General features: G+C 46.8%; 4 protein-coding genes across 4 annotated transcripts; 3 read left to right on the forward strand and 1 right to left on the reverse strand.

The window, feature by feature from the left end:
* Positions 1-766: 766 nt before the first annotated feature.
* Positions 767-42,761, forward strand: LOC128968549 (transmembrane protease serine 11E-like). The gene is made up of 10 exons (XM_054383087.1): positions 767-930; positions 9,679-9,800; positions 10,519-10,637; positions 23,004-23,071; positions 26,606-26,769; positions 35,756-35,794; positions 38,774-38,969; positions 39,746-40,005; positions 41,269-41,411; positions 42,600-42,761. Exons 1-10 carry the CDS (start codon positions 767-769, stop codon positions 42,759-42,761), a joined length of 1,437 nt encoding a protein of 478 aa, XP_054239062.1.
* Positions 42,762-53,018: 10,257 nt separating this feature from the next.
* UBA6 (ubiquitin like modifier activating enzyme 6) lies at positions 53,019-80,743 on the forward strand. Its single transcript, XM_054383017.1, has 32 exons — positions 53,019-53,071; positions 54,935-55,029; positions 55,773-55,801; positions 56,549-56,643; positions 57,144-57,255; positions 58,664-58,744; positions 59,289-59,411; positions 60,124-60,247; positions 61,389-61,492; positions 62,208-62,270; positions 63,036-63,112; positions 63,742-63,808; positions 64,360-64,503; positions 65,064-65,131; positions 65,361-65,439; positions 65,624-65,704; positions 66,077-66,154; positions 67,226-67,407; positions 68,729-68,834; positions 70,226-70,315; positions 70,424-70,504; positions 71,084-71,212; positions 72,074-72,125; positions 72,212-72,275; positions 73,061-73,130; positions 74,545-74,616; positions 75,675-75,792; positions 77,088-77,281; positions 78,462-78,589; positions 79,316-79,403; positions 79,751-79,845; positions 80,597-80,743. The coding sequence occupies exons 1-32, from the start codon at positions 53,031-53,033 to the stop codon at positions 80,730-80,732; spliced, it is 3,066 nt and encodes a 1,021-aa protein (XP_054238992.1). The 5' UTR covers positions 53,019-53,030; the 3' UTR covers positions 80,733-80,743.
* Positions 80,744-84,526: 3,783 nt separating this feature from the next.
* Positions 84,527-99,645, reverse strand: STAP1 (signal transducing adaptor family member 1). The gene is made up of 10 exons (XM_054382957.1): positions 99,594-99,645; positions 97,082-97,489; positions 95,019-95,167; positions 90,263-90,334; positions 89,511-89,624; positions 88,778-88,834; positions 87,321-87,481; positions 86,374-86,502; positions 85,388-85,457; positions 84,527-84,637 (listed from the first exon to the last, which is right to left on the reverse strand). The coding sequence occupies exons 1-10, from the start codon at positions 99,643-99,645 to the stop codon at positions 84,527-84,529; spliced, it is 1,323 nt and encodes a 440-aa protein (XP_054238932.1).
* A 1,068-nt stretch (positions 99,646-100,713) lies between these two features.
* On the forward strand, positions 100,714-116,817 carry CENPC (centromere protein C). The gene is made up of 15 exons (XM_054382958.1): positions 100,714-100,816; positions 101,697-101,772; positions 102,440-102,544; positions 103,596-103,878; positions 104,684-105,420; positions 106,322-106,360; positions 106,880-106,953; positions 107,644-107,712; positions 109,115-109,219; positions 110,013-110,105; positions 111,278-111,373; positions 112,059-112,213; positions 112,447-112,537; positions 113,777-113,849; positions 116,760-116,817. The coding sequence occupies exons 1-15, from the start codon at positions 100,714-100,716 to the stop codon at positions 116,815-116,817; spliced, it is 2,157 nt and encodes a 718-aa protein (XP_054238933.1).
* Positions 116,818-140,397: the final 23,580 nt, after the last annotated feature.

Genomic DNA, 140,397 nt, shown 5'->3' on the forward strand with positions numbered 1-140,397 from the left:
CTGGCCATTTTCCTTTTTGGTTTCAGATTTTAGGTGTAAGCACAGACTTTCTTACTGGACAATATCCACCTTTGTCCCTCTGCAGCCAGCTGTGAAGGGTCACGTTTGTGCTGGGAGAAGGGAATTCCAAGCAGATTGGTGGCCGTTTTCACCGAGTAAGCATTTTCCACAGGCGGGGTTATGTCAGCCATTAAGTGACTAACGTGTAATTAGGAGGCTGGATACTTATAGTTGGCATGTCCCTGATGCCAGGGGAGACCAGGGCAGCAGTGGAGGAGCAAGCACTAAGGAGAACAGGCTGGGCTGACCAAGCCATTGGTGCCTGAGGTTGTGTTTGGCCTTTGTGTTGGCTGTCTTGGAAGGACAGAGGCTCAGCGCTGCAGGCAGTGCGGTGCCTCTGCCGTGTGGGTCTTGCAACAAGCACAGGGCAGAAGGTGCTGTGGGCCTTGCAGTGAGTGCAGGACAGAAGGTGCTACTCAGGAGAAGGCCTGCTGCAGGGACACAGGCTGGGCAGAAAGGGAGTGCTGAAAAAGGGAAACCTCATGCACTTCCTGTTGTGCTGCAGTGAAGAACAAGTCCTCTTGCCTGGGCTGGTTTATCTGCTCTGTCCATCTCTGCCCGAGGAGCTCTTTGATGCGGAGCTGATCCGAAGGTTGCTGTCTCATTATCAACTCCATGCTCACCTCTGCTTGTTTTCACACTGAAGTCTGCTCCCTCGTTTTGCAATAACCCACAGGGTGCTGGGTGTTGTGCCAGCCGTGCCTCAATGAAGGATCTTCATTCAGCACCTTTCCCTTCCCACCACAGCAGTCAGCGTGACTCCTGCGTTTTCCAGCCGCATTCACTACGTAGCCCAGACTTCAGTCGAGCCTTGGTTGGTGGTCAGAAGGGCTACCAGACCTACCGGGACCTGCCATGGGATCTTCAAAAGTAGGTGGCGTGTCTGAACTTGGCAAGTCTGGTTTGGAGGTGCAGTGGGTGTAAAGGATACTGCCTGTGAGACAGCTTTAGGACTTCCAGTACTTCTACAGATCCAGAAGAGGAGTCTGTATGTTCTCTTGCCTGACCTTGGACCATACTGCTCTCTCTGCTCCTCTCATCCTTTTAGATCTAGGGCACAGCATGGACCCATCTGGAATGTGCAGCCTGAAAAGGGGAAAGCTAAAGAGTAAGCTGCAGGCTGAAGGGGAGGCTTTGGATATTGTGGTTGGGAAGGAAAGAATAACACATGGCTGGAGTGAGAAATGCAGAGGGGAATCCTTCCCTAACATGGCCAGGAGCACAAACACTTGCCTTCTCTTTAGAGAGAGAATGGGGTGGCTTAGATTGACACCATTCCTTGCTGTGATTGTCTTATCCTGCCCCAGCAAGCTTTTATTGCTCAGTGCATAATCTGGGAAGTTCTTTTGTGCCAAAAGCCAGTGTAAGTAACACGATTTTGGGAAACTATAGGTTTCATTCAGGTTGAGTTACAATATTATTTCCCTCAAACAGTCCAGTCAAAAGTCCAGTTAAACCAGTGATGGCAGCACGACTCTGACAAGCTGTTTTGTGCCAAAGTATTTTGTCCAGTCAGGGAAGGTGGATGTCCTTAGTTTTGCATTACTGAAACAATATTTAAGACAGTGCTGGAAAATTCTGAGCATTTTTACAGTATTAAGTCTCCCAACTGTGACACTCTGCTGTGCTTCCCTGGGTCAGAGCAAGGACCTGGTCATAAATGTCCAGTGAGCCTTCCTGAATTTATCATTTCTGTTGAGTTCTCTGACTCCTGGTTCCAGGTGGTGAGGAGCAGTTAAGGGCACTGGGGTTGTTTAGTCTGGAGAAGAGGAGGCTGAGGGGAGACCTCATTGCTTTCTGCAACTCCCTGAAAGGAAAATTCAGTGAGGTGGAGGTTGGTCTCTTTTCCCTAGTTTCAGGTGAGGGAAGGACAGGAAATAGCCTGAAATTGTGCCAGGGGAGGTTTGGATTGGATAGTAGGAAGAATTTCTTTGCTGAAAGAGTGGTCAGGGATTGGAACAGACTGCCCAGAGAGGTGGTGGAGTCACCATCCCTGGAGGTGTTCAAGAAACATGTAGACATGGCAGTTTTGGACATAGTTTAATGTCCATGGTAGTGCTAGGTTGCTGGTTGGACTCACTGATCCTAGAGTTCTTTTCCAGCCCAAACAATTCTATGGTTCTATAACATTTTAGTCTATATTGACTTTATCAGGAGAAGACCGAGTTCAGCTTGTAGTTCTGTGTTCCCCAATGGTACTTTGCTCAATACCCAAAGACCCTCTGCCTTGTTGAGTATCCATGCCCTAAAAGCTCTACTGCTTTAGCTGTCAGTGAAGCCCCATCAGCTGTGCACACCACCTGGTGCGTGCTGCACACAAAGGATGCCAAGCGAGAGTCCTCTTCTGGGCAGGGTGCAGAAGCCATTCCCTGTTCTGCTTAGGTGTAAAGCCAGTTGCTAGGTCTTTTTGATAGCAACAGGGCTGTCAATAATCTTAATGACCGTGTGCTGGGGGTAGTTAAACAACCTGTGTCCTCCTCGTTACAGTAGATATTTGGTTGGATCGCTGTAAAATCTGCAGGACGTTAGGGATTGTGTGTTGGGTAAGTGAATATTTACACACCTGGGCAGGGATGGAGACTGCCTGGTCTAAATCAAAGCCCCTGTGTCGCCTGTGAAATGTCCAGAGCTCTTTGCTGGGCAAGAGCATAGACCTGAGTGTGGAGCTAGAAGCTGTGCTGCTTGAGCTCATAGTGCTGTGCTTTGGTGTCTTCAGCTCTAGCTATATCCAGTTCCACGATGCCTCTTCTCACATTTCAAGCTAAGCTGGAGCATATGCTCCATAAAATCCTTCAGGAAGCAAAGCTGCTAAGAAAGACTGGGTGGAGTAGACAGCCTTGCTGTTCTTGTCCCTCTTCTGTTGTGCTGTGTCCTGCAGTCTGGAAAGCAGTGTCCTACCTGGAACTTCCTCATGAAGCGCTTGTGCCCTGGCAGGTGAGGTACAGAGTGCCTGCTGCAGTATGTGCTAGCCTACAAGTAGGTGGAAATGCAGTGCTACTTGCAGCAGTTTGTCATGCAGGAGCTGGACAAAATGAGTGTAAATTACAGACTGCTGAGGTGTAACAGGAAATGGATACCAGCCCTGCTGCAAGGACACTCATGTCCCATTGGCATCAGTGGGAGTTAACCTTGATTATTGCAGCAGGCAGATGTGGTTCCTGCATGGTACCAAAGAGATACCCAATACTGCTCAGTGTGCCCCAGAGAAGATCCAGATACCAGGAAACCACAGTGAAGTGCTTTGGATTCTGGTACACTGATTGAACTGGCATGGAATTGGTACCATTAGTGTTCCTTTGCCATTTTAGACAAGAAAACCAGAATGAGAAAGGACCTCCTCCCAAGCCTTAAGATCTTGTTGTTATAACTGAGCATGCCCCAGTGGACAGCTAGCAGCTTTTCTGGCCTCTGCTCATCCTCTTACAGAGTGCTGCAGAAATGCCTCATGTTATGAACTCTTACAGAGGGTTTTATGATTTGGTTCAGCAGAAAGCCATTAAAGTCATTGTCCTTCATGTCTGTATCCCAGGTTACAAGAGAGATCATCATTATGAATGAAATAAAACTGACACAAAGCTTGGGATTACTTAAATCTGTCATGCTTCTGATACAGGACAACAAAAAAAACTTCATGTAGTCTGTGACCTCAATGTCCCCCTTGGAGTGAGGGCCCAAAACTAATGCCAGAATACAAGGTGCAGCCTCACAGAAGAGCTGCTCTTCAGCTCACTCTTCTTCTGCTCTGACAGAAGAGTGTCAGACTTGCAGAAGTCTTCAGGAGAGAACTGAGCAGTGTTGGTGTGAGTGGGGTTGGTTTCCAGTAAGATTTCATGTAACAGTAAAAGATTTCTGTCAGCAGACAGACTGACCACTGTCCTGTGCTGTGTCCTGTGAGCACACTGCCCTGTGTTCATACCTTTCAGGGACTGCAAAGGCTGAGACAGGGCATTTTCTCTTCTTTCCTCCTTCTCACACCACCTCAGTAAGAAAGCAGCACTCTGTTCTAAAACCGTGGAGAAGATTGGTCTGTCCAAACACACTTCTCTTACAGGACTGAAGGCAAAGGACATTTAATAGCCTAGAAAAGATCATCTCAAGGTGACTGGTTTGCGTTTGGCTGTTGGCCTGTCCTGTCAGCACCTTTCTTGAGCAGACACTGCCAGTGCCTGCATGCCAGAGCAGAGCCTGTGTTCTCTTTCCTGGTCATGCTGACTTAGCTAGACACTGTCTCTGAGGTGAAGCTGACTGCAGGTAATGGAGGGCTTCCCAGAGGTGTCAGAGTGCTTTCTGCCCTGCTGAGGAGCACCTTGGAGGCTTTTCCTCTGAAGCAGGTGGATTTGACTCGTAGATGGCAGTTTTAATTCTGCTTCTTTGCAAGAAGTGAATCTAATGGGGACCCTCACTCCAAGAAGGACATTGAGGGGCTGGAGCATGTCCAGAGAAGGGCAAAGAAACTGGTGAAGGGTCTGAAGAACAGTCTGGTGAGGAGCAGCTGAGGTAACTGGGGGTGTTAAGTCTGAAGCAGAGGAGGCTGAGGGGAGACCTCATTGCTCTCTACAACTTCCTGAAAGGAGGTTGGAGTGAGGTGGGGGTTGGCCCCTTCTCCCTAGGAACAAATGATAGGAGGAGAGGAAATGGCCTCAAGTTGCATGAGGGGAGGTTTAAGTTGCTTCTCATGTCCAACCTGTTGACTGAAAGGGTTCTCAAAGATTGGAATAGGCTGCCCAGGGAGGTGGTTGAATCCCATTCCTGGAGGTGTTTCAAAGAGGCAGAGATGTGGTGCTGAGGGCCATGATTTAGCACCAACCTTGGCAGAGCTGGAGAATGATTGGACTGGAGGAGCTTAAAGGGCTTTTCCCACAGGTACATGACACTGATATTTCTTCTGTAAGCTAACAGTTTCAGGCTGTCATGAGGCAGGTTGCATGCATGATTTATTTAATGTGGTGTTTATCACATGGTTATTGAATTTTTAAAAAAACAAATGAGGTTATCACTTAAGAGTTTTAATTTTCCTTTGAGACTGAATCCCCTACCCCCTCCTCCCAATACTCCTCTTGCAAAAGTCACCAGACATTATTAGCTGTGTCTTTCTTATGGCTACCTTGTAAGATGCATAGAGGGAGGGATCCCTCTGGCTCTGGGTTTATTGGTGTGAGCTTATTGAGGGAAGGATTTCTGGGGGCCTTCTTTGTGGTTGGGATCTAGGGAATCGAAGCAGGGAATGCAGAACTCCAAATCTCCTACCACCACTCAGGACATGACCCGGGCTATTTCTAGGAAAATGCCAGCTGAAAAAGCCACAACAGTGTTAGGAATGACTGGGAGACAGAGAGTACAGAGTTATGTCAGTGTGGGCAGTTTTGCTTCAGTTTTTGTTGTTTGGCAGCAAATATTTCACTACTCTTCCTAATCAGACAAATCTTAGTCTGGGATTTGGCAGTCTTCTGCTGAGAGGTGAAATCCAGTCTCTGACTGCAGTGTATTTAAGATTTCTGCGTGGGCATGCCTGCCTGGGACAGAGCAGAGGGGACGACCATGCAGGCTGCAGGCAGAAGGGGCCCAAACAGAAACCCCACCCAGGGCAATGGGAGGCTTGCAGCTGGTATTTGATGCAGGCTTCAAATCTTCATTTTATGCTCTGGAGGATTTCAGTGACCTTCTCAGCTGGAGTGTTTTGAATCCTGCTGTGGATTTCTTTGTTACCCTCCCTGTTCCCTCTTGCTGGAGCTGATAGTTCCCAAGGTGCTGGCATGGAGTGCCTGACTCTTGATTGGAGAAAATTAACTCCTTTTATCAGCTCTCTGCAGAGCATTCCAGCTCAGGTGGGGCATCATGTGGATGGAAGCTGTTTCAGTTCTGGGAGGGTAACTTGTGTATGCATTGAATTCCTGCAAGGTACTGCCTGACTTCACTGAATGTCAGGTAAAATAATGGGTCTTTGAGGGAGGAACAGCAGAAGACCATCTAAAGAAGCAATAGAGCTCAAAGTTAATGGGAATGGAGAAGTATCAGCCCCAGCAATCTTTGTGTTGGTGTCTCACAGGTTATCTTTGAAAATCTGGATGTGGAATCCTCCTGGGGTGCTCAGTCTGCACCTGTACACAAATGGGGGAGTATCCAGGTGGTGCAGGCTAACCAAGGACATTGTACTCAAAAATATCAAAAATATCTTTTGGTTTTAAAACCAATTTTTGTTTTTAAAACATATCAGGACTGGAATGTGAACCTTCACAGTTGTTATTTAAAAGGCATGGGGAGGCTTTATTCTGAAACCAGACATCCCAAGTCCCAAAACAGCCCCCCCTCAATCAAGTGACTTTGTAAGATGTATTTATCCAACAGCTCCTTGTCCTAGGAAATGCAGTTCAGAAGCTGATACTGAGTCCCCTCTGCACCTCTTTGAAATGAAGCCCTCAAACAGGTTTCATGAATGAAGTGAAAGCCAGGTGTCTGAGTGCAATTACACCTGTGAGTAAGTGTTGGAGGCTGGGGGTTCTGTTTGTTAAATGGCAACATGGAACTTGGGAGGAAATAAAGAGTAAGAATCATACAAACTGTTACCTTGTGTATGAAAGGATGCTGAAAGGGTTTCAAATGTCCAGCACCTGCTATGTAACTGTGCCCAGCCACCTTAGCCTGCTCTCAGGCCACATCTCTCTCACTGGTAGGACAGGGACTCATTTCTTCTCTGTAGTGCAGAGATGGCACCCAGCCTTTCAAATGGGCTTCTCAAACCCAGCATTTGGGTTTGGGGCTGTGCCAGGATCATTAGAGCTGAAAGACCTTCTAAGTGTTTTTCCTTCTATGTGGTTTGATCAAGGCAGCTGCTTTTAAGATAAGAGCATCTCCAAGAATGAATACAAGGGGGTTGTGCTGAGTGAAATGCTTTTGATTGTTCATTTTGTTGCCTGTTCTTGTAGCTCAGCTCTCCAAACATAGCAGACACATCTGTGAAGCCTGTAAGCTGTGCCAAGACTGCTGGGGGGGGAAGGGAGGGGGGAAGCCAACAAACCCACAGGACAGATTAAAGCTGAACTCACTACCCACGTCATGGTTTCCTCTAAGAGGAATATGGGGTTTACAGGACATCTGGAGAGGGACTTGGAATGACAGTATGAGGGACAAGGGCTTGCAACTGGAAGGAGCTTGACTGAAATCAGACATTAGGAAGAAATTTTTGCCCATGACAAATGTGAGGCACTGGAACAGGTTGCCTGGAAAAGCTGTGGAAGCTCCAAGCCTGGAAGTGTTCAAAGCCAGGCTGGATGAGGCCTTGAGCATGGGAGGAGATGTCACTGCCCTTGGCAGGGGGTTAGAACTGAATGATTTTACAAGTCCCTTCTGACCCAAACCCTTCCAGGATGTAGAGATATTCTTCTTAATGAGATAGAGTCCTAACCATTTGTACCTACATATCTTTAATTCCTCTAGCTGAAGTTTTAAAGCAACTTCATGCAGTAGCCTCAGAAATTCGGAGCTGCTAATCTCCAAACACTTAACAGGACAGTCGAATGTCTATCTTTTATTTTTCTGCTCTGCATTCATAGATGCTTTTTGAAGCAAACCATATGAGATGAGAGGTTAGTTAATAGCTGCTTTAAAGGACAGCAGGAGTAAAGGAACCTCCAGTTAGGAGTTCCAGGACAAGCCAGAACAGATACAAGTGTCAAAGGAGTGTTCCCATTTTACCTCAAGCAAATGTCACAATATTTAGCCTGGGTTCTCTGAGCTGCAGTAATACTGCTGTAATTGTAAAGGCTTTATGATGACCTTGAGGTCTTTTCCTACCAAAATGATTCTGATTCTAGAATGAAATACCAGAACCTGCTTCAATATTTGTGCCATACAAAGTGTGCCTGCTGTCGCATTCCTGCAGGTACCCACAGTAGTCACTTGCCACATCACATTCCCATGAATGTGGGGGGACACTGAGATGCCCTCAGCAGAGGATCCCTGCAGCCTGCTTGCCTGGGGAAGGCTGTACCTTAACCCCAAGGCATGAGTGTTTGCATGAGGAATGAAGTACTCTGCCAAGAATCATAGAATCACAGAATATTAGGGGGTGGAAGGGACCTCTGGAGATCATCCAGTCCAACCCCCCTGCCAAAGCAGCATCATCTAGGGCAGGTCACACAGGAACACATCCAGATGGGTCTTGAAAGTTTCTAGAGAAGCAGACTCCACAACCTCTCTGGGCATCCTGCTCCAGGGCTCCAGCACCCTCACAACAAAGAATTTTCTCCTCATGTTGAGGTGGAACTTCCTGGGTTCCAGTTTGTGTCCATTGCCCCTTTCCTATCACTGGGCACCACTATAAAGAGCTTGGTCCCTGCTTCTTGGAGCCCACCCCTCAGATATCTATAGAAGTTGATAAGATCTCCTCTCAGCCTTCTCTTCTTCAGGCTAAGCAGCCCCAGGTCTCTCAGCCTTTCCTCATCAGACAGATGTTCCAGTCCCTTCAGCATCCTCATAGCCTTTGTTGATGGCCTCCTGTTCTGTATTTTGTAATGGCTCATAACATAACAGAAACAGGGCTGTGAGGACCTTCAGATGTCTTTGAGTTTATAGCCAAAGAGAGAATTTGCTGGAAGTAATCTTTATTTTTTTTCAGGTATTTTTTTGTCTAACTACTGACTGTTGGCTTTCCTTGCGTTCATTTAGATCAGCACCTGTGTAATTAAGAGCCTGGCAAACAGAAGTATCCAGGGAGGCTTCCTGCCTATGTTCCCTGCTCCTTGCTTTTCCCTGTCATTCCATCACTTTAGTGAACACTGCTGAAGACAGGCAGTGCTTGGCTTTTGCTTTTAGATTTAGTCTGAGTAAAGGAGGAAGCAGAGGCTGTCCCTCTGAAGTCTCTTTCTCTTTGTTGTTTTCCAGCCCTGCTTTGAGGGCTGAAATGGACTGAGCAGCTTGGAGAATGTGTAGATATAGAGTGCACTAAGCATGGAAGGCTCTTTGCCAAGGTTACTGCACACAGCAGTTTGGGGAGTCAGGGAGGCAGTGTGTCTGATAACTGATTTGTTCGACCATCTGAAAGCTGCCTACATTGCTGTATGAAAAGTTACCAGGTTGAAAAAAAAAATCCAACTGAGGATCACACAGAACCATAGAATTGTTTTGGTTGGAAAAGATCTCTAAGATAGAGTCCAGCTGTTGACCTGACACCGCCATGGACGTTAAACTATGTCCTTAAGTACCATGTCCACCCAAGAAAGTGGTTAGTGGGACTCCTATTTAATTTGGCCCTAATAATAAAAGCCCTCAGACCCTCAAACTCAGTGTTCTGTGATTTCTAGCATTTCCCAGTATCTATTTCATAGAACCACAGAGTGGTTTTTGGTTGGAAAACCCCTCTAAATTCATTGAGTCCAAGCATTCTCCAAGTGTATACCAAGGCTGATACTAAACCATGGCCCTCAGCACCACATTTCTTCCTCTTTTCAAAACAGTCTGGAGTCATGGTTTCATTTTCAAGGTTGAGAAGTCAATTAATAATGCTGGGAAGAATCATCTGATGTTGAGGGAGAAAACTTTGGCTTCATTTTTTTTGTTATTTTTAAATAGAGAAGGATCTCTTCTTAATCTTCTCCCTCTGTTCTGTTTGTTTCCCCACAGAATTCATCAGCCAGCCATCAAAATAAGACATCTTGAGCCCTGGAAAATTGCTCTAATAGTTCTTGGAACAGCCCTGGCAGCAGCTGTCACCATTGGGCTCCTGGTTTATTTTCTGTCATACGGTAAGTTTCACACCACACAACACTGTGCTGTGTTTAGGGCATTTCCTTTGTGTTTTCTGTGCCACACAATGCTGGTGGTTTGCACCTCATCAGGCTGCCTAAGGCTTGTTTGGGGGAAGCCCACCAGCCTCATAGAGCACTCATTCCTTTCTGTGAAAATCCCTTTGGAACGTTTCCTGCTGTGCAGGGTGGTTTAGGGCTGTGGTTTCTGGTGGCTTTGATTTGTTTTCACTCCTTTCACATCTTCCTCATGATCTACTTCTGTGATGAGGTCAGCACAAGAAGTCTGCTGGTTGTCCTTACACCAATGATAAACAGAGCCTTCTGCTTATCTCTGCCTGTGGTGGTTCTCTGATCTCTTGCCCTGGTCACCAGCAGTTGTGTGCCAGGGCTTGGCACTGAGTGGGCATACAGGCTAGGAGGGAAGATAGCTGACCAGCATGGTGCAGCTTGTGATCCCCTATGAGCTCAAAGAGGTTTGTGGCCAACCAGCAACAAACTGCTAGGGAAACTGGGATTTTTGTCACTTACTGGGCTCAGATCACCTAACTCAACTGAGTTCTGCTTCCTGGGCTCCTGGCTTTTGGAAGCTATGTTTGCATGGGTTGGGTGCAGATGAAGGCTCATTCACTTCCCAGCTGTCTGGATGTCAGGTGTGTCTCTCCAGTTTGTTCATCTTGATGCTTTGAGCATTGCCTGTGCCTCTCTTCCCTTGCAGATCAGAAGCTGTTCTATTACAGCAGCAGTGTGAAAATCACCAACATCCATTACCATAACGAGTTATCCAGACAATCCTCAGGAAGGTTTAGAGACCTGAGTGAGAGGCTTGAGAGACTGGTAAGTGTGGACCTCTCTGCCTTTCCATAGTTAAGGATTGTGTGTGGATACAAGAATCGTTAGAGTGAACAGCATGCTCTCAGACCACAGGGGCTGGTGCACCCTGAGCCCTCATGGCTAGCAGACCTGGGAAATGGGCAGCATGAAAATCATGAGCACACCTGGCACATCATGCACTTGGCAGTCTGCTTCTTCTAGCATGTCACCTCCTTTGTCTCTGCAGTGGTGAAGTGGATACTGCCAGCAACCTCCTGTACCTCCTGTACCACTAACCACTTGTGTGTGTCTTCTCTTTGCCTGGCACTGTGACTTGTGCCCCACTGTCTCTGAGGCAAGCATGCTCTTGTAGCCTCTCCTTCATGGGGTGGGGAGCTCTGCCTGTCAGGCTGTGGCTGTGTGTTGGGAAAACAGTGCACAAGCTCTTTTCCTGCACCTTCGGGAACATTTGTTGGGAAACCCTCTTACACATAGCAGAGGCTGCTGAGTGGCTCTCAGTCATACAGCAGATATGGAAATAAACAGGCCCATTGCAAGTTCCTTTCTTGTTTTTTCTTTGAAACACTTCCCCACAGATGATAATTACAGAGATCAGCTCTTTGCAGCACTAAGCATGTGACTGTGCTTGTGTCTTGTCCTTTCATTCATCAGGGGCAAATGCCTATCTCTTGTCTCCTGTTAAACAACCTGGAACTCAGTTAACAGGACAGTCAATGCTTTTGTTCCCCACTCTCATTTGATTTTGGGCCATGCCACTTGTCTACAACAAAAAGTGAGCTGTGGTGAATGTTGTTCTGGAGAAGTAGGGTACTATGCAGGGATCCTGGCCCCATTCCCGAGGGCCTCTCAGTCAAGTTGTCCTCTTTTCATTATTTATTTGCTTTCTGCCCTCTTTACCTACCAGGGATCATACCACGTTTCCCAGTGTCTGCTCCTCTGCTCCTAGTGCATGTCTGTATGTGTGGAGTCTTACATAAGCTGCACTTACTGAGGTGCTTCCACTTTACAGCTGTTACCCAATAACTGCAGGCTTTTAACCTTGTGATGTAGGACCTTGGAGAGGGAATGCTCTCCCTGGCTATGAAGGCACTGTGCATTGCTGGGGCAGGAGGAAGGCCAGGGCTGGGGAGCAGTCTGAGGAGTAATGTTTGCAATGAGTAGAGTTGAGTCGCTGCATCCCTTTCTGCCACTCCATTTCCTCTTGGTTTCTGTCTCTTTTGGCACAGAAATGCTTCTTCAGCTGAAAAGTTCAGTCAGACACTGGCCAATGCAGTCAGATCTCCTGTGAACTATTGGCTGTTAATTTAGATGCTTGAGAGGAAGCCAATGCTTTAGAAACTCTGTCTCCTCTCTGGCTGTTGAGCACTTGTGACAGCAGTGGTAGTGAATACCAGTGCTGGGTGAGCAGTGAGAGCCATCATTTCCCAGCATGTTAAATGGATGTGATAAGTAACACCACAACAAGCACAGAGTTGTGCTGCCTTGCCTTCATTCCTGGGACTTCTCTTAAGAGCTCTCTTTCCTTCAGCCTTTAACTCCTTTGCCTTCCTCTCTCAAATTTGGTGATCCTGCTATAAACATTGACTTTCTGTAGGTTTGACTCCAGGGGAACTTACTCAGTATGAAAAATGATGCTTTAAGAAGATGTTGTGAGGACAGGCTGAGGGAGCTGGGGTGGCCAGCCTGGAGAAGAGAAGACTCCAGCAGGACCTGGAGCAGCCTTCCAATACCTGAAGGGATTCTAAAGGAAGGCTTCAGAGGGACTTTTCCTAACAGTGTCTAGAGACAGGGCAAGCGGGAATGGTTTGAAGCTGAGGGAGAGCAGGGTTAGACTGGATCTGAAGAAGTTCTTCAGTATGAGGGTGGTGAGACTCAGAAACAGGTTTCCCTGGGAGGTTAAGAATGCCTCCTTCCTGGGGGTGTTCAAGGCCAGGTTGGGTGGGGCCTTGAGCAGCTGAGTCTAGATGAGAGGCATCCCTGCCCATGGCAGGGAGGTTAGGGTAGCTGATCTCTGAGGTCCCTTCCAACGTAAATCATTCTGTGATTCTATTCCACCTGACATGGATGTATGCAACTAAATTGTCCAAGAGCTGATTTAAGGTGATCTGTGGGCTAAGCTGATTTAAGTGTGCTCCTGGTAAGTCTGACTGTCTACAAGCAAAACCTGTGGTGATGACAATTGAAGCAATCTTTCCAGAGAGAGAAATACCTTCTTGGCAGACAGCTGCCTCGGAACATCTGCATGTTTTGGGCATCATCAAAGGTACCTTGGCCAGCAGGTCGAGAGAGGTGATTATGTTCCTCTGCTCTGGAGAGACCTCACTTGCAATGTTGTGTCAAGCTCTGGCGCACTGAACAGAATAACGACATGGACCTGCTGGATCAGGTCCAGGGGAGGCCATGAAGATGATCAGAGGTCTGAAGAACCTCTCCTGTGAGAATGGGCTGAGAGAGTTGAGGCTGTTCAGACTGGAAAAGAGAAGACTCCAGGGAAACCTTAGAGCTGCATTTCAATATCTGAAGGAGACCTACAGGAAGGCTGGGGAGGGACAATAACCAGGCTAGCCCAGTCTGGAAGCAAATGAAGGCTGTATTTACAAGCAGATGAAATGCAATGAATATGTACAAATATACAAAATTCACAACATTCACAAATATATACAATCAACAGAAAAACACAACCAAGCTCCCTTTGCTTCCCCCCAAGGGGACCCTCCCAAAGGGGCCTCTCTCCCAGGAGCTTCCCCCCCAGACCCCCCTGGACAGAGAAGCAGAGTTAGTTAAGCAGAAAGTTGTTAACTTAGCTGCCAAGGTCAGTGTGTTATCTTCAGCCAGAAGAGAAGAAGAAACAGCAGCCAGACAGCCCAGCAACTGCCCCCACTGCCGAACGCAGAATGTGCAGAGTGCCTACTTTGTTTTGGGTAATAGTTCTTAAACATTTCTATCTATCCAATGGAAGTGTTTAGAACAATCGTTATTTTGCTTTCTTACACCCAATAGTGACTTATTTACATTCTTTCACTTTCTCTGTTCTGAACTTTGCAAGGAAAAATTAAAAAGACAGTTTCAAACCACCACAAGAAGGGCCTGTGGTGATAGGATGAGGGGCAATGGTTTGAAACTGGAGCTGGGCAGATTTAGGTTGGACATCAGAAGGAATTTCTGATCCACAACATAAGCGATGAAACGCTGGAACATTGGTTGGAACAGGTTGTCCAGGGAGGAGGTGAAGGCCCTGTCCCTGGAGATATTCACAGTCAAACTTGATGGGGACCCTGGGCAACCTGCTCTGGTTGGAGATGTCCCTGCTGAATGCAGGGGGGTTGCACATGACGACCTTTGAGGGTCCCTTCCAACCTGTGATTTATTTTCAGGGTTCTCACACCACCTCTTCAACAGAGGAGGAGGAGAATATTGACTTTTTTTTTTTTTTAATCACATTTCCTCATTTCTCTGGATTTACCAAAACCCTTTGCAGTTTTTCCCTGGTTAGTGTCAGGGTTTTGGCCCAAGCCTTCCCGCTGTCATAGTAGTAGCAGAGATACCTTCACCTGCTGTTGTGAAACAGTGAGTCAGTGCAGATAAATGCAGCGTCTTTCACAACCCCTGGTGCAAAGTGAACAGAAGTGAATCACCTCTGATAATCAGAAGCATACAAATTACCTGAGTTGCTTCAGCTCCTTGCCAAGTTCTCCCTTCGCAGACCCATTCCTGATGAAGCCTCCTATTTGTTCCAAGAGCAACCCTGAAAAGGAGCTTTTTTCAGAGTTGATGTTTCACCAGGAAAATTGGATATGGTCCCATAGAGAAGCCATCCCATGGGATTGGCAGCAAGTGTCCTGATGTTTGCTTTGGTTTCCAGAGTGGGGTAGTAACACCCATTGTGAACAACATTCCCGACTCTCTTATCTCATTGAAGGTGGGAGGGAATGCAACGCGATCATGCCAGAGAGCTGATGAAGCTGGTGCACGAGTCAACAGCTCAGGGCTGACTGGAAAGTCTGGAAAATGTCTTGTGGGGTGGAGCTGGAAGGACTGAGGAACACATGATGAAAGGTCGCTGCTCCTTGCCTGGCTTCCTGCAAGTGGCTGTCAGGGCTCCCCTTGTGCTCTCCTGAAAAAGCATCCCTGACTGAATGCCACTGTGGAAAGAGATGTTCCAGCTCTCCCCAGAGCCTCCTGCTTTTTCTAGCTGGACCACTGGTTCTCCCCTTGCTAAGCTAAGAGGTACTGTGCCAGACTGTCCCCCTGCACTGAGTAAAAAGGGCATCAATGGCTCCTTTCCCAAGGAGCCTCTGTTTTATGGGGGGTTCACTCAGTGCCTGACTGATCTACACAGCTTCTACCTATTGCTTTCCTCCAGTTCCTTGCACCAGACTTGAATTTCAGTCTTTTTTTTTTCCTCTCCCACGAAGTGCCTGAATTCTTTTGTGTTTCCCAGGCATGCCTTGGAGGCCCTAACTACCCCTTCTTACTGAGAACATCTTGGGGGAGATTTCCAAGGCCCTGCTCCAAGCTTTGCTTCTTTGGTTCCTCTGACACCCTAAAGTGTGGAGGGAGCTGAGAGAGTTCTAGATAGGCCTGGGTGACTAGAATGATCCCAATAGCCTATTCTGAACAGCAGCACTAACTGTCCTGTGTGCAGGGAGCAGTGTTGAGTGGCTTGATGTCCAGTGTGGCAAGTGATCTTTGACCACAAAGGAAGGAGTTGTGCTTTCAGGAGAGCTTGAAAAGAGCACCTCATCAAGCCATCCTCACACAACATTTCTCAGCTGAAGAATGGCAGGTGGCAAGCTGTGAGACAGTAGTGGATACCAAGCAGCCACAGCAGGTGACCCTTCAGTCCATGGCTGGCTGTTCAGCAGAAATGGACAGCAGCCATGACTTGCAAACCTGCCTGCCTGCTCTTTTTACCACTACAGGAACTGTCTGATACTTTCTCCTAGATGTTTTGTGCTTTCCCCACTTCAAGCACAGCCTATGCCACCTTTCTCCTTTCCCAGGCTCCTGGTATTTCTCTGCCTTCTCCTTCTCTGGCTAGAGCTGTTCCCGGTGCTGCTGTTGGGCTGCTTCTCCCTGTCCTAGTTGTGTGGATTCTCACATTACACTCTGTACCCCCCTGCCCCTGGGGCTGTGCTCTGCCCGTGATTCCCTACTCTCTCCTGCTCCCATGTGATAGTCAGCCAGGATGTGGGGTGAGTGGATGGATGCTCCTCAGCCATGAGAGCAGTGTGGCTCCCTCCTTGGCTAATGGGGTGTCTGGAGGAGAGGCAAGGTGTTTGTGCCCAAGCCATGCAATGGACTGGCACATATTTCCCTGGTTGTCTCACCATCCACAAGGCATCTGGGCTCCCCTCTGTCATTGCCCTATCTAAAACCAACACAGAACTAATTGGTTGTATCAGGGCAGAGTGCTTGGGGATCATACTAAGAGGATACTGGGGTGCTTCCCCTGAGAAGCTGCTGCCTATCCCAGCAATTCTGTTGGAGTCAGGGAATTTTGTCACATAATTCCTGTCTCAGGACTCAGTGTGGGGTGTTAGGACATCTTGCCCCAGTGACTTCCAGTGACAAGAGAATCTGCTGTGTCCTTAAGTACAGATGCTGGGGAAAGTGTAATGAGCACAGCTCTTGCAGTTTGTCCTTGCTGATAGAAGTGAATTAGTGTGGGTTTAATTTAGAAATCCTGTCTCTGCTGGGTGTTGCTGAGACACTTGTGACACCACAGCAAAATGCTGCAGAGTGCCTGTTCCTGGCTGGAACTCATCACTGATGAGTTCTTGTGCTGGAGCTGGTAAACAAGGAGCCAGTTTTCTCCCTTGGAAGGTGATGATTTTGTTAACACATTTTTCTTACCATGAGGCAGGAGAAGCAGAGGGACAGGCAGGTGCCATGCACCTCCCTCCCTCACACACTCTGAGCTGCAAAAGGTGACAAGATCCCAAGGACTGTCAAGTGCAGCATTTGATATTCAGTAGCTCTCTGAAGCTCTGAACCACCCCTGCTGCTCATGTCTTACAAACAAGGTTGAATCCAATGCCTTGCTCTGGGCTACCACTGTGAAGGACACCAGTGGGGTGCTGTGGGAGCTCATTTTGTCCTCTGCATCCTCTCTGGTGCAGACTCTCCTTCAGCACAATTCAGTTACAACCAAAGCACACTGGGGTTTCCCAGCCTCCAGGCACTGATGTCTCCTCTGTGCAGGCAGGGAACTGAATTGGGAGAGAGCTGAGAGGCCAAATCCATAAAACCACTCCAGAAGCTGAGAAGAGATCCTCAGAGACAGGAGGACATTTTTGCAGTGCCTGTAGGTAATCAGGAAAGGACTTGCAGAGTTCCTTTGGCACTCTCAAGTTTTATTCACCCTCACCATGGTACTTAAGTTGCTTTGTCTTGGTGCTCGCTTAACTCCATGGCAAGCAGAGCTTTAACACCCTGTATGGTTTTCAGAGATGTGGTGCTGAGGGCCATGGTTTAGCAGCAGACTTGGTAGAGTTGGACTGGATGGTCTGAAAGGACTTTTCCAACTGGCAGGATACTGTGATTTACTAAACCCAAGTCTCCCCAGGCTCTTACCTGCTCTTTCCAAGTACTTGCTTTCTACTGGTATGAGAGGAAAAGAACAGGACTCTTATTGAATGTTTTTTTTTGCCTTGCTCTTCACAGAAGGCAGTTTTAGTTAGAAGTACCTCTTATAGCACAACAGCCAGGAAAATTAAGCTTTTTAATTGGAGCTTTTTACAGTTTTTAAAATACTAATCTCCCTTTTTCCTTACTCTGCAAAATAGTTTTGTTAAGCGTGTGTGTGTGTGGTGTGAATCTTTTATCTATGTAAAACAGATCTTCAAGCAGCATTTTGAGGGGAAAAAAGGCCAACCAAACCAACCAAAACAAAAAAACCCCAACTTTCCTAAACTAAACTTGGGCACTTTGCAACTTCTGCTTTTAAAGCTATATTTCAAGGGTATGGTTCTCTGGGGCAGGAAGTGATAGACAGCAGCACAGCACAATGAGGGTGCCCTCTATGGGTGGCCAGGGCTGGAAACAGCAAAAAGCAGCTTTCCAGGGTTAACACAGCCCGCTGGGAAGCCTGGCAGTGTAACCGTGGCCAAGAGGACAGCGTGGAGACTTGTTTAGTTAACTCTGGAATCAGAGGGCAGGGCGCGTTTGCCTGGCAGCGTGTGTATATCAATTGCTGAATCACAGAACTCATCAGGTTGGAAGGGACCCTCAAAGGTCATCATGTGCAAACCTTCTGCATTCGGCAGGGACATCTCCAACCTGGAGCAGGCTCCCCAGGGACTCTGCAAGTCCGATCTTGAAAGTCTCCAGGGGTGGGGCCTCGACCACATCCATGGACAACCTGTTCCAGTATCTCTCCACTCCCATGCAGAAACTCCTCCTGATATCCTACCTAAATTTCTCCTGCTCCAGTTTCAAACCATTTCCCCTCATTCTGTCACCACAGGCCCTTCTAAACAGTCCCTTTCCAGCCTTCCTGTAGGCTCCCTTCAGATATTGAAATGCAGCTCTAAGGTCTCCCTGGAGCCTTCTCTTTTCCAGTCTGAACTGCCCCAACTCTCTCAGCCCATCCTCACAGGAGAGGTTCTCCAGTTCTCTGATCATCTTCATGCCTCCCATGGACCTGCTCCAACAGGTCTATGCCCCTCCTATGTCAGAATGTGGCCTCAAAGGTAGAGATGAAATGATGTACTCAGCAAGGAAATAGCACACAGGAAGGACTTGCACCTCACTTGTGATGTTTGGGGTTTTCTCAGAAATTACCTCTGCAGTCAAAATAAGCAAGCGGCCACTGGCATAGGCACACACTGCCTTGTTTTGCAACCTGAGGTGCTTTCTTGCTTTTAGCTTTTGGTTCCTGGTTCCTGTTTGTACAGGGCACAGTAGCACAGGGAACTAAAACAATACTGAGGGAAATACAAAGTCCTTTTAAATGCTAGCATGAGTTGATGCAGTATAGTGCATGAAGCTATTGTTCAGTGTTCTTCCTTACGTGTAAGATCTTACACCAGCATTGTGCATGAGTTTCCAGCATAAAATGGTTAGTTATCAAAATTGTGCCTAATACCCAAATTGTTCTCTAATTTAAGTTGTGATCCTTCAACTTCATTGATTCTTTGACTTTTTAATACAATGTAATTTCCTTAAGTGATAGACATACAAACTGATTTTTCTTTTTCATGGAACCACAGAATCACTTTGGTTGGAAAAGCCCTTTCAGATCATCCAGTCCAACCATTCATTAACTCTTCCAAGGCTGGGGTTAACCCATGGCCCTTAGCAACACATCTCTGCCTCGTTGAAACACCTCTGGGGATGGGGATTCAACCACCTCCCTGGGCAGCCTCTTTCAGTCTTTGAGAACCCTTTCAGTCAACAAGTTGCTCCTCATATCCAACTTAAACCTGCCCTGGTACAACCTGAAGCCATTTCCTCTGCTCCTGTCATTTGTTTCTAAGGAGAAGAGACCAACCCCTACTTGGCTCACACCTTCTTTCAGAGAGTTGAAGAAAGCAATGGCATCTTCCCTCAGCCTCCTCTTTTCTAGGCTGAACAACCCCAGCTCCCTCAGATGGTTCATCAAGACAAAAAGTCTAAGAACCAGATACAGTACAATGCCAGAAAAATCCTATGAATACACCCTCCTGGCCCAAAATTGGTGATTCTTGCTCTCATCCATTGTGTGGCAAGAAAAGCTGTAGATGTGCACAAGGACAATGGGCATGACCTGGAAAAAGGAATTCAGCCTGAACTGAAGGGTACTTAGTGACAGTGTGTGTGATTAAGTGAGAATTGTATCTTAATTACAGACTCTCCATCCAGAATTACTGCATCGTTTGTAGGCAATTACATCAATGAAGTGATTCAAGATGTGAACTGGTGTCACTGAGATCAAAATCTGACCAGTAAGGAGAGCAGTTGTGTAGAACACGATGTTGTCAAAAGGGGGAATCCAAATTCAGTACTGAACTTGCATGGCTGATAGTGTTTGAGCACTTGTAACTTCAGTTCATCACTACTGCACTTCCTCAGACTTCAGGAAACTGTTGTTCTCCAAAGAGCTATTCACTCTTGGATTTCTACTCTTTGCATCCAAGTATTACAGAATCACAGAGTGGTGAGGGTTGGAAAGGACCTCTGGAGATTTTCTAGTCCAAGCCCCCTGCCAGAGTAGGTTCAGCTAGGGCAGGTCACACAGGTGGGTTTGGAAAGTCTCCAGAGGAGGAGACTCCACAACCTCTCTGGGAAGCCTGCTCTAGGGCTCTGTCACCCTTGCAGTAGAGAGAATTTCCTTATGTTGAAGTAGAACTTCCTGTGTTCCAGTTTGTGTCTGTTGCCCTTCATCCTGTCACTGGGCAGCAGTAAATGGAGGCTGGTCCCATCTTCTTGACACTCACCCTTAAGTTGTTTGTAAACACTGATCGGATCTCCTCTCAGCTTTCTTTTTTCCAAGCTAAGCAGCCCCATGTCTTTCAGCCAGTCCAGTCTCTTCCAGTCCCTTCTCTTCTAGTCCCTTCAGCACCTTTGTAGGCTCTGTTGGACTCTTTCCAGCATATTCCTGTCCCTCTTGAACTGGGGAGCCTCGACCTGGACACACTACTCTAGATGTGTCCTCAACAGGGCAGAGTAGAGGGGGAAGAGAACCTCCTTTGGCTTGCTGGCCACACTCTTCTTAATGTTTAAAAATCAGAGGGCACAGAGTCCTTTTCCTAGAAAAATCATTCTTTTGGAAAAAAAGAAAACCCTTTTTCTGGATATTGGCCTACTTCATTTTTCCCTATAAGTTGGAAAATCTTCTCCCTAAGCAGACAAAATTTGAGTGGCAGTGTGAAAGTTTTCAGAAGCTCATTACGGACAATTGAAAGCAGGGAGCTGGCATGGGAATACTCAGGTGACCTTAATTCCAGCTGTCACTGTGACCTGGCTCTAATGAAACTCACATGCCTTTGAAATTGGCTGTACCAGGCAGAAGCATGGCACTTTATGTCTTAGTGTGATCCCATTTATTAGTCTTCTAAATTTCTTTGATCTAAAAGTCCAGTCTCTTGAGGAACTGCTGTACCAGGTCACTCATGTTTCTGTTGCAGATGAGACCTCCCAGAACCAGCTGGGCTGGTTACTGAGCTCTTTATTTTGGTGCAAAGTCAGATGGTGCTCACTCCCCTCCCAGCTTTAGCAGCCCAGATGAACTCTGTGATGAGTTTGTGATGCTATTTGCAGGTATCTGGGTTGGCTCTGCTGCTGCCTGCCATGACAGCTGTTGTCTTTGTCTATGTGTGGTTCCTGATGGAAAGATCTCTGATCTTCTGGTTTGCTAGAGGCCTGTGGATCATCACACTCTCTCTTCTTCAGCTCCATTTTCTTTACCCCAGGCTAGCACTGTGGCTGAAGGGCTGTTGCTGCTGCTAGTAATTGGTATCTCTGTTTCTAAGGGGGCTGTGATGTCCACATCCTGGTTTGAGACACTCCCAGGTTCAGTTTTCTGTTGTCCTGATCTGTCTTTCTCCTCCTGCCCTTTGTCTCTTTAATCTCTGGTAGGATTCCTAACTCAGGTAGGGTTCCTAACACAGCCCTCAGTTGGAACCCCTTGGTTGTGGAGGTTCTCAAGGGAAATGCTTCTGGATTTGCATGACGGTCAGCTCTGGGGGTCTCAGCAGGCTGAGCTGTAAATTAGATGCAAATTGGGCAGCAAGTTGGGTGGTGGATACAGAATGAACACGAGTGATTAGTAGTAATCCCTGATTGCCACAAAACCCGGAGAGAGTCACTGGGCCAGGCTATAGGTGCCAATTAATATTTGTGGTCAAGAAGCTTTAAAAATCACTAATAATGGGCTTTACATCCTAAAGACATAGTGAGACAAGAGGAAGAATGCAGTGTGAGGAGTGCTGCTGAAGGACTGAACTGGCAGCAGCGATTAAAAAGAGCAGTGGTATTGAGCAATGAGAAGATCTGGGTGCCCAAACCCACTGGATACCTCTGAACAGCCCACACAAGTGATTGAGTGAGTTCAGCAAGCATTCCAGAGGAGTGCTCTGCCAAACCAGACCTGATGGCCCTTTCTGATCAGTCCTGCTGCCCTCTGTGCAGTGTGTGGTAGCCTTGCTGGATCACTGCTAGATCGCTGTCCTGGAGTGATGGAGTGCCTGTCTCAACACAGAATCATGGAATTTTTTGGGTTGGAAGGGACTTTAAAGATCATCCAGTTCCACCCTCATGCCATGAGCAGGGACACCTCCCACTGGACCAGTTTGCTCAAGGCTTCATTCAACCTAGCCTTGAACAGTTCCAGGGAGGGGGCATTCACAGTGTCCCTGGGCAATCTCATGTGGCCTGCTTCCAGAGCTTGGATGTTTTTTGGGTTCCAGGGACTATTGGGTGATTCTGAAACCATGAAGATTTTAGTAGGTTGCTCCCAGGCCTCAGAGGTTAATGTTGAGATCTGGAGTTTGTCAAGACAGGATAGGAAAATAAGTCTTGTTTATCAAGGCTGCAAGAACTTCTAGCTGCAAGACAGAATTTACTCTGTGGCTGGAATGCTTTGCCCTCATTGCATCTTTGGTACATGCCACTGTTACCTCCTGTCTTGGCATGGATGGAGCAGTATTCAGGAGGGAAGTCCTGAATTTGCCTCGGAAGACAATAGAGAGGAGTTTTGTGAAAACAATGGAGAGTATGATATTAAATCAAGGAAACGCCAGCAGGCATTAAGCTAAATGAGCCAGCAAACATTAACTAAAGAAAATCTTGTTTGGAGAGATGCTAAAATAGAGGCTGTCAGAAAAAACTGCTGCTCATCTGAGAGAAGCAGAGCTTGGCACTTGGTTAAGAATGCTTAGACCTTGCCTCCAGCAGCAACCGTCACCGCTCAGCAGCTGTTAGACAAGGGCCAAAGAAAGCAAGTGGTGAGTTTAAGGGACATAATTGTGACAGATGATTTAAGGGACCTGACATGAGGATGATTGGGGACTTGAACATCTCTGCTGTGAAGAAAGGCTGAGAGACCTGGGGCTGTTTAGTCTGGAGAGGAGAAGGCTGAGAAGGAACTTATCAATGTCTGTAAGTATCTGAGGGGTGGGTGTCAAAATGAAGGTGCCAGGATCTTTTTTGTGGTAACAGGATCACAGGATGTTAGGGGTTGGAAGGGACCTCCAAAGATCATCAAGTCTGACCCCCCTGCCAGAGCAGGACCATGGAATCTAGCACAGGTCACACAGGAATGCATCCAGATAGGTCCCAGTGATAGGACAAGGAACGATGGGTACAAGCTGGAACACAGGAGGTTCCACCTCAACATGTCCGGTTCCCTCCTGTTTTTTTTATCTCCTATTTTTCTTTTTCCAACAGATCGACAAGACATTTCACAATTCCATTTTAAGGAAAAAATACATCCGTTCACGCTTAATCAGAGTGAGGTATGTGACACTCTAACCACTGCACGCAGCTGGCTTCACATGAGGTGTACCCAAGCCCAGTTAGAGAGCCACTGGATCTGATTCACTAAAGTGTAAGATCAGAGCATAACCCCAGCTGAGCATAATCTTCTTCTGAACCATCTCCTCCTTTGGATCTTCATGTAAAAGATTAACTTCAGTCAGCCCAAATTCTGCACAAGTTTGTGTTCAGACCTTGAGCAAGCTTCAGCTAACAAAGCAGATACTTGAGCTATCCAAAATTAAAAGCATTTCCAGAACTCTTTCCTTCATTACAATGCAGCTCTCGGTTTACTTCTGGGGTTGGTGCTGTGCTGGGCTTGTCAAGTAAAGCGCAAGGTGGCTGTGCTGGCTCAGAAGGTCCCAGTCGTCACTGCTGGTCTCAAAGCATGCCCATAAGTAGATGTCTAGAGAAGAACAGCAGCACAACAGATGTGTATAACTGCTTCTTGGTATGCTCCCTATCTCCAGAAATTACCACTTGGGATTTCCTGAAGGGGCTTTGTTTAGCAGCCCCCAGTGGAGTTCTTTTCCAAGGACTTGTCCTGTCTTCCTGGACGCTTGAAATCCATGCACCTCAGCCCTGTAGTAAGGACTTGCCTTAAGTTACTTGCAAAGTGCCACCTTTTCTGGATCATCCAGTGGCCCCTAATTCTTGTGCTTGCAGAGATGATGAAAATTGATCTCTATCCTTCCTCTCCAACTAATTGGTGGTTTGAACACTCCCATCATATCTCTTTTCTCTCTTTTACCCCATGAGTTCTACTCTCTTCAGCTGGAAGTCCCAGCCTGCTCAGGCATTCTTAGCAGCAGCTGCTGTTACTCAACACCTTGTCACCTGGCTCCATATCTCTTTCAGGTCTGCTGTCTCTCTTTTTTTGAGATGAAAGGGTCAGACCTGCAGTTGAGATTACCATTGAGCAAAGTTTTCTTTCCTCTTTTATTCTCTGTCCATTTTCATTGTTTTTCATTTCATTGATTTGAACTTTTTACCACCCTTGAGTGCTGAAAATGACCTTTTTATAGAACTGTCTGTTTTAATACTAAGGTCTTGCTTCTGAGTGACAGTGCCTGCCAGTTTGTCAGTAACCTTAGCTTATTCCACAGTTAGATACAAGATGTGATTTGAATGCAGCTTTAGGAATGTTATTTTCTGCTGACTAATGTTGTAAGTGTAGACAAGGTGAGAGGCAAGTCTGTAGGCAGAAGTAGCATTTTTCATTACTTCTTATTCCTAAACCCACTCTGAGGTGTTTGCTGTGGTAAGACCTTAGAGCAGCCTTCCAGTACCTGAAGGTCCAGGACATCTGGAGAGGTACCTTTTAGGCAGGGAGTGACAGTACAAGGGGTTATGGCATCAGACTGGAAGAAGCTGGATTGGGATGAGAATTAGGAGAAAATTCTTGCCCATGAGGGTGGTGAGGTACTGGAACAGGTTGCCCAGAGAAGCTGCTTAGGCCTCAAGCCTGGCAGTGTTCAAAGCCAGGTTGGGTGAGGCCTATGAGATGTCCCTGCCCACAGCAGAGAGGTTGGAAGCGGAGGTCCCTTCCAACCTAAACCATTCTGTGATTTCATGATTCTGTTTGCTGTGCTGGTTGCAAGACCTGTATGTGCCAAAGCTTGTTTGCTCTTAAATATACAAGCTTCACACCTCTGCAAGTGCTCAGCCTGCAGGCACTTCTGAGCAGGGTCATTGCTGTGCATGTACTGTCCTCAGTGTAAACAATGCATATGGTTTGGTAGTGGTGATACCCACTGCTCACTGAGAGAGACACCAAACAAATCTTACCTGGGTGTCTTTGGCTTCAGACCTTTGCTATATGGTGATTCAAGGCGGGCTATACTTACCTGAGGGTTTCAAGAGGTGTGGTGTGCTTGCAAGAGCTGATAGGGTAATTCCAGTGTGGCACAGCACAGGAAGAGGAGTGGGGGGAGAGGCAAGGGAACACCTCAGAAATGCAGAACAACACCCACAGCTGGATCAGATAGCATCTCAAAATAAATGGAGTGGCACTCATGCTGAAATTGGCACAAAGGGAAAACCCAACCTGTTGGAAAGTTCATGCATAGCTACTTGATGTCTGTGATGAGATCCTGGACACAAGGCAGGCATCTGTTCAGCTCTGGAGCACTCAGCATGCCTTGGTGTGCTCATGACACGTGGCCTCTCCTTTGCCTTTCACTGGCAGTAGCAGAACCTCTGTCCACATTCGTGTATGTTCCTTTGGAAGATCACAGCCTGCCTGTGTGACCTCTGAGCGAGCTGCTTGCCTTGTAACTGTAAAATCTCCTTTCCTTTCCTACCTGAATGATCCTTAAGACAGAGCAACCTGCTTACAGCTCACCCTTGTTTGAAGTAGGGTGAGAGGAAATGGCCTCAGGTTGAACCAGGGGGGTTTACATAGAGTGTTAGAAGGAACTTCTTGATGGAAAGGGTTCTCAAAGACTGGAACAGGCTGCCCAGGGAGGTGGTTGAATCCTCATCTCTGGAGGTGGTTCAAAGAGGCAGAGATGTGCTGCTCAGGGCCATGGTTTAGCACCAGCCTTAGCAGAGTTAGAGAATGGTTGGACTGGATCATCTGAAAGGGCTTTTCCAACCCAATTGATTCTGTGATTCTAACTATCTGTGAACTCACATGTTGTGGGTTGTGTCACTGTTTCTTGGCTCAGGTAGAAAAAGGCACAGGAGAGAAGATTCTTGGTGCATGCTCTTTCTTATCTTCCCTGTTTAAGGAGCCATCTGCAAGCACAGAGTAAGATGTACCAAGTGATTAGCCTCTTTGGTGTTTGTAGAGCAGTCTTCAGTCTCTTGCAGTATTTGATGCTGAGTGAATTCAGTCCATCTGAAGACTTATCTTCCTTTTCTCTGATCTTTCATCAGAGCTGTGGAATTGTATATTCCAGTGTGGGTGCTGCTGCACTGCTCAGTCAAATGTTAAAGGCCCCTTTTGTGGTCCATCTCTTGGACTGTGATAAGCAGCCTGTGGACATGCTGCTGGGTATCATTTCTTGTTGCAGAATGTGAGATTATTACTCGCATTCTCTCAGGAGGCTGCAGTGTTGGAATTGGGTGGTGTGGTCAAGTACCTTTTGGATGGTGATTGGGAAGGTTTGTGTGTACAAGGCCCTGGAAAGGTCTGTCTATATACCATGAACCATCTGCTTGATGTTGCTGAAGTGCTGTGTGTCCAGCTTTGCATTGCAGTAGGTCATTCTCTCCTGCTCTTCTGTCCCAGGTGTGTGGTTAGGGACTTCTTTTAAGACTCCATTACAACACTGAGCTGGCCATTTGTTTACAGAAAGCACCATGCCTTCTTCTAGCCTAAGATACGTTTGGCCATTCAGCACTTGCTTGGATTTCTTTGGACAATTGCTTCTCTCAAAAATGTACAAAGTGCTCAAAAATGTGTCTAATCCTTTATGTTACATTGCCATTGCAAGGGAGACTAAGATTAAAAAAAGCTAAGAAATGCAGAAATGGGCTGAAGGTAACCAGAGTGTTTTGTTGCTTTGCAGCCCAGATGCTGATGGTGTGGTGGCAGAGGCTTTGCTCACATTCCGGTTCTCCTCCACGGACTCCAGAGAAGCCCTGCGAGACAGAGTGGAGAGGATCTTACGGAGGGGCCTGAAGAAATACAGAGGGCCCCTGCAAATCGATGTCAGAGCTTCCACCATCTCAAGTAAGTACAGTACAGAGAATCATGGAATGCCTCAGGTTGGAAGGGACCTCAGACATCATCTACTCCAACCTCCTTGCCAGGGGCTGGGACACCTCTAAACTAGACTTGGCTCCTCAAGGCCTCATCCAACCTGGCCTTGAACACACCCAGGGAGGAGGCATCAACAACCTCCCTGGGCAACTTGTTCCAGAGTCTCACCACCCTCAGACTGAAGAATTTCTTCCTCAGATCCAGTCTAACCCTGCTCTCCCTCAGCTTCAAACCATTCCCCCTTGTCCTATCTCTAGATACCCTGATGAAAAGTCCCTCTGCAGCCTTCCTGTAGGATCCTTTCAGGTATTGGAAGGCAGCTCTAAAGTCTCTATGGCGTCTTCTCTTCTCCAGGCTGAACAACCCCAGCTCCCTCAGCCTGTCCTCATAGCAGAGGTGCTCCAGCCCTTGGATCATCTTTGTGGCCTCCTCTGGACTCACTCCAACAGCTCTGTGTCCTTCTTACGGTGGAGACACCAGAACTGGATGCAGCATTGGAGGTGGGGTGTCAGCAGAGCAGAGGAAAGGGGCAGAATCCCCCCTCTTGCCTTGCTGTGCCAGTGGTTTCTGCCCAGCAGAGCATGTGTCATTTCTCCCAGAGAGAAATAGTATGTGGGCATCAGCTACAGGGATTCAGAGTTTTTGGTTGTTTTAAAGACAATTAAGTCATGATGCAATGAATTTTGAAGCTTCATTTTAATTTGGTGTCTTATGTAAAGGATAAGATTGGAAGGGGTACAAAAATGCTCTTGAGAAAGCAGCTGTGCTTCTCGTTGAGTTTTCTAACTGGCTGCTCTTACTCCATCTGGCAAACGTAGGGAGTGACTCAAAACTCTTGTTTCAATTGACCTCGATCTGCCCCAGCCTGTTGTAGTAAGGCACCAGTTAAAAAAATTAGCTGATACAATTGAATCACAATGTTTTCATTGAAGATTGGTCTCAGTAGAAGATAACATCTCCCTGTTCCTTTGATAAGTTGTCTGATAAAGTTGGTGTTGCTTTCCTTGGCTCTCCTTGGCCTAACCGTGAAACACTGACTGCACAGGTCTGCTCCTCACTCCCAGCCTAGCCTTGTTTAATGGTGGCACAGAGGAGCACAAACAACCCTCTGCCATTTCTAGGAGATGACAATAAAAGCTTCCATTGGAATCTTTCTTTGCTGGCAGGGTTTCAGCAGAGTCATGAGGCTTAGGCAAGCTCCTGCCAGCTAAAAGCACGTTGGCTCAACTGAAGAGCATGGGACAGCTCACTCCTGGACTTTTAGAGGAGATGCAGGTCTCAATTTGCAGAGCTTCTTCATCACACCTGGGAGAAGTGACCATTTTCAACACATTCTGGAAGCCCAAAGAAGGGTCTGGGTTTTGCATTTCCTACTTCTTTCCCCTCCTGAGACATCTTGACTGACATCAGTATTTAAGTCAAGGAACGCTAAGAAGCCCTAGGTTCTTCCCATGTTCTACAGCACCTTTCTACATCTTGCTTTGATGGTGTTGCCAACTGGAATCCATGTCTATCTGAAGGCAATCTCAGAACATTTTCATAACGGCTTGTAAGAAATAATTAACCTGTTTATTGCAGTCACCTTATCAAAAGATTCTGATTTGAGGTCCATGATAGAGCTGACTTTAGCTAAACACAGCTGAACAAATCCAGGTCAGGCACTTATTTATGTTGCATGCTGGGATGGTCTGATAAGGAGAACCTTCCTGCCTGGACCTAATCATCTTGTTGTTTGACACCATGTCCCAACCTGCACCTCATTCAAAGTATTTCCTTGGAGGATCAGTTCAGACAAACTCTTGCAAATTGGGTGCACCACTTGGGATCTTCAACTGTAGTTCAAAACAAAGTGGATTGCCATACTGGGGGTAGAACTTGCTTTGCCTCTTCATTCTTTGGGATTGGGGCTAAAAAAAAAAAAAGGCATAAAAATCTAAACTGTGAATGTTTTCTTACTTAAGTACTTCTCAAAAAGAGAGAGGAGCTTGACTGATGTGACAAAAATAGTAGGTGTGCAAAACTTGAAGGAAAACAAACTAATATTGTCGCTGGTTTGCATCATCACCAAACTGGAGGTGTGCTTTTCATAGGACTGCAGAGACACCTTTGTACCAGAGTATCTCCAGATGTGCTATTACTCAAGTCCCTGCTTTGTTGGTTAGATAGAAACAAGCTTATTTAGCTCAGATTGTGGGCAGTGGTATCTCCAGACATCCCTTTTATAGCTTTGATAGAAAATAGGCACTTATCTACAGACCCCACTGGAAGTCCAAACTTTTTTTTTTTCAGTGTATAACCAAGCAATTTATGTCCTGTCTTCTCTGAACAGCATTGCAAGGGCCAGCAAAATGAGATATCAAAGTCGAATTACTTGGAACCACCCACATTAGGACTTGCTCTTCCACTGGCACTGCAAGAAGATGTCACAGTTTGTCCTTTGTGTTGTTCTGGCACCAAGGAGCTCACCTTCCAGGCTGATATTTTTTTTCCTCAGGGTTTCTTGGTTAGAAATAGAGTCACCCAGATCCCTATTCAGCCAAGTGCAGAGCAGCTTGCCAGGCTATTTACTTTTGTCAGGTGGGTTGGAAGTCTCCCAGAGTTTATTTTTGGGAATGTGCCTATGACATCAGAAAGAAACTGGCTGCAAGTTCCCTGGCACTGTTCAAAGTGAGTAGGAAGTGTTCCCACCTGTCACAGCCAAGGGTTTTGACCATGAACAATGAGTCATGAATTGGTTTTGATCAACAAGTCAACTGTTATTGCTTCTTATTTATCTGGCATCTGGGGCTTGCTAAAGTTCCTTAGACAGCACAGGATCTGGGAAACAGATTCTCACATCTTTATCCATGTTTGTGGGAGACATGCAGATGAGTGTCTGATGTGGATGACTGAGGGATATTTACTCTCTATCTGTGATAACACAGATAGAAGTCTGGGGGTTTGTACTGTACTAGCCACAGCAGCAGCTTGGAGCAGTGGAGTGGGACATGCACCTGTACATTTGACGTTCCTCGGCCTTGATGCCATCAGTTTGCACAAGGTGGTACATTTCAGGGAGGCTGAGTGGAATGAGAGGGACTGAAATGTGTTTTAAAACAAGGACATGCTTGTGATTAAGGGATTAACCAGAAAATCATCCTGGCCTGGCTTCTTAGCTGGCCCAGATAAGTTTGATTTCATTAATTCCCTCACTCAGTTCTTGTTTTTCTCTTTCTCTGCCTTGCCTGAAGAGGCTGCAGGTAACTTGGGCTGCCCCTATTGTGGTGAGACCTTGACTGCAGTTGGGGCATGAGTGTAGGTCAGGAAGAAAAATAATGCTTAAAAGTGTATCAGCTTGGATAAGTGCTACAGAACTGCTACCTCCTTCCTCCTGCAGATCCCTCCTTAGGCTGCAGGATGTCCAGATGAAGCTGTAAGCATGCTGTGAGCTGTGGACCTCTGTCTGTCCTCGTGCATAGAGTTAAGATGTGGTTGATGGTTGGGAGCAGAGGCAGGTTATGGATGTGAGGACAGGTCCAGTGGACATACGTGGGGAGGGTGACAGGGACAATTAGAGGCACAAAGCCTTTGTCTTGTCTCTACCAGGCTACTCTCCCTGTTGAAGGAATGAGAATTGCATCACCTGTATCTAACCTATGTTCCTACTTCTACAAGGGTGCATAACTCTGGGGAGGTTATTCCTGCATGGAGAGCAGAGAGAACACTGGAAGGCTGTGGGGTATGTTTCAGGCTGTGTGCGCTATGTCACCACACAAGAACACGCCTTTCCTGCTCATGCTTTGCCATCTTTTAGGAAACTTCTGTATTTCCTTTTGGAACATGTCTGAATATACTGCTCTCACTCCCATTTCACCCCAGTGTCTTGAGCCTTTGTGGTCTTTTAAGTAATTAAAGGGTATTAGAGTACAGCTATTACCCCCACCTGTCTGCACTGCCAACAACATTCCTCACAGCTGCTCAGGGTGGTGACCTGCTGGAATTTGACAGAGACCCTTTTTGTGACTGCATGCACTGCTCTTACCTCACACACCACTGAACAAGTTGAACCCCCTGTTTCTGATGCAGCTGTTTTTGTTTTGTTTTTTCCCAGTTCTCTCTATTGGAGGAAGCTGTTACAGTTAGGGTATCCCTCAGAGATAAGTGGCCACATCCACTCCGCAATTAACCATGGACCTGCAAACCTTTAATTGCTGCCAGATAGATCTATAGGCTTTGGACACGGAAGTACCTTAGAAATCCTACCCTGAGTCAGTTGTTATAAACAGTTATCAAGAAAAAGATGCTATTGCTTACTCCCCTTTCCTTTTTATGTTTGCTCAAACACGTATGTTGGAGGAGTAAAAAGAAGTTATTTACAGATGTTTGTACTCTTAAATAGTAACTGCAAGTCACTGTTCTCATTAGCCAGAAATTAAGATCAATAATTTAGAGAGTTGGGGCTGTTCAGCCTTTAGAAGAGAAGGCTCTGGGGAGACGTTAGGGCAGCCTTCTAGTACATGAAAGGGGCTGCAAAAAAGCTGGGGAGGGACTTCTGACAAGGGCTTGCAGTGACAGGACAAGGGGCAATGGCTTTGAGATGGAAGAGGGGAGATTGAGACTGGAGATTAGGAAGAAATTATTAACAGTGAGGGTGGTGAGACACTGGAACAGGTTGTTCAGGGAGTTTGTGGATGCCCCCTCCTTACAGGTGTTGAAGGCCAGGCTGGATGAAGCCTTGAGCAACCTGGTCTAGTGGGAGGTGTCCCTGCCCCTGGCAGTGGGGTTGGAACTGGATGATCTTGAAAGTCCCTTGGAACCCAAACCATTCCATGAATCCATGGATATATGAATTTCAGTGTGTTTAAAGTTATTCCATTTGCTAAATACACAAAATCTCTATGTGAACAAAATTGCTTGTCCAGTTGGAGAACAGAGCTGAAAGATGCAATTTCTATGCCACTTTGCAGCAGATGGCCGTGATATTAATTTAAACATTAGTTTTCTCTTTCAAGTTAGGCAAGCTTTAATTAAATAGTAAGTTCTATTTTACAGGTAGGCAAAGAATGTTCAAGTTGGACTCGTTCTTGTTTACAGTGGCAGAAGCCTGAACCCTGTTTTGCTAAATGCAGCACAAACAACTGTTTTTGCAGCCCTGTGTGGCTGGGACAAGAGATGACACTTTAATTGTTGCTAATTGATGCTTTTTCTTGATGGTGCACACAACTAGGGCAATGAGTAAATGAGCAGGGTAGCGAGATTCTCTGATGCCTTACAAGAGATTGCTTCAAGGCAGAGCTTGCACCATGCTGCCTGGCACACGCGAACAGCTGTGCTGTTCACCAGGCCAAGGTGGTAAGCTGGTCATGAAGGCAGGCAAGCCCCTGCTGAGGGAAGCCAGCAAGCAACCTCGTTTTCAGCAGTATCACCTGGCCCAGAGTGCTGACTGATTCTGAGAGGACCTGCTGTAGGCTTGCTTTATCTGAAAATAGTGTTGGCTGGTTCAGGTTTCCAAACACATCCCTGTGCTCTGGGTGTGGAGTCCTGGAGTCCTAGATGTTGTGCCCATGATTTCACCTGTCCTGATCTGCACAACGGGTTCCCCATGGCTGTGGATAGCCTTCGCCTCTTAAAAACTTCTTTTTCATTTAAGTTTTCTCCATTGCTGTTATGTTTTCTCTAGTACTTGTGTTCTAGCACTCAGTGTGAGATATGTAGTCATTTCTCCTGTGGGGACAGGCTGGGAAAGTTGTGGCTGTTCAGCCTGGAGAAGAGAAGGCTCCAGGGAGAACTTAGAGCAGCCTTCCAGTACCTGAAGGGGACTACAGGAGAGCTGGGGAGGGACTTTTGACAAAGCTTGGAGTGAGGACGAGAGGCAATGGCTTTGAGCGGAAGAGGGGAGATTGAGACTGGAGATTAGGAAGAAATTCTTGACAGTGAGGGTGGTGAGACACTGGAACAGGTTGCCCAGGGAGGTTGTGGATACTCCCTCCCTGGAGCTGTTCAAGGCCAGGCTGGATGAGGTCTTGAGCAACCTGGTCTAGTGGAAGGTTTCCCTGCCAATGGCAGGGGGTTGGAACCAAATGATCTTTGAGGTCCCTTCCAACCCAAACGATTCCATGATTCCATGACACTGTATCTAGCAAGTCTCTAAAGAAAAGCAGTGCCCCTGCCCATGGGAATCCAACGCTGATTTTGTTGATGGGTCTCACTGGCCTGTTTCCTTCAGCAGTGGGCGGGTGGCAGGGTACAACAGCTGTATAGTTGCTGTAGATTATAAAGTATGCTTTGAGCAACCTGGTCTAGTAGGAGGTGTTCCTGCCCATGGTAGAAAGGTTGGAACTGGATGATCTTTAAGGTCCTTTCCAACTCAAACCATTCTCTGATTCATTCATTCTATGATAAAACTCAAAGCCCTGCAGACATGCTATGTAAGACTTGAAGTGTGTGTGTAAGACTCATTTCTCCAATTACACACAGGTCAGCCCAGCTGGAAGCAAGGGGTGATACTTTGCCCAGGAGAAGCTGGTACTTTTCTCTAGATGCCTTGTAAAAAGGCAGAGCTACAGAGAGGTGCCTTGCAGAAGAGCTGTGACTCACAGCAGAACTCAGTGTGGTGAGAACATGCCAATTGAATTGCTTCCGGCACCCTGCTCCGACCAGCTGCTTGCTCCTTTTGTCTTCTCAATGAGCTTTGCAGCATAATGCAAGTGTTAATAATTGACTGCAGGCTTTATAATTAGGTATTATGAGGTAAATGTCTCCCCACCCAGAGAGGAGCTGAGAAAACATGGATTATCAATACTGCACTTGAAGGCAAAAGGTGCTCTTTTGTTGCTGATTACATTTGGTGGTTTCTTACCAGTTTCCAGCTATAAAATCCTAGAGTGACTCAAATGCTGAGCTAGTTCTGAGGGTTGTATGAATTTCTAGGAAAATACTAGCTGCTCATCAAGTGCACCAGTAGGGCCAGGTCTTTCAGAGCTCTTCTAGCCAATATAAATAAATACAGATGTGAAGCAGCCAAATCCTTAGCAGAGCCCAGCACGTATTTTTCCATCCTCTAACTAAACACCACCCCTGAACCCCTCTCCTAGCCTACCTTTTACTGGTTGGGATTGTTACAGTTTGCTGTAGGGGATCTTGCCAACAACCAATCCCATTATCCATGGAATACAGCTGACAGCTGACCTGCAGAACACCTGTGCCATAAAGTCAGGTGTTAGTGCTGAAAGCAAGTTGTTGCTTGCTCAGCAGTAAAGCCTCTTTAAGATGTGAACAGTTCCTGGTTTCAGTCAGGCTGTGTTGCTATATAAATGCCTAATAATAACTTCATCTCCATTCTAGACTGGAGCAGTGCCCACAGCCCTGGCAGTGCATGCGCTGCAGCTCTGTTTGTTTCCTTTTTCTGTCATAATCTGCTTCATGTCAGATTAAGAAATGAATGAGCACATGTCTAGTAATGGTGGATTGCAACCAGGCAATTCACCCTGCATACCAGGAGGGGTGCCAAGCCCACAAGCAAAACACAAGTGATACAAGCACTGCAGTCAACAGGGCTGAGCCAGAGCTCTTTGCATTCAAAAGAGATTCCTTCTGTCTTGGTGTGGTTTTGGATCACAACTAGGATGTTATTCTGTGTGGCTGCAGTCAGAAAAGAGAAATTAAATGGATGGATAAGGATCTGTTGAGAAACTCTGCCCAGCTACAAAACATGAAGAGGATCCCAGAATCCCAGCATGGTAGGGGGGTTGGAAGATCATCCGGTCCAACCCCCTTGCTGAAGTAGAGTCACCTGGATCAGGTTGCATAGCAACACATCCCGGCAGGTTTTGAAAGTCTCCAGAGAAGGGGACTTCACAACCTCTCTGGACAGCCTGCTCCTGGACTCCAGCACCCTCACAGCAAAAAAGTTTTCCCTTATTTTTAAGTGAAACTTCCTGGGTTCCAGTTTGTGCCTGTTGCCCTTTGTCCTGTCACTGGGAAGCACTGAAGATAACTCAGCCCCATCCTCTTTAGATATTGATCAGCATTGAGAAGATATTGTACAAGAATCACTATTTTAAAATTACATTGACAGGGTGGGGTTTTGAGTTATTTTGTTTTTAATTTCGTTTGGACTGCTGTCAGCTCAAATGGCGGCTCTTGTAAAAGCAGCATGCAGGAAGCAGGGCAAGGGACTTCCACCCTCAGCCAACGCTTGTGATTGCCAACACGTGCATCCTGTGTGGCCCACAAACATGCAACATGCACATGAAAGGAGGGAATGCACTCCTAGAGCCTGCTCTGCCACACAATACGTTTCCATTAACCACCTCATTTACTACTGGTGTACCAGAAACCTTGTTGCTCAATAAGGCAGGAGAAAGGAGAGTGAACTACTGCTATTGTAAGCTGCTATTGCTGCAGTGAAGTCAATGCAGGTCTTAGAGGTCTTAATGATCTTAGAGGTCTTTTCCAACCTTCATGATTCTGTTTAGTGGTCATGGTAGTGTTGGATTGGTAAGTTGGACTTGATGATCTTAGAGGTCTTTTCCAACCCTAATGATTCTATGGTTCTACTCTTGAAGAGGGCAGAGTAAGTACTGGACCCCTGTCCCTCACTCTGGTGTAAAATGCAGTCAGTTCATTTCTTGCAAAAAAAAAAAGGAACTTCAAAACTTTCCACTATAAAAATTTATCTCAAACAAAATTGTGGATTCTGAGTAATACAGGACTTGTTTTATCTTTACTTCCTCTCCAAAACCATCAGGGTCCAGCAGGGTGGGAGAGCCCCTGTACCTGGTCCCTAGAGGACACTGACTGTGACAGCCAGGGCAAGGACAGGACCACACCTGAGCTACACTGGTTTCTCCAGCAGCCCCTTCAGCTGTACCTCCTGCTGTGCCCTGTACTCAAACAGCTGTTGGTGGATAACCATGCAGATAGGAAATGTCGTCTGTGCTGCCCTGGCCTCACCCTGACTGTTTGTTTTTTTCAGATATGGAGACGAAAAGAGCAGAAGCCCTCTTCAATGACAGTAAGTGAGGGCTGTTTTAAGCCTTGGATATCTTCAGTTGTTTTAATTAGCATTAAGAGTCTCTGAGCACTTTTCCTGGCTCTTAAAATGCTTTTTCTCATCTTCCTGTGTAATGAATGTGACCTTGTACTTCACACAGGGAGGCTGTGTGGTTAGAAATCCTGCTCAGTCATGAGGAAGTATTTTTCATTAGTATCTTCTGGCATACTTAGGAAGACTGGCTTGCAAATGGAGGTGATAGGATAAGAATCCCTTCTAGAAAAAAGTCTCCACCCACTGTTGAGTTCCCTGGTCAGTATTTTTTGCAGTGAAATGTTCCTTCTTCTAGAAGTATCAGCAATCCTTTGAGAAAAGAGCAAACAATGTGAAAAGAGCAAGTAGTGAGTGCTCTGTATGAATCCCCAGCACTGGGCACAGAGGAGACACAGAGGTTCTGCTGCATAAGTGCCTGCAACATGCTTCTGGCTCCAGCAGTGCTGGTGTGGAAGGTGGAGGGTTCATCTCAAATGTAAACCACTGCCATTTAGAAAGCAGAGGACTGAGCACTGTAATGTTCAGGACTCTTCTTTGTTCCCAAGCCTGATACAGTTGCTGCTGGTACCAGTGAGAGCTTTTCAACTGGGTTTGCTTAATTGTCTATTTGGAAATGCAGGGAGTAAGCCATTCAAGCCAAGGCATTTCAGATGGCTCTCAGGGGTACTCAGTAAAACTGAGTGGGTGAGGAGGGCTTCCAGTAAATGAAGGAACTGAATAGGTCTGGGCTGGGTGATTGCTGTAGTATCAGGCACAGCAGAGAGCTGGAAGGTGCATTGTGAGGTGCTTAAAGTAGCAGAGCCCTTACCACGGGTCCAGGTGTGTTATACATTGGAGCAGGTTATCATTAGAAGCAATCTCTATGATAAATTGATTAAAACATGCACTTAGATGGAAAACTTTGTCATGTCTGACCCTGCCTGCACAGAGCAGACAGCCTTGTCCTCTGTCTCCTTGATGCCAAGTATTAGAACTGCATGTTGGAGCCATGACTGCAGAATCTTTTCCATATGTGCTTGCCTTGGATGCTGTAGCACAAATCCTCTCCTCCCTGCTGCCTGTTAATGGTCTGTATACACACTGAGGGGTGAGATTTACACCTGAATGTGTTGCTTAGCTGGTGCTTGAAGGGTAGCAGCCCAGCAGAGACCTCCAGCACAGCCTGTGAGTGCCCCAAAAGCTAGTAGGAGTAAAAGAGTCTGGACCAGTTTGCTATGAAGAGAGTTTCCTTCGTGGTCAGAAATCAGCAATGTGTCATTGTCTTCAGTGCACACTGGAGGGAAGGAGGGGCTGCAAGGAAGGCTACAGAAGTCACAGCAGCCTGTGAGGAGCATGAAAACATTCTGGATTTGGAATGGCTAGCAGCACTAAGTTGTTCCTTATGGAAATGAAAAGCAGGAAGATCTTCTCAAGGTACTGCTGTAGGGTTTAGGCTGAGGTAGTTTGCTTTAGAGGTGTTTTTAAGCTTTCAGACAAGAAACTCAGCCAGTTTGGGGATCTAACAATCATCAAAAACTATCTTTGCTTACAAGATGGGTTTCTTCTAACTCTGGGAAGGTTCAGTCAGTTCCTTAGTGGAAGGCTGACAAGTAATGAAGGATTAAATAACATCACTTTTGGAGTGTTTCAGGTGCTGCTGTTTTGGGGCACTGATGGAACTGTGAGTTTTCTGCTGTGTTTTGAACACTGACTGCTCAGGTGTTTGCTAGGAATGTGGTTTTGGGACCAGTAATTGAGGGTTACCAATGGTTCTCAGAGGAGGAAATGGTGCTACTGCAGCCTTAGCATTTGTGGTATATTCTCTAGCCTTCCTTTCATGTGGGAAGTGAAGACTTAGATTTCACTGACAAGTGAATTTAGATTTCACTGATGCCATTCGTTATGGTTTTAAATCTCAGAACAGGGCAGGTCCTAGCAGGAAGGGGCAAAGGTTGCACTCTGCCTGGCTCCAGTGTTTCACTTCTGAGGACTCCATGGGCCCTGGGGCTGTCAGCTCTTCAGTGACCCATTTTTGCATCGTCCCACTCTGGGTCACGGTCTGCAGGAGACAGGCAGAGCAATGCTTTGAACTGTGTTGTCACTATGCAAATAATTCTTAGCTCTGTCTCTTTTTCAATGAACTGGGATAGTCCTGTCTGTCAGCTTTCCTAATGTCTATCTGAAATCCAGGCCTGGATGAAAACTAGTGGGTCTTGGTCCAGGTAAGATGGATTTGATGTTGTTCAGATGGGAGAAGACAGCTGAAGCAGCTCTGCCCATCGAGGAAGTTGCTAAAGCTATGGGGGAGCTTCAGCTGCTCCTGAATATCTTGGATCTGGTGGCTGAAACCATGGACATTTTCATTTCTCTCTGGGTTTGCAGGACAATACTTCTTGTCATGGATGCACATGGTGGTAGAGGCATCCATGCCTTTGTTGTCTGCTGTCTTGGATTAGCATCGTGCTTATTGCCTGAATGCCTCTCCAGGTCCCCCTGCAGACTGTGCCACGCACAGTCACCTGTCTCCAGGGGACATCTTGCTGGTGTAACCTGCCTGCCTGCATGGTCAAACCCATGGCTTGGATCATTCTCAGCTTAGATTTTGCCTTGTTCATGTTTTATCCTGATACCAGATTACCTGGGACATTACAGTTGCCCATCCCTGCGTTTGGGAATTCTCCTGGGTGTGTGGTGAAGGTTTTAATTCCTGATCTGGGCTGCTCCCGCAGCTGAGCCTGAATAATTGACATCATGGCTTCCCATAACAGTTAGTTGCTCATTCAGGTTTCTACCAGGATGGGTTGTGCATGAGGGTGCTGGAGGTGGGGCCCTGGTGGAAGGTTTGTTTCCTGGTCGATGTCAATACCATTAGAGGACCTGAGGTGGTGTGTACCACTGGGTGTGCTCTGCACAGGCAGGTTTGCTGAGCAGCAGAGCAGCTAACAGAGCCTCTCTCCCTCCTGGCAGTTTGCGGGCTGCGGCAGAACAGATCGGTCAAGTCGATGGCCAAGTCGTCGTCGCTGCGCATCGTGGGCGGCCTGTCCTCTGCAGAGAGTGGGGACTGGCCCTGGCAGGCCAGCCTGCAGTACAACAACATCCACCGCTGCGGCGCCACGCTCATCAGCAACACCTGGCTCGTCTCCGCCGCACACTGCTTCAGGGAGTAAGTTCCCACCCCTGAGAGGATGTGCAGCAGAGTGTGCCCCATCTCTGTCAGCTGTCTGGCTTTCCAGATCTGCACCACAGCCTGACTCTCCAGGGGAACAATCACAGAAGCATAGAATGGTTTGGGTTGGAAAAGCCCTTTCAGATCATCCAGTCTAACCATTCTCTAGCTCTACCAAGGCTGGTGCTAAACCATGGCTCTCAGTACCACATCTCTGCCTCTTTGAAACACCTCCAGGCATAGGGATTCAACCACCTCCTTGGGCAGCCTGTTTCAGTCTTTGAAGACCCTTTCGGTCAACAAATTTCTTCTAATCTCCACTCTAAATGTTTCAGACATGGCAACTGTGAAGCTGCAGGATGTGCAAAATGGAATAGCTGATTGTACAGATTATTAATGTGCAAAAACAGCAATGGAGGTCAAGAGTTTTCTAGCAAAAAAGCTTTTTGATTTGATGACACCCTGTAGCCACACAATCACTAGATCAGGGACAAAGAGGAGGGAAGGAATACGAGGCTATGCTTCATAGATTCGTAGAATGGTTTGGGTTGGAAGGGATCTTAAAGATCATCTAGTTCCAACCCCCTGCCATGGAAGGATGAAATGCAGGATTGCCCTCTTCTAGCAGCAGCCCACAGCTACATAGGACACTGATATGGAAAGGGATGTATGCCTGAAGACTAGTAGGGAGCTGGTTGGAAGGAGCTTTACAACAAAGATGCTGACAAAACACTGATGTTTGCAACTAATTACAGCACTCTTACCTTTTCCAGCATGGGTCACCCTCAGAAGTGGACTGCAACTTTTGGAGCCCTTCTGAAGCCACCAAGCTTGAAACGATCAGTCAAGACCATCATTGTTCACGAGCAGTACCACTACCCAGAGCACGACTACGACATTGCACTGGTGCAGCTCTCCAAGCGGGTGGAGTTCACCAGCAGCGTCCACCGGGTCTGCCTGCCCGAGCCGACCCAGACCTTCCCATACAACATCTATGCTGTCATCACAGGCTGGGGAGCGCTCACCAACGACGGTGAGTTCTGCATCTGCCAGGTGACCTGTATGGTACATAAGTTGCAGAATGCCAGCTTGGAAAGGACCCCAAAAATCACCTTTTTTGGTGATTTTTGGTCCAACCTTTCCAAGTCACAGTACAGTTAAAATGAGCTTGGCCCAGCACCCTGCCAGGCTGAGTCTTCAAACCGTCCAGTGTAGGGGACTTCACTCCTTCCCCTTGGAGAACAATGTCCAATTGTTGTCATGGGGAAGCATTTTCCAACATGGATGTGTTCCTGTGTGACCTAATCTAGGTGATCCTGCTCTGGCAGAGGGGTTGAACTGACTGATCCTTCAAGGTCCCTTCCAATGCCTAACATTCTGTGATTCTGTGATTTTCTTCTGGAGTCCAATGGGAATCTCCCCAGCAGTGACTTGTCCCCATCACCCCTTGTCTTCTCCGTGGGACTCCTTGTAAAAAGGGAGTCTCCATCCTCCTGGTAGCCACCATTTATGTCCTGGTCCATGGTGATAAAGTCTCCCCTAAGCCTTCTCTTCTTCAGGCTGAACAAACCCAGCTCTCTTGCCCTTTCCTCACACGGCAGGGTGTCCAGTCCTCTGATCCTTCTAAGAGTGGCTCTGATCTCCTACTGAATGGATGCCCCTTCTATAGTCACTTGTATGGCAGCAAGCGCAGTGCTTTATCTGTGCAACTTGCTTAATTAGTCACAACCAGCAAGTTTGTGTTCTAAAAGGAGAGCTGACAAAGAGAGCTACTGAAGAAGGCAGGAAGCAGGAAGAAGACTGTTGTCTTTTGCCAGCCTTTCCATTTCAGATAGCCCAGCTGTGCCTATGTTTGTATAGCACCTAAAAAATGTTCTCTCAGCCCTAGCCAGAAGCTGCAGATAACTCCATGGGCTTTCAGGTAAATGTGCAGGTGGTGACTTAGGCAAGGAGGGCACGCTAAGAGCAGATTTAGCCAATGAAGATTTCTTCATTTTATATCATCTGCCCAAGGGCTGGGTAATTTGTGTTTCATGGCACACTAGAGAACATGCATGAAACATGTGGGTTTGTGCTAGGTGCAATGCAATTGTTGCTTCTGTCTTCATGGGCCAGCTCCTACATCAGGCCATCAGGATGTCCCTAAGGGTGTGTCCTAGACACATCAACAGGCAAAACCTCCATGTCAAACCAAGCCAAGTTGGTCCTCCGTAAGAGGACATGAAGTGCTCGTCCTGTATTGTAATGACTGCAAAGTACTTCTGTTGATGACCTCCCAAATTGTATTTCCCCTCAGGTCCAACTCCAAATGCTCTTCAGGAAGCTACAGTGAAACTTATTGATTCCAAAACCTGCAACAGAGAAGAAGTGTATGACGGGGACATAACACCCAGGATGCTGTGTGCAGGATACTTGGAAGGAGGAGTAGATGCTTGCCAGGTAATTGTAGCTGAAAATTAGAAAGGAAAACTGAATTAATGCTGACTCTAGTATCTGGCTGACAAAATCTTAACTGACAGTCCTTTAAGTAGGGTCCATTCAAACAGGAATTAAAATGTAAAATGAAAGCACAGAAAGTCCATACTAAGAAAGCATCTGGTCCTGCATAATTGAGGCTTGGTGCAGAGTGGGTTGAGAGGAGCCCGAAGAAAGAGACTTGGAGATGTTGGTTGCTGAGAAGCTCCCCATGAGCCAGCAGTGCCCTCATCCAGCCCAGAAGGCAGCTGTGTGCTGGGCTGCAGCAAGAGGAGTGTGGCCAGCAGGGCAAGAAAAGGGATTCTGCCCCTTTGCTCTGTTCTGCTGAGACCCCACCTCCAATACTGCATCCAGTTCTGGTGTCTCCAGCATAACAAGAACACAGAGCTGTTGGAGTGAGTCCAGAGGAGGCCACAAAGATGATCCAAGGGCTGGAGCACCTCTGCTGTGAGGATAGGCTGAGGGAGCTGGGGTTGTTCAGCCTAGAGAAGAGAAGACTACGGAGGTCTTAGACTTGCCTTCCAATACCTGAAGGGATCCTACAGGAAGGCTGCAGAGGGACTTTTCATAAGGGTGTCCAGAGACAGGACAGGGAGGAATAGATTGAATCTGAGGGAGGGCAGGGTTAGACTGGATCTGAGAAAGAAATTCTTCAGTCTGAGGGTGGTAAGACTCTGGAACAGGTTGCCCAGGGAGGTTGTGGATGCCTCCTCCCTGGACATGTTCAAAGCCAGGTTGGATGAGGCTTTGAGCAGCCGAGTCTAGTTGAGAGGTGTCCCTGCTCATGGCAAGGAGGTTGAAGTAGCTGATCTTTGAGGTTCCTTCCAACCTGATTATTAACCTAATTATTAACTTATCTTCATATTACAACTTATCTTCATATTACAAAGAATGTCCTCTTAAGTGCTGGTTCAAAGCAGATCCTTTCCAGAACCCAGATCAGGAGGTTCCATGGCTAGTTGTAAATAGCCACCATCTTCTAACTCATGTTTGCAACCACCTGGATTTAGCAGACATAGCAGCTCTTGAACTGCTGCTTGCTTACTCTCCTTATTGGACACGCTCTCCTGTCTATGGAGAGAATGACATTTTCCCTTCTGATAAATTAATCTTCTTTTTTTTTTTTTTTTTTTTACCCTCCTCTTTCTCTAGGGAGACTCTGGGGGCCCACTGGTTACTCCAGACTCTAGACTGATGTGGTACCTCGTGGGAATAGTGAGCTGGGGAGATGAATGTGCCAAACCAAATAAACCTGGAGTTTACACACGAGTGACTTATTTCCGTGACTGGATTACCTCAAAAACTGGCATCTAATCCCAAACCAGAAGTGGATTTAACTGCATAGACTCTGTGTAACTCATTTGTCTGTAATTTCGACAGGTTCTTTTTCAGTGCATGTATTCCTCTGTAATTTTGGCTGGAGCAACCTTTGCCCATAAGAGATACACTAAGCCCTTGTGAATTTAGACTAAACGCATGAGATTACCTGCCTCATCTTGGAGCCTTGGAACATTCTCCGTTATCAGAAATTACAAACTGACTTTATTAAAGTAACATTTAAAAGCTCCCAATTTTACAAAGATTTTCCAGGAAAGTAAAATAAGAAATTTTTCTTCAGCCATAGACAAGGTCTGGAGCTGAACCTTTCTCCTCCAGTGAAGCGAGTGCTGCCCCAGCTGTGTTTCTAGCAAAGCCAGCACTGATTATTGCTCTGTTTCAGACTATCAGCTGTGTGAACTGCAACCCAGGTCCTGGATGTCCACCTTGCTTGGTGGCCTTCACAGCTAACGGTGGATCAGCTAGGACTGAGGTTAGGTCCTAGGCTAAGGAAAAGGAGGAATTCCATGCTTGCAGTAAGTTGGAAGGGAAAAGAGAAAAACTTAATGATCTTTTATGAAGCACATTTTTAACAGACCTTTTTTCGTGGATTATGTGAAGTTCAAGCTACTTGATAGTGCTACTGTGGAAGTGCTTTACCACAACACTGTGCTGCTACCTCTGGACCAGTTCTACTCTGATCTAGTCTGTCCAACTCATAGTATGCTTAAGATACAGGAACATGAGTTCTACCCACATTTGTCTGTTAGAAGTGTGTCCTTACAAACAGCCTCCCTGGAAGGAAATACAGCATTGAAATCTGTGCTAAAGGGAAAAAGAAATATTCAAACAAATGCAAGTGGGAACTACCTTCCAGATCAAGAAATAGCCTGCTTTGCCCAGGGCATGCCAACCGGTGCACAGCAGCTCACTGCATTCTCTCATCACTAAGAAATTAGTGGTACTGTCTTGCTTCACTGATGGATTCATCTCTACCAGGAGTGAACATGATCCTTTCTTATGAGGCTGAAGAGTAATTAAGGAACAATCCCAATAAGAGCTTCAGGGTGAATGCAATCCTTAGACACTGATAAAGCATTTGCCCTATCTCTGTGCATGGCATTTCATGGATTGCTGGTAGAAGAGGGTCCAGTGAGATGGCTATTACCATCCACTAGAGCCCAGGCCTTCAACATGAGGATCCAAAAAGTCACCCAGCAGAGTTTCCTACAGTCTTTAAGTAGCCACAGGGGTGCTTAAACTGTGAGTGCAGGACTCACAGGAGTCTGTATGTGACATGAAAGAAGCTGCAGGCTCCACAGCTAGACCTAGCACAGCTGAAAATGTTGTCTGAAGTGTTTCACCTCACCTTTTGCTCAGGATTGGCCTCTCCTCAGCCTTACTACTGCGCTGGCTCTCTAGTAATCGGCATCCCTGGGAGTGAGATGCTCTGAGAAATCCCACCCTGAATTACAAGTCTGTGTATGGATGGAAAGGGCCACGTTGAAGCCTCAGTGATGGAGGAGAGGGTTGTCTTGTTATCAGGCTCCTTCCAATCTTTCTCTGTGTCTTGAATTTCAGTAAAAGAGAAGATGCCTTATCTCAGAAAGAGATCTGTGGGAGGTTCTAGGTTAGCCAAGGTTTTCAAACAGTAGTGTCTTTATCCTGATTTTCCATGTCCATTATAAAATGAAAAGGATCATGGGACGGTTAGGAGGATGGTTAGGTGCAGCAAATCCATTTCCTTAATTTATTGAAGAAGTTTGTAGTTTATGCACTTTGGAGTTGCTGCTATTTTTCAATGAGAATTTACTCTGGGCCAGGTTCAGTTACAAAACAGAAACTTCATGGAGTTTTGGATTAGGCTACCTGAAAACACTGCATTCTTCTAATGTTCAAGTCCCCTTTTTTGAAGGCATCCTATGGGAAAAAATTAAAATGAGATCTATTTTTTATGCTTTGAAGGTGAGAATCATGCTAAGCATCCTTCCTTACACTCAGCTGACTGATTGTGACTCCAAGTCAGCAGCAGCTCACTTGGGCAGCTACCAGAGGCTTTGTTTTGCACTCCAGTCTGCCATTCTGCCTAGTGAACAGAGGGGCACCCCCAAGGACCTGAGGCCCAGATTAGATACAGTCCCTATGAACTGGTTCCTACCTCATGCTGCAAGTGCTATGTACATAGAACACCTTTGGAGTAAGAAAGGCAGCCTGTACTGCAGATTGTCTCCTGAGGGGCCAACCAGCCAAGAGGTGTGTGGGAGAATATCTCAGGGAGTCCTGAGCCAGCCAGACGCACTTTTCATAAGTTTTTTAGCAAGCTGTCTGGTCTGGGTTTGTCTTAGACTCTATGTCAGTGTTTTATTTATGAAAACTCTGTTTTCTGCCCAAGGTAATACTGTGTGGTTAAAGAAAAGATTTTTAAAACCCTTTTTATTCTTGTTGCTGTTAAGGTTTAGCAAGGATGTGAACAATATAAAGGTAATATATTTCATAACATTAAATGTATTTTAAAACAATTGGTCCTTTTTTGTCCTTTTTTTATTTTTTTTTTTCCCCTCCTCACTAATAACCGAACTAAGACTAATCCTCCTTGGTTGGATATAAGACTGTTCTAAAGCTGCAGCTCTCTCTGTTCATTCCCCATCCTAGGCAATGTTTGTCTTTAACAGTGGTTGAAGCTTTACAGATGTTTCAGCAAAGACGAAGTGGGACATCTGCTGTTCTGAAATACTCACAGGGGAATTTCAGTTAAGGTAGCACTTCAGAGCAGATCTGAAGCTTCATCCAAAGACCTACCATCTTGCTTCTGGCCTTGGGAAAACTGCTTTTTGTAACATGGCATTCCTGGAAATCAGCTGTGGGATGGTCTGGGTGGCTGACATACCGCTTCTCCTGAGATTTCCTAACTAGATTTAAAGCATCAAGAAACGTGTTCCAAACTTCTGGTTATTCAAATTGGGTTTTTTGAGGCTTGCCCAATGCTAATTTTCAACCTGGAGCACAACTAGGAAAGAACTAAGAGGCTGGATTGCACAAGGCCTAATGATGTGAGGAGGTCTGGTTGAATGACATCAATCTGCCACGGGGATTGCTTATGTAAGTACACCTTGTAGAAACTCCAGCTGTGTATCTGTCATTGCTGTTGACAACTGAGAAGAGCTGAGAGCCAAATGTTGTTATTTAACCCAATGAATATTTATCTGGCAACTCACAGCCTGCCTTGGAGATGCACGTGAGTACCAAAGCTGGCTCTTGCTTTTGGAGGTGCTTCTGTGCATGTATCAGTGCAGAATGAGCTTAGGTAATTGATGCCCTTCTCTATCTGGATCAGGATTTTAACAACACTGCTCACATGGTTTCTAGGAAGGTGTCACTGCTAGAGCAACCTTAAATGACCAGATCCTTTGGCCCACCTCATTGGGAAGCTGGAGTCCTTTTAAACTCCTATACTCCACAGGGTCCCAGAAAGAGGAGACAATGCCCTGCCAGTCAGCACTTTGCTGCTGCAAGAACTGATGGCAAGCCCTAGCCCATGGCAGGGTGTTTGGAAACCCACTGAAGGACATTGGCATTGATTTATGGTCATTTCTGCACTGGCCTGTGTGAGAAACTGAATTGTATTGGCCTTGGGACTTCAAATAATACATTTTTAGCAAGAAAAATGCATAGAGTGGTGTCTCCTGATTTGCTCCATTCTTAGTGGAGTCCCCATTAGGAACAGGATATCGTGCCTGGAAATCAGGAAATTAAAAGGCTGAAAATGAAACTACAAAGTGCAGGCGGCTGGGATTTTCTCAGCAGACAGAAAGAAGATTTACAACTCTGTCAGCTGCAGCTCCTTCTGAAAAATACCTGCAAGCAAAACCAATCTACAGTGGAGCACAGAAATGAATGTTACAGAAATGCTGGGCATGAATAGGCTCAGGACTGGAAGTGGTGCTGTGCTCCTGACCACACACTGCTCATTGCTTCAGCAAGTCAGGAACATTTGGCCAGTCCCAAAAGTGACAGCTGACTTTAACCACATTTCCCAGGGTGTTTGCAGTTACATCTGTATTTTAAAAGAGAAGGCTGTGGGGAAAAAAGGAAAAGTCAAACATTGCCAGATGTTTCAAATGTTTCGGTCTTGGAAACTAAGTGAAAATTATGTTTTCTTCTTAGTTTTATAAGACCAAATATTACTTGTTTTGTAGTTGTTTTTATGGTGTTTTAAGGAGTTAATTTGCTGTCTGCAGTATGTAATGCTACTAAAAGCTTAGAGCTGCTATTTCAGCAGTTGAAAGCTGACTAAGCTGTCCTTGGATTTGAGTCTAACAATTTGTCTGGTTTCACCTGTACATAGATCTGTCTTGTCGTGCAGATTTAGATGGTCTGTAGCCCCTGTGACTGTGTGCATGTGCATGCCAGAATCCTCCCACAGCTGTGTCCAAGGTTCAATGCAAAGGCCTCAATGCTTGCATCATTGAATCTCTAACTGCACAGACCTTCCTTTGCAGCTTCCTTTGTCTTCTCCTTGACCCATTAACTTTTCTCCAGCTAGTATCTAATTTTGAGGGCTATTTAGTCAGTCTCTTTTTACATATTATCATTGTTTAAAGCATCTTAAATGTTTTAATCATGCCTTAAAAATACTAAACTAAGCTAATGTTCACTAGCCTTCAAATATAAATATACTTAGTTATGTGCATCAAATATTCAAAGTTACTGCTTTATATGTAACATCAAATACACAAAGTTACTGCTTTATATAGGGAGACCCTGGAGCAGGTTGCCCAGGGAGGTTGTGGATGTGCTTTCCCTGGAAGTGTTCAAGGCCAGGCTGGCTGAGACCTTGAGCAAGCTGGTCTAGTGGGAGGTGTCTCTCCCCATGGCAGGGGGGTTGGAACTGGATGATCTTTAAGGCCTCTTTCAACCCAAACCATTCAATAAGTCTATGACAAGCTGGTGCCATGAAAGGAGGGCTTGTGGGTACACCTACTAATTGTAGGTGTACAATTGGGAACCACTGTCTTTGGCTTCTGAGGAGAGCAGAATCTGTCCATTTTTACATGGCAATTTATCTTAGAATGCCCATGTTCACAGTTTCACTGTTGGTTATTTTTTGCTTAATTGCCACTAAACCTCTAGGTAAGAATTAACTGGATGTTGTTGTTTCTCTGTTTAGGCAAAAGGCTTGCCAATGTTCACTGTTACTCTGCAAAATCTGATGACTTGCACATCAAAGTGGCTGCTGTCCTAAAAAAATGCAATGACCAGCTGGGACTCCTGTTAATTCTGTTCATCAGGTATGTGATGAAACTTTAAAACTGCTTTACTGAAATAAGGGGGGGAAAATTTATTCTTGTATTTTCTGATTTTTGTGCATCGTGTGAAAAAGCCAGCCTTTAAATATCAGCTCCTCTACTGGTAAGGATTGCATTCCCTGTTGCAGAGATGTGGTGCAAAGGGCCATGGTTTAGCACCAAACTCGACAGTTAGATAAAGGTTGGATTTGATAATCTCGAAGGCCTTTTGCAGCCACAGAGTTCTGTGATGTCACCCTGAAGAAGTGAACAGCTTGCTGCCTTTGACCCAGCTCTCAGCGCAGCGTCTCAGACTTGTAGTGGCCTCTAGTGGTTGTTGGAAAGTTATCTCTGTGTGTCACCGAAAAACAGCTGTGGAGCAGTCAGATACTTTCAGCCTGAACTTGCCAGAGCATAGCCCACGTTTGAATGAGCACAGTGTTGTCCACCTGATCTTAGCCTTCTTTTACTAATGCAGTATAAATGCCACGTGTGTTGTTGGACTGAGGTGTAAGCCTTGAGGAAGTGATGGAGGGTTGCTAGAATTCTCTCCATTAGAGAGAGTCAGATGCTACAATAATTCATTGGATGATCACAAAAAAAAAAAAAAAAAGATAAAATGGTAAAATAATCACAGAATGGCTCAGGTTGGAAGGGACCTCAGAGATCAAATACTCCAACCTCCCTGACATGGGAGGGATGTTTCTCAACTACACTCATCTTTGTGGCTCTCCTCTAGACTCTAACATCTTTATGTCCTTTTTATGTTGCAGACACCAGAACTGGATGCTCACATAAAGTAGATATAATGCTAATATAATGCAATGGATGCTCACAAGACCACCCAAAACTTGTGACCCAAAACTTGGGTCTTCTTGTCCCATTAAGTTCTCAAAATCCCAGTCAAAACAGAGAAAAAGCTTGGGTTTGTTATTTTTTTTCTTGCATACCCTAAGATGCAGGTGGGTTGGTATTTTTTTTCAAAGTTGCAGATATTTTAAAACCTAAGCTGACTGTTCAACATGCATAGTGGACAGTGACATTTTTCCAGTTGGTGCTCATGCAGTAGCATGAATCCCTCCCATTCTAGTTAAGATGTACTCACGGAGTCAAGAAAAATTTAAAGTCATCCCACCTACCCCTGTGGTTAGGCAAAGGGAAGGGTTTGAGTTGAAAGGAGGTGAAACTCTTTGATGGGAAAGTAGGAGGTACTGGGAACTTAATCAGAGCTTGGAAAATGGGAATTTATAGGAGTTAGTGTTGTGCTGGTGGAGGAGACTGAATGATGGTTGACATGTCTTGCTTTCTCCTGGTTAAATGCAACCAAAAAAAAGGGCAAGTGCTTCCATGAGCCTATATACCACGGTGGCATGGGACTTAGGTTGGTTTTGACTGCTTTTTGTCCCCCTGAAATCTCTGTTCCTTTATGACCTTGGATCACAGAATCACAGAATTGTCAGGGTTGGAATGGACCTCAAGGATCATCTAGTTCCAACCCCCCCTGCCATGGGCAAGGACACCCTCCACTAGATCAGGTTGCCCAGAGCCACATCCAGCCTGGCCTTAAAAACATTCAGGGATGGTACTTCCACCTTCCTGGGCAACCTGTTCCAGTGTCTCACCACCCTTGTGGATGCTGTCTAGCGTTTCACAACTTGGCTCCTTAACGTCTTTTAATGAAACGTTGCATTTTTGAGGTAGGCGGCATGCTGCTGGCTCTATCCTGCAGAACATGGAGACAGGAGCAGGACTTGGAAGCACTCTTGATCGCCTAAACTGGTACTGCTTGAACCGAACGGGGGTCTCTTTTTTTCTATTATTTTTTACCAATCATGGTGTGTCACTTTGTGGGCAGAAAGTGTGCGGGTTTGTTGTATTAATTACTGGCTTCAGCGTGGCTCACTGTACGCAAAGGTCGCTCCCGCCGCCAGGCTCGGCCGCCCTCAGCCCGCCTGCGCCCATGCCGCTCCCGCCGCCAGGCTCGGCCGCCCTCAGCCCGCCTGCGCCCATGCCGCTCCCGCCGCCATACCGCGCTGCCCTCAGCCCGCCTGCGCCCATGCCGCTCCCGCCGCCAGGCTCGGCTGCCCTCAGCCCGCCTGCGCCCATGCCGCTCCCGCCGCCATACCGCGCCGCCCTCAGCCCGCCTCCTCCCGGCGGCAGAAGGCGGGCCGCGCCGGGGGCCCATAGCCCAGCCCCTCATGTCAGCGCAGGCGGGGAAGCGCCGCGGCACCGGCGCTGCCGTTTCCCACCCCCTTCCTGCCTCTTCCCCCGTCGCCGGCGGCAGCGCTCAGGCCTTGATCGCGAGGCCAGGCCGCCGCGGTGCTGAGGACCGGCTGCGGCGAGGGCCGAGCGGCGGCGCCGGCGGTGTGTGCAGGGTAGGCCGGCTGCTGGGTGGCGGTTCCGAGCGCCTCAAGAGCGGCCCGGCAGCCGCGACGTCGAGGGTGGGGGGCTGCAGCCGGGTCTGGCTCTGCTGTGTCGGGTTGGTTTCGACGCCGGGAGACTCTGTCTCGGTTCCTCGCTGTTGGTCCGAGGTGTCGATTTCTTCCCGTTAGCCCGCCTGGGCAGTTAACTGGGTCTGAACGGCTTCTCTCTCTTTTCACCGCCTGAACAGAGATTCTGCGTCGGTCGGGATCTGCCTCTGGGGACCCTGGGTCGGTGGGATGAATCCAGGCCTCCCTGCCATCCCAGCCTGCTGAACAGCAAGTAATTGGTACTGCCTTGTCCTGCGCTGACTTAGAGGTGAGAAACGTAGTGAGAGTGACCCACAGCTACAGCTGCTCTGCCCTTGCTGCTCTTCAGAGCATCTCAGTCCTTGGTAACCTGCAGCTTCCCAGCTTGTCCCTGGCTTATGTCCCACAAGCAGCTGAGGTGTTAAAAAACTAAGGGTGTTTCAAATGTAAGGTCAGATGATACAGTTGAATAGAAGCCTGGCATTAAAGCTGGTAGTGGTGGCTTTTAAAAGGATATAGGCGACTGGACAGAGATCAAGCATCTGGTAAGGACAAAATGTTGGGGTGACGTTTCTTCCCCATGCTGCAAACATTGCTTTGAGACAGATTCAATGCTGGTTGAATTAAAGTGAGAAATACAACTTGGATGCAAGAATGCTTTAATAGAACTTTTTACCAGAGTCCCTCAACAATGGAACCACTAAGTCCCCTTTTGGAATGAGCTGATTTACATACCAGGCTGTAACAGAGGGTGCAGGAGGAGCACTGGGAGTTGGAAGAGCCACAATCAAATGGGTTAATGTGATGGAGGGGGGAGAAGGTTCTGTTGTGGGTTGATGTCACATCCTTATTGTTTACTAAAGGTGCACTGACTGAGATGGCTGTCAGGAACCACAGCAGAGGAAGGTGCATCTCCTTCCCCATCGTAGTACTGAAACCTTTTTATGCTGGGTTTAGAGTACCTGTGCTGTTTGTGGAGGGTGGTGGTGGAAGAGGAGAAGAAAAGCTTGGGGATGGTTGCTCTGACCCATTAGGAGGTGGCGCTGGCTTTGATGGGAACTTCCAGTCTTGTGTCCCAGGCAGTGGCTGAAATGAAGGCTTTCACCTAAGCAGGGGCTGAAGGCCATGACTCCAAGATGAGGTGTGTTGCACTCTGGCTTGAGATCTCAGACCTGTGGTGATCTAGTTGACATTGGCAGTGCTTGTCTTCAGTCCTTGTGTAAGGGTACAGGAGCTGCACTGAAGTGACTGTCGGTGTGGCTTGTGGTGGAGGTCCCTCATGCTGATTGTTTTGTCTGCTGGCTTCCTTGTAGGAGTTCATATCCACACTGTGGAAGAGTTTCACTGGTGAGATTTGTGGCCTGCTTCCAGCATGACTGCGCTGCTTCAGTGCTCTCTAATTCAGCCTGAAAAACCAAAAGGACAAATTTCCCATCAGGTTGTTGTAGCGTCCAGGCTGTGACAGGCTGCAGGCACTGCATTTCCAGAAACGGTAACATGTTTGCCAAAGTCATTGGAGCAGTGAACAGAGGTCACCTTTGGGCAGGAGTGCCTTGAGAGCTGTTTCAGGGGATATCTGTGCACTCAGAACAAAAGCCCTTTAATATGCCTGGGCCTTTCCTCTGCAGTCTCTTAGGAGAAAGGGTTGTAAGCCATGTCTAGTTTCTAAGGCAGTTGTGGGTGGCAAAAATAAGATGTGTGCTTTCCTGGTGGTGATGGGACCTGATCTGAGTCCAACATGGGGGATTTTTTTGCTTGTTCTGTGTTTGATGGCAGTCACCAGACAGATGTAGGCAGTACCAATTTTCAGCCTGCATAACTCAGAGATGTTCTGCCCAGTGGCAATCTGTTCCTAATCCTCATGCTTAGTTACCACCAAGGTTACTTGACAGTGAAAAGCCTTTGCTGATGACTGAATGCCCTGGTAGCACAAATGATGTTTGTTCTTGAAAGCCTGTGGACTGTTTAACTTGATGTCTTAGTTCAGTGGTGCATTAATTCAGCTCTCTGGGTATTGATTGTTTCAGTTAGCTAAAACAGCAACCTGTTTCCTAGGACTTTTCAACTAAAATGGAAATAATGCAGCATAAGTATCTATTCAGAGTCATTCAGAGATCTCCTCTCTTTTCTTGGTGAAACACACCAGTCAGGTAGATGGAAGTTAAAGAGCTTGAAGCTGTTAATACATAGTGAGATTATGCTTTTTGTGAATTTAACTGTGGTAAACACAAGGAATAAGTCTTGTGTGTTCTCAGTGGGGAAAGTAATACATCTGGCTTTATGTTGAAATGCTTTGTTGAAGGTTTGGAGGTTTTTCTGGCTCCTGTCTGTTTTAGTTACCTGGATACTGCAGTGTTCTTTGGGCTTCTTAATGTTCAAAATGGTTCCAGTAGATCAGCACTTGTTGGGGGTTGTCAGTTCTTGAGGAATGAAGTGGTCTGGGAAAGAGGGGCCAGCTGTGAAATTGTACCCAGTGTAACCAGATGATTGCTTTTTTTAACCCTTCCAGTGTAACCAAATCCCACTGCAGCATGGCCACAGACTCGATGGAAATTGACGATGCTCTCTACAGGTAAGAATGTCTTCTTTTTGAGCTCTGGCTTGTCAACAGTGTTTGTGTTTGCATGCAGTAATGTTCCTGGGGTCATCAAAAGCAGCATGGCCAGCAGGTGATTCCCCCCTGTCCTCAGCTTTGGTGATACCCCACCTGCAGCACCGTGTCTGTTCTGAAGCCCCCAGCATAAGAAGGACATGGAGATGTTACAGTGGGGCCAGAGGAGGTAATGAAGATCACCAGAGGGCTGGAGTACCTCTCTTATGGGAGAGTTGGAGTTGTTCAGCCTGGAGAAGAGAAAGGTCGAGGGAGATCTTTGAGCAGTCTTCCAGTACCTGAAAGGGGCTACAGGACAGCTGGGGAGGACTTTTGACAAGGCCTTGTAATGACAGAATGAGGGGCAATGGCTTTGAGCTAGAAGAAGCTGGACTGAGATGAGACATTAGGAGGAAATTTGTGCCCAGGAAGGTGGTGAGGCACTGGAACAGGTTGCCCAGAGAAGTTGTGGAGGCTCCAAGCTTGAAAGTGTTAAAAGCTAGGCTGGCTGGGGCCTTAAGGAGCCTGGTCTACTGAGAGGTGTCCCTGGCCATGGCAGGGGGGTTGGCATTAGACAATTTTTAAGGCCCCTATCAACCCAAACCATTTTGTCATTCTGTGTTGAAGACAAGGCCTGAAAACAGTGTTTCCTGTTGGTTAGGTGCAGGTGTGTGTACTGTGCTTCTGTGACCCTCCTAATGTGAGGCAAAAAGCCCAGAGTGTTCAGCAAGCGAGGGAGATTCTCCTGCTTGCCAAGTTAGCAGTGAGAACTGTTTGGCTTGCAGATACAATCCGTCTGTCTGTAAAGCTGCTCCTTTGCTTTGGTCTTGTGATGGACGTTTTTGACCATCATTAGTGTTTGACCAGTAAAAAGCAGAGGTCAGCACTATGGAGTTGTAACAGAGCTCATTAGGATCAGTAATGTGCTTTTTGGAACACAGAAATCCTGCTTCTCCTGTTTGTTAGATGGGTTTTCTTTCTGCCTTTAGCTTGTTTCCCCTGCACAAAGCAGATATTCCTCTCTTTCTTGTTCCTTGTCTTTCAATACACTCTTTTCACTCTCCTTTTCAGCACTATGTAATTTATCTCCATAATTACAGTTATTCCTTAGTCTTTTGTATACTTCTTTGTTTTCATGAACATTGTCCGTGTCTCTGATATCCTTTAGACTGAGTGTTGAAGTTTGGGTTTTGTTTTTTTTTCATAGTTGGTTGTGTTTTTTAATTACATTTACTTTTATTTATTTTCTGGGAGTGGCTTGAGCTCACTTGACATGGCAATAGTTCAGAGAGCCTGTGCTGGATTAAATGGTGTCCCTGGGAAAATTCAGTGGGATCAAAAGCTTCTGTACACATGAAAAGAATAATAAAATAAATTTAGAAAATAAATCAGCTTTATGCTGAGAAAATCACCTTAAAGATCATGTAGTTCCAAACCCCCTGCCACGGGCAGGGACACTAGACCAGGTTGCTGAAGGCCTCATCCAGCCTTGCCTTGAACACCTCCAGGGAGGGGGCATCCACAACTTCCCTGGGCAACCTGCTCCAGTGTCTCACCACCCTCACTTTAAAGAATTTCTTCCTAATCTCCAGTTTCAAATCTCTTCAGTACCCCGTTCAGGTACTGGAAGTCTGCTCTAAGGTCTCCCTATATTCTTCTCTTCTCCAGGTTGAACAGCCCCAACCCTCTCAGCCTGTCCCCATAGGGGAGGTTCTTCAGCCCTCTGATCATCTTCGTGATCTCCTCTGGGACCCTTGAGCTGTTCTGGCAGTTACTGGGAATTCTTGACTTGTTTTCCTGTGCTCTTGACTTGGTCCTGTTTTGATTTGAATTTCTGTGTTGCAGTCGCCAGAGGTATGTTCTTGGAGACACAGCAATGCAGAAGATGGCTCAGTCCCACGTATTCCTGAGTGGTGCAGGTGGTCTCGGGGTGGAGATTGGTAAGTTAGTAACCTTTATTTAAGCAGACACATTGTCCTAGAATGCTTGTAAAGCTTACTGTAAGAGTAATAGGCAGGTCTGAAGTATCTGAGAGACTTTATGTATTGGGTAATGCAGCAGGTGCAGCAGAGATCCTGGGCTCTTCTCTAGCAAGTCTCTTACTACAGCATTTCCAATTTTACTTTAAAATGAGCTCCTTGGGCCAGATTGCTTTAGCCAAAATCTTGTGTCTTGGGTGGGAAGGTTGAGGATGGACAACCCAGTTTATTCCTTTATGCATCAACATCAGTGAATGTAATATAGGAACAGTTGTAGCTTGAATTACCCCTAGTGGGGAGGTGGGAGGTAGGAGAACTGCCCTGCTCCAAGAAACTCCTTAGTAATTTCCCTTACTCTTCTTGAGCAAGGCTTCTTCTTAACTGGGGTATTGCCCTTTCAGTGGGCTTTAAAAGTCCCCTGCAGCAGGTGGCAGAACCTAGCCCTGGTGCTCTGCAGCTGGTCATTAGTGGCTGTGTAACTGTGAACAGCTGACAAATGCAGGAAGCCTTCTTCGTGGCCTTCTGCTGTCACTGGGGCTGCGCAGTGCTGCAGCCAAACGTAAAAGAGAGCAAACCCTTCAGCTGTGAACTTCATAGCAGTGAGATACTGTTACTGTCCACCCACAGAACTGTTCAGTTACAGATTTGTGAGATACCTACAACAGTCCCTCTCTCTTTCTGTTTGTTTTTGTGCTTTTTTTCAGCCAAAAATATTATTCTGGCTGGGGTAAAGGTATGTAAACCAGTTCCATTGTTGGGTGTTTGTGAGTGAGCAGGAGAAAAAAATACAGTGCTACTGGCTAGCTAATCTTGAGTTCCTGAAACTCTTTCAGTAGGAGGACTGCAAAACATTTGAGGATCTGGACATGAAAACTTTTACTAACGTGGGTGTTGTAGTGGTAGCGAATATCACAGTAATGCCCGTGGCACTCCAAGCACGTCATGTAGTGTTTTAGCCAGCTGCTGATAACACACTGGATGCTTTTATGTAGAGGAATGGTGTGAACTCCAAAGCCAAACCATCACTTATCCTCCCTGTCACCCATCAGAATCCCTTTGTGTATAGATGTTAGAGTGGTTGGGTGTTTTAATCCAACAGCAGCTTTTGTGCTACTGTGCTATTAGTTTGAGAGAGGCCTTTTAAAACTTCCTTCCAGTCAGAAAACCTCCCCTTGTTTGTAACTTTGGAGTCCCTTGATTTACAGATCACAGCTGCCCCTTGACTGCAGTGTGGCAAAAACTCCCCTCAGTATTTAAGTGCTGCCATCACTGCAACATTGGAGGAAAATGCTTGATGATGTGCATATTACCGATGTGTCCCTTTCTCAAACAGTAAGAGTTTTCTTGCTGAAGAGGTTGGAGGAGCTTGCTCTTCTGCAGTGTAGGCCTCCAGCATTTTGTGTGGGACTCAACCCATCCTCTTGGCTGCTGTGACCATCTGCACTCCTTCCAGTAAATGCTTTCTGCTGAACTTCCTTAGGCTCTTACAGTTCATGACACCAAGCAGTGCACGAAATGGGATTTGGGAATCAACTTCTTCATCCATGAAGATGATGTTGCCAGTCAAAGGAACAGGTTGGTGAAGTCTTTGGAGTGAGGGAGGCCTGACAGTTTCATCAGCAATTAAATGAGCAGTTCCTTGTGCAAGAGCTGCTAATAGCTATCAAATACTTGTTAAACCCTTCTCTGGAGTTGCTTGCTTTGAGCACAGTGCCCAGGTAGGTGTTAGGGGAAGCCTAGGTTCTGTCTGGGTTCTGTCTGGGTCAAATATCTCCTTGGGAGCTTGTAATGTAAATTCAATAGTGGGGTGCAGGGGGCATTTCTTCTTCAGGCTTTCTCGGCCATCCATGTGAGTCTACAAAATAGTCATGACACCAGACCAGCAATGAGGCCTCTCATGTTGGACTGAACTGTTTTCCTCAGCCTGCTAAGAATTGCAGTGTGAGAAGTGAGCTGATGGTGGTGGCCAGGAGACTTTGCAAGGGAGTCTTGCAGGGCGTGTGTGGTGTGAAATTCTGTGCTGGAAATGCAGTTCTGTAGATGCACAAAATGCTTGAGAGCTGCTGTTCTTTCAGGGCTGAGGCCACGCTTCATCATATTGCAGAGCTCAATCCGTATGTCCACGTAGCAGCATCGACTGTGCCACTGGATGAAACCACAGAGCTGTCTTTTCTCAAGCAGTACCAGGTATGGCACTCCTAAAGCAGCTGTAGATGACCCTTTACGTAGAGCAAACCACTGGGAACCTTTTGTGTAAGTAAGAAAACGAAAACAAGCTCGAATGCACGTTTTGAGATGGTGTACAGGAAGAGGCAGCTCTTGTACCTGGACTAAGGAAATGGTTGTGCTTGGCTTTTTTGAGGCTGAAGCAGTGGGTTTGTGTCCTTGTGACACTTAGGGAATTTACTAGGACAGCAAGCAGCTGAGTGAGGTTGCCATGCAGTATTTTTCTGTTGTTTGAAGGTGAAACTGTGAACCTGGCTTTTTGTGCAGCTACCTAGCACAGCTGTTCTTCATCAGCTTTGTGTGCTGTGTGGCAGGCAGTAGAAATTTGGGCTGTACCATTAGAAAGATCATTTCTGTGTGCATGTATCTAATGAAACATGAGCTCCTCTGTTTTCAGTTGTTCAGGCAGCTGTCCTGGCTGTATGCATGGCTTAGCTTGAGCTGTGAGCTTTCACTGTGTTGCTGTTACACACAAGCTCACTGAGTCTGAGTGTCCCAGCTAGAATGGAATGGGATGTGATGTGTGTGCTCTGTAACTCAGTGCTATCCTACACTGTAAAGGAATGTTTGCAGAGGTGGTGTGTCTGCAGTAGGATAAGCACCAGTGCCTGAAGCTTCTGGAAACTTCTTTGTGTGTGCTGATGAGTATCTTTTGTGATTGTTTTGCTGACTCTAATCTTAAAATGCAAGATCTGTGTTTTCTCTGAGGTTATCCATAACTGTTTTCATAAGTATTCTAATTAGGTTTTGAGTTTCACACCTGCTGGGAAAAACAAAACAAAACAAAACAAAACAAAAAACACCAAACCCAAAACCACAAAACAACAAAAGAAGAGTGGGAATTTGCTGTTCCTGCTCTTCACAGAATCATGGAATGGTAGGGGTTGGAAAGGACCTCTGGAGATCGAGTTTACCCTCCTGCTAAGGCAGGCTGACCTGAAGAAGGTCATACAGGAACTTGTCCAGGCAATTTTGAATGTCTCCAGAGATGGAGACTCCACCACCTCTCTGTGCAGCCTGTTTTAGTGCTCCATCACCTTTAAATTAAAGCAGTTCCTCCTCACGTTTAGATGGAACTCCTTATGTTCAAGTTTGTGATTGTTACCCCTTGTCCCCTTGCCACTGAGGAAAGGCTGGTCCCATCTCTCACTAATCCCATCCTCTTACTCATCTTGCCTACAGACCTTGTGGAGTAGCGACCCATCTATTCCTGTGTGTAATGAGAACTGACTGCAGGCTGCTTGCTTTGTTAGGGGGTGGGGGGCGGAGTGAGGCCACCTGAGTAACTTGCTGTTTGTATACTTTTGCCATAACCTGCAGCTGTTGATTGCTTTCCTCGTCCCAGATTGTTTTCTCTTCTTGTTCACAGTGTGTCATACTGACTGAAGTAAGTATGTTGCTACAGAAGAGGATTAATGACTTCTGTCATGCTCAGCAGCCACCTATTAAGGTAGGAGGAAAGAAAATCAGCGCATGAATAATCTGTCCAGTGAGCATTTTGGACTTCCAGCATTCTCTATCCAGAACTGGAGAGAGCTGGGGAAGAGGAATCCAGCTGCATGCTTGTAGCATGTTGATGGAGCAGGATGAGCTTGGGGAATATGATGCTGCCACTCTCTGGATGTATCTGGTGTTACCGAGACCAGCCCCAATAACCGTAGCGTGGTCCTGGAGAAGAAAAGTTCTCATGAAGAAATGGTTTTGGGGTTAGCTCACCATCATTCTGGGAGGGCATGCAGGAGCAGAGTGGAGCAGCAGTAGAAAGGGTGTGATTCCTGGCTTTAGGGTTCAGAGATGCTCATGCAGGCTCCAGCTCTGCCAGGAGTGCTGTGTTCTGCAGTTGGTGGCCTGGGTGCGTGTGACAGCTTTCCACCACAGAAGTTCAGCCTTGCTAGCCTTGGGACAAGGCTGAAGGTGGGAGGCCATGAAGGTGGGAAGCCATGCCTTTGCCTTGCCCTGCTTTAGGGAGATTCCTGTTGTGATTTCTCCTGCAGTTCATCAGTGCAGATGTGTTTGGAATTTGTGCTCGTTTGTTCTGTGACTTTGGTGAGGAGTTTGAGGTGCTGGACACAACGGGAGAGGAGCCAAAGGAGATCTTCATCTCAAATATAACGCAAGTAAGGGACAGAGAGCATTGTGCTGCTTTAGTGTTATTTCCTTAGTGTCTTATTATTGGCTCTGTGACCAAGCAGTGTCTCACCTCAGCAGCCTGCTAAGCAGTTGAAAATTTGCAGTAAAGGATGGGCAACCAAAGCTACTTAGTCTTGGTTCTCATCCCAAACCAGCGATAACTCGCTAGCATTGTAGAGCATGCTGATACCTCCTGCTTGTTACCCACAGTATAACATCACAGTGTTGAGTATCTTCTTGAGAGAGATGGGGAGAGAAAGAAATGAGATGTAGAGAGAAGAGAACATAGCATTGGTGTGAAAATAAGTTAGGTCTTCTCAGGAAGCTCTGAAATAGGCAGGAAAATAGACCTGTTATAGACTTGTAGAGTGGTTGGGGTTGGAAAAACCCTTTCAGATCACCCAGTCCAACCGTTCTCTAACCCTACGAAGGCTGGTGCTAAACCATGGCCCCCAGCATCACATCTCTGCCTCTTTGAAACACCTCCAGGGATGAGAATTCAACCACCTCCCTGGGCAGCCTGTGCCAGTATTTGAGAACAATCATCACGGGGAACTCCCTTGTTGTGGCAGAGCTGAGGTGCTGTAGGTGTCAGAGGCTGCAGTTTCAAGAGACTGAAGGCTGTGTGCCTGCAACTGAGTGTGACTCCTGTACACAGGACACCTTCCTCCTTGCTAACTTTGCCATTTTTGCTTCCAGTCAAATCCTGGCATCGTCACTTGCCTGGAAAATCATCCTCACAGGCTTGAGACAGGGCAGTTCTTAACCTTCCGGGAAGTGAATGGAATGTCGTGCTTAAATGGATCCACACACCAAATAACAGGTAACCCGGGGTCTCTTTGCCAGGCTGGTGATTTTCTGTCATTTTAGCTCACTGTGGTGTCCCTGTAGCCAGAGGGGTGCTGGGTTGTGCAGAACGCCAGTTAGCTTGCATTAAAAACTGACTTCCTGTTGTGGGGGTCTTCCTGGTGCTGCCTTGACTCCATTTCCATTTAATAAAGTCTTTCCAAACTCATCTTGCTGCCTAAGGAGCAACAGAAACTCCCAGGTGCTGGAAACTAGTTGTCAGCCTCTGGGGTGACCATTGTTAGTTTCCTAGGTTTTGGAAGGTAATGCCTGTGCTTCGGTCACCATTTTGGCCTCAGTTAACACCACTGGATGTGACTCTTCCCCCCTGTAGTGTTTTGGGGACAGCATTGACGTCATTCTAAGCTTACTTTCAAGTGATCCTCGTGATTTGTCCTTCCCCTGCTTTGGCTCTTCATCTTGCAGAGCTCAGGGCATGTTACTTGGTTCCCTTTGGGTGCTGGGGAATTGTCCACCTCCCAGGTCTCTCTGGAACAGAAGAGAGCAGGTGGGTGGGGCTTGGTTGTTTGTAACTGTTTTGTGGTCCAAGACAAAATCAGTACCCTTGAAACCGGTTTTGAGTCTGTTTTCTCTGGATTCTTCTGCTGTGTTCATTTCTTCTTCTCTTAATCACAGCCCTTTTGGGTTAATTTTTCCATGAATTAACAATTTTGGTGTCTTGCTTTATCTGAATGATGCTTCAGGTGGCCTGAGAGGAAAGATGTGATTCAGATGCTCCAGCTGCCCTTTTTGATTGCCCATTCTTGTCACAGGGCAAAGATCATAGTCTGAGCAGTGTACTGGCAATTGCTGTGCCTGCTCTAAGTGAAACCAGGAGTGATTTTGTTTTTATAACAGGACATCAGAATTCTGGTTAGTCTGCTTCCACTTCAGAAAGCTCATTTCATAACAGATCATGTGAAACTAACACTTTAGCCCAGAAGCTACAGAGAGGGACAGTCCTGTTGGGAGCATCATCTGTGTTTACACTTTCAAAGCAAGGTTGCACAATACAAAAACAGAGCATTTGTTCTTTTTAAAACGTTGGCAAATCCCCACTTTATTGTACCCAGGACACTTGTAACCATCAGTCAGGGTTAATTTTCTCCTCTTTCCAGTGGTGTCACCTTATTCCTTCAGCATTGGTGATACATCAGCCATGGAGCCTTACTTACATGGGGGCATAGCTGTCCAAGTGAAGACACCCAAGATGTTTTACTTTGTAAGTGTGTGCTTGGCATGACCAGCTTCTTGAGTATTAATGGTGGGAGCATGGGAAGCAGAGTTCACCACCATGCCCGTGAGCCGTGTCCCCAAGTGCCATGTCCACGTGGGTTTTGAATCCCTCCAAGGGATGGTGACTGCAACACCTCCCTGGGCAGCCTGTTCCAATCCCTGACCACTTATTATTTTTCTTAATCTCCAACCTAAACCCCCCTGGCACAATTTCGGGCCATTTCCTCTCCTTCCATCACCTGATACTAGAGAAAAGAGACCAGTTCCCACCTGGCTCCAACCTCCTTTCAGGGTGTTGTAGAGAGCAATGAGGTCTCCTCTCAGCCTGCTCCAGACCAAACAACCCCAGGTCGCTCAGCTGCTAATTCTGCCTGCTCTCAAACATTCTTCTAAAAAGCTGGGAGCCAAGGACCAGCTGCTTCTGATGTGAGAATGCAGAGCTCAGTACCTTGTCCCTGTGAAAGAGGAGCTTTCTGCAGGCAGGTTCTCCAAGCAAACTGTCAGTGGTCTGTAAAATCTGTGGTAGCCCACACCAGGGGATATGGCTAAACTTGCAGATGATAATTCAATGCTCTTCTTGGCATTAGTGGAGAGAATGGTAGGAGTGCTGCTGAGGAAGGATGCTTGGCTCTTGGTCTCTCCAGAAGGAGCACAGTCAGGCAGGAGTGACTGTTGTGTCCTTAACAGGCTCTGTTTTCCAGGAGCAGTTGGAGAAGCAGATAACAAACCCACGGTGCCTCGTGGTGGATTTCAGCAAGCCTGAGGTAATTGAACTGGCCTGTAGGGGCTTGGGTGCAATTGGTTTGGTGGTAAAACAACAGGAGCTAGAACCTGTTTTAGCTTTGTGCAGAGCAATGGTGTTTTCTAGCTCTGCCCTCAAGTTGGGAAAGAGGAGTTTGAAGTGGGACATGAACTTGTGTGGTCACACAGAGGTTATGGTTTAGGTGAGTGTAGAGGCTTCTTACTATATTGTAAATGTAGAGCTTGGCCTGGCTCCCACCTCCTTTCAGGGAGTTGTAGAGAGCAATGAGGTCTCCCATCAGCCTCAGCCTCCTTCAGGCTGACGTGTGGCAGAGTTCAGTGCATTCTATTGTCTCCTTAAAGGAAGACCATCACACTTTGCTGTTTCAGCACAACATTCTCTCGGGAGCCCTTTAGCTGGATGTAGTTGAGGTGGTTGGGCAATGGCTGTGAGGTGCTGGCGTTGCTGCTGGTTCATGCTTGATAATCTGTCTGCAAAAGCACTGCTGTGAGGTATTTCAAATCCTCCTTTTAATGCTATTTAAAAATTTACTTTCATACCTTCATTGAATAGTTTGGGTTGGCAGGGACCTTAAGGATCATGCAGTTCCAACCCCTCTGCCATGGGAAGAGACACCTCCCCCTAGACCAGTTTGCTGAAAGCTGCTTCTTTTTTTATTTTTGAGAGGTTAAAAGACAAGGAAGGGAAATGGTAACAGAAGAATTGAAATTGTTGATTTTGTTTCCTTCAGTTTGGAACTGATCCATAGCTGCTGTTGTCTTAACAGGCACCTTTGCAGACCCATGTTGCCATGCTGGCCTTGAACCATTTCCAGGAGAACTTGTGTCGCACACCAAACATTGGGTAACAGCAGTCTTGTGTTTGTTGAGCCTTGGGTCAGATCTCTCCTTTTAGTGTGGGTGCTTTGGTGCAGCAGGTACCTTGTCTGTCTGCTGCTTGTCTGCTCTGGCACCTTCTGGGCCCAGGTGGAAAAGCCCTTTAAGATCATCGAGTCCAGCCATTACCTAACTCTAGCAAGGCTGGGCCTAAACGATGTTCCTGCTCTGTGCCAGTTTTTTGACGCTGTGAGGTTAATATGGAAAAGTTGTTTCAGTGATTCCTGAACTATCCTGTTCCTGATTTATTTTTTTGTTTTAAAAAAGAAAACCTATGAGGCATTTTTCACTTTCAGTAATTTTTTTTATTCATCCGTAGTTCTCAACATGCAAATATGGAGTGAAAAAATTGCTACAAAGCTACTGACAAAGTTTATATCTTAGGAATGGATTTGCATCTGGGCTCCTCCACTGAGATGTCTGTTCTTGAGCTGACCATAAGACTTAGAAATGCATCCTTAACGCTAACTGTTAAAGCCACCAGACACTTCCAAAATCTTCTGGTTCCTGGCCAGTGCTTTTTTCCTCCATTGACTGTGTTTCTGGGAGGACATGACATATCTAAGTGACCATTTTTCTTTCTACCCTGGTGTCTAGATGCCTTCAGGATGCTGAGGAGATGCTCAAAATAGCTGTGTCTATTAGTGAAACACTGGAAAGCAAAGTGAGTAAGGAATGCTTGTCACTGAGTCATTTTAGATGCACTCATTCACAGCTTCACAGGTTGCATTGGGCTGGAAGGGACCCTCCAAGGTCATCTTGCCCAACCCCATTGCAACCCACTAGAGCAGGCTGCCCAGGGACACGTTGAGTCTGATCTTGAATGTGTCCAGGGATGGGGCCTCCACCACATCCCTGGGCAGCCTGTTCCGATATTCACTTGCCTAAATAGTGGTTGGTCCTTGTGCTAGTCCTTGTGTCCATCTCAAGGTGGATCAGCTGGCTTTCTGAAGGCCTTGTAAAGAAACAGAATGGTGCTTCAGCATGGGTTCAGCACAGCATTCAGCTGATGTGGAGGCTGAATCCTTTAGCTCTGTGGATATTTGTAGGTAAATGCATGTTACAAGTGCAGGATGTTCAGCAGATCTGTCTTGGCTGGAGGCCTTTTAGCCAGTCACAGTCCTTTACTGAAGAGCAGTACTCTGTAGACCTGTCAAGCACTGATTTGCTGGATTTCAGGGATCAATCTGTTGCTTTTATGCCTTCATTTTTCAGCCTCAGGTGAACGGAGACGCAGTGCAGTGGCTGTCTAGGACTGCCCAGGGGTTTCTGGCTCCTCTGGCTGCAGCAGTGGGGGGTGTTGCAAGCCAGGAGGTTCTGAAAGCAGTGACAGGGAAGTTTTCTCCGCTGCAGCAGTGGGTAAGGCTGGCTCTGTTTGTGAGCCTGACTTTGATAGTGACGTTCTGAATGTGTGTGAGTACTATATGAGCAGCATAGCCTCAACAACCTTTATAACAGGGCCAAAAAAAAAAACGGCTTGAGGCTGGTTTTATGTGTACAATAAGGCAGCTTTAGTTAAATACTCATATTTGGGGTTCAAGCATCACATCCTCTTTCCCCAAAAGCATTGGGCTGTCAATGCATGGCTGCAAAGGAGTGATAGCTTAAGCTGTTGTACGTCAGACTCCCAGAGTAAAGTTAAACTTCACGGTCAGATCTGGAGAGCTGCCAGAAGTCAAAGGCTTGCTACTTAAGTCTCAGTTTACTTTTTTTCTCCTCTTGAGTCCAGATGCTTTTTCCTGTCCACTACTGAAGTAAAACTGAGACATAAGGAGCTGAAGCTGTAGAGTCTTCCACTGACAGAAAAGCTTTAGTGCTGCTAAACTTCTAGACTGTTGAACACGTCAAATGCTTGCTTTGGTTTTCAAAGGAAAATAACATCAATTGCTTTGGTTTCTGTTTGCTTTGTTTTTTCGCAGCTCTACATAGACATGTTAGACATTGTAACACCTCTAGAAAAGATGGGCTCTGAAGAGTTTCTCCCCAGGTAAATACAACTGCTGCTCTATCCGCTGCTCACACCTCAGTCCCAAGCAGGCACAGATGTTGACTTTTAGCTGGTGGAGGCACAGGTTTAGGGTTGAGAGGGGGGGAATAGGAATTTGAGGGGACTTACCCTGATTTTCTTAGTTTGTGTCAGAGTGTGGTTTGGCATCAATGATACTACCATGGCAAATGGCAGCTTACCTTCTGTTTGTGTCCCCTGTCCTGCACAGGGGAGATAGGTATGATGCCTTGAGGGCTTGTATCGGAGACTCACTGTGCCAGAAACTGCATGATCTGAATGTTTTCTTGGTGAGTACAAGTGACCATTACCCTTACTGCAAATGCTTTGCTCATCCAGCTAATGCCCACTGTATTCAGAGTAAAGAAAGCAGCCCTGATTGTGTGTGCAGAATAAATGGTCCACAGCTGGAACGGGGCTTGTCTTTGGGGTTTGCACTGACATTCTTGACTCTAAAAGTGTCCTTTTTTTCAGGTTGGCTGTGGAGCCATAGGCTGTGAAATGCTGAAAAACTTTGCACTCCTTGGTGTGGGTACTGGGCAAGACAAAGGATTGGTAAGTCATCTGCTAGCCTCACTTTGCTTGCTCAAAAGTAGTGCAGCAAAGAATTAGCGACACTACTAAAAAAAATAATGACACTACTTAAAAAGGTTGAAAGCCTGAGCCTTCAGGTTGGTCTCTGTCTGGAGGGCAGGATGGCCTCAGCACAGAGCGGCAGTAGTGTACAATGGGAACCAGAACACGCTGGGAGCTGTTGTGCTGTGTTTTGATTTTAATCCAAAATTTAATCAGCCCAGGCAGAGCTGCTGGCCACAGCAGATGTCAGCAGGAGTGCTTTGCCTTGACAGGTTTCTGTAGAGGCTTCAATGTTACTGCTCAGCACTAAAGTTGTAACTTCAGCTGTCGCTTTTGCCCCTTCTGACTTAGGTTACAATTACAGATCCAGACTTGATAGAGAAGTCCAACCTCAACAGGCAGTTTCTGTTTCGACCACATCACATACAGGTGAGCTTTCTTCTGCAATGAACTCTCTGTGCTGTGGTTCTGCTTCCCTGTCCTGTATACCCACCAAACGCTGAACATCAGTGTTTGTACTTCCAAAGGCAGTAAAGAAAGCCAGTGTCTTTTAAAAGAATACTTAGAACTGTCTTAGCTTACCATCTCTTACTAAGGACCAGATCAACAAAATGGGCTGCTCTGATCTCACTTTGTAAAAAAGCACTCACAGGAAATTCATGAAGCAGACACTGTTCAGGCAGTATCCCTCTGCTTGCAAAGGCAGCACAGAACAACCAAGGTGGCTCAGATCTGGAGAGCAGTGAGGAACAGATTCCCTCATCTTAATTAGTGGCCTAAATGTTCTCATTTTCCTTATTTCTCCTGCCCCAAACTCAACAGCTGAGTTTTCTGCCTCCTGTTTGTCTGGCAGACTGGGGATGTAATCACAGTAACTAACTGGTTTTGTTGGGCCAATTGGGCACGTAGTCACAGTAACTAACTGGTTTTGTTGGGCCAACTGGGCACGTAGTCACAGTAACTAACTGGTTTTGTTGGGCCAACTGGGCACGTAGTCACAGTAACTAACTGGTTTTGTTGGGCCAACTGGGCACGTAGTCACAGTAACTAACTGGTTTTGTTGGGCCAACTGGGCACGTAGTCACAGTAACTAACTGGTTTTGTTGGGCCAACTGGGCACGTAGTCACAGTAACTAACTGGTTTTGTTGGGCCAACTGGGCACGTAGTCACAGTAACTAACTGGTTTATCCTCTGTTAGTCATGGACTGCTCCTTTCTTAGGGCCTTTTCAGTGCATGAGGTACGTGTCTATGGCATGCTCTTACTGGAAGCCCCTCTGCTGCAGTATTTCAGCACTTTCCCATTGTGGGCTCTAGCTTGCTACTTTAAATACCATTGCAAACGAAAGTGGATTAATGAGCTGTTGATTAATGAGGGAGGTACATGATGAATTTGCTTTACTGTATTTGTTCAGTGCAGTGTTGTCTGAACAGCAGGTGAAGTTGATCCCTCTGTGTTGCCAGGTGCTATTTACCTGAACATAGATATTTGTACTTTCAGAAACCCAAAAGCTATACTGCAGCAGAAGCAACTTTGACCATCAATCCTTGCCTAAAGATTGACTCCTACATTAACAAGGTTTGCCCAGCCACTGAAAACACCTACAGTGATGAATTCTACACCAAACAGGATGTGATTGTGACTGCTTTGGACAACGTTGAGGCAAGGAGATACATAGATAGGTAGGCTGTGGGAAGAGGAAGTGAGGGCTGCTTTTCATGTTCTTGTGGGAACTCTGCTTTGCTATTCTAAATCTTCCTGATCCACAACTGCTTATAAGGCCTGAGAGCAAACTGCTTGGATTTATCCTGCTCCTAGTGGAAACCATCTCTGCTTGTGTGTGGCTGCTACTGTTCACAAAGCAAGAGAGCCTTGGAGCAAGTTCTTGAAAGTGAATCATGGAATGCTTTAAGTTGAACGAACCTTTAAAAGGCATCTAGTCCAACCCATCTGCAGTCAGCAGGGATATCTTCAACTAGACCACATTGCTCAGAGCCCCAAACAACCTGACCTGGAATGTTTCCAGGGATGGGGCCAACCTGGGCCAGTGTTAAACCACCCTCAGTGTGGAAAAAAAAAATCTTCCTTGTACCTAGTCTAAATTTCCTTCTTTTAGTTTCAAACCATCACCCCTTGTCCTGTCACAACAGGCCCTGTTAAAAAGTCTGTCTCCAGCTTTCTGATCAGCCACCAGAAGGTCTCCCTGGAGCCTTCTCAAGGTTGAAGAACCCCAACTCTTTCAGTTTGCTTCATTATTAGAGGTGCTCCACCCCTCTGATCCTTTTTGTGGCCTCCTGTAGACCTACTGTCACAGTCTGAGGAGCAGAATACTGTGGCAGTCTTAAGATTGAATTATTTCTGACCCATGGGGACAGGCTGAAAGTTTGGGCTGTTCAGGCTGGAGAAGAGAAGGCTTTGGGGAGACCTTAGAGTAGCCTTCCAATACCTGAAGGGGCTACAGGAGAGCTGGGGAGGGGCTTTTGACAAGGGCTTATAGTCACAGGATGAGGGGCAATGGCTTTGAGCTGGAAGAGGGGAGATTGAGACTGGAGATTATTAGGAAGAAATTTTTGACAGTGAGGGTGGTGAGACACTGGAACAGGTTGCCCAGGGAGGTTATGGATGCCCCCTCCCTGGAAGTGTTCAAGGCCAGGTTGGCTGAGGCTTTGAGCAGCCTGGTCTAGTGGAAGCTGTCCCTGCCTATGGGAACTGGATGATCTTTAAGGTCCCTTGTAGTCCAAACCATTGTAGGGTTCTGTGATATTTAAATTCAGAAGCAGGGACATCTATATTTAAGAAGAGTTACTGATGCTTCTAGCCCACGTAGGCTCATGGTTATGGTGTCCTGCTCTAACATGGAACAGCTCTTTTGCTTTAGTCTCTTCCTGAGTCTGGTGTAGACTTTCCCCTCCTCTGGATGTGCTGGAGCCAGCTGTGGTTGCTCTCAGGGCAGGCAGGCAGTGGTCAGGCTGTGTTCTGATGGTCTGTGTCTTTCCATGGCAGTCGTTGTGTAGCAAACCTGCGTCCTCTTATAGACTCTGGAACCATGGGAACCAAAGGACACACAGAAGTTGTTGTGCCCCACCTGACAGAGTCCTACAACAGTCATGTAAGTGTTTGGAGACCATGGCTTGCCTTCTGTAGCTAGTCCCATGATGCCTTCTCCTTCTTTCATCACTTTGTATCAACTTGAAATAAGGGGGCTCTTGGAGCTGCTGAAGAACAGCTCTGTCAGGAGAGAAGAATGTCTTCCTTACATTATGAAGAGAAGCTCACAGGAAATCAAATTTGAGCAGACTGGAGTTACCATATCTGCTGCCTAGCTGATGGCTGCACCTAGGCCAGCAGTTTAAAAGGAACTACTGTATAAATGATAACTTTGGGAGAAGTCCTAATTCTGAAGGATTTCCAAGGGCTGGAGCACCTCTACTATGAGGAAAGGCTGAGGAAGCTGGGGTTATTCAGCCTGGAGAAGACTCCAGGGATACCTTGTAGCAGTCTTCCAATACTTGAAGGTATTCTACAGGAAGGCTGCAGAGGGACTTTTCATAATGGTGTCTAGTGACAGGACAATAGAGAATGGTTTGAAGCTGAGGGAGAACAGGGTTAGACTGGATCTTAGGAGGCAGTTCTTCAGTACAAGGATGGTGAGACTCTGGAACAGGTTGCTCAGGGAGGTTGTGAATGCCTCTTCCCTGGAGGTGTTCAAGGTCAGGTTAGATGAGGCCTTGAGCAGCCAAGTCTGGTTGTGAGGTGTTCCTGCACATGGCAGGGAGGTTGGAGTAGATGATCTCTGAGGTCCTTTCCAACCTGAGCCATTCTGTGGTTCTTGGGTTTTCCTTTAACTCCCTCCTAAATATGAATTTAGGCCCACAGTGGAACTGCAAACTGGTTTTGTGCTTGTGGGCTACTTGCTTACCACTGCTTTTTGCCTGCTCGTTCTGACTGTGGTGAATAGAACCTCCACAGACAGGTAGGAGAAGCACAAAGCCCCTTCAGTAGGAACGAGTCTGCCAGGTTCTTACAGAACAGTTGTTTGAGTGGGAAAGGAACCCTCAAACTCTTGCAGTACCCCTCTTTAATTCTTGTGAAACTGCCATTACAAGGTAGCAATTCACTGGCTGAGAAGACCATGAAGTGATACCAGGTGGATACAGACAGGATTTTGAGCATCATAAGAGCCCTATTTCACAGAGAAGCCTTTCTGGCCTTGAATGAAAGGGTAAATGTGAGTGCAAACTACATTCCCCCAGCTGGCTGTCAAGTTCTTCTCCTGTTTCTGTGCCGGAGTTTTGCTTTTCAATGTAGAGCTTAGACTATTCTTCATAAACAGGAAGTGATATTTTAGTGTTAATTAACCAATTTTTGTCCTAAACATAAACAAGCCACCTTGTATTGTACAGCAGTGGAGTTTTAACTTCCATAGTCTTTAAATTCTTGGTGTTGTTATAAGCAATACAGTTTAATTGGCCTGCATTTACATGCAACTCTGAATTACAGAGGGATCCACCAGAAGAAGAGATTCCTTTCTGCACCTTGAAGTCTTTCCCAGCTGCCATTGAGCATACAATACAGTGGGCAAGAGACAAGGTAAGGGAAGAAGCTTGCAGGTGTTCAGTCTGTCTTCCTGGGGGTTTGGGAGGGTGAAGCCTCATACGTTTCTTGCAAAATGCTGCATTTGTTCTTTCTGTTTTCTAGTTTGAAAGTTCCTTTTCTCACAAGCCAGCCCTGTTTAACAAGTTCTGGCAGACCTATCCATCTGCAGAAGATGTATTACAGGTAGGGCAGTGTTTCCAGGGTTTAAACTGGTGCTTTATGGATTTGATTTCAGCTCAAGGGGATTTGAGTGATTGTCTGGCTTTATTCAAAAAAACCTGAAGACTTACTTGGCCAAGTCATCAGCTTATCTTTCACAGGACCAGTATTTCTAGTGTGGCTCATAATTAGCCAGCAAAGTCTGCTGCATAGGCTGTCTCTCTAGGGTGGGTGTGCTCTGCACATGGTGTAGAGAGAGCAGAAACACTGGGGACACTGCGGACACTGCCCAGGAGCGTGCAATACATGTCACACTGATGTGCAGCTAGCTGGGAAAACATGAAGGGAAGGCTTGGTTTCAAGTGAATTCAACTCAGCTGCTTAATATCTTTTAGTGCAAGTCTATAGTGGCCTGTGGTCCACTGGGCTGAGTGGAAATAAATGCAGCAGGTGGGACAAACCCAGTGGAGGGGATCAGGTGAAGGATATTTTAGCAAGTGAACCTCTGTTTCTTTTTGCCTGTAGACTGACTGAAAGCTTTTTGACTGGATTGGGAGGCATCTTGTTTGTTCTAACATTTTCATATCTCCTGTTCATATCTAGAGAATAAAATCAGGGGAGAGCTTAGAAGGCTGCTTTCATGTGATTAAAACACTCAGTAGAAGACCCCGAAGCTGGACACAATGTGTGGAGCTAGCAAGAGTTAAATTTGAGAAGTATTTTAGCCACAAGGTAGGTGAGAGATGGACATGAGATCAAGATAGGCTGATGAGGATTTTGGAAAACTTGGTAGCCTCAATAACAGGATGTCCAAGTCTTTGCAGTCACTTCCATCTCATCTTCCTAGAATTGTTTTTGTTGAAAAAAAAACTTTCAGATCATCCAGTCCAGCTGTTCTCTAACTCTGCCAAGACGGGTGCTAAAGCATCGCCCTTAGTACCACGTCTCTCTCTTGGAAACACCTCCAGGGATGGGGATTCAACCACCTCCCTGGGCAGCCTCTGCCAGTCTGTGAGAACCCTTTCAGTCAAGAAGTTTTGTCTAATGTCCAATCTAAACCTCCCCTGGTGCAATTTGAGGCTGTTTCCCAGGTCCCTCAGGTGCTCCTCACCAGGCCTGTTCTCCAGACCCTTCACCAGCCTCGTTGCCCTTCTCTGGACCTGCTCCAGCCCCTCCATGGCCTTCTTGTAGTAAGGGCCGCAAAAGTGAACCCAGGACTCAAGATGTGGCTTCAGCAGTGCTGAGTACAGGGGAACAATCTCTTCCCTAGGCCTTCCCTAGGTCGCACTATTGCTGATGCTGGTGGCCTTCTTGGTCACCTGGGCACACCCTGGCTCATCTTCAGCTGGCTGTCAGCCAACACCCCCAGGTCTTTTTTCTGCTGGATGTTGTCAGCTTTGCCCTGTCACTGTCTAGCAATACTTGTGTCCTTAAGCTCTCCACTTAGACACAGGTGTCTTAGATATTCTTGACTCTACTTCAGAAACATATTAGAGTGTCTTAAGAGCTGTATCAAGATGTCAGCACTAACAATAAGGCTTTGTTTAGTGTGCTCATGACAAGTCACTGAAACTCCTCTGTTTTTTCCTGCAGGCCCTGCAGCTCCTTCATTCGTTTCCCCTTGACACTCGATTAAAAGATGGCAGTAAGTATCAGTGCCCTCAGTGCCTGCTGGGGATTGACGGTGTGCAGCATATGCTTAGGATTTCACCTGGTCTGTCTTCTTTCCAGGTTTGTTCTGGCAGTCACCCAAGAGGCCACCTTTCCCAGTGAAGTTTGAATTCAGTGATCCTTTGTGAGTATGCTTCTGCCACTGCAGCCTAGAAAACAGCTTAGAGCAGGAGGTGCAAAGCTGTGCCTTCATGGCACTAGAAGCTGGACTGGTGCTTGGTGGGTGGTAGCCCACAGGCTGGGGCAGATTTGGGGAGCTGTCTCATGGTTTCACTGCCATGGGGTTGGAGGGTACTGTGGGAAGTCCTGACAACATCCCTGTGCTATGAACAACTCTGTGACTTGAGGGACTGCAGCATTACTTAAGGGGTTGGTGTCACACTCAAGTCCCCATTGGCCAATGTTGTGAAATGCAGGTTGTGCCAAATTAAATGGACCAATGAGGGACCTAAAATGAGGGACTTCTCCACCACAGTTTGGGGCTACTTTAGATGGCTTGGGTATTACTGGTAATTGAAAAAATGAATGTGGTTTGGGGATTGCAAAGCCCTCATCTGCTGCATATCTACAGCTGCTTTGAGAGGATGCCTGGGCCACCGGTTTTTGTTTGGGTGAAAGCTGAGGTCATGGCAAATACCAAAGGTGAAGCTTTTTTTTATTGTTATGTTGATGCCATGTGAGCATTTGTAGTTATTTTCTTGATGAAACATGGATATTGTTAAAGAACTGTTGCTTAGTTTGGGGGAGGACCTCTGGGCCCCTCCAAACTTGCCACCTTGTTTGTGCTGTGTGTGCTGAAGAGTGGAAATGCTGTTTCTCAGTGTATGCTTAAATACACCTGTAGACCTCTGGGCACCTGAAGTAGAAAGCCAAGCACACAAAACTGAACTCTTGCTCTCTTTCCTGTAGGCACTTTGGTTTCCTTGTGAGCGCAGCAAAGCTCTTTGCCACAGTGTACTGTGTCCCTTTCACAGAAAAGGTAACCCATACCCTAACCCCATCTCCATCACATCTCTGGGGCAGATGTGTTCAGCTTTGGCTCCATGCCTACTTGTCAGTTCTTTCCAAGAGCTGATTAAAGTGACTTCAATCTGTCCTTTGGCACTGACTGTTCAGCAGCTGCTTTATTTAAATCCCTGACCTGGATTGCTCCATCCTTGATGAAATGGGTCGTGCAGTGGGGTATGCTCAGGAAGCACTGAACTCAGCGTTTCTTTTGAGGAACCTGTTGAGAATGATGGAATCACTTTAGTTGGAAGAGCCCGTTAAGAGCACTGAGTCCAGCCATTCTCTACCTCTGCCAAGTCTGGTGCTAAACCGTTGTAGGTTAACCTGCCTGTTTCCTTCAACACAGAAGTGAGGGAAAAGTAACATAAAACCCCTCCAGGCTGAGATAAACAGTTGAGATAAAAAGTTCTGCTGAGAAAATGGGGTAACACAGTGCATAGTGACCTCAGCCTGTTTGCAGAAAAGGGCAGCAAAATGCAGAAAAGCAGCAGCACAGAGCAGAAACCACAGAGCTACCCAACCCCTATCCGTCCTGCTGCCATCCCTGTGGAAAGAGCCAACCCCCAAATCTGGAACCCAAAAGCAGCACCTGGAACAGGAAGCCTCCCATGTTCCAATCTTAGCTGCAAGCCCTGTGATACTTTGCTCCAGCCAGCACTTTTTGAAGCTGGCATGAGGCAGGATGGTTTTGAACAACTGCAGCAGATTTCAACTCAACCTGTGACACCCATGGTCCTCAGCACCACATCTCTGCCTCTTTTAAACCCCTCCAGGGATGAGGATTCAGCCACCTCCCTGGGCAGCCTGTGCCAGTCTTTGAGAGCTCTTTCAGTCCACAAGTTCCTTCTCATATCCAGCCTAAACCTGCCCTGATGCAACTTGAGGCCATTTCCTCTTCTAATTTTCTGTCAGTACAATAACTGCACTGAAAGAAGACATCTTTAAGGCTTTTTTTAAAACTCAGGATCTTAGCTATAGCCTGGCAGGTTTATTTTCACCAACTCCCAGCCTCTGTGTTGCTTACACTTGTGTTTGTTGTCACCCTTCTGCTTTCCTAGCTGGCTCTTCCTGTAAGCCACCTTTATGCTTCAGTTCTGGTCAGTTCAGTTCTGGTCAGTAAGGTGTCAGGTACCTTACCCCATTTTGGTTCCCTGTGGCAAGTGAAATATCACTTGGTGTTTAAACTACAAAATCCTGATGATGTTTTTAGTGGTTTTTCATATCTAAATGATGCTTTTAGTTTTTGCAGTCAATCACTTAATGTTGGTAGGATTTACTTTTGAGGGGTTTGGTATTCTTTGTAGTGCTACCGGATATGCAATCTGTTTGTGGGGTCCTTTTTGATTTGCTGTGAATTTCAATTGTTTTTCTTCAACCTATAACAGGATTTGTCAGAGGAAACCCTTCTGAAGATTATTTCAGCTGTGAAGGTACCAGAGTTCAGACCTTCAAACAAAGTAAGTGTGTTGTTGAAGACAACACCGTCCCACATCTCCAACTACTTCTTGCACTGATGCTGATGAGAAATAGACACAAATAAATGCAAGGCATGGGAGTTTTTCACCTTTGGCAGGTGATCTGTTTTCCATGTAGGAATACGACTGGAAGCCCACAGCCTATGTCGGTTTCTAGGACCCTGTACTACAATAACTGAAGCAGTACAGCTCTACTCATAAGCAACTTCAAAGCAATCCTGGTGTCAGTTTGTTCTTTATGGTTAACATAAAGGCAGTGTCATTATTTTGTGCTTAAAGTGGTAACTGCAGAGCAACTCAGGTGCCACTGTGCAGCGGCAGCCGTCTGTCATTGTTTAAAACCAGCAAGCACTCCCGCATGGTTTCCTGCTCCCCTGCCCAGTGCGAACGCTTGTCTCCAGAATGCTTGCCTTGAGACAAAACTGACACTGACTTGGAGTTTCAGAGTGGTTGGAGTTGGAAGGGAGCTCTGGAGACTCCCTTGTCCAGTCTCCTTGGGGCAGCTAGAGCATGTCACCAAGGGCTGTGTCCCATTGGGTTTTGAATATCTTTTGGGATGAAGACTCCACAGCCTCTGCTACCTGTGCCTATGCTCAGCCATGCTGACAGCTTTGGTTGGGGGCTTTTGTTGTTTGGTTTGGGGGTTTTGTTTGTTTGTTTTTCTGGGGGTTGCTTATTTTTTGTTTGTTTGTTGTTTTTTAAAGTGTTCTCATGTTTCTTCTGGGATTTCAGGTGCTTCAATTGGTGCCTGTACTCCCATGTCCTGTGACTGGGCACCAAAGAAAAGAGTCTGGCTCTGCCTTCTGCACTTCCCCCCCACACAAATATTTTTACACAGCCTTTTCTTCTCCAGGAACTATACCAGCTCTTGGCTTCTCCTCTCCAGTCCTTTAATGATCTTTGCAGCCCTTGACTAGACCTGCTGCAGCAAGCCTTCCCTCTTGAAGCAGGGAGGAAAGACTGGAGGGCAGGCAGGAAATGCAGTGCAGTTCACAGAGAGTTCCTGTGTCTCCTTACTCAAGCACTGTTTGCATTTGCAGGTTGTACAGACTGATGAAAGTGCAAGGAAACCAGACCATATCCCAGTCAGCAGTGAGGATGAGAGAAATGCAATTTTCCAGCTGGAGAAGTCTATAGTGTCCAATGAAGCTCTGGAGAGTGAGTAGTGCAAGCTAGCTTCATAGCTCAGTAACCTCTTGCAGTGGCACTGCCAGTAGTGGGAATGCTAGGGCCAGTACTGGTGAAGAAGCATGGATGGACTCGATCTCGAAGCTATTTTCCAACCTAAATGATTCTGTGGTATTCAGGTCTCTGGATGGAGCAGTTCTGTCACTCTGCAGGAAGCACGCTGCTGGTATCTAAAGCTTTCCAAAGTGCCACACAGAGGACTGTCCTTGCTGTCTGGCATTGCCCTGTGCTGCTATACTTCTGAGATCCCTGTAAGCTGTAGTGTTCTCTTGGATACAACCCTGGTGATGGTGAACAGGCAGGAGGGAACTGAACTCTAAGGAGGAAGGGTGCTGGCTCCATGTAATCACAGCATGGTAGGGTTTGGAAGGGACCTCTCGAGTCCAACTTCCCTGCCAAAGCAGCATCACCTAGGGCAGGTCACATAGGAACACATCCAGATGGGACTTGAAAGTCTCCAGAGAAGGAGAGTCCACAACCTATCTGGGCAGCCTGCTCCAGGGCTCCAGCACCCTCACACCAAAGCTTTTCCTCACGTTGAGTTGGAACTTTCTGGGTTCTGGTTTGTGTCCATTGGCCCTTGTCATATCACTGGGCACCACTGAAAAGAGCCTGACCCCTGCTTCTTGACACCCACCCCTCAGATATCATTGATAAGATCTCTCAGCCGTCTCTTCTCCAGGCTGAACAACCTCAGGTCCATCAGCCTTTACTCATCAGACAGATAGTCCAGTCCCAGATGGACTTGAGGTTATTGAACTGAAATGACCCTAAATTGTGCAGGCTGTTAGAGTCTTCTTCAGCATTTTCTAGATACATTAAAATGAGGATGCTGGAATCCCATTTTGTGCCTGGCACATGAAAAGGTCAGTAACTGCATGCATCTGTTTTGAGCCCAAGAACATAGGGAAGAGAGATTAGCTTAGCTCTAACCCATCCCATGGAGTGTCACCCCACCCTCTGAAACAGCTGAGAGGGGTTCTCAGAAGATGGGGTTACAGCGAGGTGGGGTATAAAAGAAACATCCAAAATCTACTCCTGCTGTTGCAAGGGAAATAAAATTATGGAGCTCTGTTCATGTTTCTTATTACTGACCTTTGACAGTTGGTTCTGATGGAGACATTTCTGCTCCTAGCATGGCAGGGGAGTTAAAGCACCAAGCTCCAAATGGGACATTGTTAATTTGTTAAAGGTTTACCTCCCTGTGACTTACGTTCAGGACTTCTTCAGTTTTCTAATGACAGTTTGTGCTCTTTGTTTTGCAGGTGACCTGCAGATGAAGCCCATCTCCTTTGAGAAGGATGATGACAGCAACGGGCACATAGATTTCATAACAGCAGCATCAAACCTGCGAGCCAAGATGTACAACATCGAGCCAGCAGACCGCTTCAAAACCAAGCGCATTGCTGGGAAGATCATCCCTGCAATTGCCACAGCCACTGCTGCAGTGTCAGGGCTGGTCAGTGTGCTTGAGAATGCTGATAGTGCTGAGCTGATTCTTTTGCTGCTCCTCACCTGAAACTGCTATCTGATAGCAGTTAGAACTGCTCTGGTAGAGCCTCCTCAAACAAATAGCTTCATTTCAAACTGCAGCTTTTTTCCCCTCACCTACCAGTGCAGAAATTTGCTCTTGGTTCTAGATGGGGTAATCCCTTGGTGCTTACCTTGGTCAGGACTTGGATCTTTTGGAATGGTTCCAGAGGAGGCAACAAAGACGACCAGAGGGCTAGAGCACCTCCCCTTGGGGACAGGCTGAGAGTTGGGTCTGTTCAGCCTGGAGAAGAAAAGGCTCTAGGGAGACATTAGAGCAGCCTTCCAGTACCTGAAGAGGGCAACAAGAGAGCTGGGAAGGGGCTTTTGACAAGGGCTTGTAGTGACAGGATGAGGGGCAAAGGCTTTGAGTTGGAAGAAGGGAGATTGAGACTGGAGATTAGGAAGAATTCTTTTGAGTGAGGGTGGTGAGACACTGGAACAGGTTGCCCAGGGAGGTTGTGGATGCCTCGTCCCTGGAAGACCAGGGGAGGTTTGAACTGGATGACCTTTAAGGTGCTTTCAAGTCCAAACCACTCCATGACTCTCTGATCAGTGGTTTGGTTTGTTTTCTACAGTCATAGAATCATAGAATCAGTCAGGGTTGGAAGGGACCACAAGGATCAGCCAGTTCCAACCCCCCTGCCATGGGCAGGGACACCTCACACTAGATCAGGTTGGCCAGAGCCTCATCCAGCCTGGCCTTAAACACCTCCAGGGATGGGGCCTCAACCACCTCCCTGGACAACCCATTCCAGGCTCTCACCACTCTCATGGTGAAGAACTTCTTCCTCACTTCCAGTCTGAATCTCCCCACTTCCAGCTTTATTCCATTCCCCCCAGTCCTGTCACTATAGGATAGGTGTCTGCAGTGAAACAGTCTTGTAGGAGCCTTGCATTAGGAACACTTTGGAGTGTTTTGAAGTGCTCCCATTAGCTGCCAAAGGTACTCCTGTGGCATGGTGGCTTGCAGTACTCTACCAGCTAGACAGAGCCTGCCCTCTAACAGCTGGCTGTGAAGCTGCTGGCCTCTGAACTAACCCAATGTTGCTGGCACAGCAGCTGAGCCTGTGCAGGCTCTCATGGGGATGTGGCATTATTCTTTGCAGGTTGCACTGGAACTCATCAAAGTGGTGGGTGGCTACCCAGCTGACGCCTACAAGAACTGCTTTCTGAACCTGGCCATTCCCATCATGGTCTTCACAGAAACTGCTGAAGTGAGAAGAACAGAAATCAGGTAGGGAGGACAGTGGCAGAGGTGGGTGTTTGGAGGCTTGATGATTGATGCTTTGAGCTGGGTGAGCCATTGCAGCAAGTGTAAAGTTCCTGCAGTCTTACATCCAGATCACCAGATGAAGACCTTACATGCTGGCAGAGCAGAACTGCAATGGCACCACAGCTGATACCATACTCCAGTTAAACCTTCTAGATGTTCAAGGGTATTTGTTGTTGTTCTTTAAACTGGAAGATGATGACTCTCTTAGTGATTGCTCTCAAACTATTACCCATTGTCTATGCACTACTAAAGGTGTAAGTGATACTCTTAGTACTGCCACAGGTGTCCCACAATGCACTGCTCAAGAACTTCCTGTTTGTAAAGTGCAGAATGAGGTCTTCTGTCCTCATTTTACAAGCAGTGGCTGTAAGGGCTGGGTTTTGTTTTCAGTTGAAGATGCTAAAATCTAGATGAGTCAGCTGTGCAGACTGGACACAGTTCTGCTCCTCAGCCAGCACAGCAGCTGCTGGTCTGAAAGCAGCAGGCCTGAAAGCTCAGCACAGTCATTGCCAAGTACCCAGAGTCCTTCTGAGCCTCCTGCTTAGCCAGCTCAAATGGCTGGAGAAATGGCAGCAAAGAGGGAAGAGATTTGTGCTCAAGGTAAAACAGCAAGACAACAGAAGGTGCTTAAAGGGAGTGCCTGAGCTGATGTTCTAAAGTCACAAGCAACCTTTCTCTTTAAAACAGAAATGGGATCTCATTTACAATATGGGACAGGTGGACAATCTATGGGAAAGAGGATTTCACACTGCTGGACTTCATAAATGCTGTCAGAGTAAGTCACCTACTGCCCTGGGCTAAGGCAAGAGGAGAGGAAAGGGGTTTCTTGGTCTGAGTGGTTGGGTTGGGGTAGGGTTTTTTGTTGTTTGGGTTTGGTTTTTATCAAGTTACTGTTCAAAGCAGTCAGTGGGGATGCCTGTAAGTGAACCTGTCCAGGCTTATTTTCAAACACTCTGTTCAACAGGCTCAGACGGATCTCAGTAAAGCTTCTGCAAGTGTCTCTGTGTTAGCAGATGTTCTGTTTGAGATCTGATGAGTTTGGAATGAGTGGTTGTAGATTGGCATCTGCTGGCTTGTGCAGCTGTCCTCATCCTTTAATATGTTTTAATTTGTGGATTCCAGGAGAAATACGGAATTGAACCAACCATGGTTGTGCAGGGAGTCAAAATGCTGTATGTCCCTGTGATGCCAGGGCACATCAAGAGATTAAAGCTGACGTAAGTATGGACTGAGGGAGGTGAGTGCACACAGAAATGATGCTTTCTGCTTCAGCACAGAGACCTGTGGCTGGCAGCAAGATCTGCTCCCAAGGTGTTGCTAGTCACCAGTATTTGGGAAGCAAAGAAAGGGAATTTCTTCCTTTTGAGAAAAAAGAAAAAGTACCTTAACTGTTGGGTTGAGAACAGGAGACTTGCAAAGTGCTGCCCTAACTGATGAATGCCAGCGTGGGGAATCCAGAGAAGTCTGATGGTGAAGTGGGTGTTTGGGAGGGGGAAAGAAGGGGTCTTGCTTCAAGCAGAGCAAGACTAATGGAAACATTCTAAACTGGCTTGAAAGTAGTGATGATATTTAGCAGGTCAGCTCTGAAGGAATGAGAATGCTTCTCTGGGAAAGGGTTAAGTCCTGAAAGTGTGCTCAGGTCATAGTAGTTCCTGGAGATTCTGGCTGGCTTCAGCTTTTCCAGAAATGTGGACATTGACTCAGCTTTGCAGTGCTGTTCAGTGGCAGGAAGCCAGGCTACAGCAAACTGACAGTTGGGGAGGGTATGAGGAGGGCAGGGAGTCAGGGCTTGACTGATGGCCAGAGCTCACCCAGGATCAGTTCTGCCTTTTGTGTTGAGTGGATTAGCTCAGTATTTGTTCCTCTCAGCTCCTGTGAGAGGTCTGCTGATCAGCCCTGCTCAGGCTCTGAGTTCCTACTGCCATCTTCTTCCTGCTCTGTGTTAACCACCTGTTCATTTCCTTGCAGGATGCAGAAGCTTGTGAAGCCATCAGCTGATAAGAAGTATGTGGATTTGACAGTGTCCTTTGCTCCAGAGACTGATGGGGAAGAGGACTTGCCAGGGCCCCCAGTGAGATACTACTTTGTCCAGGAAGATAATTGATGGTAGAGAGACAGAAGCCCCTCCTGGACCCTCTGCTCTGTGAGGACTGTGCTCATTCTCACCTATTAAAGATGGTACTATCCATTGCTTTTGGGGAAGCCTTAGTTCAAATAAATGGTGAAAAGCAGTGGCTATGCACTGAAGACAAGCTGGATGTGTTGCATCTGTTCCCTTTTCCTTCAGACCTGGTTGTTGAAAGGAGAATTGGTCACTCCACCAGCTGCATTGTTCAGTGCAGTCCTTAAACACAAGCTCTGTATTAATCTGTGGAGAGCTGAAGGAAGCATGCAGAACGGTGAACCTAGCACATGGTCCCCAGGTACAAATTAGGTGCAAAAGATGGGGAACTGCCATGGTTTGGCACTGGTTCTGTTCCAAGAACATCTCAGACCCATTTCCCTTCTTAACTCCAAAGCAAGACAGGTGAGATTTAATCCATCCAAAAGGTTTAAACTGCCACCTAAGAGCAGATGAGATGTTTCGTGGAGAGGTTGGTGCCTCTCTGCTGTGTGTCTTACTCCATCTCAACATGGAAAGGCAGGGAGGCAGGTCCTGAGTAAGTGTAAATTGTCACAGCTGCCCTGGAATTGAGCTGGGCCTGGTGGTCATCCTGCTCTGGGAATACTGCACCATGGGGAAAGTGAGAGTCACAGGCTGTGGGGTGGGTTGGGTTGGGAGGGACCTTGAAAGGAGAATCTACTGCAGAGCTGAGTTAGCACTTCCACCACCAAACCTTTGTCTTCAGGAAAGAGAAGATGGTGTGGTGGAATCTTTCTGCCCTGGGCACATGGAAACCGCAACGAACCCTGAGTGTGAGGAAGAAGGTGGCAAATGGCAAATGGCTCCGGATGTTGGCCACAGCAAGCACTGCTTCATCAGCTGCTCTCCTTCCAGCCAGTAGCCATGCTGTGGGCACCTGGCCACAGCACAGCTCTGAGGCTTTTAGCAGCAGCAGGCATTTCCTGGGACATCCAAGTGTAAGGAATCTGCTTACTCAGCAAAAATTAGGCAATGGCTTGGCTGTGTGGTGAGGCAGGGGTGTGCTACAGAAACATCTGTGACACCACCTTGTCCTCTCTGTCATTGGAGCAGTGGACAGTTGAGCTGGTAGTTCTTTTGTTCTCCTAATGATGGAGTGAAGTGAGGCTCCAATAAAACAGGAACTGGGGCAGCTTTTGCTGTGTTTGGGGACAGGAACTGTGAGTGGCCCTCATCTCCTGCAGCTGGGGCAGCTCCTGGTTGTCCTCCATTGGAATTCACTGGGCTTCAGGGACATCTTCACAATGAATGGAGTCTGGAGCTGTTCCTCTCCCCCTTTTGTTAGCTGCAGTCAGGATAGCAGCTGTCAGGCTGGGAACTTGGACACCAGCATCACAGAATGCGCTGGGTTGGAAGGTACCCTCAAAGGTCATCTTGTGCAACCCCCCTGCACTCAGCAGGACACCTCCAACTAGAGCAGGCTGCCCAGGGCCACAAGAAGTCTGATCTTGAATGTCTCCAGGGTTGGGGCCTTGACCACATCCCTGAGCAGCCTGCTTCAGCATTTCACCACTCTCATTGTGCAGAACTTCCTCCTGAGGTCCAACCTAAATCTACCCTGCTCCAATTTCAAATCATCCTGTCAGCACAGGCCCTTCTAAACAGTCCCTCCCCAGCCTCCCTGTAGCTCCCTTTCAGGTATTGAAATGCATCTCTAGGGTCTTCTCCCTAGAGCCTTCTCCTTCCCAGGCTGAACAGCCCCAACTCTTTCAGCCTGTCCCAATAGCAGAGGTGCTCCAGCAATGTGGTTGTAGCCAGTCCTTTGGGAATGTGAGCCAAATGCAGCTGGCTTAGGACTTGACAGGTTTCTGCATTCCTGTTAATGACCTCCTGGTCTGCAGTCACAGCAAGCATGCTCTGCTGCAGCACAGTGCAGCAACCTGAGCCTTTTTCCAGGGGCTGATAGGTGGACAGCTTTTGAGAGTTTATTTTAGGAAGCAGGCTCTTGGTGTCCATTGTGTGGTTGCTGCAGAAGGCTTATCGAGGCTCAAGCTTGAAGGTGTCAGAAGTTACAGCACATCAGAGCTACAAGACATCAGAGCTGTCTTGCTAGCAAGGGACCCATTCTGCATGGTGAAAGCAAGATCCAGGGGAGAAGCATAAAGCTCCTCACAGCAGCACACAGGTTTCAGTGTGTCACTGAGGAGAAGCTGGAACCACAGTGAGCAGCACAGTCTTGAGAAAGTGTTAGAAGTGTTTTCATGAGGAGAAAGTGCCAATGTGTCTCATAGTACCTGCTCTAATGCTCTCATATGACCACACATGATTCATTGTTTTAGGGACACATGAGTACTCTCTTACAAGAACCTTCCAACCCCTGACTGTCTTCCATAGTCCTTGAAAGCAAAGAATAATCCCCTTGGGATCCCCAGCTGGTACCAAAAAAACCTGATGGATCAGTCTTACTGTGGACAACTCTGAGCAGCTCTGCCCAGAGCACTCCCTCTGCTTGCAGGGGAGGCACCTCAACCATAGATGTCTGTGTGGCTGCTCCCCACTACTGCCAGGGGAGAGGTTGGGGTTTATGTGCTTGAGGTTTGTTAAAAGAAAGAAACATGCTCTGGAGCTAGTCCTTTCCAGGACAGAGTCATCTCCAGCTCTGAAGGCATATAGTTCAGCAGTGGACACTTATCCTCTACACACCTCATTCATTCCAGCTGCATGGCAGAACTTACAGACTGAGAAGACTAAACCTGGATCTTGGAATTATGGAATCACAGAATTGTTTTGTTTGGAGAAGCCCTTTAAGGTCATCCGGTCCCACCATTCTCTAACTCTGCCAAGACCTGTGCTAAAGCATCACCCTCAGTGCCACATCTCTCTCTTGGAAACACCTCCAGGGATGGGGATTCAACCACCTCCCTGGGTAGCCTGTGGCAGTCTTTGAGAGCTGTTCCAGTCAAGAAGTTTGTTCTAACATCCAGCCTAAACCTCTCCTGATGCAATTTGAAGCCATTTCCTCTCTTCCTCTCACTTGTCCTAGGGAGAAGAGACCAACCCCACCTCACTCCAACCTCCTTTCAGGAAGTTTGTAGAGAGCAATGAGGTCTCCTCTCAGCCTCCTCTTCTCCAGACTACACAACCCCAGTTCCCTCAGCCGTTGATCTTACTGCTCTCTTGAGCTGCTTATTTCGAAGGCTGGATGCCAGCCTCCCAAGAAGATGGCTGTGGTGCCTGAGGCAGGGTAAGGTTCCACAACTGTTTGGTGTGATCATCAGGGCCCGCACACTTCTTGCTGCCTTCCCTCCTAACTAGCACTGCAATCTTGTCCTTGTACAGTCACTCATGTCTCAGGAGAAGGCAGTTCAAGAGCTTTTCCAACAGGGACACTTATTTCTGTGTAGTTTCTGGAGCAGCTGAGGGCAGGCTCTGAGGAGCCCATACTGTTAGAAGTGAGTAGACCAGAAATGGGGGTTTTAACACCAAGAGTTTATTGCATTGTGAGCCACCCTACAAGCAGTCTCCCTAGCTCAGTGCAGTGCTTCTCTATCACACTGTACAGGAGCAATGTGTCCTCTCTTTGTCACTCTTGTCTTCTTTTTCCATGTTTTCTTCTGCAGGGACTGGGGTTCTTTGCCTTCCCCAGATCTCAGGTTTCTCTGGGAGAAGCTACATCACACCCCTTGGTTTAGAGCCAGTGGAGCTACTCTAGAATTGGCAAAAGCCGTCTGTTAATCTCCAACAGTGTGGAGCTCCTGTGCTGCTGCTTGTGCTTCTTCCAGCAGTTCCTGTGGCCTTCATCCTCCAGCTTGCCTTCAGACTGCTGGATCCTCTGCAGTGCCTGTCTGCATCACAAATGGCTTCAGGTTCCCTTGGGTTTGGGTCACAAAGTAATTGACAACATCCTGAAGGCTTGGCACTGTCACCTGTTTCACCAACACCAAAAACCCACCAATAAGATATGCCAGGTATGTGGAGAATGCATTCAAAAACCTCCTAGCAGTGCTTCATACTTTAGCCATTTTCTCTTCTCCCATCACTTGTTCCTTGGGAGAAGAGACCAGCCCCCACCTCACCCCATCCTCCTTTCAGGGAGCTGTAGAGAGTGAGATGATCTCCCTTCAGCCTTCCCCAGACTAAACAACCCAGTGCCCTGAGCTGCTCCTCACGAGCCCTGTTTTCCAGACCCTTCACTAGCTTCATTGCCATTCTCTGGACCTGCTCTAGCCCCTCAATGTCCTTCTTGGCGTGAGGGGCCCAATATTGAATCCAATACTCAAGGTGTGGTCACCAATGCCCAGTACAGGGGGACAGTCACTGCCCTAGTGCTGCTGGCCACCCCATTGCTGATGCAGGCCAGGATGCTGTTGCATCCTCAGCATACACTGGCTCCCATTCAGTCAGCTGTGATCAACACCCCCAGGTCTTTCTCTGCTGGGCAGCTTTCCAGCCTCACTTCCCCAAGCCTGGAGCATCACATGGGGTTGTTGTGGCCCAAGTGCAGGACCCAGCACTTGTTTGAGAGCAGGCTAGTTGGACTAAAGAGAGAGGTGAACTCTCTGCATACTTTGAATCCCAAATTATAGTTAGGAATTTACTGGAGCTTTTCTAATCCTCTGCACAGGGATAGCTCTTACATGTGCTGAGGGATTTTCACCAAGGGGATGGTCACTTACCTTTCTTTCTAGCTCAATGCTGTAACTCGTTCCTTTGGCCAGCACTCTGTAGTGCTTTAAGCACGGGGCACTGAAAGAGAACAAGAGCTGATATGCTGCCTGAAATGCTCCTGATGTGTCACTGTCATTGTCAACTCCTTTGCAGGAGCAACGGGTGTGCTTGGTAAGAGCTCCAGGGCTTCCTGAAGGTGTAGCTGGGTTTGTTTCTTCCCTGTTCTAGTTTACAAACAGTGAGAACTGCAAATGTCCTTCCTGGTATCTCAGCAGCCTCTGGTTCTGCAGCTCTGACAAAGCTAAAAGAGGGTAACTGGCTTGCAGCATGGTATGGCTGCAGAGCAAGCCACTGCTGACAAACACCTGTCTCTCAGTTTGTGCTGTTAATTTCACAGAGGGTCATGGCTTGTTCCATTTCTGGTCTGCATGATGAGTTCTCAAACTGAGCAGGTTCCATGACCCAAGGATTGGGCCCTTTCTGGCTGATCTTTATTGCTGCTTTGTTTAATCTGTCTTTGGAGAAGGGGAAAAACAAGAAATCGAGCTCAGGCCCACTCCTGCTGCCCTCACATCCTTTCTCAGGATAGAATCACAGAGTGGTTTTGGTTGGAAGGAACCTTAAAGATCATCTAGTTCCAATTCCATGCCATAGGTAGGGGCACCTCCTACTAGACCAGGTTGCTCAAATACCCATCCAACCTGGCTTTCAACAATTCTAGGCTTGCAGCCCCCACAGCTTCTCTGGGCAACCTGTTCCAGTGCCTCACCACCCTCACAGGAAGAATTTCCTCCTCATGTCTCATCTCAATCCAGCTTCTCCCAGTGTGAAGCCCTCACCCCTTGTCCTGTCACTCCTCTGCTAAGAAGCCCCTCTCCAGCTCTCCTACAGCACCCTAGAAGGTGGCACTATGTATGTTTCAGATGTCAGCTCTGGGTGTCTAGAACTCTGCTGTGAATGAAGGATGGGCTCCCCTCTTGTGGACTCAACCCACCCCAGCTCGTATCGCACGGAGACAGCGTAGCTCTTGCTGTCGCTGCCGGGCCGCAGGATCAGGCTCCCACAGGAAGGGTTCTTTGCCAGCAGCTCTGCTGCTTCTTGCCGAGACACTGCATGGAAGCACCTGCAGAGGAGGAGGAGAGAAGGGGCATGGACACAAGTTCTGCAGCATTCTGAGCTGCATGAAGAGACACCGTGGCTGGGCTGAACTCTTCATGGCACTAGGCCTGCCCAAGGACACTGGCCAGGCTGCCAAGGGACACAGCAGCTGAGGGACTCTCCTGATGGATGCTGCCATCAGGGCATACTCAGGACAGCAGCTGCTTTGCCCTTGCATAGAGGGAGTGAGCTTTCATACAGTTGGCACCTTCTGGGCCCTCGGAAAGAGCATGAAGAGAATAAGCTGGACTGAACCTTGGTTTTCTCACTGGTGACCAGAAGGGCAGATGCAGCAGCCCAAAGCAGGGCTTCCACAACTCCTGAAGGCTAGCAGTACTCTGCACTCAGCCTTCTCCAAACAGAAGGCATTGTAGGAAAGTTGCAGGAGCTATCTTTTCCTTGAGAAATCACTGCACAGACCTAAGGTTTAGGCTGGAGGTGAGGAGAAAGTTCTTCACAGAGAGAGTGGTTGGCCATTGGAATGTGCTGCCCAGGGAGGTGGTGGAGTCACCATCCCTGGAGGTGTTCAAGAGGGGATTGGACGTGGCACTTGGTGTCATGGTTTAGATAGTCATGAGGTTTAGGGTGGCAGGTTGGACTCGATGATCTTTGAGGTCTCTTCCAACCTTCTTGATTCTATGATTCTAAGGTAGATTTTGTTCATTTAATATTGTGAGGCCCTTGCCCAAAAACTTGATTTTGAACCTCTGCATGGGAAGAATACTTTGAAAGAAGGAAAGGCTCCTGTTAGATTGGAGCCCAAATGGGTCACTCAGAGCTTACGCTGGCATAGTGGTCAGCAGACTGCTAGGTGGACTGCTTCTCTTCAGGGATGTGCTGGAAAAGTTGTTGAGTGTAATCCTTCTTTTCTTCTCCTTCTCTAGCACTTCATGCATTCTAGTAAACTGCCCAGGTAGCAATGATTCATCTGATGGAACTGACAGCTGAAAAGGAACAGTGGAATTGAAGAGACAATGAAAGAGTGGGCAGACACTGTGAATAGTGGCTTCTGTGTGTGCACCACAGCTGACCCTCACTCCAAGAAGGACATTGAGGTGCTGGAATAGGTCCAGGGAAGGATGACAAAGCTGGTGAAGGGTCTGGAGAACAGGTCTGGTGAGGAGCAGCTGAGGGTACTGGGGGTGTTTAGTCTGGAGAAGAGGAGGCTGAGGGGAGATCTCATTGCTCTTTACAGCTCCCTGAAAAGAGGTTGGAGTGAGATGGGGCTTGGTCTCTTCTCCCTAGGAACAAGTGATACAAGGAGAGGAAATGGCCTTAAGTTGCACCACGGGTGGTTTGGGCTGGATCTGAGAACAAATTCCAAGCTCCTTGGGGAGCTGACTGAATCCTCATCCCTGGAGGTGTTTCAAAGAGGCCATGGTTTAGCACCAGCCTTGGCAGAGTTAGAGAATGGTGGGACTGGATGATCTTAAAGGGCTTTTCCAACTAAAATGCTTCTGTGATTCTAATCTGAGCACAGCTGCTGCACAGAAATCTTTCTTAAGTGTATAGTTTGAGCAACTGTGGTAGTCTGGAAGGTTGGGCTGTGCCCCTGCTTTGAATAAAATGCTGCATGTTTGTTTTATTAGAATAGTGAAATAAGGATATCTGTGTTCTGATTTAGAAGAAACCTGCCATGCTAGGAGTGGGGCTAATGTAAGAATCCACAATGAACGTTGCAGCTGCTGTATCATGAAAGGCTGTGGAAATGTAATTTGACTGATTTTAGCCATTCTCAGCTTTTGAAGTGATTCAGCAGGGCCAGTGGAGAGCCATTTGTGAACAAACTTCTTTTCTTTTTCCACTGGTCATTATCAAAGAGTGGCTGGCTGTTTTTAAAGTGCTAAGGAGAACACAGGGCTGAGGGGTACTCTCAGGTGTGCAGCTGGGTCACTTTGGTTGTGTCTTTATGCCATGGCAAAGGCCTAGAGAGCTGTCATTCTCTGAGCAGGCTCCCCTTTTCCCACCAGCAGGGAATGGACTTGTGCTAGGAGTCTTCTCCTTCCTGTACAGCAAACAGAAGGTTTGGAATCGTGTCTGACTGTATGCACAGCATGGCAGATTGTGTGCTACAGATGAGCTGAGGGTAAATAACAACCAGCAAAGCCCTCAGCAGGTTAGTGTGTGAAAACACCCTAGAATTGAGGCTTTGTGCCTGTGGAAGCCAACTTCTGGCTTACATGAGGACAAAATGCCCTGTTAGACACCTGTGACATGAAGTGAGTATCAGTTCTCCATACCTTTGTCACAGTGAGGATAAAGCCCTTCCATTCCTTCCCACACTCACAGTCACTGGCCTGAGAGAACAGAAAGTAGCAGTGTAAGAACAGCTACAGAAACAACAACAAAGTATGCTACTTAATCTGAAAGCCTCCAAGAACTCTTACCCTTTCGGAACTACCATGCCTGGAGGTGAGCTCCCTGCCATGCTACAGCACACCCTCAAACACTCATTTCCCCCATACTCCGTGGAGGGAGAGGACAGAGATGGGAAGGTAAGAAAATCACATGCTCTGTTGGAAGGTTCTGTGGATCCAAGGAGAGGGCCATGCTAAGGAGAGATGCCAGTCTCAAGTATGAAACCTGCTAGGTAGCCCCTTAGCACTCCAGCCTGTCTGGTTTCTGGGTGGTGGGGTGGTCAGGTGTTTTATCCCTTGCTTTTACAGGTGCTGTGAGCCTGACAGTATAGTACTTCTTGGATTCTCTTGTACATTTTCTTTTTCAATTCTTTGCTTGTTTTGTATTCCCAGGTACTCCTGAGGAAAACTTCTAATGCCTCAAGGAGGGATTTCCCTGGTGTGAAGGTTTGCTGCCCTGCCTCCCTCTCTGATTGCCTTTTGGTGCTGCCTGCCTGCAGGCTGTACCCTTAGATGCAAGAAGGCAGCTCTGCTCCCACACCAGAATGGAGCTCCGCATATCTGTGGGAGATGGAGTAAAGTACTGAGTAGTTTACAAATCACAGCTTCTTTTTACCTTCAATTCTACTTCCCCATTTGGCAGCCTCAGGATGAACTGTGCAGAGCCATTTCCATCTGGGTGAACGCTGGTTGCTGAGTTGAGAGCTGATATATCCAATTTCTGTGAGTACTAAAGAGGGGGAAAGGGCAATGGCACAAGCTGTCATTTTCAAACAAAAGTTAGCTGCTTTCCAACTGATTTAAAAGAAAATAGATTGAAACTTCGCAGGGGTTTTCTTGCTGGATCTTGGGTGAAGTTTAAGTGACAAACATGAGAAAGCTCAGTCCTTTGCTTCTGCTTGCAGAAGATCCTCTCACCACCAATATACCTGCTGCATTTTCCCCACCATAATCTTCATACTCACAAACATTAAATCCACAAGAGCTCCCCAAGTATCTGCCAGCTAAACCCTCAGCCAGAGTGCACCAAGCACTTGTCCTTGGCTGCCATGTTACACACCACAGCAGTTTTACCTGTGAGCACAGCTGAAGAAAAATCACCTGCTGAAACGAGGGAGCGAGGTGGACATGTCTGTAGCTCAGGTGCCAAAGAAAGTCACTGTTTGTTAGTTTGTAATTTTGATGAGGCACACCAATATGCCCTGGTTTGTTTCACTCTGGCTTTTTTGGTCTCAGCCTTTCTGTTTCTATTGTTTTGGATGGTAGAGGTGAGAGTGGAGAGTGCTGAGGGGTGTCTGGAGTACACAAGGGTTACTGAGCCACTGCAGTGGATCAGCTGGGTGGTTACAGAGCTAGCACATTACTCACCATTGGGGCTTTCTTGTCATCATAAAAGAAGAGCATGGTTCCTCTGAGCTCTGTCCAATGCACTCTAAATTCCTGTTGGGAAGGAGGAAGTGTCAGCTTGTGAGAGGATCTTTGTCGTTCCCACAAAATGCTGAAAGTGAAAGACCTGCTATGGAAGGTCTGTGTGGTCATAAGGTAGATTTCACAGAATCATAGGATGGCTCAGGTTGGAAGGGACCTCAGATATCATCTACTCCAACCTCCCTGCCACGGGCAGGGACACCTCTCAAGTAGACTCAGTTGCTCAAGGCCTCATCCAGTCTGGCCTTCAACACCCACAGGAGGAGGTATCCACAGCCTCCCTGGGCAACCTGTTCCAGAGTCTCACCACTCTTGTACTGAAGAACTTCTTCCTAAGATCCAGTCTAACCCTGCTCTCCCTCAGCTTCAAACCATTCCCCTTGTCCTGTCTCTGGACACCTTTAGGAAAAGTCCCTCTCCAGCTTTCCTGTAGATCCCTTCAGGTATTGGAAGGCAACACTGTGATGGTTTGAAACTGTCTTTTTAATTTTTCCTTGCAAAGTTCAGAACAGAGAAAGTGAAAGAATGTAAATAAGTCACTATTGGGTGTAAGAAAGCAAAATACTGATTGTTCTAAACACTTCCATTGGATAGATAGAAATGTTTAAGAACTATTACCCAAAACAAAGTAGGCATTCTGCACATTCTGCGTTCGGCAGTGGGGGCAGTTGCTGGGCTGTCTGGCTGCTGTTTCTTCTTCTCCTCTGGCTGAAGATAACACACTGACCTTGGCAGCTAAGTTAACAACTTTCTGCTTAACTAACTCTGCTTCTCTGTCCAGGGGGGTCTGGGGGGGAAGCTCCTGGGAGAGGGAGGCCCCTTTGGGAGGGTCCCCTTGGGGGGAAGCAAAGGGAGATCGGTTGTGCTTTTTCTGTTGATTGTATATATTTGTGAATGTTGTGAATTTTGTGTATTTGTACATATTCATTGCATTTCATTGTAGATTTTAGACTCTGCTTGTAAATACAGCTTTTCATTTGCTTCCAGACTGAGCTAGCCTGGTTATTGTCGGTGGGGGGGGAATTTCAGCTCACACCGACACACTTTTTATTAAGGTTCCCCCAGAGTCTTCTCTTCTCCAGGCTGAAGAACCCCAGCTCCCTCAGCCTGTCCTCGTAGCCTTTGGATCATCTTTGTGGCCCTCCTCTGGACTCATTCCAATAGCTGCTCCCTCTTATGCTGGGGACACCAGAACTGGATGCAGTATTGGAGGTGGGGTCTCAGCAGAACAGAGCAAAGGGGCAGAATCCCCTCTCTTGCCCTGCTGGCCACACTCCTCTTGCTGCAGCCCAGCACACAGCTGCCTTCTGGGCTGCATGAGGGCACTGCTGGCTCATGGGGAGCTTCTCAGCACCCAACACCCCCAAGCCTCTTTCTTCAGGGCTGCTCTCAACCCACTCTGCACCCAGCCTGGATTTGTGCCTGGGGTTGGCCTGACCCAGATGCAGGACCTTGCACTTTGACTTGTTGAACCTCATCCAGCTGGCACTGTCCCACTTCTCAAGCCTGTCCAGATCCTTCTGGATGGATCCCTGCTCTCAGCTGAGTCCCCTGCACCACATAGCTTGGTGTCATCATACTTGGTGAGGGTGCCTAAATACCACTGCCCATGTCATTGGCAAAATGTTAAAGAGCACTGGACCCAGGACAGACCCCTGAGGACTTCCACTTGTCCCTGGTCTCAGCTGGACATGGAGCTGTTCAGTGGTATAAAGCTGGTTACAAAGCAAGCATGTACTCTGCAGGCAGTTTGTGCAAAGATGTTTAGTAAATCATTCCTCACAGGTGAAAAGATGGTCAGGCTGTAGGCTTTGTTTTCTGGTGTCCTGGTCTGGCATGGAACTAGAAAACTTGGCTTTAATTTAAATATTCTTAACCTTTGTCAAAAATTTGTCAATTTAAAGGGGGAAAAAAATCTTATAAATGCTGCTTTAAACCCTTGCTCTCCCTAAAAAGCATACAGCTGGGAAATAGCATGAGATGAACATCACTAAAGACTCTACTCTTCTAAGCACTATTCTCTTCAAGTGTCTGTTTGCACTGGATTTTGATCCTGCCAGTTGCTACAGGGAAAAGAGCATGGAGCTTGACAGCAGCCCAGCCCTTTAACTGGCCTGCCTGCCTGCCTGTGCAGGGGTATTTTACATGCTCTCTCTTGAAGCTATGTGCAGCAGTTGTACAGCAACACCATGCCCAGGTCAATACATTGGCTGCCTCTTCTAGCTCTTCCCTGGGGCAGGCATGCCAGAGGCATTGGAAGAGTTTTGCTGTGTCCCTGGTGCTTTAAGAACTGGAGCTGTTACGGGACACTAAATTGGGAAGGCAGCTGCTGGGAAACAGAAAATCTGTTCCAGTTTTCAGTTTTACTCACCTGTTGAGTGTTCTTTGGTTTGTTGGTTCTCTTTTTTGTTTGGGGTTTAAAACAGCCACACAAATTGAGAACATAACTTGTGAAGTCTGACAGGTCATCCAAATGAGGATGAGCAGTGTTCCCTAGAGCATCCTGCACGTGGCCCTTGCTTTTTACCCTGCCAGCTCCTAACTAGGCTTTCTGGTGGTTTCTTTCCAATGACTGGTGTAAAATATCTATAGCAGTCAGTCTCTGGACCCCAACCTCTGAGCACTCTCGTGCTGGTTAATGTGAATGTCTTTGTTAAACCAACTGCCCCTGCCAACGAAGGCTGTGGTATGGGGCTGGATGTCACAGGAAACAGGTGAACTGCTCCTCATGCACTGGGCTTTCTGCAGTAGTAATAGTTTGCCAGGAGATCTTGATGCTGTTTCACAGCCAGGAATATGTTTTTCTCATGGGTGTTTGGTCACACCATAGAGTTTACCTCATCAGTCTCACATTAAGTTGGGTTGGAAAATCCCTTTAAGCTCATCCAGTCCAACCATTCTCTAGCTCTATCAAGGCTGGTGCTAAATCATGTCCCTCAGCACCACATGTCTGCCTCTTTGAAACACCTCCAGGGGTGGGGATTACCCCACGTCCCTGGGCAGCCTGGTCCAGTCTGTGAGAACCCTTTCAGTCAAGAAGCTTCTTCTGATATCCAACCTAAGCCTCTCCTGCTGCAATGTAGAGGCCATTTCCTCTCCTCCTAGAGCTGAAATACAGGCTGCATATTACTGCTCTGTCATGCTAGTTTTTGTTACTCCAGTATGGTAATTACTGAACTGCAGAAGGAAGGATTGTTCAGGGGAAAAAGGCTTTCGTGTAAAAGGACATAAAGGGATGCAGCAGGGAGCTTTATTAAACCTGCAGATGTTCTACTGAACATGACCAAGCAATGCCGTGAAGCATTTCCAGTGCTGCAGAAGAATTAATGGTAAGATCATTAAACTGCTCTTCATTTCTCTGAGTTCCTGTTTCCTGTGGTACCTGGGCTGTTCCTGTGTTTGTCACTCACCATGCTATTTGGCCCTTTGATTCTATCTCCTTTTAGCTCCGTGTGATTCTCCTTTTCTCTCCTGTCATCCATGGAGATGTGAGTGTAGGCAGTGTCAAAACAGCTTTGTACTCATCAGGCACTAGAAGAGGACAATTAGGTGGCCACACCTGCTGCTGTAATGTGCAGGAGTAGGCATTGGCAGAGATGTGTCTGAAATGGTTTTCTTCTGTCAAAAGATCACAGAATCCCAGAACTGCCTAGGTGGGAAAAAACCTTTAAGATCATTGAGTCCAAGCATTAGCCCAACGCTGAAAAGTCCTTGACTAAACCATATCCCTGAGCACCACATCTGTATGACTCTTAAACAGCTCCAGGGATGGGGACTCCACCACCTTCCTGGGCACCCTGTTCCAATGCTTCAGAACCCAATTTCCTCCTAATACCCAACCTGAATTTCCCTTGGTGCAACTTGAGGCATCTTGTTCTCCAGCCTTGCAGGAAGGCCCCTGTATGGGTGTCCACATGGCTGCTGCTTTGCCCTTAGGGATGAGACTGTGCGACCCCAGCCTTGCTTCAGCCCCGAGAGGCCAGGGGGAGAGCTGCAGAAGGATTCCTCTTGCAAAATCCACACTGGGGGTCACCAGGAGACAGCAGCTAGTTTGAGTTTTCTCCAAGGATGAGGTTGCCAGTTTCTAAGTGCTTCATTAATGGTTGGACTCAGTGATCTTAAAAGCCTTTCCCAGCTCAAGCTATTCTATGGAGATGGGTTTTTTCACCTTTCTTTCAGCTGAGTGACAAGCTAAACTGTCCACCAGTCACTCTTACTGTCTCCATTCACATAGGTTAAATCATCAGCCCTTAGAAGACTCAATGAGGTCTTTTCCAAACAAAACAATTCTATGATTGAAAAAAAGAGACACACACACATGTGCTTTGTGTGGTGTGTCATGAAGTCTTCAGGATGGATCCAGTAAACAGAGGATTGGTCTCAGCAATAGAATCGTGTCAAACTCTGTATTAAAAACATTACCTTAGCTTTTCCCCATGGTGACAGCCATGAAATCAGTCAAATTCAACCCACATTTCAGTAGTTAATGGCAAACTGTAATGGGATCCTGGTGATACTGATGGTTACCTTGCATAATAGATGGTACTTGCTTGCCCCCACCCCACATAGAACAAACAGAAAGAACATATTATATCAGTGCAACCGTTTGTTTCAGCCAGTGCTGAGAAACATTTCCTGCTCATACAGCTGGAATAAAGATCTAAGCACATGCCCTGCCAGGCATGGCACTCCTTACCTGGCATCCTGAGGGCCGGACAGACAGGTAACCCTGCAAGTACAGTGGCAGACCAGTGATCCTCTGCCTTTCCTGGAAGATTTGCCTTGGGGCTGGCTGAGGGGTTTCCTCAGGCTTTTCCCTGGTGCCTTGCAGCATCCTTTCTGTATCTCAGCAGGATATAAACTCTTGCTGTGGTCTTTTTGCCCCCTGACTTCTGTTGTTCTCAAGTCTGCTCTATATCAGCCTCAGCCAGAGAACTTGCTCCAGTGAGAGGGGAAAAAACCCAGCACCTCAAAGAGGAAGCGCCAGTACTGCCTTTGTAGGTCAGCAGAAGCCACCGACTCTGCTCGGTGGGTGGTCATAGAATTGTAGAATTGTTTTGGTTGGAAAGGCCTCTAAGGTCATTGAGTTCAACTGCTGACCTAACGCCACTGTGCCCACTAGAATGTATTCTGAAGTGCCATGTCTACATGGTTTTTAAACACCTCCAGGGATGGTGACTCCACCACCTCCCTGGGCAGCCTGTTACAATCCCTGACCACTCTTGCAGCAAAGAAATTTTTCCTAATCTCCTCCCCTGGCACAATTTCAGGCCATTTCCTCTCCTTCTATCACCTGATACTATGGAGAAGAAAGGATTTGGAGTATGCTCCTTGGGTCTGCTGGAGGGGAGACCTCCAAATGATACAAATGGGCATCATTGCTGTGATGGGTGCCACCTCAAGGTCATGGGGAAAAGCCTGCTTTTTGTGGCTTACAGCACTGAGCTTTTCCTGGGCTACTGCCAGCAGGGAAACTGCTCCTAGATGCCTCTGAAGTAGTATTTGAATTTTCATTGGGAGTGTGGATTAGCTTTGAGACAATCAGAGCAGAACTGTCTTTAGCAAATGTCAAGAAGATCACAGGACACTAAAAGTAGTATTAGAAATAAATCTACCTATGGCTGTCTCTGACTGGCAAGGCTAAATCAGCTTTGCAATGTATATGTAGGAAGAAGATTTTAATTGTGAAAGAGGTAACATACCAAAGCTGTAAAGAAATGGTGAAAGGAGGTGTTCAGGAATTTAATGTTGGTCATGATAAAATGAGGGGTGATATTTTCATCAAGTTCAGGGAAATGCAATGTTTAACTGAATTTCTGGCTGTGGAGCATCATCCTGGCCTTTTCTGTTTCTCAGCTATGTGTGGGTAGGGGCGGGATGAGTACATGATAATCTCTAAAAATGGCTGGGGCCAGGCTTTGGCTAAATCACAGATTTTTGTACATGTTCTCTCTTGATTGTTGAAATGGCAGGGTTTGACTTTGCTGTTGAGTGTTGCAGAAGAGCTAATGACCATGGGCACCTACAGCTTTGCTTGCAAAGGCTGATGAGGAGGAGTATGGTAAAACCCACCATTTAAAATTACATTTTGGACTGTGGGGGATTTGGTCTCCTCTCCCTAGGAACAAGGGATGGAAGATGATGGTTGGAACTAGAAGATCCTTGGGGTCCCTTTCAACCCTAACAATTCTATGATTTTATGAGTGGCCTCAAGCTGCAACAGGGGAAGCTTAGGTTGGACATCAGAGAGTCACAGATTTGTTTCCGCTGGAAAAGACCTTTAAGATCCTTGACTCCATCCATTATCTATTGCGTCTAAACCTCATCACCACCTTTAGGGATTTGGATTCAAGCACCTCCCTGGGGAACCTGTTCTAGTCTTCGAGAACCCTCGGTCAAGAATTGTTTCTTCTAATTACGGAAAGTTTCTTTATCAGAACGGTTGTTAAAACATTGGCACAGGCTCCTCAGGGCGATGGTTGAATCCCCACCCCTGGAGATGTTTCAGAGAGGCAGAGATGTGGTGCTCAGGGCTACGGTCTAGCACCAGTCTTGGCGGAGTTAGAGGGGCTGGCATGAGCTTAAAGCGCTTTTCCAACTGGAACAATTTTAAAGTTTAAAAAAAAAAATCACCCCACTGTGCTGACTGTGAAGGTTTGGGAGCGTGTCCACTAGGGCTGGCGCTCGCCACGCAGACAAAACGCCGCCGAGGCCACGCCGCCAGAGCCCTCCCCTCAGCGAGGGACAACCTCCTCCTACAGGGGGCCGGGCCGGAGGCAGCCGCGGGCCGCTGCGCAGGCGCCACAACGGCCCTGACGGGAGGCTGCTGCGCGCGGGAAGCAGCCAATGGGAGGAGAGAGGGACGTGCGCAGGGCGGGAAGGCACCCGAGGTTTGAAAGCGGTCCGCGGCGGCTGAGGCGGCGGTGGCGCGGCCGGGCGCCAGTGGGCCGGGATGGCAGTGGCCCAGGTGAGACAGCGCGGGTGTGATTGCGGCTGTGTGTCCGTGCGTGCGGGTGTTGGGCCGCAGCGGCCGTGCCTTTTCGTAAACAGTCGGGGCGCGGCCTTCTCTCCGTTTTCCTAAGGGGCGGGCGGGCCTGCGGTGCCGGCCTTTCGGCTTCCCCGAGAAAACCGGGGCCGCAGTTAGTGCTGTGCTGTCTCTCTCGGCCGCTGGCAAGACCACGCGTTCTCTCAGGATTTGCTCCTTGAAAGCCTCGATTCACTAGGCTGGCTGCAGCTGCGCCAGTCGCTTGTCTCTGGAGATCTTCCTGTCACACGTTGTGTTTTTATAACGGCTTGTAGTGACAGGACGAGAGGGAATGGATTGAAGCTGGAAGATTGAGACTGGAGATTGGAAAGAGTCTTGACAATGAGGTTGGTGAGACTCTGGAATAGGTTGCCCATGGGTGTCGTGGCTGCCCCCTCCCTGGAGGAGTTCAAGGTCTTGAGCAACCTAGTCTAGTGGAAGATGTTGGAGGTAGATGATCTTGAAGGTCCTTTCCAACCCAAATCATTCTGTGAGTCTGTGTTAGTGTATAAAGAGCCGGTGACTTGTCTAAACATGCTGGAGACCTGCTTACCTTACTCCAACTGTTCTCTGTCAAGGGTACACTGAGAGCTTAAGTTTTAAAAGCTCTTAATGTGTCACAGGGAATGAACATATCAATAAACGAGCTGTTAAACGTTCGTTACAGGGATTTTTCAATTATATCTAGAAGGTGGGGATCAAGAGGATGGGACTGGGCTCTTTCAATGGTGCCCCCTGGTAGGACAAAGGGCAGTGAGCACAAAGTAGAACACAAGAGGTTTCACTTGAACTTAAGGAGCAACTTCTTTGCTGTGAGGGTGCTGAAGCCCTGGTGCAGGCTGTCTGGAGAAGCTGTGGAGTATTCTCTGGAGACATTCAAAACACAGCTGGATGTATTCCTGTGTGACCTGATATAGGTGGCCCCCTGTTCTTGCAGGAAGGTTGAACTAGATGATGTCTGGAGGTCCCACTCAACAGCTACAATGCTAGGATTTGCTTCAATGAAAGATTTCTTGCCAGCTGATTAGACTGCACTCTGCTGCAGGGTGGAGAAGGTCAAGCCTGGGTGCCTGATTTGCTCTGGTTCTGCACTCTTTCTGAAATGAGAACTTTTGAGCCAGCAGTGTGCTCAGGTTGCCAAGAAAGCCATCAGCATCCTGGCCATCAGCAAGTGTGGCCAGCAGGAGTAGGACAGTGATTGTCCCCCTGTACTGAACACTGGTGAGGCCACACTTTGAGTATTAGGTTTGTTTTTGGGACACTTACTCCAAGGACATTGAGGTGGTAGAGCAGGTCCAAAGAAGGGCAACAAGGCTGGTGAAGGGTCTGGAGGACAGGTCTGGTGAGGAGCAGCTGAGGGAACTGGGGATATTTAACCTGGAGAAGAGGAGCCTGAGGGGAGACGTCATTGCTTTCTATAACTCCCTGAAAGGAGGTTGGAGTGAGGTGGGGGTTGTTCTCTTCTCCCTAGTATCAGGTGATAGAAAGAACTGGCCTCAAATTGTGCCAGAAGAGGGTTAAGTTGGAGATGAGTCAAAAATTGTTTGCTGCAAGAGTGGTTAGGAAAATTTTCTTTATGGAAAAGAGTGCTCAGACATTGCAACAGGATGTCCATGGAGGTGGTGGAGTCACCATCTCTGGTGATATTCAGGAAGTGTGTGGACATGACACTTTGGGACATGGCTTAATGGCTGTGGTGGTGTTAGGCCAATGATGGGACTTGATGATCTTAGAGATGTCTTTCAGCCCAAGCAATTCTCTGGTTCTATTCTATGATTCTATGACTTTGATTATACATAGGGTTTTAGTCTCTGAAGAAGGGCTAGGAATTAAGACTTTTATTTCATCACAGAAGAGATGGTGCTCTCGGTGCCTTTCAGTATGGTCTTGCCTGTGACAAGCACAGGGCAGGAATCTCTATGTGAGCAGTTGTCATGGAGCAGCAAATATGTTGTTAGGCTGTGTCCTTGATTGCTTTATGGGGATTCAGTCCTTTTCCTTACTGAAAAGATATTTTTGCTATCATCACAGCAATGTTACCCTTCCATTCTCTGTGGTTTCTGTAACGGAAGTCTCCTGTGAGCCTCTCCAACTTTAATGGCAGGAGGTGTTTGTTGTTTCTTGAGGAAAGCTGCATTTGTGACAGTTGTTCCAGGGGTTGTAGCTACTGTGGCACTCTAAGGAAGACAGGGCTCCATAAGCTCCCACTGGCTGCAGATCAGTTGAGGAGCCTTGAGACTTGCTTACATGAGAAACAGGAGTTTGGCTGCATATTTGTTTCTCTGTCTACTGTCGCCATTCTTAATGATTTTTTTCTTATTTCTTCACAGAATCATTTTAAAAAGGAATACAGACCAAGATTCTGCCGCGAAGAGGGGTAATTGACATTTTTGATCTTGTGTTTTGATAATATCGTTTGGGAAACTTAGGTTGACTGTTGTCCTGGATTGTAATGTCAAAACTATTTGGAGTGTCTCATTAAACTGATAACACAATGGTCCCCAGACTCAGAGTCATAGACTTTTATCCCCCTCTTCTGTGACTCTATTTTTGATTGACAGTGGTTCTTTTCCTCCTCTTTTTAGAAAGAAGATTGATATACAGCCGGGACAAAACATACTTAAAGCTGTGCTGGATTGTTTTGAAAGTAAGCTTTTATTTGCTGGTTTACAAATAACCCACTATAATTTATTATGTATTGTATTTAGTGATAAATGTAGATAAATAAAATAAAGATAAAATGGATAAAAATTAAATCTTTCTCCCAGTCTTTCAAAGCACCCCTTTCCCAGCTGCTTAGAACTCTGTCTTACCCGTCTTACTATCTCTGTTTCTGAGTAGCTGCTTTGCCTCTTGACTAGATTTACATGACCTTAACTAGCCTTCACAACTTGTTTGCATGAATGAAAGCTGGACAATTTCAAGAATCCTTTGTTTATAGCTTTTTCTTTACAGGCTGTGATGATAATCTCACAATATGCTCTCCAAGTGCAACCCGCTGCTCGACTCCTATTGTCCAAAATGAGAAGAGGACTTCGGTACACAAGCAGAGGGTAAATTAGCTATGGCAGTGTCACAGTGTAGTGTTGGGCACAGTTTCACTTGGTTACCAGTTTAGTTCTGCAGGATTGAATTTTATGTGAGTGCTGGATGCCTGAGCTCCCTATGTCACTCATTTCAGCATATATGCTGTGATTTACCCTTCTGTAATAGCTGTTGCTAATGGTTTTTCTTTTGTTGTGCTCTAGCAGTAAATATTCTGTAACTAGATTTATGTAGTAGCTTGTTTTCTTGGGTTTTTGCTAACAAAAACTTTTCCAGCTTTTTGTCTGGAGTAGTTACATTTCTCATGGTCTCAGGTTAAAGCATGCTTCTTATAACTGGTGGTGGCGATGTGACTGTCTTCGACTCAACTGATTTCAGTCGCTTTGCCAGATGCATGGACACAGTTCTTAGCTGTCTGATCGATAGTAAGGTGGTTCTTGTATGAATGCAGTTTGTCAGCTCCTGGTAAAGTTATCTGTACAGTAACTTCGTGTATCTGTAACAGGTTGAAGGACTTGTTTAACATGTAGAGAGAATGATGCCAGCAATGTAGTCTGTGTGTTTAGCTTCAATATTGTGATTATAACAGTTTTTGGTAAAAACAGGGTATTCTCCTCATAGTAGTGTTGAGAACAGCCTTCTTTTATATTGATATTTGCTTTAGTGTGATGTTAGAATACTACATAATCTCAAAGTGATTCTTGCAATCCCTTGATCTGACTTAACATAGGTGAACCAAGTCATTTAATTCAGTCTAATGAAAGAGTAAGTGGCTTGCCTGTGGGCTAGCAGCATGTCTGTTCAAAGCTGCAGATTGATTTTTACTGCACACATTCTTTGATCTGTGATTGGAAATTTACAGGTAGCTTTAAAAGTCTTGTGATGCCAAGTTGAAGTGTTCAGTTAAAATAGAACTCTTCCTCTAAGGAGTGAGAACTAAGGGAAGGAAATCATACCGTGTTCTGCCGAAATTTGTGTTTCTGTCAAAAACCTGTTGCTTTATCCAATATGTTTTGTTTCATCATTCACTATTGATAGCAGCCAACGGCAGGGTTAAAAGAAGCCTATAATTCTCCAGAGTCCTTGCCTGCATCACCACTAAAAGCAATCAGGAGCAGAGGTTGGTTGCACTGTTATTGAATTAATGTTTTTTCAGGGTAACTATTTCTGGGGATTTAAGGTTTTGAGTAAAGAATTAAACCTTTCCTATATATATGGCAGAACGGTCCCATGAGGCAAGCCTGAAGCCTGGAACGTGTGATTATGTATCTGTTTCTAAGAAGACAGAGTCTCCTGTGTCTGAAGGAAAAGCAAGTAACAGGTTAGAAAATGATGATGTACTGCGCTTAAGTCCTGCTAAAGACTGTGAGGATGATCGTGGGTCTGTTGAATCACCCCTTCCTTTGGAGGAACCAAAGCCTTCTCCAGGACATGTGTAAGTAGAGCTGAACGTGGTAGTGGTGATGCTGTGTGCCTTGTGTTGTCTGTCCTCCTTAGTGTACATTAACACAGTGGTTAGGAGTTTGAAATCAGAAATGTAAATGCAAAAAAAAAGGAAATCCAAGCTTATTAGCAAATGTCCATGTCTGGGTTTAGAAAGGTCAGGGTTGTTTTTCATTAGTCTCCTGATAAAGTGTAGTGCCCAAGTGCAGGGCTGGATTTGTGGGAGATAGTAGTAACTGACCCTGATCCCATTGAGTCCCACAGATGGAGTGAGATTCAGAAGCGAGTGCACTTAGGAAACACTCTGAAGCTTGTTCTCTGAAAATTGGGGATTTGTCTTGCTGCTTGTATGAGCAGTCCTTGCTTTGATCTGGAGTCAGAAGCTGACCATGGCCATGTCGCCTCATTGATTTGGACACTTGCTGCTGTGCTGGGAAGTAGTGCTGCTAACTGGTGTTGCAGCAAATCACCAAAATGGAAGCTCATTCATAAGAAGTGTGGCACTGTCAGCAGGAGAAAATAAGAGCATCTGTCCATCCACATGAGACTTTAGTATGCACTCAGCACTATTAGCACCATATTTGAATGCTGTTTCTCTTGCACAGGTTACATTTTGATGACCAAAACAGTCCTGCTGCGGTGAATATCCACCTGGAAGTTGAAAATTTAGAAGGACCTCAGACTGGGAGAGATGAGAATGTTGTCCTTGTGCAAGAACGAGAAGGCAATACTAAGTCTCCTGCAAACAGAAATTCTTTCATTTCAGCTGTCTTAGCAGCTGTAACAACAGGAGCACTTGGAAAAAGGTTTGTCCTGAGGTTCTCCTGAACAAAATTGCTAGTAAAGTAACTCAGTCCTGAATTCTGGACCAACACCCTTTTGTCTGTAAACATAGTCTGGGAGAATACTTTGGGATGGTCTAATATTACTGAAAAATGCTGCTTCAGAAAGGCTTTGAATGGCTGTTCAAAAGTTTTGTGCTGTCAGGATTTTTGTGCTGCTGCTTTTGTCTACAGGTAAGTAGCTCCTGAATAAGGTTTCAGAATCATCCAGAGATGATAGAATCATGGAATGGGTTGGGTTGGAAGGGACCTTAAAAGTCATCTAGTCCCTGGGCAGGGACACCTCCTACTAGACCAAGATGCTCAAGGCCCCATCCAACCTGCCTTTGAACGCTTCCAGGCTTGGAACTTCTACGGCTTCTCTGGGCATCCTGTTTGAGTACCTCACCACTCATGGAGAAGAATTCTCTTATTATGTCTAATCTCAATCCAGCTTCTTCTGTTTTAAGCTGTCACTCCATGCCTTTGTTAACAGTCCCTTCCCAGCTCTGCTGTAACCCCCTTCAAATTCTGAGAGGCTCCAGGCTGAACAACTCCAACACTTGGTTGTCCTCACAGGAGAGGTGCTCCAGCCCTCTGCTCTTCAGATGTTTTGTTGAGTAAAACAGAAGAGCCTTTTGTGCTTTGAAGCTAGCAATGATCAAGCAGTCTTTCTTAGAGCTAAGATGGATCTGACTGATTAGATGGGAGGGTGACTGCCGAGCACCTGAGAAATGATGAAATGTGAGTATGAGGCCAAAGTAGCAAGAAGTAGGCCTTGTGCTCTTTTTGGAAGCTAAATGGCAGTGAATGGTGAACTTTAGCTCATCTGTGGAACACACTGTAGCATATTTAGATGCTTTGGAGTCACCACTAGATTTGCAAGGCTGAAAATTCATTTTTCCATTCCAAATGTTGTGAGCTATTTGTCCCTCTTTAGGTATTCAGCCCCAATACCACCACCATCATCTCCTCCTGCGGAAGATCAAGACATTGAAATAGAAGATGAATGTGAATTTTTAATTGATGAATCGGTTGATGCATCTTCTAAGTTTTGGGTTTCGATATCCCGTAAGAACAATAAATTAAAAAAAGACACCTCTGCAAGTCCCGTTTCCAAATCTCAGCCCTCCAAAAAGAAGACAGAGAGTAGGAAAGGGAAGAAGAGAAAAATACAGGCTGAAGTACTTACTGAATGGCAAGGAGATGACTTGGATGTCAGAGTATTGGACTTCAGAAGAGCATCAGAATCAGAGGCAGACTGTAACAGTGAAGGAAAGGTCCTTAAATCTCCACGGCAAAGCAGTACTCGTATGGGTAAGTTATGTGAGAGGTCTTCAAACTTCTTCTTCCAGGTCAGGTTACTGGACTTTTTGGTGGTGGTTTACTGTAAAATAAGGATAAAGTAAGTGAAAGACATTGCTGGATTCCTGATTTATCTTTAAGCTGCACTGTTAGGTTTGGTGCATATAAGACAGACAGATTGTCTTCGTTCTCCTGCAGACCCCTTCCTGTTGGGACATTAAAATTTAAGAGTGTTACCTTTGCTTATGAGCAGACAAAGGAGGTAGGTACCCAACAGCTTTTGCTCCTTTCTCTGTAGAACGGAGGTTAAAAGTAATGCTTTGAACTGCTTTGGGGAGTTACCTGAGAAGGGCTTCATAGCAGGAGCAGTGGAAGCTGGAAAGCAGTCTGTGATGTTCCTGTCCTTCTTTTCCTGTCTGCTAGGAAATACTGGAAGGACAAAAAAAATTCTGGTTTGAATTTTTTTACACCATAGTTCAGAGAAAGCCTTCTAGTAACCATCAGGGGAAAATCTGATTTTGTGATACTTTTACTACCATTTGGTTTATTTTTATGCATTCAGATGTCAACACATCTTCGGGTTTAATGAGAAAAGATATTAATGTCCAAGTATTTTGTGTATTGATAGGAAAGACTGAAAAACCTGCCATTAGGCAAGGCACTCCAAAGCAGAAAAGGGAGAGGTCCAGGAAACCAGGCGCTGACAAGCTGACATTGCCCCAGCCTGAACTGGAAACAGAAGCATCTGATGCAGAACAACATAAACCAAGGGGGACTCCAGTTAGGGATTCACCTGTGCCCTCAGCTGGGCATCATCGAGAGCAGACTGTGTCTCCTAAGAAGAATCTCAAGTCTTCCAAGAATCTGCATTTGGCTTCAAAAGCTTCTCAGCATTTAGATCCCAAGAAACAAACTGCTAAGCAGAAACCTCCAAAAGCTCTAGTGGCTAAAAGACAGGCAGGAAGTCCAAGGAAGAAGCTTAAAATATCTGCCAAGAAAAGTAGTAATAAAAAACCTCGGATACAAATAGAGGAGAGTTCTGACAGTGAACCTGGTGAAGAAGAGATGGAAAGAGAGCCTGCAAAACTGACCGAAGAGTTTACATCACTCCCCCACCAGAAATTACAGACTCCCACTAGTCAGAAGTTGACCAAATCTGAAAATATATTGCAAGTACTGGAGTCTTGTGATGATGCAACTAACAGAAGTCTTGTAAAAGCACTGCAGTATCTCATAGACAGAGTAAAGTGTTCTGAAGTGCAACAATTGCCAGCCAAGTCTTCAGAGAAGGCTCCCCAAAAGCTCTGTCACAGAGACAGTGAAGGTGCTTTCTTAGATGCTGAGAACGCCGAGTCTCACATGGGTTCTGACAGCAAGGGCGCAGCAAAGGAGAAACAGAAGTTAGCAGATGTGAAAGTGAAAAGCACCAAAAGGAAACGTCATGTGCAGCATGGACCACAGTAAGCTTTTTATGTCATTCTCACAAGCATGCTACACCTTGGTAGGCTTGCAATTGAACACAGCTTGTTAGCTTTTAAGCAGCAATGTCCCACTTCAACTATTGGTTGGTTGCAGACTGGGTGAATAGAGAGGCCAAGTGCTGTAGTCAACATCTTGTCCTCAAAGGTGCCAAATTTAGTGTCTGCTTCTACATAAGGAAACTTGAGCTGGAGTCATAAAGTTTTCTTTTGAGTAACAGATCCAATTTAAGAACAAGGAAAAAGACAGAGATTCATAGAATTATGGAATGGGTTGCAGTGGAAGGCACCTTAAAGATCACCCAGTTCCAACCCCCCTGCTTATGGGCAGGGACACCTTCCACTAGACCAGGTTGCTCAAGGTCCTATCCAGCCTGGCCTTGAACACTTCCAGGGAGGGGGCATCCACAACCTCCCTGGGCAACCTGCTCCATTTTCACCACGCTCACCCAGTCTAAATCTCGCCTCTTCCATCTCAAAGCCATTGCCCCTCATCCTGTCACTACAAGCCCTTGCCAAAAGTCCTTCCCCAGTTTTCTAGAAGCCCTGTTTCAGGTGTTGGAAGATACTCACACAACCCCACCTAGAATAACTTCCCTGTCAGGCTTGTTACTTTGTTGAGAAATTGAGAAAATGCAGTGTTTAACCCTTGAGCTACCACAATTTTATGTCAGTAACTATACTAATGGGTGGTAACCAAAAGAGGAAGCTTCTTTAACTAGCCTAATTGAACTTTTAATCACTGCTCTGTGCACTGCTTTTTAAAGTTGTATTTTAAAGTGTCTATTATGAACCTGTTCCCTAGGCAAAACTGGTGACTTTACAGGTTCCTTTCAGTAAGTAAAACTGACTTAACAGCAAACGTAATTGTTTTCTCTTCCAGAGATTCCTTTGCAGCTGAGAAGGCCAGCAGTTGTGCAAGGTAATTTCATGAGCTATTTGTAACACTTGTAGTGAATCCCGCTTCTTTCCCTCTGAGCCAGGTTAGCTCTTTGGTGCTACTACTGCCTTCTGTGTTCTACTAGCAAAGAACCCAGTAGGACAGGGATTGTGCTTCAAGCCCCAGGTATTTAAATACCATGCTAATACAGGTAATAGTCTAATATAACTCTTCTTCCTACCATGAATGAGGAGTATAAGTTTCTTGGCTTTGGGGATGTTTTATTTTTTCCTTGGAGGCTTTCTTCCACATTAGTGTGTGATTTTGCAACAAAAAAATACCAGCAACTGTACTGAAAAAGCTGCTGTTAAAGAAGGTTTGTAGCTTGATATGCAATCCAAACTCAGTCATTTATTTCAGTGCCTCATTTTTACAGACAGATGTTTAGAAGGAAAAAGCCACAACACACAATCTGGAAAAGCCTGAACTTTGCTGTTGTTGGTAGTGCTGTAATGTTCCTTTGACTCATTAAACTTTTTTTGTTTCCTTTTACCTTTGAAGTGGGCCTGTTCTAGAAGATGGCAACAGATTTGCTTCTGGCAGTCAGTGTTCTAAACAGGATAGTTTCTCTCCAGGTAATGTTTAAAGTTGGTGTTACCTGTATTTTGATGTAGAAGCTTCCTAGAAGCTGTTCTCGACAGTACAGCAATTCCTGTTGTGTTCAGTTTGTTCAGAGTAAGACATGCAGACTATATTGGCTGTGGCCATGTTTCTATCCAAGTGTGTAGCAGAGTTCAGAAACATAGAATGGTTTGGGTTGGATGGGACCTTAAAGGTTATCTATTTCCAACACCCTGCTATGGGCAGGGGCACCTTCCACTAGACCAGGTTGTTCAAGGTCCCATCCAACCTGGCCTTGAACACCTCCAGAGAGGGAGAATCTGCAGCCTCCCTGGGAAATCTGTTCCAGTGTCTTACTGCCCTCACTGGAAGGAATTTCTTCCTAATCTGCAGTCTCAGTCTCCTCTCTCCAGCTCAAAGCCATAGCCCCTCATCCTGTCACTATAAGCCCCTGTCAAAAGTCCCTCCCCAGCTTTCTTGTAGCCCCCTTCAGGTATTTTCCTGTATTTTCCAGCTTGCGCTGTTTACAAAGTGAATTACACTGTTTGTCTACAGTGAGTTTCATAACTGCTTAAAGAAAAACGGCTTAGTTGGGAACATATTGGGCCTTCTGCTTTTAATACCTTTGGTTGTTTCTAGTGGGACTATCCAGTAAAAGTCAGGAATAGCAAATGCCTGTACTGGTGGTTTTTTTCTATTTTCAGATGTTTATGAAGACTTGGATTTTCAAGTAAGAGCTCCGTTTTCAGACAAATCAACAAGTCATAAGATAGGTAAGATACTGTCAAATACCTTAATGTGAGTGCATAAATCCAAGTGCATTTCCAGCTTGATGTGAGCTTTGCCGAAGGAGACACAAGAAAACAGCTAGAAGTGGGTTCTTATGTTGATAAGTATTTATAGATAAGGCTTGCTAGGTTCTTCAGAATGCTGTAACCCTGCACTGATTTTTAGAATCATGGAATTATTTCCCTTGGAAAAGACCGCCAAGATCATCCAGTCCAACCTTCATCCTAACCATGGCCATTAAACCATGTCCGCAAGTGCCATGTCCACACATTTCTTGAACACCTCCAGGGACTGTGACTCCACCACCTCCCTGGGCAACCTGTTCCAATGCCTGACCACTCTTGCAGCAAAGAAGTTTTTCCTAATCTCCAACCTAACCATCCCCTGGCACAATTTCAGGCCATTTCCCCTCAAAAAAAAAAAAATTTAGTGAACTTCAGAAAAAGTTGTATTGTTTATTTTTTTATCACTGGATTCAACGATTGCCTTTACCTCTCACATTTCAGAGCTTCATTTCATACTGAGCCAAGACATTGCTTACAGCACACTAACAGTCTGAATTGGTTTTGCACAGTGTAACTGTGGGGCAAGTAACCTGCCTTCTGTGGTGGCCTGACCCCTGGAAAAGATGCGACAATCTGCATCCAGTTCAGTGTAACCCCACACTAGTCTGGTTTTACTGGGTTTTATTTCCTTCATTATTATTTTATGCACAGCACTAGAGCTGTCTACCTTTGAAAACTGATTTCAGCAAGCTTCGTTATTTACAGCATTTAAATATTCTTGACTGGCGTGCTCCCAGCTCTTAAGGGCTTTGTTGTTAAGAATAAACTTTCTGACAGGCAGTAAAATAGTCTTACTGTACTCATATATGGCAGCATAGAACAATTGGAAGCTGAGATTAACAGCAAGTAAGCATGAAGATAAGTATCTGAGAAAGCTTGGAAATGTGTGAGGTGTCTGCTGGCCAAAGTGCTTCTCTTCTGGACCCTGGACATGGGACTTAAGAAGAGGAGGGGCTGCTTCTGTAGCCTATTGCTCTCCTTTTGCCACAGCCACGGCAGTGCTTTTTCCCCAAAATCCCTGGGATATAGGCAGGGTTCTTAGTCTTAGTTGAGAGTTTTGCTCTCAGAGGTGTGGCATCTTTTGCTGTTCCTTGTGCCTGAGTCCCCTGAGGAATGAGTGATGCAAAAAAAAAAAAAAAAAAAAAAAAAGGCTTTTGGCAGTACTCGATTCCCTTTTCCTGTCTCGATAGCAATGTGGTACAAATATCATCTGGGAAGTGCTGCCCCCTGATAGAGAACAAGAGGAAAGGGTGGTGAAATGTTTTCTATGTCTGACTTAACCTTTCATGCTTTCTGTGAATGCTTCCATCCCCTGAATTAGTAATGCCTTCCAACACTCCTAATGTGCGGCGGACAAAGAGGATCCGACTGAAGCCTCTGGAGTACTGGCGAGGAGAGCGGGTGAACTATGCAATGAGTCCTTCAGGTAGGAGCTCCACGAGACCTATTGGCTTGCTTCTGCCAGTGCAGTGAGGAGAAATCTGTAGGTGGCTGTGCCATCAAGCTTTGAGATGCTTGCTGCTCGGTCAGTTAAAAAGCACTGATTATTTATGGTCTCCAGCTATTCAGGCAGCTTTTCATGCAGACTTTTTCTCTCCTCATACCCCTGTGTCAGAAATAGTATTAGGAGAGCATCTGAAGTGCTCTTGTCTGAACCATTTAGGGAGGATCAAACCAGTTTCTTTCTGCTGGGAGGTTTCCTACATCAAAGATTCTGTATGGTAGCAGAAAATGAGACAATCTGCTGGATCCTTCCTTGGAGCACTTCTCTGTGTGTTGATTGTTCTCCACAACAGATACTGTAATTTATCCAGTCTCACTGGTAATTTCCTTCAGTGAGAGAATAGATCTTGTTTTCGGGCATTTTTTTCTTCTGACAGTTCAGCCTAATTTAGTCCTTTCCTAATTAATTCTGCTGGAAAATAGTATTTCCTTGTGTTGGATGTTTGTTGTCGATGTTTTGCCTTAAAAATTGACTCTCATGTCATGACTCTCTGAAATGTTCTTTGGCAGAAATATGATCAAATTCTTTTCAAAAAGGCTCAAGCTGCATTGTACTCCAAACTATACTTCATATTGAAAAGGTTTTTTGGTTGGTTTGGCTTTTTAAAGCTATCTGGAGAGTTCAGCTTCAAAGGAAATTTCTTTGCAGCCGAAAGGCTTGTTGGTTGTGTTGAGTTAGTGACCTCTGTTTAACTTGCCTTTTTTTTTTTTTTCAGGAAATCTTGTGGTTACTGGAGTAGTTTGTCCAGAACCTCAGAGCAAGATGAATCAGAGGAAGGATCGTCGCAAGCCGAAAAGAGCTAAAAGCAGTATGAAAACAGATTTTTTTTTTTTTCCCCATTTGGATACTTAAAAAAAAGTACATAACTTGTAATCATAGACTCATGGAATGGGTTGGGTGGGGTAGGGAAGGAGATTCAAGGTCATCTAGTTCTAACCCCCCGCCGTGGACAGGGACACCTTCCATTAGCCCAGGTTGCTCAAGGCTTCATCCACCCTGGCCTTAAACACTTCCAGGGAGGGGGCATCCACTGCCTCCCAGGGCAACCTGTTCCAGTGCCTCACCAGCCTCGCTCCAAAGAATTTCTTTCTAATCTCCAGTCTCAATCTCTCCTCTTCCAGCTCAAAGCCATTGCCCCTTGTTCTATCACTCCAAGCCCTTGTCAAAAGTCCCGCCCCAGCTCTCCTTCCGGCACTGGGAAGCTCCTCTAAAGTCTCCCAAGAGCCTTCTCTTCTCCAGGCTGAACAACCTCAAAAGCTTGCTCTGAACATGATTGTTTTGACTGCATTTGAGAAAATTTACCATGCAGCATGCAGCTAAAATTGCCTTCTTTGCAGATTTCTGCAGGAGAGCTTTCGATCTGGTCTTCTGTCTTGAACATTCTCTAGCATCTCTTCTATTTGAAAATGTGAGGTTTTCATCAGCTCCTAGGCTATTCCTTCTCTGGAGAAATCCTTTTTAAAGAAAGAGTTTTCTGATTTACAAGAAAAAATGAGATTCCTGCAGTATTATTGCTTGAGAAGAAGGAAAACTCAGCCTGTGCTTATGATTTTGTGCAGTTGAGCTCTTAAGTCAGCAGCAGGTGAAAGGGAAATAACCTGCTCTTCAGAGTTCACCATGGGGTTTTTATTCTCAATATCTTCTTTTACAAAAGCACTTCTAAAACTCAGATCCTTTTTACTCTACTGCCACTAATGGCAGAAGACAAATAGTTGGCATTCCTCTGGAAAGTTCTTTAGGATTTGGTGACTCCATTATCTATTACACATGATGTTTTCAAAGCATTGCTATGGATGGTTTCCTTTATTTGAAGAAAGTGCATTCAGTCTTCATAGTCACTTGAACAAATTTAAGTATTTACTATGTGAAATCTACAAAATCTACAACTGTGAGAAAGCAGTGGTTAAATAATCACTCTATGTTTGGAAAAAAAAAATCTGTTTATGTTTTGGGTTTTTTTTTTTTTTATGATCTTCCCAGGAAAGGAGGAACCTCTGGTTTTGGATCATAGCCTGGGCGATACTGCTAAGCCAACCATTGTACTGGACCCAGTCACAAATGAGGAAGTACCTCTAGGTGAGTTGAGGGGATGGCTGAATTATCTGTTGACTTTTTAGATTGCTAAGATACAAAACTGGGCATAAAACAGTGAGCTCTTGAAATGTTTGTTGCTTTCAGGGAGAAAATTCTGATGGAGCACAAAAAGCATCCTGATTTTGTAGCTAAATATAGTCTAGCTCTTGGTGGTGTTTCACTGAAACAATACATGATGGATTTAATTTAATGGAATCATGAGATGGTTTGGGTTGGAAAAGTCCTTTAAGATCATCCACTCCAACCAGCATCTAACTCTGTCAAAGCTGGTGCTAAACCATGATCCTCAGTATCACATCTCTGCCTCTTGGAAACACCTCGAGGGATGTGGATTCAGCCACCTCCCTGGGCAGCCTGTGCCAGTGTTTGAGAACCCTTTCAGTCAACAAGTTGCTTTTAACATCCAACCTAAACCTCCACTGGTGCAACTTGAGGCCAGTGCTACCTTGTGCTATTGCTTGTTCCTAGGGAGAAGAGACCAACCCCCATCTGGCTCCAACCTCCCTACAGGGAGTTGTAGAGAGCAATGAGGTCTCCCCTCAGGCTCCTTCTCTCCAGACTGAGCAACCCCAATTTCCTCAGACACTCCTCATAACACATAGTCACTGAGCAGGAAACACTCTTCCTGCCTTGGCATGGATGTTCATCCCATGGGCTTCTTTTGCAGAATGTGTCACCACTGAAATGCGTCACTCGTGCTTCTTCAAGGATGAAACAGTAGAAATCTATAAACACCTGAATACATCTGCTTTTGCCACTGGGAAACTGATTTTGAAACCACTCAAGGAGAAGGGGCACCAGTGTGTGCACATGGATACCATAGTAAGTAAACTCTGCTCCTCTTTCAAGAGGGGGCATGGGAACAGCAGGTCCTAGGCTGCTTAGAAGCAGCACATGCAGCTGACGGTTTTTTCTAGGGTTTTTTTTCCCCTATAATGCAAATAAAGACATGATGCATGAATGAATCATTTGTTAAACACATGGAGGAAAGCATCTTCTCTTGGCTGACTTTCTGAGATGTTTGCTAATCTTAGAACCTTTTGGCCTTCTTTAAGGTTTTCCATGTTATCTATGGCAAAATTATCACTACCTTACATCAGACATCGTATTACCTGACTACAGGGGACTACTTCTATGTTCCAGCAGGTAAGTGCACGTGTTTAAAACCAGCTATTTGGAGATGGACGAGGCTGATTAGCAAGCTGGGAAAAACCCCAGCTGAATGCTAGGAAGAGATAAGTTTGGGTAGAGAGTGGGAAGGTGTAGGGTTGTAAAGAAAGTGACCCAACACTAGACATGGGTTGATGACTCAATCTTTGACCACAGTGATACAAATGCTGCTTGCTTGTGGGAGCTGACCTCTAAGGTTTGGATGACACTACCAAGTTCTGTGAGCGAATTGGTCTTGGTATTCTGATTCTGCCCCTAATTTTTGCTTTTTTAATACACCTTAAATTATGAAAAAAAAACATTTGGATCAGTTCCATATATTTTATACTTTGTGCTTAATATAGAGGGGTTTTAGAATATCTTGTTGCATGGGTTGGTCACTTGATGTGAGTTGTGGAGAATTTAGACCTCTGATTTTGCCCTTCTGAGATGGAATGAATGGCTGCTTGTGACATGGATAGGTGGACACTTTGCTGCCTGGAAAACTGGCTAATGGCCAGGCATAAAGAGTGGTGGAGAATGGAGTTAAATCCACTTGGTGGCTAGTCACCAGTGGTGTTCCCCAGGGCTCAGTGCTGGGTCCACTTCTCTTAAAAGTCTTCGTCCATGATCTGGATCAGAGGACTGAGACACCCTCAGTGAGCTTGCAGATGGCACTAATCTGGGAGGGAGTGTTGATCTGCTGGAGGGTAGGATGGCTCTGCAGAGAAAACTGGACAGGCTGGAACAAGACCTCTTTTCCAGATCCTTCACCAGCTTTGCCCTTCCCTGAACCTGCTCTAGCACCTCAATGTCCTTCTTGTAGTGAGAGCCCCAAAAGTGAACCCAGGACACAAGGTGCAGCCTCACCAGTGTCAAATACAGGGGGACAATCACTGCCCTCGTCCTGTTTGGCACAGTATTGCTGATCCAGGCCAAGACGCTGGTGGCCTTCTTGGCCACTTCAGCACACCTTGGCTTATGTTCAGCTGCTGCCCATCCACACCCTCAGGACTTTCTCTGCTGGGCAGTTTCCAGTCACTGCTCTAAGTCCTCAAAGATCATCCAGTTCCCATGGCTGCCATGGGCAGGGACACCTTCCACTAGACCAGCTCGTTCAAGGCCTGATCCAGCATCCACAACCTTCCTGGGCAACCTGTTCCAGTGTCTCACCACCCTCACTGTCAAGAGTTCCTAGTGGCTTCTAAAGGAAACCTTCTCTGGTTTTGTTTGTAGGAAACAGATACAACATCCGCAATCTTCTGGATGAAGAAAGTGTTCTTCTCTTCACACAACTCAAAAAGGACAGGTGAAGAGCTTGGTGCAGAGAAGTTTGCTGGAACTCTACTGAAGCTGTTGTATGTTCTGAAGTTCTTTTTACATACAAGAACTGTTTTGAGTGGGCCCAACTTAACACTGCAAACTCATACAGAGCAACTGAGATCAGTTGAGAGCAAACTCAAGAGAACCTCAATAGTTTGCTGTCAAACTGAAATGACATACTGAGGGTCCTCACTCTGCATCAGTTACTGGTCTTGTGCCATCCAAAGACACAAAGATCTCTGTACAAATTTGTGAATAAAACACATTGTCGTTGTTCCAAACCCTGTTTATATGCCTTGTCTCCCTAAAGATGCTTAGCACTTGAAACATTTTTGATGTCTTCAGCTACAGTTGCTGTCTCAATGTCTGTCTGGTGCAAGACTGTTCAGAAGAATTCTACTGAAATGTTCTTATATGCTGTTGCCATTCCAGTAATTGTTGTCTGGGAGCGGGCTGCTGGAATGCTTGTGCCTAGCCACCTTCTAATACGTTAATAGCAGTCTCTTCTTGTCTAGCAGATGTATGATTAGTGCCTAAAGTTCTGACTGCAAAGTGGGGGCTCTCAAGGATGAGCTGATCAGTTGTGTGGAAGCTGTGGCTTGATTAGCTCTGAAAGTTGTTGATAGCTTCATCTTGTGTCACAGCCATAGGTCACTGCCAAGACTAACACTTCAGTATCTCCATTTGTTTTGCTTGCTGTGTTCCTGAAGTATAATGAGGAGTTTTGGGAAAACTAATTATACTGAGTACTCCAGAAGCCAAGTCTAGACAGCAGATGGTATCCATAGCATTTGTCTTCCAAGCTCTTCAAGGTTCCTTCTGGCTGAAGATAAGGATAAACTAAGCTATTCTGGTAGGGTACTTTCTTTCCATGGTCACTGCTATCCTAGAAGGTAAGGAAAGTTGGATTGTGAACTGTAGGAACTTGATTGAATACTGATCTTGCAAACAGGCTTGGCCATCATCTTTATGCTAAATCTAGAATATGCATTAGGAAAGATACTTGGCTTTAGTGCTTCTCTTGAGCCTTCAGCTGCCAGTCAGCTGCCCGTCAGCCGCCCGTGTCTGAGAAGAGGGCTTGGACACCAAGGTCACCAGGCCTTTGTGAGAGACCTTATAGATAGGGGAAACTGGAGATAGTATTGGAGATTTGTTTTCTCCTTCTCTTTCAAGCAGTATTTCCTGTGGTTAGTGCACACAGATTGAGAGTGAAAACGCTTCACAGAAGTTCTGTGGCAGGCCTTCCATGGCTAGGTTGTACTTAACTCTGAGAAGATGGAGCAGAGGTGCAATACCATTTATTTCTTTCTCTGTCTTGATGCAAACTGTTTGCTGTCAAAGTTCAGACTGTGCAAAAGGACCTTTAAGATCCTTTTTGGTTCCCAAGCTCAACGTTTGCAAGCAGCTGAAGAGTTAAAAAAAAATTAATTACAATTCACAATAATTTGAGGGTGGCAGCTTTTCTAAATGTTGGGCTTCGAATGGTGTCTTCAAGGTCAGCAGGATTCAAATATTGTCCCTTCTGTGTTGGAGCCATACCAGCTACCAGCTGGGCACCCATGCTGTCTGCACTGCTTGAGGGCATCTCACCCACCTGCACATTTAGTTTGGAAGGCTTTCAGCTCCTCAGGCCTGCAGAGCTCTGCACGTTTGCCACCTGGAAAACAGTACGGGGCTAATGTTAGACCAAAAATTCTCCACTCCTCACCTGAGTGTGTATCTGAGTGGTCAGGGCATGGACCTGGTGTTCTCTGAGTCCATCAGCTCATTGCTTCCAGCTGAAAGTCATAATGAGGCCACTTCTCAGTTATGTCAAAGGCCGGGGATCTCAGAAGGAAGAGACTCTGCATTGTGTTACCTGCCTGCAGATTGGGTATCAGAAGGACTGATAGGGGTTAGTGAAGGGTGAAGGGGTTAGTGACATGTCTGGACTGTGGAGCTCATGACCCTTAAGGGAAGTGTGGATGGACGTTGTGACAGAGCTCAGGACAGCCTGCTGCAGCCCAGCAGTGTGTTTTGGTTAGGTGGGCTCTGGTAAGATCTGGTATGTTGTGTTAGGCACTGATATGTCCCCCCCCACTGCAACTTGGCAGCAAAATTGGGAGTAGATTTCTTTTGGGTCATGAATAAATGAGAAAAAAATGTGTCCTTCAGGATGTTTGCTTAGGCAGAAGCAATCTGTGTGCAGACCTCTTCCTGACACAGGCTGGAAAGGGGCAGATGTTCAAATGCAGGTGCGAGGTCAGCATGCCACAAATGCCTCTGCTTTCCTACTTCTGCTGCTAGGAGTGCCACAAACAGGGTGGAGCTGGTAAAATCTGTAACTTAAAGCTGGATGGTTTGGATGGTTTTGTTGTTCCTGGCTAGTTGGTTTCTTGGGACAAACGTTCTATACAGATTGCAGAGAACGTTTTGTAGTTGGACTCCATCTCAAAGTAGTTTGGTTTGGATTTTTGAAGTAGCAAAACCAGCTGTGTGAATACCCAGGATGTTGCTGCAGTTTAGCAACAGTTCCACTAATCCTCACTAGATGGGGCTTCAAGCACAGCTGGTGCTCACGTTCAGCAGGGCTTGGTTTTTGAGAGGGAGAGGAAAAGCATGTTACGGATGGAGGTAAATTCAGCAGCTTTCTGCTACAGGGAGATGCAAATCAGCTTCCACTGACATGAGGGCTTTGCTGTGACCCTTGCTAAGGCCATTTCTGGGCTACTAGCTGCAGGCCCTTGCTCAGAGCTTTTTCCTACAACACTAGTGCACAGCAGGCATTGAGTTAGGTTGTTCACCCTTTGCCTCAGCTGCATTTTTTTGTTTAGCTTGACAGTTGAAAAAAGCTTGTTTCTGTGTCCTTGGCCTGAATGTAGTGTGAGGAGGAGCAGGAGAATGTTCTGAGTTCCAGGCCTCCTGTGAGTGTGGAGTTGTGCACTGTGACAAACAAAAGTTGGTTTTTAGTCTGAAGAAGCAGCTGATGTTACACATCTTCCTGGTCCACCTTTGGCTCCCACTTCCTCCAGTTCTGTGTCTAGCAGGCTAGTAGTGGCCATGGGTAACCTTGGATGGTCTTAATGTTTTCCCTTTACCCAATGGGATATTGGAGAGAAGCAAAGAAGAAAGCACCCTGTGAAAAGTGAGAGTTAGCATTTTTCTTCCTGCCTAGGGCTGATTCTTTTTGTTGTCATACTTGCTATGCTGCTGAGCAGTCCAACTTCTACTCACTGCTGCCATTGCTTCATACAGGTCTGTGGCAACACCATTTGAGGAAAAGCTAAAGTAGAAGCCTGTGCAGAGCACCTTGGGGTCTGTAGCTTCAATATCTATTCTTAAGGTTGCTCTAACAGGTGTGGCACCACTTTTTGCTTACAATGGAGCACAGCACCTCCACAAGTAGCAGAGATCTAGGCCAGGTTTGTGCTAAACTGGGCCAAAGGGTTACCTGCTGTGGGGTGAAGCTGGAGTCACTCTCCTGAAAGAGAGGTGGCCTTTTCTGCTGACTGTGTGGTGCACATCCTGGTGGCTATTGGTTCATTGTTTTCTGTCCACAGCCACTGACAGAGCTGGTAGCAAAAGCTGGGTCACATATTTCATCTGCTTTTTCTTAGTAGGTACATGTTTGTGTTCTCTGGTAGATGTTGTGGTGACAACTGAAGACTTATTTTAAGGAGCTTACCTGACAATGTCTCACCACAATAAAAAGTCAGATTTGTTGAAGGTTTTTGCTCCCTTTGAAAACAATAAATAAAAAACAAACAAACAAAATGTTCCTGGTTTAGTAGGATTTATTTAGTCTCTTACTGTAGTTTCATGTGATTGCAAAGCTGTTCCTGTTTTACCAAATATAACTTTCTTGCAGCTTAAGCTGGCAGAACAGCTGCAGAACTGTTAGATGTGTGGGTACCACCCTACTTGTAAAATCAGACTAAGAGGATGTGAACTGAGTGACTGCTGAAGAGTCAGCTCACCAATAAAACAAGCTGCTGAGGCACACACAGTGTCATCTGTTTTTTTTTTTTTTTTGAAGTACACAGCTGAACTGGGTACCTGCACATGCTTTCTGCTTGACACTTGGGCAGTGCAGTAAACCCAGAAGAGCCACTTCCTCACTTCAGCTTAGCTGTAGAGGCACTTCAGCAGGAAGGAGTATTTCTTACACCTCTGCTGATGTGCAGTCTTGCTTGCATGCTGTCTTGTGCAGGATTTACTGTAAGTGGTGACTGAGTGCAGATAATCCATGACTGAAGGGTATGGAGCATGCCCCTGTAATGGCATGGGCAGCTGCTGTAGCTCAATGTCTTCCCAAGCTGCTACACTTACCCTTCAGACTATCCTCTTGCTCTGTGGATGCTCACACATGTAGTTGCCCAAAGCCAAATGTTTCTCAGTTTGCATGGAAAAGCTCCCCTTAGGGTTTGACAAGCAGAGGGATTCCCCATGGCTCAAGTCTAAGATGAAATCTGTAGCTGGTCAGCAGCCAGAACAGCTGGCTGCAGATTACTGGGGAGCAGGGCTGTGAAAAGGAGTGCCCAGAGCTGCTCTGCCTTCTAAAGTCCAGCCAGGCACATGCAAACAGCAGGCAGTAGCACGATGAAGTGCTTGGCTTCAGCAACTAGTGTGGTGAGCATCTCCTGAGAAGAAAGCCTGAGGCCTGGGTGTGCTGGTTTGACACAGCCTTTTCCCTACAACACGGAAGCGTGGGGAAGTGATGCAAAAAACCTCTGGTTTGGGAGAAGAGTTTAATATCAAATAACAGTGCACAATTACCTCAGCCTGTTTGCAGAAAGCAGCAGCCAGCAGAAGCCAGGGAGCTAAAATCCCAAGCCAGGAGCTACTCCACAGCCCTTCCTGTCCTGCTGCCACACTGGCAGCAGAACCAAGCCCCAACCCTTGCACCCAAAAGCAGCCACTGGTACAGGAAGCCTTTCGTGTGTTACAAGCTGAGTTTCAGGCCCTGTGATGCTTTCATTGTGAAGCTGGCGTGAGGCAGGGTGGGTTTGAATAGCAGCAGATTAAAATTCAACCTATGACACTGGGGCTGTTTAGTCTGGAGAGGAGAAGACTGAGAAGGGACCTTACCAACGTCTACAAATGTGGGTGTCAAAATGAAGGTGCCACTCTCTTTTTGGTGGTGCCCACTGTTAGGACAAGGAACAATGAGGACAAGCTGGAACACAGCAGGTTCCACCTCAACATGAGGAGAAACTTCTTTGGAGTGAGGGTGCTGGAGCCCTGGAGCAGGCTGCCCAGAGAGATTGTGGAGTATTCTTTGGAGGCTTTCAAGACCCATCTGGATGTGTTCTTGTGTGACCTGCCCTAGGTGGTCCTGCTTTGGTAGGGGAGTTGGGCTGGATGATCTCTGGAAGTCCATTCCAGTCTCCAACATTCTGTAATTCTGTGGTCTTCATTCTTGGGGTTCAAACTGCTGCTTTGGAAATTGATGTTGCTTATGGAGCTGCCAGCCCCAGCCAGAGAGATCAGGCACTGACGCTGAGCACACAAGTGTGGAGCTTGGTTGTGCACTGTCTGCTCTGCCTCTCTGTCCTAAGCTGCAGAGCCAGCTGTGCTCTGTGCACAGAAACTGTTTTCAGTTACCTCTCTTGAGCAAGTCCTGGAAGCTGGTGTTGTACAGCTCCTGTGCTATCTCAGGGTACTTTGTAGACATCATGGCACTTGGTGGAATGGTCTAATGGCCATGGTGGTGTTAGGTTGATAGTTGGACTTGATCTTAGAGGTTTTTTCCAAGCAAAACAATTCTGTGATTCCATAGAAAGGTTGTAAGCCTGCATTTACGTTGCACTTCTGCAGTTTTGTTTGGAGCACAAAGAGGGACAAGAACTGAAACAAGGAGCTGGAAGAAGCCAAGTGTTTGCTTCCTCAGCTTGACTGTTCAGCTGAGATGCAAACCTGAAAGTGTCCATAGGAGACCACATTCATGTCCTGAGGAAGACCTTTGACTGCTCTTTGCAGCTTGACACGTAAGAACTTGAAGGTTGGAGCAGATGATCCTTGGTGTCCCTTCCAGCCTGGTGTTCTGTGAACTTTGAAAACTGCAGAGGTGCAGGACTCTTGACAGCTCTTTGAGAGGATGATGGAACAGCTCTTAACAGGCAGTGCTTTAGATGGCTTACTGCGTTTTCTCCTGGTCATGCTGTTTGCCTTTTCCTGTGTTTTGAGTAGCAGCAGCTGAAGGGAGGATTGTTCAAGGTGGCAGAGGCATGGTACCACTGTTGGTGTCTTCTGGAATCAATGTGCCTTAAAGAGGGAGAGGAAAGGAGTGATGTGAGGGCTGTAAACCTAGCAAAGAGCTATGGCAGCCCGGAGGTGTTGCAGACTGCCTGTCTAGTTTTGTGCAAAGAATTTCAACAAAAGCCAAGAGCATTTTGGAGGAGTAGAACGTGACCTCTGGCTGGTGAGGGAAACCTTGCTGCTGTGGGTGCCATGAGAGCACAGCTGTCTGTGCTGGTGACCTGCACTCTTGGGTTGAGCTCTTTCTAGTGCTGCGATCACTTGTGTTGAAGACCATGAAGTCATCTCCAGTGGCAGGATTCAGCTGGTGAACGTGGCATGCCATCCTGAGGCCTCAACTCACTGCATTTTCTTTATATTCTCACTTTTTTTGGTGTTGTAGTACAGGGGGGAACAATCACAAGAAATGAAAGTTAATTATGGAGAAGTTTTGTTCAAACACAACCTGAACTTGAAATTTTATTGCTGACAAAGAGGGAGCTCCCCCAGGGTGCAGTAGCCTGTGTGCTGAAGAAACTAAGCTCGGCTCCTGTATTTCAGTTAGTGCCAAGTCAGCTCTAAGGCTAATTAATCAAAACAAATTTACAATTAAGCCCAGGAAGGAAGACTAATTAAGTAGCCAGTTAAGAAAAATTGCTGAAGGAGGGAGCAACCTTAAGGGGAAAGTAGGAGACTCCCAGTGCTAGCCCATGAAGGACAATTAAGTGGTAATTGCAGAGGCCTTTTTGCACCCAGCAAATGCTCTTGGCCTTGTGGCTGATTTCTTCACGATAGTGGAAGCAGGCAGTTGCCTGTCTGGCAGCTGAGCTGTGCTATGCACTGCTCACAGCTAAAGCACAGAGGTGGCAGCACAGCAGAGGTGGCTAAAGCAGAGGGACAGCCTCCAGCGGAGCTGCCAGGCCTGGGCAGGTTTTGGACTGGTGAAGCACGGCAGTATTTTAAACACAAAGTAACTGTGCGTATGCCTCTTCACTTTGGGGCACACCCACTCTGCCTTAAACCTGCCAGCCAAATGAGGTGGGGTGAAGGATCAGAACTGAGTCCAGCCTCCTTTTGTTCAGGTGCAGTCCCTGCTGAAGCTCACACAAGTTATAGCTTTGTTCTCAGATGGCTTCTGCTGCTCACCTCCTGCACCACACTGGGGCACGCTGAGAGACTGGTGGTGCCAGCACAAGGGACAATGGCTTTAAGCTGGGAAGACAGGAGATTTAGATGGGTGAGTAGGAAGAAATTCTTGACATATTGCAGTGCTACTACTACAGTGATCTACTGCTGGAGTAGGGGGATGCTCTGATGCTGCTGCAAGTACCCTTTGCATTTGTTCTGCTTTGTTGTCTTGTATTATGAAACAGGAACCATCAGCATCCTGGCCTGGATCAGCAGTGGTGTGGCCAGCAGGAGTAGGGCAGTGATTGTCCCCTGCACTGGGTGCTGGAGGGGCCACACCTCAAATCCTTGGTTCAGTTTTGAGGCCCTCACTCCAAGGAACTTGAGGGGCTGGAGCAGGTCCAGAGATAGGCAACAAAGCTGGTGAAGGGACTGCAGAATAGAGCTGGTGAGGAGCAGCTGAGGGAACTGGGGGTGTTTAGTCTGGAGGACGCCGAGGGGAGACCTCATTGCTCTTTAAAACTCCCTGAAAGGAATGGGGGTTGGTCTCCCTAGTATCAGGTGATAGAAGGAGAGGAAATGGCCTGAAATTGTGCCAGGGGAGGTTTAGGTTGGAGATATGAAAAAATTTCTTCTCTGCAAGAGTGGTCAGGGATTGGAACAGGCTACCCAGGGAGGTGGTGGAGTCACAATCCCTGGAGGTGTGCAAGAAACACATGGACATGGCATTTTGGGTTTAATGACCATGGTGGTGTTGGGTTGATAGTTGGACTGGACGGTCTGGGAGTTCTTTTCCAACTCAAGCAATTCTATGGCTTTGTGATTCTATTAATTAGAGCCAATTTGTGTTCTTATAATTTAGACCAAGAGCACATTGTGACATGGCTTCTAAAAGCTCCTTCTCCAGTATGAGTTGTAAATACCTGTTTTGGGCCATTTTTTTTCTTTTGTGTTAATAAATATTAAATGCAAATCAGTTCTGAGTTCTTTGAGTTTTCCATCATTTAGGAGGTAATTTGTTAATTGTGTGGGTTTGAAAATGCAGGTAATTGCATGAGTTTGACTTGTAAATGTTTATAAACAATGCAAGTCACTTGAGTGGCTTCAAGGATGTCACCAGCAGGGAAATCTTCCAGCTGAGAGGAAAATATTTTTCATAGAATAGAATCAGAGAATCCTTAAGGTTGGAAAAGACCCTAAAAGTCACTGAGTCCAGCTGTAAACCTAGCCAAGTCCACCACTAAACCAGGGTCCAGCTGCCTTTGCATGCCTTAAATACTTCCAGGGGTGGTGGCTCCACCACTGGGCAGCCAGTTACAGAGACTGACAACCCTTTGGGTGGAGTTTTTCCTTTCCTCCTATCACTTGATACTAGGGAGAAGAGACCAACCCCCACTTGACTCCAACTCCTTTCCATGGAGTTGTAGAGAGCCAGAGGGTCTCCGCTCAGCCTCCTGTTCTCCAGACTAAACAACTCCAGTTCCCTCAGCTGCTCCTCAGTAGCCCTGTTCTCCAGACCCTTCACCAGCTTTGTTGCCTGTCTCTGGACGTGCTCATTTTTCAATGTCCTTCTTGGAGTGAGGGGCCCAAAGCCTAACCCAGGACTCAAGGTGTGCCTTCCCTAGTTCCCAGTAGAGGGGGATAATCCCCTCCCTGGTCCTGCTGGCCACACCACTGCTGATCCAGGCCAAGGTGCTGGTGGCCTTCTTGGCCACCTGGGTACACTCTGACTCATCTTCAGCTGGCTGTCAACCAGCACCCCCAGGTGTTTCTCTTCTGGGCAGTTTTCAGCCCCTCTGCCCCAAGCCTGGAGCATTCATGTGGTGTTGTGACCCAAGTGCAGGACCCAGCCCTTGGCCTGGTGGAACATCAAGTGCCAATGCAGTTTAGTCAAACAATCTTTACAGTGGTGAGTGGCTGCTCTTCCATTACAAATCCCTGCTGCTCCTGACACCATTCTGTGGAAAGTGGGTTGGAACGTTGCAGAATTATTTTGGTTTCTGGTGACCCACAAAAGGAGCTGCCTTGAACTGCTGCATCATGACCTTTCAAGCCTCTTCAGGTATGTGGTGACTTGGTGTGTGATGATTTCCACTCCTTCACCTCCTCTCTGCAATTTTCCAGGTGTTTCTATTTAGCTGGCAGTGGTGCTCCCTGGGAGATCCCTGCCATGGCATGTCTCCTGTAGTCATCAGGGTGAAATCCGCTGAGAGAGGCTTCCATCCCCTGGGGAAAACATGGCCCATTAGTTTTTCATTTGCCAGGAACATCAGGTTTTAATATTTTTCCCTTCCCTTTTCTCTCCTGGGAATACCAATCTGCATAGATCTGTTAATTCCACAGCAGCCAGCTCATCCTCTCAGAACTCTTCACTGAGCATGGTCTCACCAGGAATTACTCCAACTCCAAACTGGACTCCAGTGCCTAGTGCTGGGTAGGTGTTGTGGGGTTTCTTTCTGGTGGTGATTGGGAGAGGTTTTTAGAGTATCTCATCTGAAACCCCTGGTTTTGTAAGCTCAGTGTTGCAGAGCTGTCCAGCATTTAAAGCTTGGGAGCCTGGATCAATAGGAAAATAATTCAGGAAGCAAAACAATTCCGTGATATACAGCAAACCAGTGCCAAATGTTTGTCAGCCTGAGGAATTCACACTGCAAAGTGCAGCTCATTACACTGTGCAAAGGCTGAGCTGTGGGAAGCTCTCCTGGCTGCTTCTCTTGACACTGGGGAGGGCTTTCCTGTGCCATAGTAACCTCACTTTGCTTTTGGTGCTGCCCCAGCTTGGTGAAGAGCTGCCACATGCCAGTCCCATGCCATCCTATCTGCTCTGCACAGCTCTTGCTGAGCTCCCAGGCTGTGCATGTGGTACAGAGCAGCCTCTTTCCAGCTCAGACTGGTTGTGTTGAATCTGTTCTTCTTAGATTTCCTCGTGAAGGAAACTTAATTCATCTGTGAGCAGCAGGAGGTGATTCTGCCTCCCTGCTCTGCTGAGACCCCACCTGCAGCACTGTGTCCAGTTCTAGTGTCCCCAGCATAAGAAGGAGATGGAGCTGCTGGAGAGGGTCCAGAGGAAGTCACAAAAGATGATCAGAGGGCTGGAGAACCTCCCCTAGGAGACAGGCTGAGAGAGTTGGGGCTGTTCATCCTGGAGAAGAAAAGGCTCCAGGGAGAACTTAGAGCAACCTTCCAGTACCTGAAGGTACTCTCCAGTACCAGGAGAGCTGGGGAAGGACTTCTGACAAGGGCTTGTGGTGACAGGATGAGGAGCAATGGCTTTGAGCTGGAAGAGGGGAGACTGAGACTGAGATTAAGAAGTTCTTTAAGGGTGGTGAGACACTAGCACAGGTTACCCAAAGAAGTTGTGGATGCCTCATCCCTGGAAGTGTTTAAAACCAGGCTGGTTGAGGTTTTGAACAACCTGGTCTAGTGGGAGGTGTCCCTGCCCATGCAGTGGGGTTGGAACTAGATGATATTTGAGGTCCCTTTCAACCCAAACCGTTCTGTGATTCTATGAATTCTTGGTACTGGATGAACCCCCATCTGTAAATCCTACATAGAATCATTTGGTTTTGGGCTGGAAGGGATCACTTCCAGGGATGAGGCATCCACAACTTCTCTGGGTAACCTGTTCAGGTGTCTCACTGTCCTTAAAGAACTTCTTCCTAATGCCTAATCATGGGCTCGAAGTTTTTATTTTGAGAGCCTGTCTTGAGAGCAGATCTATTGGAACTCCTTGTTTTGGAGGTTGCTTTCTAGCCAAACTGCTGCCATCAGAGTGCTGCAAGGGTTAACATCCAGTGGAGCACATCCAATGCTTGCAGCTTCCAGCCCATGTAGGTCAAACTCAGTGCCTCTGTAGGTGGCAGTGTGTAGCTTTTATGGCAAAGAGGGCAAAGAGTTGAGAGGGAACCTCTTTTCCATCTGGATGAGAGCATAGGTAGAGAAGAGCTAATGTTCATCTCTTTGTCCTCCCTGGATCACAGCAGCACCACACGGTGGTCTCTGTAGGCAGTGCAGAAGAGCTGCCCCCTTTAGGGGCATGCCCTGCCGTCCTTTTGCGATCCGCTGTGCACTCAGAGGCTGTGCACTCAGAGGCTGTGCGGGGAGCAGGCTGGCTTCCCCTGTGCTCTGTAAATGTGGCTGCGAGCCATGGCTTCTCTTCTCCACTAGAGGCCCGTCCAGTGCAGGCCAAGCTTGCTGCACCGCCTGCAGCCCGAAGCCCGGTCTGATTTGCTCAACGCTTGTATTTCCAGCTTGATGATTTCTTCTTTTAGAAACTATTTTTCCTCTAATGAAGTGGAATTCAGTTGCTGAGTCTTCCTTCCAGTGTTTGATTTCCAGTACCTCCAAGAAGTGGTAGAACTGTCTTCTTGACTTCCTCATCCCTATTCCTTCCATGGCTTTAGCTGCCAGCTGTGAACTCTTGAGCTGTCTCCTCAGAATCAAGGGGACACCAAAAAGGCAAAGCAGACAGAGTGGGTGATAGCAGTGCTTAGGTCTTTAAGGGTTTCAGGACATGGTGTGCCTTTAGCTGCTGCATTTTACTGGGGATCTTCTTGAATGTCGTACTTACCAGTGACAGAGCCAATGCCATCTCCTCCCAGCTGAGGGGCAGACTCCTGGCTTCACTGCCATCAGTCTGTCCCAGTGCCTTTGCCTGCTCACTGCTCAGTCACATCCCATTCCTGGCTACCAGCACTGCTCTGTTGCACAGTTATTGTAGAGGTCTGGCCAGCAAAAGCCCTCAGAGATGAGGGTGATGGTGCCGGCTCTGTGTCACAGACAGGAGAAACTGTCTGCTACAGAGCTTGTTGGCCTGGGAACTGCCCCAAGTGTCCTAGCTCAGATCAGCAAGGAGTGGCTGCCTCGCACACTGGGTGCAGCCGGAAATGCTCACAGCAGGCTTTGGGGCTCTTGGGGTTTGGTGTCTGCCTGGCAGGGCTCTCGTGTGAGCAGTGCTGGTGTGTGACCTCCCTCCTCTGCTTGAGCTGCTCCTCCTCTGCTTTAACTTGGGTGATTTCTCCGGGGACTGGGCTTTGAAGGGAGCTGAGCTTCTCCTTTTGGAGGATGTGCTGCTATGGTAGGGAGCAAACCCAAGGTGAGATTGTGGCTCAAGACACTACCTGAGCCAGCTCTGGTCATGTGGTGGCATAGCTCAGTGCAGCCCTTTCAGCCAGGACACCCACCTGTAGCAGGTACAACCACCCTGACAAACACCAAAGCCTGACAAAGGTCATCTTGGTGCCTCAGGCATCAACCTGCAGTGGTGTGCCCAGGCTCTTACCCTGCTTCTGTGTGGGCTTAGAACTGACCACAGGGCACCCTCAACTTAGAGTATAAATGGAGTTCCTGCCACAGAGACTTGTTGAGTTGTTCTTCACGCAGTGAGTGGCTTGGCAGTTGGATCCTCTCCCCTTAGAATGGGATGACACTTTCATGGACTGAGTCTTCACCTCCTCATTAGTGAGCGTGTATTTTGGGTACCCTTCAGAGGGAGGTTTCACAGAATCCCACCCTGGTGGGGGCTGGAAGGGACCTCCAGCGATCATCCAGTCCCACCCCACAATCAGGGTCACCCAGAGCAGGTTGCACAGGATCACGATGTCCAGGTGGGTTTAGAAAATCTCCAGGCTCCACAACCCCTCTGGGCAGCTGCACCAGGGCTTCAGCACCCTCACAAGGAAGGAGTTTCTCTTTAAGTTCAATTGAAACCTCCTGGGTTCCAGTTTGTGCCCATTGTCCCTTGTCCTATCACTGGGAACTGCTGAAAAGAGCCCAGCCCTATCTCTTCACCCCTGCCTTTTAGCTATTGATCAGTATTGGTCAGGTGCCCTCTCAGGCTGCTCTTCCCCAGGGTCAACAGACAACCCCTGGTCTCTCAGCCTTTCCTTGTAAGGTTCCAGTCCCCTCATTATCCGCATGGCCCTCTGCTGGACTTTCTCCAGCAGTTCCCTGTCCCCCTTGAGCTGGGAAGCCCACAACCACACCCAGTGTGCTAAACTAGGAGAATGCTTAGCCTTGTTTTCTGGAGGCTGATTTTGTCCAAGGAATGGCTTCTTGCTCCTTGTGGCATGGGCTGATTTCAGGTGCAGCTGGCAGCCCTGTGGCCACACTCAGGCTATGGCACACAGAGGTGGCAGCTCAATGCTGGGCCAAGGTAGAGACTTGGGCTGGCACTCAGCTGTTATTCACCTAGTGCCAGAAACTGCACAAGGGCTCATTCTAGTCTGTTCTGTGGGGAAGGTACCATGAGATGGACAGGACATGTGGGGATGGCACCATCAGATCAGCAGGTGGCATAGACGCTGAGCCCTTTATGCCAGCCCTAATGCCACAAGCCCATGGGATGCCTGCAGCCAAGCAGGGATGTTTGATCTGGTCCCAGTAAGGTTGTTAACTGTTCCTTCTTATATTAATTTACGCTTGGGTGGATCTGTGAGAAACTATAGCAGGATTTAATAACACTAATATTAAAACCCCAATATCAGTCTGAATATTTCCATCTGATTAGTAGGTTTCCTCTTGATTAAATTATGCATTTTTAATACAAGCCTTCCATTTGTCTGCTGGAACGTGGCACTGTAGCCCTCTGTGTAAAACGAGCACATTTCGGTGCCCCCTTCTCTGCTGCTGGGGCTGGATGCAAATCTCCTTGCTTTTCAGTATTTTTTTTTTCTGTATCCATCATGCCAGTTGCCTTTGCTTGCCTGGAATCAAAGGTCATTCTGACTCCTGATTATTTCTGGAAGGTGCTCACACACTTATTTCCTAGGCTCGATATGTTTCATCCTTGAGCGCATCAGAAATAGATTTCATCAAAAATGAAAATTTGTCTGGGTGAACCTGTTGATTATTTTTTTCTGTTTGTGTTCCCCCCTCCCATCCACCTTCTACATAGTGGGTTTGACATACACATTAACCCCTGTGAGTTAGAACTGTTTTTCTTTTTGGTTTGGAGAGGTGAAGTGGAATAACGTTGTTACTCTTTTGAGACTTTCCATGTGCATATCTTTATTTTTCTTACAGAAGAAACAGATGAGAATTCACTTTTCACCGAACCACAGTCTTCAAGTGATTCTTCAAATCTAGCCCCAGCAAAGTGTGAATTAAAGGATAACCAGAAATCTCAAGATCTCATTGAAGCCAACAGCAGAAGGCGAGTTGAGTTCAGTTAATCTAGGACAGCCTGCTGCTGGCGTTACTGAGCAAGGGTACCTCACTCCACCAAGGTTTGTTTGGTGTGAGGTTCATTACAAGTTCTGTCTTTTCCATGTAAAGAGCCAATCTGGGAACCTTCATCCTCTTTGCACTCTCATCAAAATATTGTGTTGGGCCAGAGAGCAGTGAAAATGGTGAGATCTCAGGTGAGGTTCAGCCTGTTGTGTTCCACTTGGCCTTTGGTGTGGCTGATTCTGGCTCAGAGGCAGTCCTGGCTCTGTTTGCCACAGGAGGACCATGCAGAGATGCCAGCATGCACCCACAGCTGTACTTTATGGTCTGATGTGTCATTGGGTCCTGTTCAGTGGGGTCTGTCAGTGTTTCAGGGGAGATTGGTGGCAGAGACCCTGTGAAAGTCAGCTCATCCTTCCCATCCATTGCTCTCATTCTGTTGTGTGAGTTGCAACCCAAACTGCCCTTGCCTACTCTGTGAGAAGAGAATGAAGGCAGGTGGGTTTGCTGCATTCCACTTTGCGTGGGTAGAGTCCTGAGACATTCAGGTGAGAGGAAAACAAAAAAAAGGTCAAAATGTTGTGAGAGGAAAACCGGCAAACTCAAAGTTTTATAGCTCTAAGTCCTCCACAGGCTAATATTGTGCTTGTGTGATTTCAAGAGGGAAAGATGATGTACAAAAGTTTATGGTGAACATTTTTCATCAGGGAATAAGTGGAAGAGGCAAGACAATAGTTTTCTGGCCCTGATTCTGAGCACATGCAAATATTTCTGCTGCTTTTTCTTTAAGCAGGGCTGAATTTTTCTGTTATACTTCAGGTAACACCTCTCAGGAGGTTGTTGGCAGCACTGACACTATCCTGAGGCAAAGACTTTGCTGATTAGTGCCCCTCTCCTCTTTTGGGGAGCAGTTGTGCATCCTTGTCTTTACTTTCCCATGGGTGTTTTGGAAAATCCACACCCAAGTCAGATTAGTTAGGCAATACTAATTACTTTTTGGTCAGAGTTGTGCTTCATCCCCAGCTAGGAACATTCTCTGCTCTTTGACTGCAATGGGGCAGCTACCAGGGGGCTGCAGTTTGGTGTCAAGCCAGCAAACAGCAGCAGTTACCTTTTGGAAGATGACTCTTGCTGGGTGCTACACAAACCTGCCCCTTAAGTAGTGCCATGTATCCAGCATATTGTGTTTTCTGTGTCCCTTTCAGACCTGTTCCCACTGGGTTAAACGCTGTATGATTGCTTTTGCAAACACAGGGACGTGACATGGTGTCCCAAACCTGGAAAAGGATCCAGAAAAGAGCAATTTACAGAGATAGCTCTAGTTCAGGATATTTAGCCCTAAAGAAGCCACAGCACTGATCCTTCTCCATGATCAGAGTCAAGGCTGTGACAACACACCAGTTGAGGTGGACAATAGGTGTTGTGCTCTCAGTGTGAATTCAGGAGCTTGAAGCAGGGACACAGCTCCTAAGTGCTGCTGAAAACAGGAATTAGGTTGTTGCTGCATTCACCTCCATCCTCAAGCACACATTAGAGGGATAATATTAATGTTTTTCTCCAAAGAACCAGCCCTTTGGAGGTCCCTTCCAACCCAAATCATTCTAAGTCTATGACTTTTCATCTCACAGCCTTGTAGCTCATAGGCATGGCACTTGGTGTGTTTCTTTGGTAGTTAAATCTGGCAGAAGTCATCATAATGTGCAAGAGCTGTAGAGAAAAGATAGGAGAGCACTTTGTCCTGAAGAGTCTAGTTAAGATAACTGGGCTCAAAATAACTGTTGCTCCTCTCAGCACATGCTGGGCGTGGGTAGGAAAAGCTTATAGAAAGAAAACATTTTTGAAAGTCTGAAATCTAAAAAAGAATTAAAATCCTATGTGTTAAGATGAAAAAGTAGATAAGAAAGCAATGCATTGGGGTGGAAAAAAACCATGGCTGTGACCTTAAGTGTTTGAGAAGGAAGGCTTGCTCTGAAGTGCTATACATGGTCCTGCCTGAAGAGGTGTTGCTGGAGGATTTCTGTGGTGCTGGTACAAAAATTCCCAGCGATCAGTAGCCTCAGTGCCAGCAAGCATGGGCTGGAGCCATGCTCTAATTGAGAGCTGAGCTAAAGAGCCTGGCTGTCCCCTGGGAGCTGGGGAGGTATAAATCTGTGCTCTTACCAGGCTGCAGTCTCGGGGGCAGGCAGGCTCCTGTGGTGAGCGCTTTTCCTGCAGGTAGCTAAAAGCATCCCATAAATACAGCTCTGAAAGCTTCCAGGAGTGGTTAGCAGTACATCTACAGGCACGTGCAGCCCCGTGTAAGCAGTGATTCCACTGAAGTTTTATTAGAAAGGAGATCTATGGGAGTAACACTGCACCATAAATCAGCCTTTCTGCCTCCCTCCTGGCCTTTATGGCAGGCAGTAGCAGTGGGGACAGTCACAGAGAGCACAGCTGCTTTAACTCAGCTTTCTCTGCTAGGAGGACTCAAACACCAGCAGGTTGATTTGGTAACTGTAAATGCCTCCTGTGCTGAACTGATAAAAGTGACAGCTCATCTCAGGGAGGGAAACGAAGGAATTGATGAAGGAAAGAAAGAAGGGAGGGAGAGAAGGAATGGATTCAGGAATGAATTCAGGAAAGAAGGAATTCAGGAGTTTAGGAACACAGGAAGGAATTCAGGAAGGAGAGAGTGCAGGGAGGGAAGGAAGGAATTCAGGAAGGAAGGAATTTAGGAATTCAGGAAGGAAGGAAATGGTGCTCTCATTTGCTTGGGTAGGGTTTTCATGGAGCCTTGGAAGCAGCTGCTGTGCATTGCCTGGCACACCAGGGAAGGGCTAACACTGTCTGTGTGCCCAAGGGCTGGTTTGGGGCTGCTGATGGAAACATGAGGACCCACTGACCTCTCCTTCAGGCTTCTGGAGTGAGTTTTGCTGTTGTAGTGCTGATACCACCAGGGAAAACACAGTGTTTAATCTTTCTCAGTTGTCATCTTGGGTAAATCAGCTTACATATAATCTGATTATCTGTATAATATAGATGTAGAAATTAAGTAGATAATTGGTAAATTATGGCCCTGCCAACAAAATTCTTTTAGTACAGGGTTAGAGAAGCTGTTCTGCCTTCAAAAGTATTTATTTTCTCCTAGGGGAGGCCTTCAGAGACAATTAAAGGAATTTTACACCTAAACCTAGACAACAGCTACAGATTTAAATACCAGTACTTGTGAGGAACCAGGGTCTCGACTCTGACTGGGAACTTCTGGAGCCTTTTCTGAGCATTGGGAAGAGGAGGCTGTTATTGCTGGTATCAAAGTAACCTGTCCTTCCACTCAACTGCTTGCTCAACACCTGCCATGCAGGGCAGCTTGGTGAGATGAGTGGCAGGTAGATGTTTTATTTCAGAGCTGCCCTACTTGGTTTCATGTTGTAGGCAAGAATGGAAGCAGTGCTAAGCCGTGTCCCTCACTGTCATCTTGACAAGATGACATCACTGTCATCTTCCTCCACCCTGGTTAGTCCTGCAAAGCAGTGCTTTGGTCCATGTGGTGCTGCTGACACCACAGAAACGGTGCTGGAGACTGATTACAGCTGGTGACACAGGCAGGGGGCATCTTTGCCTGCAATGCTGTCCCATGAGGTGCACAGTTGCGAGGCAACCTGACACATATGCCAGGGCTGTCTAAGAAACCATTAGCCAGTTGCTGCCTCCTGTGCTCAAGAGCTGCAGGCAATTTCACAGAAACATTGTCCCAGTTTCCTTGTGCAGGCAGCTGTGGTGCCAAGGTCCTGCCTGAAATCTGCACCACCGAATGGCCTCCTTAATCGAGGCTGCACAGGGACAGAACCTGTGCAGGGACAGGACCTGCTCAGGGACAGGGCTTGCACAGGCAGTCCACAAAGGCTGCTTGCAGCTGACAGGTTCATCGTAGCTCTGGAGAGGCACAGCAAGCACCACGGGCTGGGAGCAGGCAGAGCTTTGGCGTCCTGGGAATGATTCCTTAGCCCCACCTGTATGGGCTTAGGGGGATAAATCAAGAGCAGCTACGCAGGGAATCCTGAAAAGGGGAGGTGAGATACTGGGAGGCTGGACCCTGAGCTGGCTTCTGAAGAGCACTGTGAAGAGGGCTGGAGTGCCTCCTGTATGGGCACAGGCTGGGAAATTTGGAGCTGTTCAGCCTGGAGAAGAGAAGGCTTCAGGGAGACCTTTAGAGCAACCTTCCAGTACCTGAAGGGGGCTACAGGAATGCTGGACAGGGACTTTTGACAAGGGCTTGGAGTGACAGGACAAGGGGCAATGGCTGTTAAAGGGGAGATTGAGACTGGAGATTAGGAAGAATTTATTTCCAGTGAGGGTGGTGAGACCCTGGAACAGGTTGCCCAGGGAGGCTGTGGATGCCCTCTCCTCAGAGATGTTCAAGGCCAGGTTGGATGAGGCCTTGAGCAACCTGTTCTAGTGGAAGGTGTCCCTGCCTATGGCACGGGATTGGAACTGCATGATCTTTAATGTCCCTTCCAATCCAAACCACTCCATGATTCTATGATTGCCCTGGAAACACGAAAAGAAGGAAGACTTCTTATGCAGAAAAGGTTGACCTCATATGGAAGTCACCTAAGTATGGTCTGACATCAAAATGAACAGTTTGCCTTTTTTCTTTCTTTCTTTTTTATGAAGAGGGAAGCACTTGGGGTTTGTGTGTGTGGAGAGGCAGGTTTAAGGCTCATTGCAGATAAATGAACCAAGAGACCGTTCTGATACATCTTGGAACTTGATTTAAAGCATCTGAATGCTTAAATGACATTTAGCCCCTTCAGAAAACTACCTGAATCCTCAAAGCAAGGGCGAGCTCTAAACCATCACCAAAGGTGTGTAGCCAGTGCCTGGAGACATCTCCTGCTGCTGCACTGCTTCCCCTTACCACTATTTCCTGCCCAAATGGAGAGAAAAAAGTGAAATCCAAACCCGCTGCAGGAGTGGGCCCCGGGGGGCTGCTGTGATCTCCTCAGTCAGGTTTCTGCAGCTCCCGGCAGGCACTGGTGCCTCTGGATGGCTCTAATGACATTGGCTGTCAGAGGCAGGAGCTGCCTGGAGGGATGGGCGCTGGAACTTTATTTTAAGCTGGATAGGCTCAGGCTAAATCTCTCGAATCCCTTTCAGCTTTGGAAATGGCTTTCCTCTATCTCTGCCTCCTACCTGCTGCCTGTGCATTGTTTGTGCTAAAAGGGGAATGAGCCTTTTAATCTGGGAAATGCCTCTGGAGCTTTGGGGGCAGCATTTTAAAGCCAGCAGTGGTTAAAGCACGTTGATGGGGGTGTTCACTGCAAACCAGTGTTCTTTGTGTGCATCACTGGGAAATGTGAGGGGGAGAGAAAGGAAGGGAAAAGAGGTGGGGCAAGTAGTGGTACTCATCTCTGTGGTGAACAGAGACTCCTATCACTGTGACAGCGCTGGAGCTGGCCATCAGTTTTCCAGTGAAAGATCTCTTTTTTTTTCCCCTGGGAGAATACTCCATTTTCATTGGAACCCAATATCCTCAAGGGTCTGAACAGCATTTTGATGGAAAGCAGGCAAGCTTGTTGCCAGAGCACCCACCTATATCCAGGGCTGAGAGATGGGAGCACCTGTTCCTCTTCCTACCCCCAGAACCCTGTTTCTCACTTCTGGCAATGCTGGAGGAGATGATGCACAGTTCATCACAAAATGGCAAGGGGCATACTTCAAAAATTTTAATTAAATGAGGAAAAGTTATGACATTGCTGGAGCCCTAGAGCAGGCTACCCACAGGGGTTGTGGAGTCTCCTTCTCTTTGGAGACTTTCAAAACTCATCTGGATGTGTTCCTGCATGTCCTGCCCTAGGTGATCCTGCTTTGGCAGCTGGAAGTGCCCTCACTCAGATCAGAAGGCAGCCATGAGCTGGGCTGCAGCAAGAGGAATGCAGCCAGCAGGGCAGGAGAGAGGATTCTGCCCCTTTCCTCTGCTCTGCTGAGACCCCACCTCCATTACTGCATCCAGTTCTGGTGTCCCCAGCAAAAAGAGGACATTACATGAGGGTGTCTCAAGACAGGACAAGGGGGAATGGTTTGAAGCTAAGGGAGAGCAGGTTTAGACTGGATCTTAGGAAGAAGTTCTTCAGTACAAGGGTGGTGAGACCCTGAAACAGGTTGCCCAGGGAGGTTGTAGATGCCTCCTCCCTGGGATTGTTCAAGGCCAGGTTGGATGAGTCTAGTTGAGAGGCATCCCTGCCCATGGCAGGGGAGTTGGAGTAGATAATATCTGAGGTCCCTTCCAACAGGAGCCATTCTAGGATTCTGTGATCTCCAGATGTTCTTTCCAACCCCAACCATTATATGATATGTGATTCTATAAAATGGGGAAACCAAATTTCTAGCTGGAGCTTTCCAGTGACAATTTTGTAGCATGTGACTTATGCTTTCTTCTAAAATGTATTTTCCTACCTAATGATGTTGGGTGGCAGTCCATGGCCCAGCATTTTTCCTGCTTGTTTGTAAGCTGATGTCTAGCCAGGCTACAGTTGGAAGAGAGCATCAGCTTATGGGATAAGCTTTTAAAACCAAAATGGTAGCTGGTGCTTGTTGTCCTGGCTTATTCCTGTGCAGACAAAGGGTAACGCAGAGGGAGGCAGGACAGAAGCAAACAGGACTGTTGCCTTCCAGCAGGAAGAAAAAGGTTTAAAGAAAAAGATTTAAAACAGCTTAACAGTGAAGAAAAATGCAGGTCAAGTGGGTTCTCAGGCATCATCCCCTTTTGAGGTGACATTTGCCTCTATCAGGGTAAAAGACCTGAAAGCCCCAATGCAAATTGCACCTCTGTTAATGGCACTAAGTGCCTTTCACCCTTTGCTGAAATGAACGGGAGGGAACAAAAAAAAATCCAGCCAAGCATTTAAATCAGGCACTTGTTTAGCTCTGAAGGATGTACAATATGATTATAAACTGAATCAATAAGCTTTCAGCCTCTCTGAATGTCGTCACAAATGATTAGGTTACATGGACAGGTCTGAGTTTATCCCTCTCTCTCCTCAAGGAGGTCCAAAGTGCCACATTTGGACCAAACAGGATGTACCTGGCTTAGAAATGTGGATTTTTGTCATCATTGCTGTCCCCCCAAGCATGCTTATTAAGAGAAAAAATGGCCTGAGCTGTAACAGTATGCAAACATTGTGGTACTCTTGTTTTACCATGGGTAGAGATCACCTTCTGAGAGCCGTTAGGATACAGATGACAACATGTTAGCTCTTAGTGTGTAGTGGTGTGGATCTAGGGCTTGTGCAAATGGCATCCCATCACAGGCACACTGCAGAAGGAAGCCATGCTTACCCTTGCAAGTGACTTTTTGGATGTGCTTGTCACCCTCACAATCATTACAGCTGTGTGGTGAGGCTCACGACCTGATGAAAGTTGATGTCTTGCAGCTCTGGCTTTGCTCTTCTGAGTCTCCACCTCCTGTAGTCCCTGTAGCTGTTCAGGCCTGTGTAAGGCCAAATTGAACAGATTTTAGAGAGGAGAAATCCCACCACAACTGCACTGTTGTGCTGAGGAGGGCCTTTGAAATTTTGAAATGCAAAGCAAAAAAAAAAAAAAAAAAAGCAATTGTGCATTTCCATCACTGCCCCTCTCTGGGCTTCACAACAATTTTAACAATTTTAACTGTAGCCATGAGGCTACAGAGTAGTTTTGACTGTGGCTGTGTTTACTTTAATATTGTAATAGCTGTGTGTAAAGTAATTGATTTGGAGTTGCTATGGCAACCATAACTTTGTTTGTTCTAATGCTGGGGCTCAGATTCTTAACCTGAATGTTGTTGCTTTTTTTTCTTTTTACCACAGAGTTTGCATTCCACTTCTTTCATTTCTGAGATGTGGTGGGTTTTTTTTTTCCCCCTCTTTGAGCAAGAAACATTGTTCCAGCTGATGGATCTGCAAAGGAGTTTTCAAGATAGTTGAAAACTTTCTCTTCTCACTGGGACGCTGCACTGCCCAGCACTGGCGGCAGGTTAAACACTTTTCTAATCATGGGGAGCTGCAGGAAACATTACCTTCTAACCAGAGTCGTTTTCATTACTGCCTGTTTCTTTGCTTTGAACTGGTGCAGCTATAATACTGGGAAATGCTGGAGCAGAAGTAAGTACCCTAAGCAAACTGAGCAGTAAGCCAGGTAGCATCACCTGTGTCTTATGAGGGCTCCTCAGCGCAGTAGCCTCATGCTCAGATGGAGGGTCCTGCTGCTGACAGGCTGGAGCTCTCTGGGATCACGGCTGTTTCTGCGGGCAGTCCTGGCCAGGTAAGCACCGAGGAGTTGTGGGGTTGTGCCTTCTGCCTGGAAGAACGAGTCTTTGTCCTTTTGGTTTCACTAGTCTTTTCCTGTCCTTGTTGGACAAGAAGGGTAATGTTCGTTCTGTGCCTCTCGTTTGAGGGCTTTCAGAAGACGCCTGGTTTTTCCTTTCTTCTGCATCTTCTTTAGACTTCCTTTCTTTCTGTGGGCCTGTTACTGAAGTGAGAGGTAGCCTGAAGTGCTGAAGCATAGTACTGAGGTGACTTCATAGCTTCAGGGGACCATAGGAAGAAACAAGTATTTGGTGGGGATCATTAAAAAGCAAAACAGGAACCTTCCTGTCACCCATCCTGCTGTAGAATGAAGATTGTGAGTTTGCTCTCAGCATCAAAGCCTCCCTCTTCTTTCTCCCCACTAAATACTTTTTCATTTCCAAATGTTCATTCCAGTGTTCTTCCTAAAGGTATTGAGATGCTGTGCTTCAAAATCAGTGTGGCCAGCAGATGGAGAGAGGTGACTCTGTCCCTGTGCTCTGGTGAGGCCTTCCCTGCAGTGCTGTGTCCAGCTCTGGGGCCCACAACACAGAGCAGAGACATGGACCTGCTGGAATGGATCCCGAGGAGGGCCACCACGATAAGCAGAGGGCTGGAACACCTCTGCTACCAGGGCAGGCTGAGGGAGCTGGGGCTGTTCAGCCCGGAGAAGGGAAGGCTCTGGGGAGGCCTAACAGAGGCCTTCCAGTACCTGAAGGGGCTACAAGAATGCTGCAGAGGAAGTGTTTCCAAAGGCTTGCAGTGAAAGGATGAGGGGCAAAGGTTTGAACTGAGAGAAGAGCAGATTCAGATTGGATGTCAGGAACAAGTTCTGCACTGTGAGGGAGCTGGAACACCGCAACAAGTTGCCCAGGGAGGGAGCTTGAGGCCCCATCCCTGGAGATATTCCAGGTGAGGCTGGACAAGGCTCTGAGCAACCTGATCTAGTGGAGGATGTCTCTGCTGACTGCAGGGGAGTTGGACTGGATGAGCTTTGGAGGTCACTTCCAACCCAAACCTTTCTATGGTGCTATGATCTTCAGCACTAATAAGAAGTTAGCAGGGTAATCAAGGAACAGAGAAGGGCAGACTTGCCAGGAAAACTGGGTCTGAGCCAGGGAAGTATTGACATGAGGATAGAACAAAACCTTGGCAGCTCTATGACAGAGCTGCTGGGGAGAGGATCAGTGTTTACTATGAACGTGGGATTTGGGCAGGTGTTCCATTTGCAACATGTGCTGAGCTGTGGAAGCTGTTTTGGGTGAAAGAAAGGAGGACAGGTATTGACAAGAAGTGTAAGAAAGCAAGGTGAAATTTGGGAACTAAAGAAGAAATGCTGCAGCTTTTAATTTTAGGAGCAAACTCTCTCAGAAAGATGAAAAGCCTGGCCTCAAACATGGAATGAAAAGTGTAATTGTGAGTTGAATTATTTTGGTTAACCTGAAGTGTGTGATATGGTACTACTCAGATCTTATTTTATCCATCATGGTCCCATAATAACAAGGAATAATCTGGAGGATTACTCTAAAAGTAGGGTGGATTTTGAACACAATTTGCAGCCATATGTAGTTCCCTTTGTATGGGAAGTGTGCAAATAAGGAGATTTATCCAATTTACACCCATCTTTGTTTTCTTTGAACAGAACAACCTTCTGCTGTGTAACCTCAGGCATCAAAACATTTGAGCAGCTGAGTAGTTCTGATATAGTTGAGGCATTTTCGATGTTTAGCTTCTGGATCTCATTGCAAGACCATTCTGCTTTTATGTTTAGAACTATTACTGTTTTTGCTGGTGTATTGGCTTATGTAGCCCAAAATGCTTTTTGCTGTTTCTGCATTTCCTTCCCTTTGCAGCCAACAGCTAAGCTGCTGTAGCCATGTCAGCACTAAGCCCAGCCCAAACACTGGTGTGGTGAAGTTTCCACAGCCACCTCTGGAGGCTGCAGGTGCCTTGGAGATGCCTAGAAGAAAAGACCCAGGTGAAGGGGAGTTGGAGGAAACATACTATTAAGAAATATCACAGAAACACAGAATGGTAGGGGTTGGAAAGGATCTCCAGAGATCATCCCATCCAACCCCCTGCCAGAGCAGGATCACCTAGAGCAAGTCACACAGGAACACGTCCAGGGAGGTTTTGAATGTCTCTGGAGAAGGAAACTCCACAAACTCTGTGGGCAGCCTGATCCAGTGCTTCATCACTCTTAATTTAAAGACGTTCCTTCCCATGTTTAGATAGAATTTCTTAAGTTTATATTTGTGCCCATCACTAGATAGGAAGCAGTGTGGGTGCCCTGGGGTGCTGGTGAGAGACCAGTGGGGGAATGCCATTTTGGTTACTGGTTGTTGTCCATTGCAAGGTAGTGCTGTAGCTGACCTGCAGCTGGATAGCGCTTCCCATCCTGGAGATGAGGAAGACTGCTTCCATGGGTCTAATAGGGCAGCAAACTCCCCTTTTGATGCCTTGTCTGAGAAGGAAAAAGTCCTTCTGGTCAGAACGGATGCATCTGTCCCCTTGGGTCAGGGTGTGGTGATGGTATCAGATGCTGCTTAAGAGGTGTGGATGTAAAAGCCATCTGTAGTCACAGATACATGACCCAGTGTTTGAGTAATGGAGTGAGATGCCAACACAGCCTGCTGCTCCCTAGATGTATAGCAGAAGATGTTTGATTCCATTGTTTAATTGCCTTGCGGGTGCTAAGTGGAGGTGTTGTGTTACTGGCACTGGTCCCTGGGGCTGCTGGGGTGCTACCTGACCCCAGCACAGCAATGCAGGCTCACATAACAGGGCTGCCCTGTCACAGAGGGTGGGGATAATGGAAAGGTTTTTCTTACCCCGCTGAAAAATTAGCCTTCCAGAATGTTCCAGGGGTGTTTTTTTTTGCACCCTGGATGGCTGTACCCTCTGCAGAGACCTTTATAATAGAGGGTGGGAAGAATCATTGACTGATTTGGGTTGGAAGGGACCTTTAAAGGTCATCTAGTCCAGATGCAGTAAGGGCATCTGCAACTAGAGCAGGCTGCTCAAAGCCTTGTCCAGCCTGGCCTTGAATGTTTCCATCAATGACACATCTGTCACCTCTGTAGCCAACCTGGGCCAGTGTCTCACCACCCTCAGTGTAAGCAATTTCTTCTTAATAGCTAATCTGAATCTCCCTTTCTTAGTTTAAACCATCATCCCTTTATCCTGTCACCCAGGCCTTCCTAAAATGTCTGTCCCCAGCATTCCTATATGCCCCCTTCAGGTACCAAAAGGCCACCAGAAGGTCTGCCTGGAGCCTTCTCTTCTCCATCCTGAACAACCCCAACTGTCTCAGCCTGGCCTCACAGCAGAGGGCTTCTAGACCTTAGATCGTTGCTCTGGCCTTCTCTGGCCCTGCTCCAACAGGTCCCCTCTGAGGACTCCAGAACTGGCCCCAGCACTGCAGAGGGGGTCTCAGCAGTGCACAGCAGAGGGGCAGAATCCCCTCCCTGCCCCTGCTGCTCATGCTGATGGAGATCTGGGCTGGCTCTGGGCTGTGAGCACACATTGCCACCTTGTATCCACCTTTTCACCTATTTGTAGCCCAAGTCCACAGGGATGTTCTCAGTCCCTTCATCCCCAGCCTGTGTGGATGCTGATGACTACCTCAACCGAGGTGCAGGACCTTGCACTTGGCCTTATTGAACATCATGAGAATGGAGCTTCTGGCATCTCTGTGGACAACATGTGCCAGTGTTTCAC

This window comes from Indicator indicator, chromosome 8, assembly GCF_027791375.1.
Source record: "Indicator indicator isolate 239-I01 chromosome 8, UM_Iind_1.1, whole genome shotgun sequence".
Taxonomy (NCBI): Eukaryota; Metazoa; Chordata; class Aves; order Piciformes; family Indicatoridae; genus Indicator; species Indicator indicator.

Coding starts and splice junctions, on each gene's coding strand:
- CENPC (XM_054382958.1), top strand. CDS start 100,714: ATGCTTCTTATAACTGGTGGTGGCGATGTGACTGTCTTCGACTCAACT. Junction 103,879..104,683: donor GAGATGACTTGGATGTCAGA/GTATTGGACTTC, acceptor ACATTGCCCCAG/CCTGAACTGGAAACAGAAGC. Junction 112,214..112,446: donor GTGTGCACATGGATACCATA/GTAAGTAAACTC, acceptor GCCTTCTTTAAG/GTTTTCCATGTTATCTATGG.
- LOC128968549 (XM_054383087.1), top strand. CDS start 767: ATGAAGGATCTTCATTCAGCACCTTTCCCTTCCCACCACAGCAGTCAG. Junction 23,072..26,605: donor TCACGCTTAATCAGAGTGAG/GTATGTGACACT, acceptor GTTGCTTTGCAG/CCCAGATGCTGATGGTGTGG. Junction 41,412..42,599: donor GAGGAGTAGATGCTTGCCAG/GTAATTGTAGCT, acceptor CTCTTTCTCTAG/GGAGACTCTGGGGGCCCACT.
- UBA6 (XM_054383017.1), top strand. CDS start 53,031: ATGGCCACAGACTCGATGGAAATTGACGATGCTCTCTACAG. Junction 53,072..54,934: donor ATTGACGATGCTCTCTACAG/GTAAGAATGTCT, acceptor TCTGTGTTGCAG/TCGCCAGAGGTATGTTCTTG. Junction 65,440..65,623: donor ATGATCTGAATGTTTTCTTG/GTGAGTACAAGT, acceptor CCTTTTTTTCAG/GTTGGCTGTGGAGCCATAGG.
- STAP1 (XM_054382957.1), bottom strand. CDS start 99,645: ATGGCGACAGTAGACAGAGAAACAAATATGCAGCCAAACTCCTGTTTC. Junction 87,482..88,777: donor TTATCCTCACTGTGACAAAG/GTATGGAGAACT, acceptor GTTCCTTTTCAG/CTGTCAGTTCCATCAGATGA. Junction 85,458..86,373: donor TCCGTGCGATACGAGCTGGG/GTGGGTTGAGTC, acceptor GTTCTCTTTCAG/TGCCCCGTGCTTAAAGCACT.